The 120,123-nt window shown below is 37.4% G+C and overlaps 3 protein-coding genes across 3 annotated transcripts; 2 read left to right on the forward strand and 1 right to left on the reverse strand.

Moving 5' to 3' along the window:
* The first annotated feature begins 4,685 nt into the window (after positions 1–4,685).
* LOC140162618 (methyltransferase-like protein 27) lies at positions 4,686–13,937 on the forward strand. The gene is made up of 6 exons (XM_072185885.1): positions 4,686–4,737; positions 7,082–7,244; positions 8,201–8,329; positions 10,778–10,916; positions 11,952–12,044; positions 12,968–13,937. The coding sequence occupies exons 2-6, from the start codon at positions 7,089–7,091 to the stop codon at positions 13,159–13,161; spliced, it is 711 nt and encodes a 236-aa protein (XP_072041986.1). The 5' UTR covers positions 4,686–4,737; positions 7,082–7,088; the 3' UTR covers positions 13,162–13,937.
* A 2,404-nt stretch (positions 13,938–16,341) lies between these two features.
* On the reverse strand, positions 16,342–30,696 carry LOC140162617 (ATP synthase subunit beta, mitochondrial-like). Its single transcript, XM_072185884.1, is given in 11 exon segments — positions 16,342–18,272; positions 19,113–19,314; positions 20,004–20,216; positions 21,416–21,538; positions 22,570–22,728; positions 23,136–23,320; positions 24,707–24,828; positions 25,537–25,613; positions 25,615–25,712; positions 26,035–26,214; positions 30,544–30,696. Coding segments are annotated over 11 exon segments (1,593 nt in total). The 5' UTR covers positions 30,671–30,696; the 3' UTR covers positions 16,342–18,165.
* Positions 30,697–32,167: 1,471 nt separating this feature from the next.
* Positions 32,168–94,363, forward strand: LOC140161717 (rac GTPase-activating protein 1-like). Its single transcript, XM_072185017.1, has 19 exons — positions 32,168–32,265; positions 37,712–37,856; positions 38,361–38,502; positions 39,982–40,042; positions 41,876–42,148; positions 46,414–46,470; positions 48,246–48,393; positions 48,806–48,916; positions 49,148–49,317; positions 51,916–51,961; positions 69,572–69,840; positions 70,956–71,067; positions 71,582–71,687; positions 72,552–72,684; positions 73,384–73,501; positions 75,312–75,383; positions 84,592–84,693; positions 86,325–86,460; positions 91,977–94,363. Exons 2-19 carry the CDS (start codon positions 37,769–37,771, stop codon positions 92,044–92,046), a joined length of 2,214 nt encoding a protein of 737 aa, XP_072041118.1. The 5' UTR covers positions 32,168–32,265; positions 37,712–37,768; the 3' UTR covers positions 92,047–94,363.
* The last annotated feature ends 25,760 nt before the right edge of the window (positions 94,364–120,123 follow it).

Consider the following 120,123-nt stretch of genomic DNA (forward strand, 5'->3'; position numbering starts at 1 on the left):
GTCCCGGGAAACAGTCTCCAACATTGGCTATTTTCAAACATAGACTTAAAGATTATTTAATCGATTCTTATACCACAACTGATTAAACTTCCGTTTTAGGGTATTTTCAAACTGCCTGTCTTACTTGGGTCTGTCCTGTCCTGTCCTGTCTTGTCTTGTACTGTTCAGCCTGTCCATACCCCATTAATTTATTTGGCACAATATGTTTGATTCCGATCTTGTCCTAATTATCTTTTAAGTGAGGGAATCATACGCTTCTCCTTTCATTCAGCCTTGTGTCAAAATATGTTATTTATTGTATATTTTTTTATTGTTGTACTTTCAACACTGCAAAAAGCATGTTTAGGAATTAAACACTTTCTTGCACCACATTTCTAAACATGCTTGATTCCTAAACCCTATAAGCTCCTATAGTGGCAGCCAGCCCTGATATATAGCTACTAAACCGCTCCATCTCAGGGGCACTTGACGTGATGGGGTGTGTAGCACTGCAAAAAGTGTGTTTAGGAATTAAACACTTTTCTAAACACTATCTTGCACCATGTTTTTAAACATGTTTAAATGCTACACATGTTTAGGAATTTGATGGGTAAGAATTTAACACATGATGTTTTGGAATTTGACATTGGTTTTTATAGGAATAAAACACTTTTCTTGCACCACGTTTCTAAACATGTTTGATTCCTAAACACCAATGTCAAATTTCCTAAACACAGCCCATCAAATTCCTAAACATGTGTAGCATTTGAACATGGTGCAAGATAGTGTTTAGAAACGTGTTTAATTCCTAAACACACTTTTTGCAGTGAAGTATTATCTGATTTATTGATTCCGTTCAATTAATTTTCATTTATTCTTATTTCGGCCACATGATACATTCGTGATACATATTAATAGGGATGACCATCATAATTTCATGTTGCCCCTTTTGCTACAAAAGATTGTTTTCTGGAAAGAACTCATCAACAGAAGTATTTTGGTGGTTAAATGGTCAAAATCGGTCAAAAACTTTTCGAATTATGAATTTTCAAAGTTTCCCATTCTGACCGGTCATTGGAACGAAATAAATTGACAAAGTCTAAATATAGCAATGTGAGCAAAATTGGTATAAGCATATATTTACCTTTTATATTTCTTTATTTTAATATATATGCAAACATGAAACAAGCATATTGTGAAAGTATCAAAGGGTTTCTTATGAAATGGCACCTTACTAGTCAATAGCATTAAGTATTTCTTCAAACCGAGGCACTGAAATCATGCTTTTAGAAAACATTTGCCAAAAGTCATCCATAATGGCCAAAGTGGCACAAAATCAAAAATCCAGGTGAACTTTTTTTCCACAACAATATACACTACACATAAGAAAAATACTAATGTAGGCCTACTACAAGGGATTTTCAACATAGGAATCCAAACAATCAAGTACCAACATGCACAGCTTTGTCCTGATATCACTTCTGGGGTTTTAACAAAATGTTTAACCTCTATTGTGATTGGCAGCAGCATAAGGTATCTCTTTGATAGCTGATAATGCCCAGCCATTCAGCAAGTGGCTAATAACAGACCTTGATAGGCTTGAATGAATACTGTCATGTGCTACAAAACCATCACATCCAGGGCCTGGTCATTCCATATGCTACAGGGAGCACACTACTTTAACAATGGAGTGAAAGACTCATTATTGATTAGGCGCGTATTTTAAAAGTACAGCTCCTGTGCGTGTATAGCAGCAAGTCAGTGCAGATGGTATAAATATAAGAAAATGTTTAGGGTTGAGATCAGGTGAATAATACAACAAATGAGCATGAAACTTCACATTTATGTTCAGAAAGGTGTCTATTTAGCATGATTCGAAAGGTGTTTGGAAATTCCAAAGGGAAGCTGGTGATTTAATTTTTAACTCGAGATCTACTTGTCCGTTTTTTTTCCCTTTTTACAGAGGGTATGATAGAGGTAATAACAACAACTGTGCCAAATTACAGCTCAGTAGGTCAAGGTGTTCACCTGATCTTTTTCATCTGAATATTTTGTGCCATTCTGAGCAGTGCTGCACTGGGCCACTGGCAATTAAGCGCACTGTGGCGATGGACCAATTTTGACTCACACTTACAGAAAAACCAAATAAGTTATGATGCTGTAATTTGCAGGATAGTTACAAAACATAATTGGCATTAACATCTCCAATTTTTACAGAAAAATTATGAAATATAAAAGAATGAGCTCAATTTAGAAATGTCTGTGCAAGCAGTGCACAGTTGAGCTCCCCGCATGTCTATGGGAGTGTTCTAATCAAGTTGATGGTTCATAATTGGTCATCCCTAATATAGGTTTTCCCGTCCAATTTCAAACTTTGGTCGTTCAGTTTAATAAAAGTGTCATTCGTTTTCGCGCAAGATTGAATGATCGCAACGAATCCCGATTTCTTTTTCGCATTGTGAGCAATCGATTTCATTTTAGTTCAATCAAATTAATGTATGATCAGAACAATTCATTATTGTGAGTTCAATTTCGTTCTCGAATGTTTCAATTTCACCATTAGACGTCTAATTTAAAGAAATAGGCAATCAATTTCGCCAAAGATGCACGGGGGATTGCGAAACATTGCTAATCCTATTTTCAATTTCATGCATTGACAATCTAATTAGCGAAAAGGAATTCAATTTGAAATTATGTGCATTTTCAAGTATACTGACATAGGCCTATGTCTACGTTGCAGCAGAAAAAAAGTGAGTAGCCCTATGTAACACAGAATAAACACACAAATGTTTTAATGGGTAATGCTTGTAATGAGAAGTTCACTTTAGGTACAGTGTTCATTTATAAACACATTAATGCTTGCAAATATACGAATACGAATGTAACATGTTAATATTGTTTAAAACACACGAACGCATTAAAATATATTTAAAACGTCATTTAACACGTTCGGGTGTTAGCAATATTAACACTTTAACATGTCAGTTAATCCAGTGGCGTAGCGTCATAGGGGCACGGGGGCACGTTCCCCCAATCGATCTGAAAATCGAAAATCCCACAGAAAAATGGCCGAAAAACGGCTTGTGCCCCCAATCAGACCCGGTGCCCCCAATCATGGTCGGTTCCCCACCCCCGAATAAAAATTTATAAAATGTTATACTATAGGCCTATATATAGTTCAGATTTTCACACAATGAAATGGACACGAAATAGGTCTAATTAAACAGGTTGTGATGTAAAGGATATGTTTATAAGTCGACTGCAAAATATGCTAAGCTATTTAATTTCTGGATGTTGTTTTGACTGTGTTCATTCAGTTTTTATTCTTATACTATACAATTAAAACTACGAAGATTTAAAAAAGACCTATCATAAGAAGAAGTAGCATTAACTTAAAGGAAGAGTTTCATTATATTTTTATAATTTATATGATTAACCAGACTGAGCTTGATTGAACTATGGGACATATACATCACTTTATGGTTTCTGAACTAAACCGGGAAAAATATTATAATTAGTTATAATTTATTTTCTTTTTTACTATAGGCCTATGCATACGGCAATTTTAAACATGACTTAAAATGTTTTCCCTTCACATTTAATATAGCAACGTGCCTGTTTGAACAATGTTGACGATACATGTATCTAATGTGTAATATAAATAGCATTTTTATATTTGAACCATTGTAAAAAATTTAAGAACTTCTGGATTTGATTCTGCACTTTGCGAATTCGATTGAACATTTTTCCATTTTGTTTCCGCATATATGAATTTGTATTTCCAAATAGGCTCTGAATTCAAGGCCACGTGAATTTGGCTGCACAATTTGCGAAATTTGCTGCACAATGTGCGAAATTGGGTGCACTATTTAGAATTTTGAATGCGTATTAAACGAAATAGATTGCACATTTGCTAAATTGAAATCGAGAATGTAAGCGTTCATTCAATTTCGCGCGAAAAGGAATGACACTTATACTAAACTGAACGACCAAAGTTTGAAATTGGACGGGAAAACCTATATTAATATTGTAGCGCTAGCGGAAGTTAAATTTCCATCTTGTTCAGATTGGGTGCCACAAGTTTCACGCTCTGCGTCTTTGCGGCATCCACATCTCTTCACTTTTCATGTTCTTATTGTGTTTCTATAAGTTATCTCATTATGTTTTCCTTATCTTTAATTTCCATTTGTATAATTTTATTGTGAATTGAGATGAAAACAAATAAACTTGAACTTGAACTTGAACTTGAACTTTAATAATCAATATAAGAAATTCAGCGAGTGTACCCGTGAGCCGTGAGCCATTATTTCAAGTTCAAAGCTGAATAAGCTACGCATGACCGATGACCGATGGCTTTATTGTCGTTACAAATAAGGGAACAAACCAAAAGATCGATGACGTCCTATAAACGTAACTAGTTTCGTTTCTCAACCGACCCCCTCCCTCCCTGCCAGAAACGTAATAATGAAATGTTGAAAATTTTGACAGAATTATAATAATGACACATTCTCAGTCAGACCGATGTTTTTGTACAAACGTAATCGAGTCTTTTTACCCCCTCCCCCCTAAACGAAAATAGCTTCGTTTATAGGACGTCATCGATCTTTTGGTTTGTTCCCTAAATTATACACGTACAGTACTGGTATGTGGGCTGGTATGAGGTCATTTGGTCATTTTCATCATTTGAGATTTTACATTGAGATCTATTGAGCTTCTCTGAAACATCGATTTTTTTGGCCTTGCTCGTTATTTAAAAAGGTAGGTATTTTTCCTTTATATTGTTATACATAGGCCTATAGTTGATCTTGAACTAAAAGTTTAGGGAATAGCAATGGGTAATGAGAATACATGTATTATACTAGTATTTATAGCAGTATATCATATATAGGAAATAGAAAGTGGTTGTTGTTGACGACCAGGTGACCGCGGCCCGGCCGGTGGCTCCTGACGTGGCAAGTGGGTATAAAATTAGCTAAAATTGACCAACACAGTAATATCAGTTTTAGTTTGATGTTGATGTTGAAGATATCAAAATCTATCAAAATAGGCCTTATAGCTATTATTGAAACAGCTAGCCATAACACACGTCATATTATGGGCTGTGCAATTTAATGTGTCCCGGGGTGGTGAATTCTCAAAGTGGTCTGCCAAACAATCTTTGCCCCCCCCCCCTTTAGGCCTACACACTAAAGATTTTGGGGAACCCAAATTTAAAACCTTAAATCATGAAATTGTCTTATCTGAATGCGAGCGCAGCGAGCAGGAAATTTTGCATAATTTTTAACGTGTTCCTAATGTTCTACACCTTTAGGGGTGGTGCAATAATTATGTGTACCCCCGGGTAGTGAATTATAGGGGGGGCAAAGATTTTTTGGCAGGCCAAAAGGGGGGGGGGGGGGCATTTTTTGGGGTCGAAAGGGGGGGTCAAGCGATTTTTGGCAGGTGGAAAGGGGGTGCAAGCAATTTTTGGCACAGATATTTTGGGCACCGTTTCTATATTACGCCCTAAAAGGCGTAGGAAAACGTTACGAACACGTTCAAATATGCAAAATTTCCTGCTCGCTGCGCTCGCATTATATGTTAAGACAATTTAAGGTTTTAAATTCGGGTTCCCCAAAATCTTGCATGTGTAAGGGGGGGGCAAAGATTTTTTGGCACGTCAAAAGGGGGGGCAAAGGTTTTTTGGCACGTCGAAAGGGGGGGGGCAAAGGTTTTTTGGCACGGCCAAAGGGGGGGGCAAGCGATTTTGGCAGACCATTTTGAGAATTCACCCCCCTGGGGGTACACATAATTATTGCACCACCCCTTAGTAGGCCTATAGCTCTATTTTGTCAAATATCGCTCCCCCCTTTTGGTCTGCCAAAAAATCTTTGCCCTCCGGGTACACATAATTATTGCACCATTACATCAATGATATAGGCCTACTGATTCATCCATGGAGGCCCGGGTGCGATTATTTTTTCGTACATCATAATTTGTAAATTTTGATTTTTTTTTCCGTTTTTCATAATCAAACACTCAAATAAAGCAAAATTCACCGCGAAAATAATATTTTCTGAAAAATCAACTGATTTTACACGTATGCATTACAAATTAATATGATGTACGAAAAAAATAATGGAGGTCAGCAATATCCTGCTCGTAGAGCAGCATATATAATTTAATATGTAAATTTGCGGGTCACGTACACGATTAATAAGCGTCATCGTTGCTGGTAATGTTAGGTCAAATATTGAGTAGGCCTGTCTTTGGTTAGGTTTATCATAATTATGATCAGCAGGTTATGGACAGTGGCCGGAGATACACATGAGTATGGAGAGCAACACAAGATAAAAATCCCTTTAAAGGGGGAGTTTGGCCCTGAACCCTTAATGAAATATATCAAAGTAGAATTACGCGGTTCGTAATTAAGGTGGCCCCAACACATAGGCCTAGGTTTGTAAACAAGGTTTATAATTACAAATAAAATATGCAATATGCAAATCAGCTCATTAATATTCATAAATATGCAAATATCATGAAACAAAACTATACAGCACATCCATATCCAATCCCCATACCAAGTTTGATATAACTTAGTATTGGATGGCTGAGCATGATACCATACATAACATATCGGAAGAGTCATAAAAATATCGGACGAGTCAACGGCGAGTTCGATATTTGTATGACGAATCCGATATGTTATGGTATCATGCGACATAAGCCATCCAATAGTATCATTATTAGTTTTTTTAACTCCTAATAACCCTGAAAACATAATAATGAAGTTGATTGGTTAATCTGTAGAGTGGATTAATGAAAATGTATGCAAAATGTGCAAATTATATAGATCATTAATTGTCAGAATATATGGAAATGACACAAAACTATACAGCACATCAGGCTACCATATCCAATCACCAAACCAAGTTTGATATAAAATTGAACAATTTGAGACCACTTTGATTTTCTTACCCCTGTGCCCCTAGTGATGGAGACCAAAAATTGACATTTGACCTTTATGCCTATAACTCAAGAACTATACATCGGAGATAGGTCAAACTATACTTTTTCTGAATCCTAAGGAATACAATTAGATGATTTTTTTTTATATCTTCAGATATACCATGGCAGCTGATGGTGCAACCAGTGATGTTGATATCGATGACCGTCGCACCGAATTAGACAACAGAGTGAGAGCTGGATTAGCCAAGGTTGGCTTCCATGGTACATCAGAACAGCTGGTTCAGTTTTATAATGAAAATGTTGAGGACTACAACGAGGTAAGTCACTTCCCAATTTATTTATTCCCTGATAGAAGTCACAGCATTTGTATATCGGGACATGGAATAAGAATGTCCAATTTCTCGACTCAAGGGCAAAATTCCACGATTGATTTGTTGGGAGTGGCTATTGTCCTTGCTCTTTTTCTTCATTTTTGTTTCTTTCTTTTCTTTTCATACACTGTTAGAACACATGTGTAACTCCAACACGGATTACCAGGTGACATTATTGTGGGTTAAAATTTTGAACACTTCTGTAAACATTTGTTAAAAAGTTTAAACTTGACTCCAAAAACTGTGTTCAGGCATTGAACACATTCTTGCCTTCACTTTGTCATTGTAGGGCTATAATTGTCGAATTGCAACTCTGCTAGTCTAATCAGGGCCTGATTTACCTTTTTGGGGGCCCTGGGCCACAGTGGGCAGGCCAGAATTCGGAGGCCCCCAAACTCACCATCAATGCATCAGAAAGGCGTGTGCGGCACTCGAGACTCGAGTGGCCAAGTTTTGGTTTTAAAATAGGGTGTCTACTATAAGATCGATTTTACTAATTTTATTTGCGCGCGAAAAAATTCCATTTCAGACAATTTGAGCCCAAAATGAAGGTGAATTTTGCTATATAAAGGGCAGTGCGCACGAAGCATGCAAAATTGTGTGATTTTAAGCATATTTTGGTCCAAAACATGGCCGTTTTAGGGCTAAAAAGAAACATGCACATGGCTACATTGAGGGCCCCAAACTTTGGGGGCCCTGGGCCCGGGCCCATCTGGCCCAATGGTAAATCCAGCCCTGCTATAGTCTTATTACAAGACCGCCCTACCCCAACCATTGTCAACCCTAAACTCCGTAAACGAGGACTGGACTCAAGTCTAGCAATTTTGCACCCTTCAGTAATTATACCTTTGCTATCCGATCCCTTACGATTTAGGTCTGTATTCATTTTCATTCTTCTCTAGATGGGCGCTCTAGTAAACTACCAAAAGCTGGGATGCCATGCCTTGATTGCGGCATTATCTGAACTTGTACCCAATAAAGAGGCGAGGATTCTTGATGTTGCGGCTGGCACAGGATTTGCTGGTAAAGAGGTGAGCAGTGGCGCGGGCACCAAAATCGACAAATTTTGCGCAAATTGCCGCAAAAAGTGGAAATTTACATAATTTTGGGTGATTTGCCTCAAAAGTGGGGGGTGTGTCGGGGTGTGTGTGTGTGTGGGGGGGGGGGATTCAAGAAAAATATCCCCCTCCCCGTAGCGCCGCCACTGGAGGCGAGATGGATGAGGACCCGGGGCACTCAACATAAATGACCATCATTTATGGGTACATGCTCCCCTGTTTTTGGACCGCGCGCAGCACCCAAAGACCAGCTGATGTTTGACCTAACCAGGGCATTGAAAGACCCTTGATTTTTAATAATTTCGGCTCTAAAAGACACCTAAATTGCTTATTCCTCACATTTCTGTTTTTTTTACGCGATAGTCAACCAGGAAGCCAAAAAAGACTCTTGAATTTTGTATTGACTGTTCGTAGACCCCATTTTACATGTGAACTCGCAGCTCCAACAGACCCCCCGCCGGTCCGGCCGTCCGCCATCACCATCAAAATTCCGGGCAATATCTACAATACCCACCAAAAAATGAATGATGTGCCATGCCCCCCTCCCCCGGATGAGGACAACGATGAGTTGTGGTGGTGGCTGTGGTCAATTAGTGGCGGATGGTCTAGGGGCTCAGCCCCCTCCCCAATAATCCCAGATGAAGTAAAGAAATGTGCCCAGATATATACCGGGAAAATGGGTGTTTTTGACATTATTCGTACGGTGTCTGATCTTCGCCACACACCGACATCGCCCGGTTAATAGTACATTAATTTATACAACCAGAGACACTGAAATGAATACACGGGATCGATACACGTAAATGTGCTACCTATGCACGGTTAATATTCAGACGAAAATGATGAATATCTCCCGTAAATGATTTCGTATAAAGAAACCAGATCTGGTTCCTTGCACTTGAACATAGCGTCTTGAGAAACTAGCGTGCGTCTTGAGCTGAAAAAGTGACCAAAATTCAGATTTTAACTTGAATAGCGCAGCGTAGACCCTCGTGGAGGTAGTCTCGAGCCAGACTGTATGTGGCTATCACGAACATACAGGATCGACGAGTGTCAGACCGACTGACACAAACTGGCTGTGTAGGAGACTATCGTAGAGGCAGTCTAAAAGCAGATGACCATGGCGTATGTATGCTCGCCGACCGTACAGAGGTCAGTCACAGGCTAATGTCATTAGCCTTAGTCGGATGTCCTTCAGCCCATTATGCGTTTAAAAACTATTAAACACGTCGGAACACAATGGCCATGCGTGGCTGTGGCATTTTCTGCCATGAAGATATCGGGGCGATGACACTGTGCGCCATATATTCCTCCTTTTATTATTCATTCCCGGTCCCCCAATTTGTAATTCCCCACCCTTTTTGCGAAATACTCCCCCCCCCCCTCAATTCATGACACCAAGGGGGGAACCGGGAACCCCCCCCTCGGTCAACACCAGGATGGGTAACCTAATTTTTTGTTTGGACAACCACCCCCCCCCCCCCCACCCCGTTGAAAAGCTTCCAAAGCCAATGAGTACCGGTATTACTCACCATGGGTTATCTACTTAAAGGGGCATTTCGTGATCCACAGCCTCATCCCCCCACTTTTCCCAAAAAAAGTTGAGATTTTTACACCACTGCATACCTCTGGCTACATAATGTTTATGTACCAAATATTTCTTGCAGATTAATTCGTTTAGCAAAGATATCGCGAAATTTGAATTTCGTTCTGGTGCAACATATTGTCTATGGAGCAGTGTCATACACATAATCATGCATAACTCGCAAACGCAAAATCGGAATCAACTGAAATTTTGAGAATAAGCTTTTTTTGTGGATATCTGCTGGAAAATGTCATAAAAAGAGGATGCTAGGATCACGAAATCCTCCTTTAAAGGTAGACGAGGTATTGTTGGTCGAAGCAACCAAAATATCGATTTTCATTATCTAGATTAATATTATTGAAAAATAATACCTTAATGTTTTGCAAAAGTCCATTCTACAAATCATATACTTTGCAAACTTGCTTAATTTATTGTTGTTAATGAGTTATGTACGTTTTACAAAAGTGTTGTTGTTTCAATCCTCTTTACAACATAACTCAAGAACCACAGGCCCTACAAAAGTATATCTGTGATATTTGAATTCTTCTACACGCTCGCTATGAAATGAGCAATGCAGTTTTTGCCAAAGCTCACTACCATTCGCAAGATGCTGTGAACTACCAAATCGCAACAGTTTAAAATAATTAATAACCTTAATACTATAATTGAAGACCGAATTAATAGGACTAATTTGTGTCTGACATCAGGGCAAAGGCGCGACGTGATTAGTTGCTGACCTGCGGTACAGCATTTTTGGTTTGGTTGATTGACAGGACGTCATATGCAAACTATAGTCTTTTATTTCGGCCTTCTTCTAATTCCAAGCATTCTTGCAGCTTCGCAGGTTTGGTTATTCCAACGTTGATGCCTTGGAACCAGCGGAGAAGATGGTAGATCAGGCAAAGTCTGAGAACATATACAACAACTATATTATTGATACCGTCACACCGGATGAAAGAACCGATGTTGAAGATGGTGGGTGCACTTAAATCAAACTAGCAGTATTGTAGAATTCATTTTATGTTTTCAAGAAATTAACCCTAGATTTAGCAAAATGCTACACGTAGGCCTATACTTCTATTTTACTTCTACATAATGACGAAGTCTCAGCTAGATAGTCCTTATAGTTACTTAGCAAATTAACTTTGCATACTTGGGAGTATGTAATTAAATCTTTGGCCTCGCTTTCAGTTTTCTGCTCCGCTAAATTGGACTTAGCAGAACCAAATGCCGCCAACGGCGACGACGTGGTCAATTACGAAATAGGGCCTAGTAAATTATTTTGTTTGTTTGTTTTAAATGATCTTCCCGTAACTCGACAACGACCCATAATAGGAGAGGGTTAATGGCTTGCACTACCCCCATCCCCGGTCTACACCAAGCTGGCCCAAGTAGGCCAATTTCGACAAACTTTTACGTCTTTCAGGAAATGCCATTTCGTAAAACTTGCATCTTGACAATCCTTTTTGGACGGTACAATATTTGCTCCAGTAGCCTTTTGGGTAACGAGAAAGGTTAACTGATTCCAGTCTCTAACACCACTAAGGCAGTTTTCCGTAGACTCAGGAAATAAGGGGCTGTGCAATGATTATGAGCCCTGGAGGAGGGTAAAGTTGGGGTGGGGGGATGGGGCAAGAAATTTCTGGCGAGCCGAACGGGGGGAGGGGTAAGCAATTTTTGGCCAGCTGAGAGGGGGCGGGGCAAACGATGTTTGGCACACAATCATGGGGCGGCTTTTATATAAAAACTCTAAACGGCTTAGTAAAACAGTACAGAAACGCTTGCGAATTGAGATCCCAAAAATTTGGCATGTGCAAAGAGGATGGGGCAAAGATTTTTGGGCGGGCAAGCGTTTTTCCCGGGGCGTTTTTTGTCAAGCCGAGAGGGTGGGGACGATTTTTGGCGGGACGTTCGCCAATTTTAGTGGCTTATTGCACAGCCCCAACTTTCATTATGCGAACTTGAGTTGTTACGTACGCGTAACCAATATTTATTTATTAATCATTACAGAGACTTACGATGCGATTTGCATTATGGGATCCGTGTTGAAGGGGCACGTTACACTAGAATGTTTACCCGAGTTGATGAGGATTATTAAGAAGGGTAAGAACTATTATCGATTTCCTCTGTTTATTCGACATACCACGACCCGGGACCCCAACACGGCCTAACTGTAACATTAACCATGCTATAACCTTGTGCCTTTAAAACTACGTTGACCCCCCTTCCCCCCAATAGTGAATCAGGCAAGTTCCTCGTCACACCAATTATAGGCCTATGACACCCACACCCCTTATATGTTAGCTTATGTTTTCCCTTTAGAGAAGGGTGTTCGTCAAGGTTGTCCCCTTTCTGCACTGTAGTGTTTATAATGTAAGGCTTATAAAATAAAACTTCCCCTTCAGAATCATCGTAAAAGTGAAGTGACTAGACGATATACTCGATATAGACGAACCCAATTTCTACACCTCAATGACAGCCATAGCTGGGTCCCCCTTAGGTCTATCCCACCTAAAATGTGAACTGATGTGGCCTTGGATATTAAACGGCATTTCAGTATCACCCGTGTTACATGTAGACAAAAGAATGATGAAAGTTCACAACACAATGCAATTCAACATCGAATTGTAAGCGGATTTAATCCACCCAATTGGGCAGTAACAACACCAATTTGGTGCAGACGGGACCCAGTAATGGCCGACTGAATTCTGACCATGATTTGGCTCGTTGGATTCGTCTATTCAGTAGGCCTAACAGTCTGCAACACTAGTTTTGGAGTGTATTTCAGCAACTAGGTACCTTAAGCTCCTATAGGCCTAGCTCAGGGCCGTCGCTAGGGCATTTTCTCAGGGGGTTAGCGGAGATTTTTTTTGCTGGTATCAAAGCCGGATTAGCCTTTTGCTGAACACTGGGCTGCTCCTGAGGCTGGGCACGGATATGATGATTGCCACCCCTGGCTCTTCGAATCGAAGTGTTACACCCCTGCCCCACAAAAACTGTAACCGAATTTCAATTCTTGCTTTCAGGTGGTGTAATTGTTTTCAACGTTGCTAAAAAATACTTGGAAGGTGAGCACGCTGACCCTCAATTTCAAAACGGAAATCACGTGACCGTCTTTCAGAAGTACGTGGAGAATGGTGATTGGCTGAAATGGGACGAGTTAGAGGCGCCTTATCGCTATAGTGAAAACTGTACTATATTTAGAATTGTTTTAGCTTAGGGAAGGCGATCTTTTTGTTGGAGATATTTGGCAAGAAATAATCCCGCCGAAATTCACCGTTTTAAAAGTCACGTTTCATAGTTTGGACCGTGCCACAAAAGTACAGTATTGCTCATGACAGTGAACTTGGGAAGTTTTTGAACATTAGAAATATATGCATTACGATAATTTAAATTATTAACTAAGGTTTAGTCTAAAAAAAAGTGCTAAACGTTTCGAAAACAAATAGGAACATTTTTGGCTCACCCGCTTTTATTTGTATTTTTAAGTTTATTTTTGTATACATTTTGTGTTTGATGTGCTATGGTACAATGTACACACAAAGTATATATATTTCTGCTGTTTTAAGGTATTTGGCATCATAAAAATGGATACCATGTGTTTTATGTTTATTGTATTTGCCATGGATGTGGTAGAAAACAGGCATCCTGGTATTTGTATAGGCCTAGATGTATGGCATTGATATCGTAGGAAAACGGATATCATGCTCTTTTTGTATGTTTCAGCATCAGAGTAACTAAGGCTGTGTTATAGAGATGGATCTGGTAGAAAAACGCAGACCGTGGTCGCGAAACATTTGTTTTTGGGTGAGACTTTTGTTATTGTTGAATAGTATCTAGACAAATTGAATTCTCAAAACATTCCTGAGCGTGATTGATATTGTTTACCATTCAATCTCATTTTATGTCATTGTTGCTTTGTTGTTGAACTGTATTTGAAAGGATTTCTTCCACCAAGATTTTCATATAGCTTTGATGAATGCTTGCAATTTATGTTTTGTTCATCATGTTAATTTAAGTTACATTTCATGTTTTTGTCTTGTGTTGCCTTCCATATCCCATGTGTCTTTGTTTCCCATTTTGACCCTGACTGCTTCCCATACCTAAAACTACATCACAAACCTTGACCACCACCCTTGACCATTTCCTGTCCACCCCAAATTATGCTACCCTTGCAAATAAAAGAATAACGGGCTCTTGGTCAGAACCTGAATCCAGTCCAAAATCAAAACCACAAAGGGATATAAATATGAAAGAAAATATCCGAAATATATCTCACCTTGTGAAACTTATAAAATGAAATACACATATTATACATATCAAAACACTACTTTCTTCAACGTGTCTAAGGAAACTATACGTGTTTCCCAAAATATACTACTTTTATCTTCTGAATTAGAATAGTAGTATAGCTTTATATGGTCATGTTGAAGAGATCTAATACTACTCATATCTCTCGAAACTTAGTAGTATTACTTCAGACATGCATATAAAATTGTCTTTATTTAAATAAACCATCTAAATATTTCAGGCTTTAAAGCCTATTTTGTTTCGAAATCTTTCAAAACATTCAAATTCTTTCCAAATTTCCAAATCAACCAATTGAACACTTCACTGTCTTTTAGTAAAAATGTCTGCGTCAGCAGACTAAATATTAAAACACTCCCAGCACCTCCATCTCTGTTTTGTATGTCTACATATTGTTATAAATTTGATATTAAAGGGGGACTCCGGCAATCATAACATTATGCCGTATATGTTAGAAAAATAATTATCAAGCACGAATCACATTGTTTTATTTAAAACAAACTCATATTGACCATAAAAACGAATAAAAACAGTCGGCTCTCAGCACGCGATATTCAAAATTCCCGCGCCGAAATTGTCTAAGTGCAATGACGTAATGGTTATTTGTGTTCAATTGTCGTCAGCCTTCATTGTATTACTGGGACGTCATTGCACTCGGCGCCCGGGAATTTTGAATATCGCGTGTTGAGAAACGGGTGTTTTATTCGTTTTTATGGTCACTATGAGTTTGTTTTAAATAAAACCATGTGATTCGTGCTTGATAATTATTTTTCTAACATATAAGGAATAATGTTGTGATTGCCGGAGACTTCCTTTAAAAGTAACATAATTTTATCACCTGCTCTTTGTGCTGATTATTCTGCAAGTTTTGCCAAGTTCATATAGACCATGAGCCCCCACAGCCAGATGGTCTTAAAGCCCTTCCCCTCTCAACGATTGGATTTTTCATCTCTATCACATATACTTGCCCAATCTGAGTCATTTCCCGAACTTTTTTTTAATACAAAATCATGAATATGAATGACCCCAAGGTGACCTTTCCCTTCACACCCAACTTCACCCTTATCATGACCAACCTTGGTAATGTAATAAATCTATTACTTCCAGTGGAAAATAAGACTTTCAATACTTTCAGAATATTTCAGTATTTTCTGGCAGTTTACGACTGCTACATTTTGATGCAATCCCCATCAATATCAGACATCTGGTTACCGAGTTATGAGCAATTTATCAATGGCTGAATATAAAATAAAAGAATTTTAACACTTTCCTTGCCAATATCTCAAATTCAATATTAGCGACATCCGACTCATTTCCATTGATCATGTCACATATACACAAGCCTCTGTTATGAAACAACAGATGCACAACAGCGGCTAAAACAATACCTTTATTCTCAATTCATAAACACCTTCAAATAAAAATATTACTCTTAAGTAGGCCTATACCAAATTTTAATCAAATTAAATCCTACATTTTATAAGGAATTACCTAGGGCTTAAGTCAGTCCCGTTGTTGCTATGCACCCGATTGATTAAAATAGCGCATACGAGTATCGCGTTGACTCGCACACGCTGAACCGTGTTATATCGTGTCATATCACACGGCTAAGAACAAGTAAGCGTGTAAGAATTGTGTATATTCAACCCAAGATGACCCTGGACATCAACATCTTTTACCCTACCCAATGATCATTGCTATACAGCTCTGCAAAAATCTTGTGACTTGTTTTAAATCAACTACTGTACTATAAGTTTGAGTTCACTATACATTTTTCACCCTGATGTGGCAGTGATGTCAGTGTGCATTTCATTGGGTGCAGCCTCAAATCGCTAGCGTTCGCTCCAAGCGCTGGTGTACACACAACAAACGCACACTTAAAATGCTGCATAGATGCGCGAGCGAAACGGCTGCTTCATCACGTTGACGTCACTGCCACATCGGGGTGAAAAATGGTTTAGTAGCCGAGACTAGTCTTGGAATGGCAAATTTGCACATTTATATAGACCGAAATAGTGACTGCATCGTTTCTTTCTATCTAAGTAATCCAGGTGAGACAAAAACAGCAATAACTAATTCAATAACACTGAACACTTTTTAATACACACCATTCTGGCATTGTTTTATTACACTGGCAACAACCGTGTTAAACCAAAAACGTTTTGATTGGAATTCATGGGAGGGAAAATACAGCATCTGAGGTATACTACAATCGCACATCACTGCTTTATAGATGAGGAATTCAGTTGGTCACATACCTTTATAGGTACTATGTATTATCGAGGGTTCAGGGCAAAAAGGTCTCATTTGCAAAAGCTGCCGTTTGCTGCTTGGATAACCCGGAGATTCCCCCGGGGTCCCTGAACTTTCTTTTCTTTGATCTGGCTGGTTTGTTTCCAGGTGCCCATTCTTCATCTCTGTTTGAATTCTCATCATTTGAGGCCTCTTCATCATACCCATATTTTTTTTCCAATCTCACGAATCGTTTCATTGTCGGTCTTCCATTTGTGGAACGTGATCATGTGGTTCTTGTATGACGTAAAACTTCTGAAACTTACAGTGCAGGTTTTGCTACACCTAGCCTGGATCACCATGTTCTGGCCTTCTTCCAGGTGATCTGTCATATGCTTAGACAAATCCATGTGAGATTTGAACGTTAAATTACACAGTGCGCACTCAAATGGGTCTTCTATATGTTCTTCTTCACATGCAATGCACTAAACACTGACACATGCCCAAGAATGCAGTGCTGGTTGGTTTTTTGCTTGCGTTTCTTGAAGTGCAGCTGTTCTTATCAAGTGCTAAATATACCACGTTTGCACCTGGCAGCTATTGCGAAAACGATCTTCTTGCTCTGAACCCTTGTTATGTATTATCCATGAAATAAATTTGGATTGTGTAAAAATTCCAAATTTGATTTCATGTTATAAACAATATATTTTTTCCAAGTGAAGCAATATATTTTGGTCTACAAAACAAAACAAATTCCTTGTCTGAAATTTAATGTCCGAGTTATTTTTATGGTAATGGTCCAAATTACAAGCTTTGTCACATTCAGGAAACAAGGCAAAATCGCTCTGGCTCGATTTCTCTTCATTAGGCGGAATTCCTTCATGAGCCCGAAACATATTTACAGAAATTTGCAAGAAATGTTTCATACTGAAATTCAAATCCTGCAAAGTGTGTTAGGAGATAGCAACAAACCCTAACTGCCAGCACCCTGGCTTGAACCGCCACAACCAGTATTGTTAGGTCCAATCAACGTCTGCCAGGGCGACGGCAGTCAGCCTTTGAAGCCATCCTTTGACTGGTCTTGGGCTCAATCAGATTGGAATTCTGGCTCTGTGAGGACTTCGAAAGTTGCTTTCTTTATTATCACTCACTTATGTTAGATTTGAACCAGTACTTTTCTGAAATGTACATAGAGAACATCTGTAATATGGCTCATGACCAGGTTAGAGATCATAGAGACTGCAAAACGTGAGTTTTACAGGCAAATTCCCATTTATGCGGACCAAGGATTTTTTGAACCAAACAATTTTCATTTCTGCCGTTAACAAGACGCAGCTATGGTATGGAGTTTTCTCACAATATACATTCACTGGTGGAAGGCATACCCATGCAGGTTTTTGAAACTAATTAAATATTCTTTCCATCCAGATTTTTTCATGGCCAGATAATGCACATTCCTTTTATATTTTTTAACACATCCAATCCAATCGGCAATACACACACAAAACATATTACTTCAATTTTTCTGATTTCATCATGGGAGCGTAAAACGGTGAAAATTGTCATAAATCATTCTTGTTTGTAATAATATAATTTATCTTTCTTTGTAGTCCCGAGACTAAACTCTTATTCTTACAGGACTATAAGACTTCTATTTATGTTACTATTTCTATGGACGCGAGGGTTATGATTGTGCAGCCTGCTCCTCAGCCAGTTTGTCTGCCTTGGCAACCACCTCGTTGATGTCGCCGACCATGTAGAAAGCGATCTCGGGCAAGTGATCCATCTCACCTGTAACAGGAAAAAGAAAGAAAGAAAACAATCCACATAAATATATCATTTGATTGACACCTCCAAGTACTAAATGGACTCAGTCACCAGTATACATGACAGACTTGACTTTGTACATGAGGTGACCAGACCACATCTTGGCTCAGTAACCACCCTGTTCAGGTCACAGTCTGAACCTAATGTAATTGAGGTATGGGACATTTATTTTTTGAGGAAAGGTTATCTTATTACTGAACTACTGTATGACATATTATGCTTAAAAGCAAATATTTTATGAAAAAAACAACGCCTGTTTTCCCCCCTACAAGCCTAAAACTGTGGTGATAGCACATGACCACTCTCTCCATACACTTGCATGTAAACCCCGATGTAAACACTACTTTTACAAAAAAATCCCAGAAATCAAAAACAAGCATTTTGCTCGTTGTAAAAACTCACATAATTTTTGAACAAATGCAACTTTATCTTTTTTTTAAATTTATGCTTTGAATTACAATGTTCGCTTGAAACAAAGGTGTTGATCTTTTGAGTCCTCCCCAAGGCAGCTTGTAAAGGGATTACCAGAGCTCTTCTGTACAAAATATTTTGTCTAACTGCACCACCAGCCAATCAACAATATGCAGTCTGTCCAGTCCATAGATAATTGCCACTTATGGTCAGATTCATCGCTTGAGTAAACTCTGGCACATTCATGTGATGAATTGATGTGTCAAAGAGGAACTGCTGTTAATTGGTCAATGCCGCCCTCTATGTCGCTTTGTGGTTTAGCATTAAACAACAGGATTCTCACCTCTAAGCCCATCCAGACTATACAAGCCATTTTGATCATGCAACACTTACCGTCCAAGATCTTCTTGAAGCCAGAGATAGTGTCTGCTAGAGGTACAAGTTTTCCTGGTGAGCCTGTGAATACCTCGGCGACCTGGAAGGGCTGTGAGAGGAAGCGCTGGATCTTACGTCCTCTTGCTACGGTGAGCTTATCATCCTCAGACAATTCATCCATACCAAGGATAGCAATGATATCTTGGAGTGAACGCCAATCCTGTTGATGGCAAGAGTGAAACATAAATAAGTTAGTGAAAGAGTGAACATTTTATATTTATAGTGTATCATAGGTTCACCTTACAAACACTGTGAGAAGAGCAAAGCCTTGCTATGTTGTATTTTACCTTATGCAGGATTGTCTGTATGGGTATGTTTCCCCTTCCTGAGAAAAGTCATGACATTTTAATATTAATTGTGTGGATCTTTTCAAATCTTGGGATGCTAGTTCAGAAAGATCATGCACAGTAAGCAAAACACCACAACCAATCATACACTGTGACTGAGCATTTGATGAACACATATCAAGGTATGAATGCTCACACCTATCATAAACAGTGTTATTACAGCATATTGAACACAGTCTCTATCAGTCGAATACTGTTACATACCTGCCAACCCTTAAACCTCACAAATAGGGACAAACGGGAGAAAAAATCTGAAAATAGGGACATTCCTGAATTTCCTATACATTACTATAGTCATATTTTTGCAAAAATAGGGACACATGGTAGAATCGCTCTCTTTTATGCTTTTTGTTTCAGTGAAAATAGGGACAGTTGGCAGGTATGCTGTTATGGTGCACACACAATTTGCCATGCACATTTTAAAATCTTACCATGTTCCTGATTGGCTCAAGCCTTCTTGTAGCCAATCAGAAGGTAGCATTCATTTGGCTCATTCACTCACCTGCAATACTTTCTGTACACCTCTGGCAATGCCGTAATGTTCCTTGCCTACGATGTTGGGGTCCATGATACGGGAGTTGGAATCCAGTGGATCCACGGCTGGGTAGATACCCAATTCGGAGATGCCACGGGATAACACAGTGACAGCGTCCAAATGGGCGAATGTGGTAGCTGGGGCAGGATCAGTCAAATCGTCAGCTGGCACGTAGATGGCCTGTGGGGGAAAGTGGGCAACAAAATACATGGTAATGACAGTTTCAGATAATGATACAGTCCAACTCCTTTTACCTCAGCCATGATGGGACCAAACATTTGTCCAGACAATCTTTTGAGGGGAGCAATGTGATTGCCTTCTACAGCTCCTCTAAGTTGCATATGTGCAAGATTTTTGATGACTCTTCACACTTAATGGTCATTGGTGCAAACACTAACAGCTCTTCTATTCTGATGCTCTTGAGAAGACCAGAAGGGATTTCATTTCAAAAGACAAGTGTCTGTTGGCTGGTGAAGTGAAATATCCGGACAAGTGAATAATATGTGACCATCCACCACGAAACGCTCATAAAGTCGGCCTCCGGTCACTTTTGTTTTATTCCTGTTTAGAATTATATATTATAAGCTTTAAAATAATATATCATTTGACTTAAAGGGGCATTTCGTGATTCACAGCCTCATCCCCCCACTTTTCCCAAAAAAAGTTAAGATTTTTACACCACTGGATACCTCTGGCTACATAATGTTTATGTACCAAATATTTCTTGCAGATTAATTCGTTTAGCAAAAATATCGCCAAATTTGAATTTCGTTCTGGTGCACCAGAACGAAATTACACTTCCCATTGTCTATGGAGCAGTGTAATACACATAATCATGCATAACTTCATAAACACAAAATCGGAATCAACTGAAATTTTGGAAATAAGCTTTTTTCGTGGATATCTACTGAAAAATGTCATAAAAAGAGGATGCTAGGATCACGAAATCCTCCTTTAACTAGAGCTATAAGAATTCTATACATTATAGGTAGAAGCTTATTAACCTCTTCAACAATAGGATTAATGATCAGGTGTTTGACTGGCACTAACAAAATGAGAAACGTGTCGCACCAACTTGCGGTACATGTGAATACAACCTTTATGCACAATTTGGGCTGTAGCTCAGAATACAATTTGCCGACTTTACGAGCGGTTTGTGGTGGATGGTCATGCAATTCTGCATTGAATGTCTCAAGTGCCAAATTTGGGAGAACAGAAGATGACTCAATATGGGGTAATAGCACTGGAAGATGGTATTTGAGTGCGTTCTGTATTAGAAAACGTTTGTCAATATGAAAATTACATGCTGCAACAATAAATTTGATGTCACATTGTGAAAATTCTATGCCGCGAAAAATGTTACGCTTTGCATTACTCACCTGTACTGAGGTAATTGATCCCTTCTTTGTGGTGGTAATTCTTTCCTGCATGGTACCCATGTCAGTGGCCAGGGTTGGTTGGTAACCTACAGCAGATGGGATACGGCCCAACAAAGCTGATACCTGTTTAAGCAAAAACAAAGACATTGAAAAGATATTCCGACATTTTTGGCAATACCATTACATCGCACAAAATATGCTCTAGTTTTCGGCAAGGCTCTTCAGTGGTCTGCCGATTTGGCGGGGTTTACAGCATAAACACAGAATTGGGGCTCTGATTGACTAATTGAATCACGTCATCAACACATCGGCACCTCATTCGCTGAGCAATCCGCGTAACATCACAAGACTCAGACGTGACCTAGTTTTTTACGCGATAATCAGGACGAGCAGTCGGGCACTGTGAAAGGACCTTGCTGAATAGTATAGGCATTATAAAGCCCATACTACTAAGATACTACATTGTGAATGATCTTTTTTTTCAATATCATTTTTTGTTATTCACACTATTGACTATAAATAGTAGCAGCACTCTATCATTCACTTTGACTTACTCATTGCACACAAAGAGCTTACATGCGCATCCATGGACTCACAAAAAGCACCCTAAACAAGTATTGCTGAGACTGAAATTTCAGCAATGTTCATTTGCATAATTTGATTTCCAATTTGGTATGGAAAATGAGTGCCTAGCTCCAAAAACACATACCCTTTTACACCAATTTTTACATGAATTTGATACCCTATTCACGTTACGCATGTAACGTGCCCTAGTCTGTAAAAATACCCCTTTTACGTGAATTTACTGATGTGCCTAATACCCCTTCACCATTAGAGTGCCCCCCACGGGACATTGGTGTGTGTGCAACTGCCTAACAGGTGCATTCACCATTATACTTTAAAAGAAGGCGTTTTCCCATGGCAATTCTCACATTACTTGGATATTCAATTGAATCATGATAAACATCAGTGTTACCGTACTTAACTCAACAATGACAACATACCCATGAGGGCAAGGCAATATGGGGATGCAGCCTCATGTATATGCACACATCTAAAATGGCACAAAGCGTCCATTCCATTGTATTTTTGAGAATAATTACTTCCGATCAAGCTCTCGGATTCCAATTTCTTTGCAAATACCACCAACTTACCTCTGATCCAGCCTGTGTAAACCTGAAAATGTTGTCAATAAACAGCAACACATCCTGTCCCTCGGCGTCACGGAAATACTCGGCTACAGTCAGACCAGTCAAGCACACACGAGCCCTGGCACCTGGTGGTTCGTTCATCTGTCCGTATACTAGCGACACCTACAGAGACACGTAAATCATGAATAAAATGATGAATATCCGGCCACCAATAGGAGCAAACTAAACAAGATGCCAGAGGTTGTCGATCATGGTTATGTACGTAAAATTTCAGAAACCTTTATACAAGCATCAGGGTTCAGTTTTTGCCGGCAAACTGCTAAAAACTAAATACGTATTTTCAGGAAAAGCAGTTTCAGAAAATTATGTCAGTGCTTTATTTTCATACCTGCTAAAAATTCAGAACCTTCATTAGAGCATAAAATGGTAAACAATTGTAATTTTAAGTTATCTGCTGATGACCATCACTGATTGTAAGTTTTGATACAATTTGACTTTCAACAACCTTTGATGTATCACCTTTAAAAAGGCTTTCAAAATTTTTCGATAAAATCCGACTTTTAACTTACCTTTGATGTATCATCTGTAAGACTGATGACACCGCCCTCAATCATTTCATGGTACAGATCGTTTCCTTCACGCGTCCTCTCGCCGACGCCGGCAAACACAGAGTAACCACCGTGAGCTTTGGCAACGTTGTTAATCAGTTCCATAATCAATACAGTTTTGCCTACACCAGCACCACCGAATAGACCTGTAAAATGAAGTGAGAAAATAGTGTGAGTAAAGGATTAACATTTCAAAGGGATTCATAACCTCTGACACAATATAATTACCCCCGAAGCCAGATGGTTTCTGCACATTTGGCACCACAGTAAAGGCCATTTCAGAGGGTAAAAAGAACAGTTCAAAGCTCCTGGCTTGTTCTACACTTTTAATAAAAAGTGTTTCCTTCTTCCAGAAAACATGCTTTTCAGTTTCCTATACTTTTATGTACAAGAGACACTCTTAAAAAAAGTTTTTTGGCTTTATTACATGGACAATATGGCTGATGTTGATATATATGTGAAGCAGAAAGATAAGAAAATAGGGCCACTCCAAAAGCGAAAAAAAAAAAATTAAAAAAAAAAAAAAATTAAAATTTTTTTTTTTTTTTTTTTTTTGTTGAAAATCCGGATTGTTTTTTTAATCCCCAAAATCCGGAAATCCGGAGAATCCGGAAATGTGACATCTCTGATTATGAATGGAGCCATCCACTTCTCGCTCAAAAACTTGTTTGCGCTGTTTTTTTTCCTCTGCATTTGGCACCTTTTTGTAGTCTAGTTGAGTGCATTTGGATGGTGGTGGCTATTTGTGTGTGTTTGTGTTTCTTTTTCACCTGTGGTGGTGGCTTCTGTCTTGTGGAATCTGCATATTTATTTTCGTTTCATCTTTATGAAGCTTGCTTGGAGGAATTTACGTTCTACTACTACTACTACTATTGGTTTACAACACTTGACCAGGAATGGAGAGTATGACAGTGATATATTTATATATTTAAGCCCCAAAATGCTTGATCGATTCGACTGCCGCCTTCACTTTTTACTTTCAAAACAATATTCTTTCTAAACATACCATTTCAAAGGAGTATTTTGTGATCCTATCATCCTCTTTTTATATTTTTTGGTAGATATCCACGAAAAAAGCTTCTTCCTAAAATTTAAATTGATCTGATTTTGTGTTTGCCAGTTATATTTTATGCATAATTATGTCACTATGTATATTACATTGCTCTATTGGCCACTGTGTTGTAATTTTGTTCTGTTAACCAGAACAGAAATACAAATTTGAAGATATTTTTGCTGAACGAATAAATCTGCAAGAATTTCATTGTAGTTTTTGTACAAACATTATGTAACCAGGTTTCCAGAGACTGTGGATCACAAAATGCCCCTTTATAAGTTCAGAGATGCCAGTCAGTGTTGTCAAAAAATCCTGAAATGTCAAAACATTTCATTCCTGAAAAATGTTCTTTGCAGATACATTTGTGCAGGATCGTCCAAGTAAAATTTCCTGAAATCAGGAAATTCCCTGACAACTGGTAACACTGTAAAATGCCCTTATTACAAGAACTTTAGATCCTGGTGAATAGTACACTTACCAATCTTTCCACCTTTTACATAAGGAGCCAATAAGTCTACAACTTTAATACCAGTGACTAGAATTTCCTGTTCTGTGCTCATCTCTACGAATTCAGGTGCTTCTGCGTGAATTGCTGCCCGTCTGAAAGTAAATGCAAAATGAAGCATGTCAATGAGGTACCATTGGATGTTTTTGCTCACTTTTACTGTAACTTAAGGAAACTTGCAAAGAGTTTGTGTTGATTAGACAGAATAGCACCCATTTACCTAGATTTATAAGCCCCATTAGCTCAATTTAAGACAAAAATGTTACTTACGCACCATAGCCACAAACTCAGTCAATTGATTTCATAAATAACGACTGACCATGCATCGATGGCAACTAATTTGGTTCTATTGCTACAATATCATAATTATTATTATACTGACACAACAAGTTCAAATTGACCCAGATGACCCTTTCCCTATAATATTGAGTAAAGTTCTCACCCTCACCCCATCAAGTAGTAACATCAAAATATGTAGTGGATTGTGGACAAAGGAGCATTTTTGATAAGTGATCTCAGATAACCTTTGACCTCAAACACAGCTTACCTAATAACTCTGTACCATAGTCTTTACTCATGGACACTTATGTTTAAGTTGCATGGGAGTATAATGGACACGTGTGCCCGAGTTGCTCTGACAGGGTCTTGTTCGTTGAAAGAGGGAGTTGGTTAAAAACCTTCAAAACTTTAACATAATAACATGATATAGACCACACAAATATACAGACAGAATTTGAACTGGTTTAATAGCTAGTATCTCCATGAACAGGCAACACACAAAACCAATCCAGATGCTAACTTACCTATCTGTTGGGACTGGACCTCTTTCATCAATTGGTTCACCGATGACGTTGATAATACGTCCCAGTGTTTCTGGACCTCACGGGAATTCTGATTGGGGAGCCTACATCTACACACACTTGGCCTCGTACCAGACCTTCTGTACCATCCATAGCAATTGTACGTACTGTGTTCTCTCCTGCAATAACACAAAAAGATGCAATTTTATGTCATAAAGCTATAAGTGTGTGAAGTTCTTGAGCACTGTACAAAAACAAACTTGTCAAAGTTGTTGGCCAAGTCCATGCCAACTATTTCAACAATGTGCCTGCTTAGGTGAATAGAGAATAGCCAATGAAAGTTAACTATTTTGAGGCTTGCAAGTTGTAGCTCAAAGTAAATGGGCATTACGGACATTTAGCCCTTGAAATCCTATAGGTAAATTACGGGGCAATTATTTTAAAAAGTAGCCTGCAAAATTAAAAAATTATTTTGAAGCCTTATCCAAGGTGTTTTCTTACCTAAATGTTGTGCTACTTCAAGGATTAGTCTTGTCTTGCGACCCTGTACTTCCAGGGCATTCAAAATTGGAGGAAGCTCCTCATCGAATTGCACGTCTACGACGGCACCAATGACGGCCATCACCTGCCCGGTTGCTGGCTTGGCGGCGGCCTTGGCTGGCTCAGCTGCATAGTGTCTCCCTGTAGAAAAAAAAGGGAAATTGGAAAAGCTAACTATATTATTCCCATCACAAAATACTAAGAGGATAATTGATGTTTAGTTGTATTCCAAATTTGTTTGTGATTTTTTACTAGTGCTGTCGTCGGCACCGTTTTTTAATGTCGACATAATTATTTTTGGCCAGAAAAGCAAGTTATAGGCTCAAAATGACTTGTTATTCAAGGTTGGAAACCAGAGAAATACTGTTACTCAAAAAAAACTTTTACAAAGTTGGATAAAGTTGTAGTACATTTTAATTACTTTTGTTTCTATTGAACAGCTAGCAATGCATACTAATTCAATACATGTGTCCCTGACTGTTCAATAGAAGCAAAGGTAATCAAAATGTACAAATTTATCCAACTTTGTACAAAAAATATTTCTCTGGTTTCCAACCTTGAATAAGAAGTCATTTTTTTTTAAAAGAATTTTTTATGTCGACATGTCGGGATACGTGCCGATGTCAACATATAAGTAGGGGGGTCACATCATTCTTTTATCTACAATATAAATGTTTGGCATTAAGTTTTTCAGAAGCATCTTGCAAAAAGATGAAGATAGCAATTTAAATGGTTCAAATTGGATATAGCGTTTTCGCGTTACGCCAATTTAAAAGTTACAAAAAATGGCTGTTTTTCAGCATGATTTTGATAAAAACGCATGTTTTCGACAATATGGCATGTTTGAAGACTAAAAAATCAAAATTATATGCTTCCTATGTCCGATTTTCACTTAAAGTTGCTGTATAACTGAGTCTTTCAACATAGATATGTCAAGAGGTACATCATTTGCTTCAGTTTTTGAAAAAGATTACTCCAAATATGGACTAAAACACCAAAATCAAGGATCGTCGCACTCTCATTTTAACCCCTTGCAGAATAAAATTGCAGATTTACGACAATCTCAGATTAAAAATATGAATTGTGAATGGCTGCATTTACACTAAGCCAACTCTAACCCTTGGGTTGAAACACAAAAACAACAACAAAAGCTTCATGTGCATCAAAATATTGTGAGAAATTGCCTCCAAAGTGGGAAAAATCTAGAAAATCAAGGAAATTGCCGCTCAATGTAAAAAAGTGCTACAGAATGAAACAGCAAATTACGGACACCCTCGGAATAAAAATATCAACTTTGTACATCCATATTCAAGGTAAAACAACTCTAGGACTTCAAGTTGGACCACTGCAGTAGATAAAAACAACAAGTTGGTCATAATATGTTGATAACTACACTCCAGAAATGGAAAAATATGAAAACTTCACAAGTAAGGTCAACATTTTCTATGGGAAAATACACAGGAAAATGGCCAAAAAACAAATGTTTCAATATATTGCCATTTTTTAACCCAACATCCTAGAAATTTCTTGTTTACGTCAAAAGAAAGATATTTTTGTGGAGATTCAGGAAAAAGGAGTCTCAATTTGATTGCACATGTGGCACACAGTAGGGTAACTCATCATCTACAGTCATCATATCAAAATTTCACCCTTGGACAGCGTTTCCTATGGGAAAATACACACGTTTAGGGCAAAAAAACGTCAAATTTTTGAATTTATAATAAAAAAAAAAACAAGTTGTGCCAAAATAAAGATACATTTCTCATGGTTCAGAAAAAGTAACTTTAAAATTCACTACATCGTTGGCACCGGTTGAAAAACTCACTTTCTAAAGGCAATTTCTTAATTTCTTCTGCGGATCCAGACACTGGTCTTTGCTGATAAATAATCTGGTGCTTTCACAGAGCCGCCGTGTAAAATTCAAAAGGTCAATAGACCTAAAAATATTTTTTTTGTAACTACACATATACTAAATAAATATTTGAAAATGTTTAGGTCTCTATGAAGAAAACAATTTGATATTTTTTTATGCTCAAAACATGCCATTGTTCATTTATGGGTCGTATGCAGACACCTAATTAGCTAATGTGTGACCCCCCTAATATAAGGCATGTTTCGACGACGGCACTATTTTTTACCATTTGTTTAAATCAACCACAAATGATCCTAGCAATTGGCTTTACATGTACATCCAGGGACTCAACAATTTTTTCCCCAAAAACACGAATTTTTTTTTTTTTTAAATTGATTCTATTAATCTGAATTGTTGTTTATACTGGAGGAGAGAACTTCTCAGAACAATTTGACACCAAAACCAATCTTTTAACTGTATAATCTGTATTGCAAAGTGATTTGAGCAGTGAAGTTACAATGAAATTACTGTCGGAACATTTAGGCCAAGTAAAATAAATAACATGCATATCGTCCCAGCCCTCACCGATTTTGGGAGATTTTAAAATATTTTTGTTATTTTTTTCTTCTGTGCTCCAATACTTGCATGGGGGGACTTGATAATTTTTGACCCCCTGATAATTTTTTGTCTTTATTAATATTATAATTTTTAAATCTAATTTGTTGAATATTATGTACCGGTACCCCGGTATATTAGGCCAAATAAAAAAATAAACATGTTTCACGTCCCCTCCCACTTCCTTTTTTGAGGTTTCCTCAAATATATTTATATTTTTTGAAATTCAGTTATAACTTTTCAAAAAATATGTCTAGGAAGTTGGGATGCATTCTAATTTCTATAGCCTTGTTAAGATACAAGAAACACTTTAGGAAGGTTTTGTGATCATTAGAGGGGGTGTAACTATCAGAACAACAAATAAAAAAGGGCCTCCTCCTTTTTCCAGGTATTATTGTGTACGCTATAGTCGCTAAAACAGCTCTAAGTATGGGTATTTACACCAATTTTGCGATAAAAAAATAGAAAATAAAAAGCCCCTCTTCCTCCTTTTTTTTCGAAAACCCGACGTAAAACATGTTTTATTTTTTACTTGGCCTTATCATTTTCAAAACATCTGCAACATTTAATTTTGTATGAAAATTCAAATTTTTAGGTGTGCAAATGCGATTTTTGTGCCAATTTTGGTCAAATTTTGCCATTCTTTGGCCATTTTAGGTAAAAACAGATTAAACCCAAAAGCGATAGCAAAAAAGTGCATTCTCCCAACAAATAAGTGAACTTGTCAACAAAGTCAAACCATGTCTCCCTTTTGACAGAAGATGAATTTAGGGTCAAAATCAGGGTTGTCACCAGGACCAAAAAAGTACTGGTTAAAATATTGAAGGCGAAGCGTAGCGAGCGAAGCTCTCGCGCCTCGCACTATCATTTTAGTGAACACTAGGGATCGGGGAATAGGCTTTGAGGTACCACCTCCAAAAAAATATGTTGGCTCATTTTATGATGAAATATCATCATCCACTTTCCGGAAATGTAAAATGTAAATTAATTTTTAATTTTTTTTTGTGAGTGCCGGTCCTGCCGGCTGCCGGACAGCCCCGTCCAGCGTAGTGACAATCCTGGTCAAAATAGTATTTTTTTTAAATGCCCTTTTATTGACCAAAATGACGATGAGGTCGTATCTCAAAGAAAAAGATATTCAAAAATGAAGCCAATGTTGCATTCTGTGATTTCTGGTTCCTAAAGTTCAAGGTAGGCAAGCTCACATCTTGTCTCGGTACCAGCCGGTTTGTGTTCCTCCCCTTCACTAAACAAACTCTGAACAGTACCGTCACTGACTGTAATTTGATTCTCTTTCATATGAAAGAACTTTCAGCTAACAATAATATTGAACTCCCAGAATTTTATGATCATCGCTACTGAATTTGTTTTGTTGCCAATGCAAGTACTGAAGTAGAGCATTGTTTTATTCATCATTTTCTCCAAAAACGACCATTTTGTTTTCCACTTCACTTGTTTTGAAGATCGATCGAAGTAATAAATGGCTGGGCAGAGGCCAGAGCTAGCTGCAGTCAGTGCAGAGCCAGAGATGTCGCCCTGGAAATTCTGAATTGCACAGTAAACATTGTTATTAAAAACAATTGGGATTTAAACTTAAAGGACAGATTGTTGCCCTTTTAGTTGATAATGAAAGTATGCCAAAATTTGCTTGCCCCCCCCTCTTGGCTCGCCAAAAATTGCTTGCCCCCCCCCCTTTTCGGCTCGCCAAAAATTTGCCCCCCCTCCCCCCAATTGCACAGTCCCTTACATGCTTAAACGGCAATCCTCGTTAACAGAACAGCTTAAACATACAGAAAATGCATAGCATGGTGCTTGAACAGTCAGAGATTTATTACAAAATGCCGGTATTTGCATGTTTGACTACGTGAACATGGTCATGGTGAACGAAGCCGGTTATGAAACATGCACATCATTCATTCGAGATTTACATGCAGCCTACGCTCAAATTTAACGGCAAATATTTCACAAACTAAAATATTCTGTTACATCAAAGTGATACCTACTTGAGCACGAAACTGTCAGGGCACATAATTTTGCTGTTTGTCTACCAAATGCCGCAGAAAAATGCGGCAAAGGCGACTTTACAGATGTGAAACACGTTCTTGCTACACCCGACAGCATGGCGGCCATTAACAGCGTGAGAAGGATTTCGGTAATTACCCAGGGTTGCCAAAACTTTTCAGCCCAAGTCGCGGGTATTAGCCGTGAAATGTCGCCCAAATAGCCAAAAAATCGCCCAAAATTCTAAAGTCGATTTAGGGGGGGTTCTACTCCCCGTTTTATTTTGAAATTTTGGAAAATGTTGAAATAAATTCTAAAAAAAACAACAAAAAATGAAAAAATAGCTGAAGATAAATTTAAAGTCGATTTGAGGGGGTTCTACACCCCCTTTATTTTGGAAGTTTTGGGAAAAGCTGAAATAAATTATAAAAAAACTAACAAAAAATGACAAAAGTTTAAAAAAAAAGAAAAAATTAAAAAGACGGCTGGGGGGTTCTACACCCTGTCTTTCTATTTTTTTTTTAATGCTGAAATAAATTATAAAAACTAACAAAAACTGATTTTTTTTGTTATAGGCTTAGAAGCCTACTGTAAGGAAAATTTATTTGTGAATTTTTGTGGAAATAATTATTGAAATAAATTAAAGTAAAAAAAATAAAATTGAAGAAAAAAAAATGTTTAAACTTCAAATTGAAATAATGAAAAATTAACAAACATTTTCAAAAATTTAAGAAAAAAATAAACTGCAAGGAAAATAAAATGTTGACTTTTGACGGGGTTCTGCACTATCTTTTTAATTTGGGGAAATGCTGAAACAAATTATAAACAAACGAACAAAAATTATTTTAAAAAAATACCAGGAAAACGAACACATTTATTAATACTGACATGCCATTCATTGCACTATAGGGGGGGGGTAGGCCTACAAAAATTTCCCTTCAGCTGAGTGATAACAACGTGTGCATGTACTATTTTTAATCAAATTCAAAACGGCTGGTACTTTTGATCATGCCGTTTCAAAAGAAAATGTGCGGTATCGGTACTAGGTTTTTATTTTATTTCAAAAGAACCGCCAACGGGAAAAAAACCTAAATGTTGAAGTAGAAACTTCAAACTTGGCACCCCGCTGCCACTAAGAAGCAACTTAAGTCGTCTTAAACCACTTGTGAGTATTTAGATGGGAATATTCTAAGGATAATCCTCCAGCTCAAGTGGTCTTTAGCAACAACATGCAACATGTGATGCGATTAGCCAGCCCCCTCCCTGTGCGTGCCATTGTTATGGGAAGCACACAGAGTGTTTTGTAACTAGTTGCTTATTGAATTACTTGTTTGGAGCTTTTGTTGAATGACCATTGAAAGAATTGGCAATCATGATCAAAAAAATAAGTTTTGAAGTCGGCTTTGTCACAAATCGCCCAACATTTAATACATTTCGCGGGTGAGATTTTCAAAGTAGCCCAAATGTCGCGAAATCGCGGGAGCACTTTCTTTGTCGCGGGACGGAAGTTGAAAATCGCCCAATTGGGCGCCCAAATCGCGGGTTTGGCAACCCTGTAATTACCGCTAGTCTTCGGATAGCTCCGGAATCGATAGGTCATGTGCGCATATGAATATTCATAAATTTTTCAATGATTTGATTGGTTGATATTGCAAATGACCCGGATGCAGCGCGAGGAACAAAAAAGCTGAACGGTTTGTGAAAGACCTGTTTACGTCTGAAAGGTGAGAATTAAAATCCAATTTCTTAAAAATCCTACTTGTTCTCTTATTCAGATAAGCAGTAGGAACTGCGGACATTCATGCTATATTAATTAATCATGTAATGTTTCATTTAGCTAATGTTATTTACTCAAATTTGCAAAAGATAGACTTTATGTGGGTTACAAGTCTGCCGAATTTGGCACCCTTTCCCCTTGTTTGTAAACAGTCAATGTTTTTCACTACAGCTCGTGATCCGTGATACAGGTTTAAATTTACCTTCTTCTTACATTGATCTTGCTGTATTTCATCTAGAACTAGTACAAGGAACTTATACGTTGTCTCTGGACAATGAATGTTTGATTTGTACAGCAGATTGGAAACACAACAGACGAACAGTTTAACCCGGACAGGGTCTAGTCTAAAATACTATACAGCTCAACTTACCGTACTTTTCCTAACCAGACAGTCCATACCAAAATTGTTACTACACCTTTACATTTCATCGAATCTCTTTTTGATGTCTGTCATTTTGAACATCACACTTGAAAGATGTATGCTATGTTAGGTATGATCATCAAATTTTCAAGTATGATATTTCACATTGAAATTGATTTATTTAGAAAGGTGATTATTTAACTTAAAAAATGAGGGGTCAACCATATCTGTAGGACAAAAATTAGCAAAGTTATGGGCAAATGTAATTTTCCAAGTTCTGTGACCATCATTGACGGTACCTTACAATGAATTACTGTACAAACAAGCAAGTACATGCAACATTTTTCAGTATGGCGATCCATTTTACAGAAAAGCGATTTCATTTGAAAAAAAATTACTATCACTGTATGATAACTTCAGTCTCAAAGTATACCAGTTGACACTTTATCTTTCTATGTAAGGTTCCTGGCGTCTAAATTTCACATTTTTGTATTTTCCTATGGGGATTACACAGTTAAGCCATTTCTGTGGTCACAAGTAGGAGTTGAATGAGGTCCTCTGTAATAAGCAATGTGGGCATACCTAGCTATGTAGAAACTTTATTTTGCAATTTCATAATTTGCATATTATTAGCATATTTGCAAGAAAAAACATGAAAATCAATAAATACCTATATTTTTCACAATTTCAATATTTTATCAGAAATTAAGCATGTAGGCCGTTTGTTATGACTTGATGAATGAAGCTGTTAAAACAGATTTTGATATTTTTGCTTATTTTTCCTTTTTTGCCCCAAAATGTGTAAAAATCAAAATTTTTGGATGACCTATATTTTCTTTGAATATTTATCAAATTTCTTAATTTAGGTATAATACAGTGCAGAAAAAGATGTCAAAAAATCTGTTAAACAGATTTCCAATAAATTTTCCATTTTGGGGTTAAATACTCAATTTTCATGCACGGGATATTTGAAACATAAAATGAAAACATGTCCATTGCACTTTTTCCTCGAGATGTACTATAATATCAAGGTTACGGATATATTATAATCCTTCTTATCTTCACTGATCCATCAGATACCTATTGTTATGAATGATCAATGAAAAGGTTCAGAACTGGGCTACTAATGGTCTGTCAAGTATCTATAGTTATTTTCATGACTGTCAACTCAAAAATCATGCAAGGACCAAGGTCGAATGTAGGAAAAGTATGATCAGTTGAGCTGTAGCCAAAATAACAATTTCTCGATCATGAGAGGATGTAGTTTGGATATTTTGGTGCGTACCAACGCGCTGGTATACACGCGCGATCTGATGCCAGATAAGCGTTCGTTTACGCAAATGGCCACAAAAAAGGAATTGTCTGTTTATGCAGGAAAGTTTTCACTGTAAAAAAAGTTACCTATAAGAAGTTACCATAATACATGTAGGAACAATTATTTTTAACTAGGCGGTTACCCGTATTTCGCGGTTCTCGGCTGTCATGGTTATTGGCTTTTGCAGATGGATGACTTAACGAACGCAAACCTGAGCTTCCTTGGCCTAAGTTACACCCACCCACCCACCAAGTTTGAGCTCCATGAGCAATTTGAAATCTTTGTTTTTTGACCTATGACCTCTAAAACAGTAGGTCTGACAAAAAGGTCACAGTGGAAACTTTTGTTTGTTAGTCCAAGGTCCACCCACCCACCAAGTTTGAGTTCCATAGGGGCAATTTGAAATTTTCACCTTTCTGACCTATGACCTCTTAACCGTAGGTCTAAAGAAAAGGTCACCGTGGAAACTTTTATTTGTTAGTCCAAGGTCCACCCACTTACCAAGAGTGAGCTCCATAGGAGCAATTTGAAATTTTTACCTTTCTTGACCTCTTAACCGTAGGTCCGACGAAAAGGTCACCGTGGAAACTTTTATTTGTTAGTCCAAGGTCCACTAACCCACCAAGTTTGAGTTCCATAGGAGCAATTTGAAATTTTTACCTTTCTTGACCTATGACCTCGTAACCGTAGGTCCGACGAAAAAGGTCACCGTGGAAACTTTTGTTTGATAGTGCAAGGTCAACACAATGATATGGCTAGATTTGCCATTTAAAGTGTTTGAAATTAGACTTTAATTGAACTTGACCCCGTCCTTGACCTTTGACCTTAAAAAATATAAACTCGTTCTTCCTCATACCAAGCTCCACCCACCCACCAAGTTTGAGGAACATGCGACCCCCAGTCTCCGAGAAAATAGGCGGACAGACACACACGCACCCCCCACACCCCCCCCTCCCAGATGGACAGACGATGCGTATATTATTATATAGATAGATGATGTCGATTATATTCATGCCTTAATATTCTTACTAATTTGGTGTATTTTGGTCATAAACGGGTGTAAGAAAGACTCCCATTCTGCAATCTGCAAAGATATTGGACCAAAGAGTTATCAAGTTACACAAAGTGAGGAATTTTCAGCTTTCACCATGTTCACCTGACTCGATTGACCAAAAAGAGGATTTATTAAACATGTTAAAGCGAAGCGTTTGACACCATGGGCGGAAGTGTTTGACTATAATAGGCCTACAATTATTATAGGCATAGGCCTACTTAGCATGCTTAGTGCCGTTTACCGAGAGAAAAAATTTTGGTCACAAAAAAGAAAAACTATATAATACGGAATTATCTCGAGGTGGATTCATATCACATAGCCAGGGGTAGCGCTAGGTTTTAAAACAAGGGGTCAAAAATTTCAAATTTTGTGAAATTATGGATCCAATACAATAGAAATAAAGGGTTCAAATTACCCTTTATTGACCCTTTAGCAACCTCAACAGTATAATTTTGTGCGCCAAAAGCTAAAAGAATGCGCCCATGACCTCACCGCATAGCGCAAGTTAGCTCTACCCCTGCACATAGCAGTTCAATTAAAGCAAAGTTAAACACTGGGTTGCCTATAGCTGTAGAAAAACGTTTGGCCTATTAGGCTATGATATTATTTTTGTAAATGTATGACACATTTTTTTGAAATTGAATAGTCGGGTGTTGTCTATATCGCATGCATTATAAATTCAGTGCACGTAGTAGGCCTAGGTCTTTACCCAATAACACAAAATGTTTCAAACATTTAAATGTTGGATTATAAACTTGCCGTGTTGTGCGTTTCATTATGAAACGTTCTACAAACGTATAACCTTTAATAATAGGCCTATAATATACCGGTAGTGGTTAGGCCCTACCCAACATTTAGGCCAAAATATTATTAAAACAAATTAAACAATTTATCCAACACTTGTTTAGGCCTAATGTTGAAAAAAAACCTTGATTCTGGACTAGGCCTATAACTTCATACCATCTATTGGACCCTACTGTCGTAAGCCTACTTTGGGGGGGGGGGTCCAGGTCCGTTATCAGTGGAAGCACGCTGGCAAAATTTGGTTTTATAGGCCTACATGTTATATTTAAGCTGCCACTTTTCTTGCGCTCAGCAAACATTGTTTTCTTTATTTTGCGGCCCTGGTTATCGCCGGTGCGCAAAAATAGCATTGACACGCACAACACGCATCGTTCCTTGCGATGTCTGCAACGCAATGCCGAGCACGACACGGAGTACGCACGCGTTGAAAAGAGGCGCAGTAGTCGAGTCGAATCGGGTGACGACGGAAAACCCTTAATTTGATTATAAATCATAATTTCGTAATACACAGCATCATCCCCCACTTTTCTCAAAAAAAAGTTCAGATTTTTATATCACTGGAATTCTGGAAACCTCTGGCTACATAAAATTTACATGTACAAAAAATAAGCCCAATCGCCATTGTGACTTCCGGTTTTTGAGAGCACTTTAAGGACACTTTGACCTCTGACATATCAGGGAAATTGCTCTTAAATTATTATTTATTATAAATCTATTATTGTAAAAATGTTTAAATAATTAATTTATAATATAAGAAATATATTTTTTTTATTTGTTTTTATTCTTGTAAAACTTTTTAAAATTATTTTTGTATGAACAAACACCAATATTTCTGAATTTTCGCGATAGGTCAAAGGACAAAGTGTCCTAAAAATGCAAAAACTGTACCACAATGCATTGCAAACTTCTAATGCCGATTTGGCTTATTGCATGCAGATTAATTTGTTTAGCAAAGATATCGTGAAATTTGAATTTCGTGCTTTGGGTATTCTCTTGGTCGGGCTGATGTCACAAAGGGGAAATAGCCTTGTAAAACCAGTGTCGCATGTGCAGCTCCCTTTCTCGGCGCTTGTGCAAAGGGGCCGAAGGGACAATGTTCCCGGATGTCCGACCGAGTGAATACTAGAACAGAACGAAATTACAACACATTCTTAGTCAGTGGGAATGGTCTAGTTCGTAGACACATTTCTGATTGGACAATCGCATGATTTGGTGCCGTCTATCAGGCCGTGAAGCGACCCCACGTGAGCCACGTCATCATGCGTCTTGATAATGCGTAACATGCGTGTAGAGGTGCGCGTATGTATCGCGCTTGATGCGTAGTCTAAGTTGTAAACAAGTTCGTTCATTTTATAATGAGGGGAGTTTTTATGAAGGTAACTAGTTTTTGCTTAAAAAATTTGTTTACAGTTATTAAAATAATATTTAACTAAGAATGAGAATAAGCGATAGGAATTTTTATTTTGCCTATCCTCTACCTATGATAGAGCGACAGGCAGGTCCAATATTTTTATCGTAGTGGATACCGGCTGCGCCCGACAAAGTTTAATTTGATAAAATGAGCAATTGGGTTACTCAAGAACTCCAGCTTCGAGTTTGCACATTATGCATTCAATGCTAGAGTGCATTGCACTAGATCCTTTTTCGGTCGGACAGCGGTGCAATTTTTTGCACCCTCCATATTGGCTTGATTTCCCCGCAAACAGCTGTCGGCTGTCGATCATTACCTTACTTCGTTTTATGAATGAAATTTGACCTTTGAACAAACTATTCCGGTTAGTTAGATTGCAACAGCACCATCATAATTCTTACACTTGACTTATATTAAATTTTTTCCCCCATTTTTTTTTACTTTGCAGGAGCTACATATTGTGACGAATCATTGACCAGTTTTGTCGTGCGGATTGAAACAAAATATGGCAGGAGTGCCGAAAAAATCCACCATGGGTGAATTTGATGAGTTGGTGCATTACACATCGATACTCACCAAGGGAGATGAACAGGGTAAGATTGAATTGACTTAGTGTGGGAGTGTTCCTGCAGGTGGAAGGTGCATGCTGGAGGAGAACCTACATCATGCCTATCTTTCCGGAGAAGAAGAAAACAAAACAACTTTCAAAAATGGAATTCTAAACATCAATTACATACAAATCAATACCAACTTTAACAGAATTAGGCATAAAATAATGATTATTGATGAAAATATGGATTTTCAGACCCCCTGTCCGAATACTTGTTTTGGCCGGCACCTTCTCATTTTTTTGGCCGGCACCTTCTCATTTTTTGGCCGATTTGGATGAAAAAGGTGTCAAATTGCTCAGGAGATCAAACCGCATCAAATAATTCTGGTTCCCTAAGAAATTTGAAACATCACCCTTTTTAAAAGGCTGTTTAACCTACCCCTAATTATACTAGAACTTTTCTTAGTTGAAAAGGCTTTCTGAATTCAAATAAAAATCTATAAAAATTACCCTTACTGTAGCTAAATTGTAAATTTTCCTCACTCAGAATTTATCAAGTTTGTGAAGAGCCAAGTGGACTGCACCAAGAAGTGGTTGACAGCAGAACTCGATAAGACACAACTCCAGCAGCAGCTGACTAAGATGACGGCGGAGAGGGCGGGTCTGGAGACCAAATTAAAACATGCCAGGTAATTTTTTTAGTTTAAGGGCGTGTTCACACTATGCCTGTTTTGCCCTGGGTCCTGGGTACAACCTGGATTAGACCCGGGTTGGTTATAAGTGTGAACAGGAAAAAACCTTAAAAAATCGACCCGGTTCAATTTTTTTCAACCTATGAAAGAGTAGGTTAAAATCCGGGTCAATTGTAGTGTGAACAGAAATTCACTGTTTGACCCGCATTACTAGAAGTAAACGCAACCATTATCACTCACTTTCTATTGTTTCTGTCTGCACTGGTAAAAGAATGATTCAGTTATTTGGCAATGATAAAATCAATAAACATCTATTCCTGAGATAAGAAAACTATTTTCATGCAAACAAATTACTAGTATTATCGAATCAAGAAGTACAATTATTTTTGTGAGTTTTTAACCCAAAACAGCTACAAGTAGCAGCTAGATAAATTACATAAGGTGGAATTAGGAAATAAAAGTTTCAAAAATCAGCATAATTACTACGGTCGGGAGCCTGCATATCTATCGGTAATGACAGAATATGTATACGCCTGCATTTTTCAGTAGGCTTAGGCAAAATAATCAATCCAGGTCAATTTTCTTCATGAGAGTGGCTATAGTGTGAACAGAATTTTTTTCAACCCGGGTCCCGGGTAAATAATTCATATGTGAACATGACCTAAGGGTGAAGCCACAGAAATAGGTCAGGGAGAATCTGGACTCCGTATTACCACCCTGTATTGTGACGCCATCGGCCGGGCATGGAGAAAATTTGTTGGGTTCTTTGAAGTTCCGGCAGGCACATAATAAAAAATGTCATAATGAAAACACTAGATGCATTTTGTGTTTGTGTTGCTCAGGCACTGCACTGCAAGGTCTTAGCCAGTGGCATGTATTTTCAGGGTCAAAAATTTGCGACCAAGTGCGAGAATCCGTTTGGATTAATAGAATGTTGTTGTTGGAAGGGGGGTGTCACAAGTACTTCCACACATTTGTCTGGGCCAGTGACCACTAGTGCACTATGCACTAACACAACAAGGGTGGCATAGTGGCGCAGTGGTCCAAGATTTAGACTCGTAATCACGAGGTAGCTCAAGGTCGTGGGTTCGAATCCTCGTGTTGCAATGTTACGCACAATGTAGGCAAGGCTCTTCACCCCTATTGCCTCTCCCCACCCAGGTGTACAAATGGGTCCCGGCTTTATTCATAGCGAACCCCACAGCAACATTATACATGTATGCAGGGTCGCAAGTTTAGTCAAAATTCCTGCACTTTTCTTTATTTTCAGTCCGTTTCGGAGGCTTTTGGCCCAAATTCATGTATACTTTTCAGGCTTTTTCCTTCAGGTCAGCTTGCATCCCTGTATATGTAGGAGTCTGGCCTGAGTCACTTAGAAAGTGAGATGCACACTCTCTGCCCTGTAAACACAGGTTTATCCCCTTTACAATGACGACTGTCAAGGTACTAACGATATATTGTTTTATGCGATTGCAGGAGTCAGGTTGACATAGAGATGAAGAGGAGAATGAAGGCTGAACAGAAACAAGAACAGCTGGTAAGAAAAGTTGGAAAAGAACTTTTGTTTTGTTTCTTTGCAGAGATGTAAATCTTGGACATAAAAAAAAAATCCAGAAATGTAAAAAAAAAAATATTTATTTTTCTTTTTTTTTTGCATTTCCGGAATTGGATGATGATAATTTGTCATAAAAAGAGCCAAAAAAACTTTTTTAGGAGGGGGTGATACCCTGCAGCGTATTTCCCGGACAAACCCCGCTAAATGTTCCATACTGCGCTCGAGCCCGCAGCCACCTGTCCAAGGACCAGATGGATTATCAAGAAATGGATATGTTGCCCATTTACATCCCTGTCTTTGAATATGTCAAAATCAATGATTGCAATCATGCCTCATTTAAAGCTTCAGAAGCCAAAGCTCTACATTCTCAGGGCAAGTAAGTTGATGGTAAATGTGTCACATATTTGGACAGCCAGTCCAGTTTTTTATATCATGAAGTTTATATCTTATCTTGTAACCAAAACAGTCTTGATTCCAAGATTTGGGTTAAATTACTGCAGCAGTTTGGGATAAGAAACAAAACCATACATACATGTATCACAATGGCACCAAGAACAGCATGGGTGGAATGCGTTATTCCTGTTGAAATCCATATAAACCCCATATGGAAGACATCACATGACCTTAATCTCCCTCACAGGGGGTGTAGATTTTGAATGGACCCATTATTCAGGTAACCCACTCCCTGTGTGGGAGATTAAGGTCATGTTTTCCATAGGGGATGTGTGGATTTCAACTGGAATAACCCAATACTGCCATGGGTGATGAGGCTACCATGTTTTTGTTCGTACCACAATAGATACATCTCAGGCCTACAAATTTACTCAGTCTGACAAATTATGTATTATAATGTTAGGTCTTTCTTCAGATATCAAAATTTCAATTTTGATGGTGGAAAGTGGGGGGATGAGGCTGTCAATCTGTCAGGCCTTCATTTTTGAAAATTGCTGGTGCAAATCACTCTCCTGAGTTTACTAAGGTGCTCAACAAGGCGCTCAATCTTTTAATATCTGTATTAAAACATCTAGGGATTCAAGTAGTGAGGAGCTCAGTCAATCACCTGGAATGTTGTTCAGGAGAGCTGTAGGAGCTCTGGTGCAGTCGAGCTCCTCAAAAATAAAGGTCTGATCTGTTCACCCACCTTTAACATGTGCACACCAATGTTGATAATGGACAGTTGATATTATTATTATCTTTGTTACATCTGCAATTTTGGGACAAAAATGTCATACCGTAACCACTCAGGTATAAGCCCCCCCCCCCCCAGATGGCAGATTTCACTTCAAAAATGGGGGTGGGCTTATAACCGGGGAGGGGCTAGTACTTGAATTTAGAAATAAAAAAATCATCCCCATTTGTACATGTATATGCCCAATGTACCAGTAATTTCTATCATCTATGTCAATTTCATAAAATTCTAAGTGTGGAATGTTAATTATCAACTGATATTTTTTAATATTTGTTCTGAGAGAAAAGCATTTAACAACTTGGCCAAACTTTAGTACTGGGCTTATAGCCGAGTGCACCCTTGTTCCCAGAATGTTTTGAAAAATAAGGAGTGGGCTTATACCTGAAGGTGGGTTTATACCCGGGTGGTTACGGTAATTATTAGATAACATAATGACTTGGAATGTAAATATGACTTTCGTAGACCTGATATTGAACATGTTGGTTTTTTTTATCACCAAGTCATAATTTTTTTCAAAAAATAAACTCCTGTCATATTTTTATGTGCAAATTGTTGAACATAAATGACCCCTGGTTCATCCAAAGTGGCCCCCTGGTTCACTCCAAATTTTTGCCCTTGTTGAACAGGAGAGCCAAGTCAACCTGATCCGTGAGCTCCTTAACGACAAAGAAAAAGGCACTCTCTCTGAAAAAGAACGCGAGAGCCTAGCCTTCCTCGACAGGACCACACCTGTAAATGCAGATGGTACACCTACCAGGCGGTTGTCTGCAATCCATGAATCCTCAGGAAATCTTCTTGACCCGTCGGATCTGAGCTACGACTACACGGAAGAGGATCTTGATGTGTCGTACTTGAGGGACGGCAAGAAATGGAAAGGTACTGGCTCAACTGTAAAGAGGGTAAGTTATATTTGGTTTATTGTTTGTGTTTTTAGACATTTATCTTGAGATTTTGGCAGTAAATTTAAGTAGTATAGACATTGTGTTGCCATATCATGTATGGACTACAGTAGGAATTCCAATTAAGGTTTTACCGTCGTTACTAAACCTATCGACGAAATTTTTTTAAATTGACATATTTTGTACATTAATATGTGTAGATAATAAATCAGGAAAAAAAACAGGGGGTTGCCGAGACATCACTTTTGAGCTACAGCCGTTTTAAAAGAGGTGTACATTTCCAAAAATCTCTGTACACTTCAATGGCAAAATCAGCAATTTGCCCAAAATATATCACCTTTTAGTTGTATAAAAAATTGTCGAAAAATTTTTTTTAAAATTTTATATATGTTATGAAAAAGAAAAAGCTCTGTAAAATCGCATAAAAAAAATTGGGGTACGGACCTAGTTTTTAGCGTAAATTGACCAAAATAGGTCAAAAATACATTTTTCTGCGACACCATGCGTAGTTTATTGCGTGCGTGGATATTTTTGGTGCGTGCCAGCAGCGCTGGTATGAAGCGATCTGATGCGGATCAGCGTTTATTTACGCATATAGCCACAAAAAAGGAATTGTCTGTTTACGCGGAAATTTTCACTGTAAAAAAAGTTACCTAAGATACTTAGGCTAAAAAGTGTCCATAATTAGGAACAATTATAATGATGTCGACTATTAAGGCTAAGAATATCAAAAATTCTTAGCCTAATTCTAATTTGGTGTATTTTGGTCACAAGCGGATGTAAGAAAGATTCCCATTCTGCAAAGATATTGGGCCAAAGAGTTATCAAGTTACACAAAGTGAGTTATTTTCAGCTTTATGTTCACCTGACTCGAATGACCAAAAAGAGGATTTATTAAACATGTTAAAGCGAAGCGTTTGACACCATGGGGGGAAGTGTTTGACTATAAGAGGCCTACAATTATTATAGGCATAGGCCTGCTTAGCATGCTTAGTGCCTTTACCGAGAGGAAAACTTTTGGTCACAAAACTATGAGCCCTCTGGAATTATCTCGAGGTGGATTCATATCATCAATTGTTGCAGTTCAATTTAAAGCAAAATTAAGCGCTGGGTTGCCTATAGCTGTAGAACAGCTGGGTTGCCTATAGCTGTAGAAAAACGTTTGGCCAATTATGATATCATTTTTGTATAAAATGTAGGCCCTATGACACATTTTTTTAAACTGAATAGTTTTGATGGTGTTGTCTATATCGCATGCATTATGAAAATAACAATCAAAAACATTGAACACTTGCTGCAAAACATATTCTTAGTTGGAACAATGTTGCCAAAATAATATATGTCTACAATAACATTTTCACATGTTTTTAATTTTGTTGTAGCGTGTTTCATTATGAAACGTTCTACAAACGTATTTATAACCTTTAATACGCCAATATACCGTAGTGCTTACCCAACATTTAGGCCAAAATGTTATTAAAACGAATTAACCAATTTAACTAACACTTTCGTTTAGGCCTAATAGGCTATTAAAAAAAACTGATTCTGTGTTTGTTTGGTAGGCCTATAACTTCATACCATCTATTGGACCCTACTGTCGTGAGGCCTACTTTGGGGAGGGGGCCCAGGTCCGTTATTACTGGAAGCACGCTGGCAATATTTGGTTTGTACATGTTGTATTTAATATATGGCCATGCGTTTAAACCTCGCCGACTTTTCGTCACACACAGATTTTTGAAAATCGCGACACTCTTTCACCTTCAAATGCCCATATTTTTCAAACCATACCCCCCAGCATGATGAAAGTATACATTTTCTGAAAGGAAATTGAACAAGGAATCCAACAAGAGACTCAGAAACACTGTCAGATGTAAGGTTCTAATGCTACAGTTATGTTAATGACACAAAACATCAACTGACAGTGGTACTGGGGTATAATGTCACTAACATTTCTGTGTTACCCCTGCATCTTATTTTATGTCATTTTCTAATAGATCAGAGTAAGGGCTTTCCTGCAATATATAAATGTATGGGGGTTATCACTTTCGTAAAATGATACAACCCTTCAAAAAGTGACCGAAACAGAATTAATTTTTCTTATTGTCTTGGAGAACATTGGCCTATCATATACCCTAAAGCAGCTAACTATTATAACTTTTTACAAAATAAAAGTGTAGATAATAATGTCAGCTTTCTTTTGATACCATATTTGTTGATAAACACTAAATGTTAGGAAAATAGCAACACATTTGCACACCGACTTCGAGGCTCCCAAATGGAAACTTGGCTTACAGTTTTGTGCAGAGTGCCCTGCTACCTCCACAACCCCTGCCTTGGCCAATTGGATTGAGTCCCATTCTATAGATGTTCAAGATATCTTATTGACACCTTTCCATAATTGATAATTGGTGTTTTAGCTGTCATTTGATACCAAATTTACTATCAAATCTTTTTTATTCCAATGGTACATTAAAAAAACTAATGACCACAGTGAAAAATGTGATGCCACTCCCCCCATTTTAGATGTCGAGTTCAAAGCACATGACCCTATCATTAGCTCAAGGCAGTTTATTGTTTCAACTATTTTACAGAATAAAAGTTCAGATAACAATGTCAGCTTTCTTTTGATACCAAATTTATTGATATACACTAGTTTTTAAAGAAAATTTCAACATTTTTGTATCGCGAGACACTAAAAATGAAATTTCCAATTGAGTTTGTACATGGTGAGCCGCTGCCTCATGAGCCGCTGCCTCCACCACCCCTGACTTGGGTCATTGGATTGAATGCCATTCTGCTTCTGTTCAAGATAACTTCATGTAACTTTCCATAGTTCACCATTGATATATTAGCTTTCATTTGGTACCAAATTTATTGCCATAGCTTCTTTACTTTCAAAGATATGCTCAAAAAACAAAACGATCATGGTGAAAAGTGTGACACCACCACCCTTTTTGGGTGTTCAGTTCAAAACGCATGGCCATATTACTTATTAGAAGTGACCACTTTTTTTGCGCTCAGCAAACATTGTTTTCTTTATTTTTTGGCCCTAGTTATCGCCGGTGCGCAAAAATAGCATTGACACGCACAACACGCATCGTTCTCTGCGATGTCTGCAGCATAACGCAGAACACGACGCTGGCGTCATACGCGCTTGAAAACAGGCGCCAATAGTCAAGTCGAATCGGCTGATGGCGGTAAAACCTTAAATGAGCGCAGCTTTCAACAGCTTTACTCGATGCTAACGCTATCGTATATCGCGTATATGTCAAACTACAACACGAACGCACGACCTTGGTTACACGCTAACCAATCATGAGTGAGTTGGCATGGTTGGATTCACTTCCGTGATATTCACGCAAAATCATGCACGCTGGCGTACATCGCACAGTGTACGTAAAAAAACCACTATTGAAAGCTGTGTTCATTCAATTGGAATTCCTACTATAGTTAACCATTTCAATAACCCTAACACCCAAAAATCTTACAAAATCTTACGATGAAAAAATATGCGCATGCATGAATCCCAGGGTCTGCGATGACGCAATCAGCCTAAGTGTCATATCGCGCAGGAATTGCTGGCGGACCGTGATCGTGTGGTTGGCATGCGAGGGGTCAAAGGTTCAAATCCCGGGGGTGCCAAGTCAAAAATTCTTCTTCTCCTGGACTTTTTCGGATCTTCTTTGACTTCCGATCCCAAAAAGCAGGGTCCAGTGTTAGGGTTAATCTGGTATACCTGTATGATCTGTTGTTTCAGCCATTGGTGCACCGATAGACAACATGTTATGTGGAAATAATTGGAAAAACGTGTCAAAACCAACATGACATTCAGGGATGTAAATCTTCAGGAAATTTCTTGATTTCATGAAATTTTGCTTGGATGATCTTATAGGAAATAGAGAAATAGAGAATAGATGAGTATATATGGGAAACACATTTTCAGGAAATGTTAAAGCAGTTTCAGGAAATCTTGACATTTCCCTTTTATTGACAAAGCTCCTAAGACCCAACAACTTTTAATTGGGCTATATCCAGTTGAGATCCATTATACACCCCCTATCGAAAACATGACCTTAGTCTTCCACACAGTGGGTGTAAATTTCAAATGGAGTCACTCATTCAGGTTATTTAATTTGAAATTCACACTCCCTGTGTGATGTCATGTCTTACATAGCAATGTATGGATTTCAACTGGAATAGCCCAATTAATTTGAAAAAGACCATAGTTTTATCCATCATATTTATTTGATTTTGTTTTCATTCAGAGACCAAGTGCTCCCCCACTTGAAGATGATGATAGTCCACCAAAGAGATCAAAAATGGTATGTAACTGAAGTGATCAGATCGGTCAGCTCCGAATCGGCCCGAGTTTAGCCTTAAGTGTCTGATCGAAAGATGGAATTTGAGGTCAGCTCCGAATCGGTCCGATTTTAGCCTCAAGTGTCTGATCGAAAGATGGGATTTGAGGCATTTTCTTGAAATTAATAACTGCTCTGAGCATGTTTTATTATAGATCAATTGATGAGTAGGGGAAAGTTCACTAAACTTTACGACGCTTCGTAAGTCTCAAAATCATTAAGTAATTTCTGACCAGTCGTAAGTTCCATTCACTAAACTTACTTACTGAGCGGTACCCTTCGTAAGTAATAGGGATTTACTACAGGGACCCTTCGTAAAGTTACGTCTAGTATTTGGTATTCGTAACTTTACGAATGGTTACCTGAGTTACGAAGGGTTAAAGGTTTAGTGAAATGGACCCTGTATGCCTTTTTTGATTGAAGCAAATCGGACATTTTAGTTATTTTCGTGCAAAATCAGGATGTAGGCTTCAAAATTTGGGACAGCAATTAACAAACAGATTGTATTTTGCCAGAAAAGCTGATTACGTCCAGGTGTCTATCAGAGGTGTTATTTTTCTTGTTGTAATCGCTTATTATAGAGTGTGTCCTAATTAATTTCGGTGTAGGATGTGTTATTTTTTTAAATAGTACAGCTCAGGATCGGATCGGCTGATGTAGCAGCACAACAGACCTGCCAACAATTATTTTTCTTGTATTTCATACAGGAAGAGAGATATACAATTTCATGTAACAAAATCAAAATACTCACTAGTTTAACGGTTTCGCTTTTCATGGACAAAAGCATCATCAGAATATTGATTGATGATCACTTCTTCAGGTTGGACGAATTCCGACCACAGAGTGTGTAGAATTGACACTCAATAGAGGATCATGTGACTTAGATGGTGGGCCCTGTCGTCCCTGTTCATGACTTTGGGTCCTCATTCCTGAATCCATATGGATCAAAATGATGCACTTGTCGGCTGCTACATGTGTCTCATTTCACATAATAGTTAGGAATAAATACCAGACTCATGTCAAGTGTAGGTCACTTCAAATCTTCCCCAAGTCAACTTGTATAAGGAATGTTCTTTGTATTCCTAAACCATATGACTTGGGTTGATTTGAAGTGACCTCCATTTCAGAGATGAGTCTGGTACACAGAATTAGAGAAGGAAAACCGGGACTCCCTATACCGCTACGTACAATCGCGCCGCCAGCTATGGAGAGAAAATTGGGGGTATTCGGGTCCTTGCCGACGGTGCGCGGAGACGAAAGAAAACAATTCTGCGTCTCATCTGAAGCGTTGTCGTACTGCGCATGCTAGTCGCATCAAGTCGTCTCTCAAATCGCCCATCATCTATGTCGCTTGCATGACAACGAATGCCTCGGCGCATTCGAGGGAAGCGAATACCCCAATTTTTGCCCCATGCCTGTATCAAGATGGCGGTCGAGTCCTGGTTCTCTGGTTTAATTCTGTGGTCTGGTATTTATACCTATCTATTATGTGAAATGAGACACATGTAGCAGCCGACAAGTACATCGTTTTGATATGGATGTACGCATATTAGTGTTACACTCCTTGCCAAGGATTTTTGAATTGTTCCAGTCTATAACATGATTTTTCTGTACTACGTGATTCTGAGCATTGGGACTATTTATACAAGAATTCATAATCTTGTGTTATTTTGTTAAGACCAAATGAAAAGCTCATTACAGTATCAAGATTAAATATGACTTTATTATTGTATTATCAGGACACATCAACAGTTGTGACAACCACAGTGACTGTGCCAAATTCAGGTCACGTAATAGCGGAATCCAAAATAGAAACTACGCCAAACGTGAACATGCGATCACGCAAGAAGTCTACAAGAGGGCATCAGCACGCTGGACACTTCAATGGTGAGTTTGCTAACTTCAGTTTAGTGACATAGTAAAGAGGTTTAGCCAAGGTGCAGAGTGGATGCAAGTAGTTGTTGACAGTTGTCTTACAGGCTGAATACAACTAACAACATCAGAATTAACAACGCGTTCGAGGCATGAAGCACACATACTACGCGTTGTAGGCACCTTTGCAACATTCGGGAAGTATGCATGCTCATCAAAGGTTTACAGCAGAATACTATTCATAGGACAGCCACTCATAACCATACAACTAAAAATTGCATGTGAGAGATAATGGGAAAACCAAAGTAATAGTTGTAAATAACAAGAATCGTGGACGAAAGTGATAACAGACCAACTCCAAACAGTCAAAGTCTCAGCATCACCCGATAATGAGGGCTGATTGTTCCTTGAAATGCGACATCTCTAGGTATGGATGAAGATGATGACTCCTTCTGGGGCAACCCAGAGAACCAATCCCTCAAGGCAGCTCTCTTTACAACAGCTCCCAGTAGCCCAGTCAAGACAGCATCACAACACTTACACATTGTCTTTTGGCAGAATCTTGCTCACTAGACACTAATATCTTGTTGCTTTTCATCTCTTTGTATTGATGAAGATGATGACTCCTTTGGGGGCAACCCAGAGAACTAGTCCTTGAAAGCAGCCCTCTTCAAATGCAACAGCTCAGTCAAGACAACATCATCACAACATTTTTATTGTTTTTGGCAGCATCTTGCTCACTCGTATCTCTGCTGATTTTTATCTCTAGGTATGGATGAAGATGATGACTCCTTCTGGGGCAACCCAGAGAACCAATCCCTCAAGGCAGCTCTCTTTACTACAGCTCCCAGTAGCCCAGTCAAGACAGCATCATCACAAAATCATCGCAAGCATGAGTTTGTTACTAAGACTGTGATCAGGCCTGAATCTTGTGGACCTGTGAGTAATATATTAGGGACTGGTCAATATTATGGCATCGGGAGGGAGCAAGATATAATTTTAGGGTTGATTATTATATTTCTTTCTTAAACCATAGATTTTAAATACCGGGATAGAGTATTCGCGGCACAGCTTTGATCTAGCTTTGCAACGCTCGTAAAACTTACGTAACAAACTCAGCAGGCAGCGATCCTAGAAATCCGATATAAACGCTTGCCTCGCTGGCCTCGAATTTTCCCAGCATGCATAGCGATGTAAACAAAACACGTCGCTAGACCGCCATCTTAAACAGCTGTTAGTTCGTTCGTACCGAGAAAATTTGTAAATCTAAATCCAAATTATCATTATTTGAATTATTTTGAAATGAATGTTGAGCCTGAAGGTTATGAGAAGTTTATGGAGTTTGAAGGCGTCGATCTCAATACCCGATTTAGTAAAATGATCAGTGTGTGCGACGTGATAGTGCATGATTGATACTCGATCGAATTCGAAGCTTTTTACACACGTGGAAACTCAGTGCATGAACGATGTTGTTTTATCATATTTTTTGTTGAAGTATCGTTCCAATTTTGGATCATTGCCCGTTTTTTACGTAGACTTGTTATTTGTATACTTCACGTTTTAATTATTTCGCGTTTAGCGATGATTGAATGATAATAATTGTCATGATTGCTAAGCTTTAATTTCATGCATCATGCACTGCCAGTATCCTACCGGTATACTGTGTTTGTTGTTAGACATGCATAAAATGATAAATGCACTCAAAACAAGCTTGAATATTATGGGATCGAGGTTCTAGACATGAAAAAAAAAACAATTCACTTGAAAATCTGATGTAAAAAATGGACAAGTCGTGTCATTGAAATATCATGCTTATTTGGTCATATTTACATTGATTGATTCTTTAATTTGCTTGAAATGTGTGTGTCGGGAGGGGGGATTCGTCCTGAATTGCATAAAAGTAGCTGAAAAGAACAAAAAATGGGTCATTTTGGCCCAAAGTGGGGACCCCACCCCCCCCCCCCCCCCCCATTGACACCCAGGGTCGGTTGGTCTAGCATCTTTGTTTTTTCGTTTCTTTGCAGATATAATTAATTTGGAGACTCCGTATAAAGCGGAATATTTCTTCCAGACATATTTTCTAAATAATTTCAACCAGAATTGCATTAGTAAAATACAAACTGGCTGATGGCGTTCTTTAATTTGCTACTTCTGACTGGGCGGTTTTTATATTTCTTATCCGGTGGATCAGAAGATGCAGCATCCCTTCCTTCCGAAGAAAATTATAGCCTTCTTAAATTAGGCACAAATGTTTAAATCAACAAATAATGAAAATGTTGAATAACTTGCCTGTCCAATAACTCCCGGAATCAGTTTTGCCGTGTCTATATCTGTATATCTTTGGCAATATTTAAGCCCCCCCTCTTTGGAATCTGCCGTAAATCAGTAGTCCATGATCCAGAAAATACTGTAAAATTATCCTTGTTGGCTTTGGATGTGCCCATCTGCCTGCTAACTCATCATCTTTTTTCTGTCCATGTCCCATGATGTGCGAGTTTATACCAAACACTATGCACGACTACCAATGACATGTCAACAAACAACCGTACTGCACGAAAAGCCCCGGCGAAAAGCATATTTTGCTGGTGGTGTAAATCCATTTTCACGCCAACATATTCACAATTTCGCAGTCAACATGTATTTAGAATTGGTGTTTGTACACAAATATGAAACTAAATAAAGATATTGAGGTTAAAAACTTCAATAATAATGTATGTGACGAAGCTTTGTGAGTGTGTGAATCAAACAAAGCAAGATTGCTTGTTTGTTTACCTATTTCCACGTGTGTGAGGTTCGCAGTGTATTATACCATGTTCCGATGAACCGATTTTGATGAAATTTTGAGAAACCATCCAGAAGTATCTATGATTGAGGTCACATAATACAATTTGCGATCAACCAATCGGATAAATTCTTTTTAGCCTATTGATTTTGGGGTCAATGTACATGTTTGTCCTATGTGGCATTGCGTGTGTGACCTTTTGGAAGTACTATAGTGCGAGGCATAAATGAAACGTGGCGCTGATTGGCTTAATGTTTTTCAGAGCATGCTGACCTCGCTCGCTGTTGGGGATATGTTTGGAGGCCAATCTGTCATCGGAGTAGCATGTACCGTTGCAATGCTTGCTCCCAGATTTACTGGCGGCACGTTTGAAGTTCCGAAGAAAACTCTATCCCGGTATTTAAAATCTATGCTTAAACCAAGAGGACAATTGCAAACTTTTTAAAGAATGTTGGGGTAAATGTGCAATTTTAAATTTTCAGGATTAAAAAGTCAATGGGCTATTCCAGTTGAAATTCATACACCCCTATGAAATACATGACCATAATCTTCAATTGAAATGTAGTGTGTGGGCGATTAAGGTCATGTCTTCCATAGGGGGTGTATCATGGAATGTTCCAATCTCATATTTTGTACAAGTGTTGTTATCAATTAAATATAATTTCTTTGAAGAGCAGTTCTCATTGTTTAGTGAGCAAACTCATTTTCACTTGAACTTTATTAATGTATGTGCTTCCCTTTTTCTCATTCCACAGTGTGGCAAGAAAGTTAAATTTGGCAAATATGCTTTGAAGTGCAGAAGTAAGTATTTCTCAAGTCTTTGAAATATTTTGATTACATTTTTTTGCAAAGACATATCGCACTGGCTAATCAATCCCATATTTAAGAACTAGATCACACGATGCTATGCAAATTGATCGGCGAACGAGGTGCTGATGTTATGATGAAGTATTACAATTAAACAATTAGAACCCGACTTCATGTTTACGCCATCAACTGCCAAATCGGGCAGTGTGTAAGATCTATGCAAAAGGGTGTAGATTCATTGTTGGTTTACAGTTGTGAGATGAGCTCATGACTTGTTTTCAGTGTAAAACACCAAGACCTTTTTGAATCAAAGTTTTCAGAAGACACCCACTTTATAATTCTGGGTCATCACCCAGCTGCTGGGCGCAGCACTTCTTGTCATGGTTGTATGTTGTCAATTCAAGAGTGCTAATAATGGGAATGCATGTGGCCTGGTTTTCTGAATGATGTTGATTTGAAAAGGTCTAGTGCTGACAACCAATTTGAGCACAGATCTATCCGCCATTGAGACGACATGTGATCGGTTGATAGATTGAGTCCTACATCTAGTGGAAAGATTACAAGTTACTGTTATTATAAAAATTGGAAATTTTGATGTTATTGAATCTTGAAACTTTCAAAACTTACATTCTTATATACACAAATAATGAAATATTTACACTAATTTAAAGTGAAATCACATAGTTCTTCCAACATTGCTTTTAAAATTCAGTATTTCTGCTTTTAAAGCATTTTGCAAGCTCATTATAACACCTCATTTGCTAAAATTGATCAAGGGATACATAGTGAAAAAAGCATTACAAATTCAATTATTTTCCTTATTTTTTCTGTCTATTTTAATATCTTAAAAAAGCACTTTGCAGCAATAGCCCTTTTGATGTACTGCATCACAAATGAATTGGTCAATTTCTCCAAATCAAAGCAAAATATTGTTTTTTTGCCTTCGCTGTAGCCCAGAACGGCGGAGCCAGGCTTTTGAGCTTGCCCAAATCGTTCATTCTGGGCGAGCCCAAGCGGAGTACCCCACTCTCAGAAATTAGCGATTTATAAAAATCTGATATAAATTTGTCACAGTATTTGTCACCGTTGCTTTAACCTGATAAGGCATAAACAAAATATTTCTTGTTTGCTGTAATAAATGAATAATATATCAGGGTTGTAGTCGGTTAGCCTTTTTTAATTTAACTTTAAATTTTTTTTTTACTGAAATTAGAAACAGTGCTGTTGGGATATTCTATTTTAGGTAATTACACAAAATATGACTGTTTGGTATTTAAATTACAAACTTGTTTTCTGCATTTGAAAAATCTTTTCTTTTTTGGTGTGAAAGTTGGAAAAAATTAGAGAATTGGCAGATGTTTTTAATGGTTGGGCATTTTATTATGGCAAACAGAAATTTTGTTGTATGGCCACGTGTTTTGAACTCGCCACCCTTAGCGTTACATCACAAATATTATGAATTTTTACACCAATCAAGTTTCAAATTAGAATATCTCCACAACTATCAACCCTAAACTAGCAAAAGTATACATTTTTGGAAAGCTGAAGGCATAAGCAATTTAAATATACACATTTCAACTCATTGTACAGGGTGACCTTGAAGTTATACAGGGTGGAATAAAAAAAATCCAAATAAAAAATGGGTCACTTAATGCATTGCTTATTACTAACTTGCAGTTATAAACTGAAAGTAAACAACATTGATTTGGTTAGAGGTTAGGGGGAGCCCACTGATTTTGGAAGAAAAAAAATCACAGCTGTTTGGTAATATCGGAATACAGGGTGTCCCAAAATATGTTCAAATTTTTTTACAATTCAACATATTTTGAACTGAAACATTTTACCCCTAGCCCATACAAAAAAAGTAAGTCCATATTTAGATTCCTCATCAAATTTCCTCTCAGAAAATGTAAACTTTGACTATGATAGGATAAGTAATTAAAATTTAGGGCAACTTTTAGATTGTGAAGACATCCGCATTGCTTACTACAGTGTTTAATATGAAAACAGGTAGTTTTGCACATAAAAGTTTGCATTTCATAGACTAAACCAATCATAAAGAGTTCAAAATGATTCAAAACAATTAGCAGAATAAATAATCTTTCAAAAGAGCTCTTAACCATGTCTGTAGCCCATATGGATGCAAAGATATGATCAGTTGATTCAACAGCACACAAAAATCTTTATTTCCCATAGACTTTGCACATACCGCCACCGCCTCATCCGCCACCGCCTCATCCCCCACCTCGGTCATTCTGAACTCAAACAACTCTAACTCCACTATCTTAGCTGATAAACAATTCTCCTTTGGAGGTCTTTTAGGGCACACATTTAGCTACAACATGACACCAAACACACTTCAATACCTTTTGTTTAAGCAGAGATATAACAATTTGAACGAGTCTCGATTTGGAAAAGCGTAACAACACCACCATTTTTGGGTGGCGAGTTCAAAACGCGTGGCCGTATACATAATATGAAAGCTGTACGTGGCACATGGCTATCTGTGCTTCTTAGGATTGCAGTTTTGTACTTAGGATTGCAGTTTATACATAGCTACGGCACCAGAGATCAACCCAGTATCATATGAAACCAATAGTTGCTTGCTGTCTGCTGTGTAGGCAAGACATCTGGGATTACCTGGGATGCTGATGGAGATATCTCCTAAGTATTCACCAGATGGAGAGAAGCAATGGATGCACTTATAATGATGGTCACAAATACAGATGATGTCCTCAATGCAGGTAATTCCTACAGGATTCCAGCTTTGTACATGAATTGGATGGTTGACAGTGTGTAACAATTGTCCACCATTGTCTACAATATGCACTGAGTTGTTCCAGTTACTTACGATGATTGCATCATGTGATGTCACAGCCAGTGAGTGCGGTGCAATGCCTACCTTGATGCTTGCAATGTGAGATCCATCCTCTCTGTGTTTGCTGATATATATCTGGTTGAGTTCTCCTACCAGTAATTGACCCTTAGCATCCATGGTTAGACTTACTAGTTTAGTGTCTTCAGCATTTGAGGGTTTGTGTTGAGGTGATACTGCAGGCCACTTTTCTCTATACACTCCATCTGGACCATAGACTTTAATGAACTGTGTGTAATCAGCAATATAAAAACTACCATCTGGGCTTACTCTGACTTCTACAGGTCGTGAGTGTGTCCCTGGTTCCAGTCCTTGCTTGGTATCTATGCTGAATTTGTGCACTCCTTGTTGACTGTACACCTCAATCTTTTCTGCATCATGATCTGCTACACACACATCTCCTTGATGGTTGACTGCAATGCCAATTGACCATTTTAGCATACCAGGTTCACCCTCACCAATCTTCCTCTCCAGCTTCCAGGGACCACCAATCAGTTGTCTTTGTCTGGCTGCCTTGGCTGCTGCTTCCTTGGCTTCTGCCGCTTTGGCTGCTGCTGCTCCTGCCCTGGCTGTATCAGCAATCTGTAGTGTTAAGAAAATGTTTAGGTGATACATAGGTGACCTGTTTACTTTGTAGTCATCATTTGTTTGCATTACTGAAATGTAATACTTTGATGAAAGTTATCATTATCCAAAATATTAAATTTATAAAATATTTTTCTTGTTCGTCAACAGGGTTATCGGAGACCCACTTTAAAGTGATTTAGTTCGCTATTAGTAGGCATGTCCACTAAAAATTGAAGTACTTTTAAATTGATTCGGACCTAACTTATTGGCTGGGAATTGATGAAAGAAACATTTTGGCGTTTGAATAATGTAATCGGACGTTTCATTCCAGCGATATGGCCTGTCGAGTGTCACAGTTTTATATACGGCTGCTAGAACATGTTAAAAAGTTTAAGTCCAAAAAGGAATACAAACAGAAAGTGCAATTTTATGGTGCTTTTTCTTAATTGATTTATAAACTACAACAAAAAATATAAGACCTCAAAACCCATGTGGTTTGTTTGGTGGAACCTCAAGTATGATCATAGATGGCTGCCATGGAAAAAATTTCCATAGAGGAGCTGAACAATAAGTCCATTATTTCAAATGAATAGCGGAAGTCTTAACCATTGTTCAATCTTTTAAGGGGGTACTACACCCATTGCATTTTTTTTTTTATTTTTTTTTTTTTTTTGAAGAAATGAGAAAAAGAAATTGGACAAAGTGGTATGCAAAATGAAGGGCAAATCTTCTCGTTCAATTGGTGGCATCAGTATCAATGACGCGCGTACATACTTCTAATGGTATAAGCCAAAAAGTGGTACATCACTGATGTTTTAAATTCACTTCATTTTGGAAAGCTTACTATCAACGGATTTCGTTAAAATTTTGGATATGTGTTGCTAACACATTAGGGAAATAATGTTGATATGTAAAATGGGAATAAGTGGTCCCTGATTTCTTTTATGACTTCATGAACTTGGTGCTCCACAACTATCAAAAAACGAACCTGTTAAAATGCTTCTATTTTCAATGTTGAGCTATTTTTTGTATTTTGAACTTGCGACACTATTTCACTGAAACAGGTTACCACAACCACACTACAGCAATGTTGAAAAAGATTGTATTTTTTGTCACCTATACCACCATATTAGGTAGTTTTCCGTAAGCTTCATTTTTGTGATTTTGGTAACTATTTTATATTTATTTGCCCAATCCATCTCAACTAGGCAATCTAAATTGTACTCACCATTTACATCCCAAGGTATTTTAGTATATCCACCTCACACATTTCCATTATATATCCAGTAACAGACAAAATATCAAAATTGATGCCTCATTATGACATGTATGATATCACAGACTATCACATGTATTCAAAATTGATGCCTGAATTTGACCTGAACCAATTGACCTATAACCTGACCTTTGATGACCTTATAGCCTTTTTTAATCTCTTTTCCTAACAACACATTATAGAAGATACATACATGGTGTAGTATTAAATTGTCTATGTGGAAGAGATTAGGCCTCTTTAATTTATTCAGTGTTATAATCAGTGAGTACATTTCTATAGATAGTATAACAAAGGATTTAATGTATTCTATTCATGTATTCTACTTGGACATGTTCAATAGAATAAATTATGGTTTGTTATGAAACACACATCTCAGTTACTAGGATACAGTAAACACTAAACAAAAAATAAATAGGGCTAAAATGACTTACTAAAATGGTTTAAAAACACTTTGTATGTAGATTGAGGCATGGAAATCATGCATTTAGAGAACATTTGCCAAAAATCATCCAAGATGGCCGATATGGCACAAAATCAAAATTGCACTAAGTCCAGGTGAACTTTTTTTTCACAACCAAAAATGTTATTGGGTTTAATATGACCAATTAGTAGGTGTATGCAAACAAAATCTTAAGTTTCATTGAAGCTCATCGACTCATTCTCAACAATAGTAGGTTATCCACTTCACTCATGTGTGACTTCTAACAAAAGGCGCTGGCCAATTCAATGCATGACCTCGGAGTTACATGCATGACTTTCGCGGGCTATTTTGAAACAGTTATGGTTGCAAATTCAGGTACTTCTTTTGAAAGTTCTAAACAAGGTAATAGCCAGCAGCAAGTTGTAGATGGTATAGGCCTAAATATAAGAAAACGTTTAGGGTTGGAATCAGGTGAAAAATACATCGAATGAGCACGAAACTTCACATTTATGTTCAGAAAGGTGTCTTCTTAACATGATTCGAAAGGAGTATGGAAATTCCAAAGGGAAGCTGGTAATTTAATTTGTAACTCGAGATCTACTTGTTCAATTTGTTAACCTTTTTACAGAGGGTATGATAGAGGTATTACTGGCAACTCTGCCAAATTACAGCTCAGTAGGCCAAGGTTTTCACCTGATCTTATTGATCTGAATATTGTGTGCCATTCTTGAGCAGTGCTGAACTCAGCCACTGGCAATTAAGCGCACAGTGGCGATGGACCAATTTTGACTCGCACTTACAGGAAAACAAAATAAGTTATGTTGCTGCAATTTGCAGGATAGTTACAAAATATAATTGGCATTAACTTCCCCATTTTTGGCTCCAAGCTTGCTTGACGAGCCATCGTGATCGCGCTAAGTGGGCGTGTATTTTGCTTCATTTTTCGCCACTTCCGATGGTGCTTTTTTATGCTAAGGTTATTTCTGTGTGCGATATGTGCTTTTAAAATTGAGTTCTAACTTTCTAAAAGTTATTTTTCAATCGATTGCACTCCATATTGGGTTGAAATGAGGTGGGGAAAGTAGTTATTTTATGAAAGAAAAGTTCGAAATCGTCATGAGAAACGAGCAATTTCAATCGCTTTGCTTGGTTCCCTGTGTGTGCTAGAGATTATTTTGGTCTGTATAATTTAAGTTGTGAGAAGATGACGGAAATAGACGGATTGCACTATTTTTCTTTGGCAAGTCAAGTGCACCTGTTATCTGAACACGGACCAAAAAAGTCATGCAAGCTGTTCGTATTTCATCACGCTCTTTGTAGATTTAATTGTTAGAATATAGTTAAAAACAGTAAATTAAACCATATTGTGGACATGATTCTGAGGAAAAATTATATTTTCAATGGGATTTACCCCTCTTCGCAAAATTGAAAAATTTTCGTATTTTCTATAGCAAAAACAGTCTAAATAAATGATGTTCCACTTTGCCCAACAATTTTATACTTCAGAATATCAAAGATTAATATGTTTTCTCCTGAAAAACAACATAGTTTTTAGGCCAGGACTTCTTAAGAAATTCAAGACCACGGTTTATTTGGTCGATGTTACATCGACTGTGCCGACTAATCTCGCCATTTTCGACTGTTTATTTTGGTTTCACCACACAAGGGTCATGACCTTACGGCGCATTGATTGATCATGTTGATTCTAATTGGACGGTCCCAAGGTCATCACAGTTATGAATGAATAATTCATAAGGGGGGTGGCAGAAATAGAAAAGTTGAAATAAAATGTACATTTTTATTGAATTAAAATGTGACTGAAATTAGTGGTTTCAGAAATCATTGATCATGTTGATTGAAAGTTGCCAAGTTTAATGTTTTACTCTAGCTGTACAATATTAATCATGAACTAAGTTTTTGAGAGAAATCAAAAGGAATGTCAAGCAATCAATGACAGCCCGGGGGGGGAATCACTTTAAAAAAAATATTCCCCAATCAGAAAAAAGTTACAAAAAAAAATTATTTGACCCGATTGCTTCCGGAAATTAGTAACAACTGTCGTATGGGCATGAAACTGGGGTGGGTACAGTCAACATTTGGAGTAAAATTTTGGAAGGTCAATTCGGGGTCACCAGGGGTCATCTGAGGTCAAATTAGTAAAACTACTATGGGTATGAAACTTGGTGGGTACCGTCAACATTTATAGCCAAATTTTTGAAGGTCATTTCGGGGTCACCAGGGGTCATCTGAGGTCAAATTAGTAAAAACTGTCGGATGGGCATGAAACTTGGTAGCTACAGTCAACATTTGGAGTCAAATTTTTGAAAGGTCATTTTGGGGTCATCTGAGGTCAAATTAGTAAAAACTGTCGTATGGGCATGAAACTTGGTGGGTACCGTCAACATTTATAGCCAAATTTTGTGAAGGTCATTTCAGGGTCACCAGGGGTCATCTGAGGTCAAATTAGTAAAAACTGTCGGATGGGCATGAAACTTGGTAGCTACAGTCAACATTTGGAGTCAAATTTTTGAAAGGTCATTTTGGGGTCACCAGGGGTCATCTGAGGTCAAATTAGTAAAAACTGTCGTATGGGCATGAAACTTGCCCGTACAGTTAGAGCCAAATTTTGGGAAGGTCATTTCGGGGTCACCAGGGGTCATTTGAGGTCAAATTAGTAAAAACTGTCGTATGGGCATGAAACTTGGTGGGTACAGTCAACATTTAGAGCCAAATTTGGGGAAGGTCATTTCAGGGTCACCAGGGGTCATCTGAGGTCAAATTAGTAGAAACTGTCAAAAGGGCATGAAACTTGGTGGATACAGTCAACATTTGGAGTCAAAATTTTTGAAAGCCATTTCAGGGTCACCAGGGGTCATCTGAGGTCAAATTAGTAAAACTGTTGGATGGGCATGACATTTGGTGGGTACAGTCACCATTTAGAGCCCAATTTTTGGGAGGTCATTTCAGGGTCACCTGAGGTCATCCAGGGGTCATTTGAGGTCAAATTAGTAAAAACTGTTATATGTGCTTGAAACTTGTTAAGTACAGTCAACATTTAGAGTCAAATTTTTGGAAGGTCATTTCAGGGTCACCATGGGCCATCTGAGGTCAAATTAGTAACAATTGTCGTATGGGCATGAAACTTGGTGGGTACCAGAATGGTCGTCTGCAGATCCGTCGGATAACGCCTTTTCAATGGGAAATGAACTTTGCTGCTTGGATGATGTCACAATGAGGTTAGCATTTATTCCGTATTGAAAAGCGTGTTCGACGGATCTGCACTCGACAGCCCTCGTACAGTCAACATTTGGAGTAAAATTTGTGGAAGGTCATTTCGGGTCACCAGGGGTCATCTAAGGTCAAATTAGTAAAAGATACAGTCAACATTTATAGCCAAATTTTGGGAAGGTCATTTTGGGGTCACCAGGGGTCATCTGAGGTCAAATTAGTAAAAACTGTTGTATGGGCATGAAACATGGTGATACCGTCAACATTTGGATTCAAATTTTGGAAGGTCATTTTGGGGTCACCAGGGTCATTTGAGGTCAAATTTATAACAACTGTCGGATGGGCATGAAACTTGGTGGGTACAGTCAACATTTGGAGTCAAATTTTTGGAAGGTCATTTTGGGGTCACTAGGGGTCATTTGAGGTCAAATTAGTAAAAACTGTCGGATGCGCATTAAACTTGGTGGGTACAGTCAACATTTGGAGTTAAATTTTGGGAAGGTCATTTCAGGGTCACCTGAGGTTATGCAGGGATCATTTAAAGTCAAATTAGTAAAAACTGTTATATGGGCATGAAACATGGTAGGTACAGTCAACATTTAGAGCCAAATGTTTGAAAGGTCATTCCAGGGTCACCATGGGTCATCTGAGGTCAATTTAGTAACAGTTGTCATATGGGTGTGAAACTGTGTGAGTACAGTCAACATTTGGAGTCAAATTTGTGGAAGGTCATTTTGGGTCACCAGGGGTCATCTGAGGTCAAATTAGTAAAAAAATTTGGACGGGCATGAAACTTGGTGGATGCAGTCAACATTTGCAGTCACATTTTTGGAAGGTCATTTTGGGGTCACCAGGGGTTATCTGAGGTCAAATGAGTAAAAACTGTTGGATAGGCATGAAACCTGGTGGGTACAGTCACTATTTAGAGCCAAAGTTTTGGAAGGCCATTTCAGGGTCACCTTGGGTCAACTGAGATCAAATTAGTATAAACTGTCGTATAGGTATTAAACTTGGTGGGTATAGTCACTAATTAATTATAGCCAAAACCTTATTCAGACAACACTATTCTTGACATTGGCTTATGTATTTTGATACATTTTGATCAGTTTCGGTCCATTTGGACCCATTTCTATCCAATTCCACCAGATTCGATCCATGTCGCTAAATAGTAATTCCCTAAATTGATTGATGTATTCTTGTATGCTCTGCAAATGAGATAGCTACCAACCAACCAGATGTACCCATTGAATGTGATCTGTGAAATCCCGACCGATCGACCCAATTGTTAAAATTCAATTGAGGGCAAGCAAACAATTTTTTTTTCTTGGCCTAATTTTAGGTTTGGAAATAGGAGGGTGGTCAAGGATGGTAACATTACATGTATACAGTATACCTGTGCCTCCTCCGGGGTGTATTTATTTTCAAGATGTAAATACTTACTACAAAAAGTACATGGTCAATGCTAGGCCTCTTTCCCCAGTCACTGTCCCAACATTTCCTCATCAGATCAGCTATTGCTTTGGGACAGTCATCTGGAATTGGTAGTCGCTGATTCTCATGGCATACTCTCCATGCTATGACCTGAGGCTCTAACCCTTTATGAGGGAAGTCTGTTGTCCACAATTCCCACCCCACTACACCAAAAGAGAAGATATCATAATTGGGAGAAAGTTTCTGATCTTTATAGAGCTCTGGAGCCATCCATGGATATGATGCTGTTACTGTTGCATTACTCATTGTAATGTCAATTTCCTTAGCTATACCAAAGTCACTCAATTTAAGGATATTTCCATCACTTATCAGGTAGTTGGGCGACTTAATGTCTTTATGGACCACACCCTTCTCTCGCAAATACTGAATAGGAAGAACAGCTTGCTTCATCCAATCCAGGAACTGAGTAAAAGGTAATCGCTTCATCGTAAATGTATCTAGATATTGTCTTAAAGTGCCTCCTGAGCAGAGTTCCAAAATCAGGTAAAAATCAGGTGCTTCATCAACTACTCCAAAGAGCTTTATGATGTGGGAATGGTCAAGTTTAGACATGATATCTAGTTCTCCAGTCTCTATGTTATTGAGTTTCTTCACAGCAACTTCTTGAGTTCTTCTTGGTGTAAAGAGCTGCATCCATATACCTGTTCTTGCGGTTGCTAGCGTCCATATTGCATGGTATACGGTACTGAAGCCTCCTCTACCAAGCACACGTCCAAACTGGAGTTCAGTTCTTTTCACGTTAGCATATGGCATGGTGGATCAAGTTGAGCAAGATCTGTCAACATAATAAAGATTGATTCTACTTAGAGGATCATTCTTTGGTACTCATGTTTGTGACAAAATGGTGGAAATTGAACTTATTTTTGCTCTGTTCTAATAAAGACTGCACAAAAAGTAACGCAGCTGTTATAAAGAGTGAACAAATTAAATGGTCATCCGGTCATCCTGAAGCCCAGATTTGCTGGCGGATGACCAGAAATTCACTGCAGGTTATCCGTCGGATGCCCATACTTTATAAAAAATACTTTTTTAATATTTTCCCTTTAGGAGTATTACTTGACCTAGCAGGCATTGAGTTTTATGGCGTGCGAGTGCGATTCGCACGCGCCGCACGCCTGAAAATGCGCCGAGGGGTGCGATTTTTCGCACGCCTAAAAAAATTGATTGGATTTAGAATGTCCCTGGAACTTAAGAATGTCCCTGAAAAATGTTTAGAAAAAAAAATTACAAAAGATTTAAAAATTATTAATTCATGTTCAAAATAGGCAAATTTATAATTGATGTTCACATTGCAACCTATTTATGATGTAAAGAAGCATACAAAACAAATGCATTTGAAAATCATTCATAGATTATTATGTGAACATAAGTTACTTAATTTGCCTATTTTAAACAAGAATTTATAATTTTTTTAAATCTTTTGTAATTTTTTTGTATTTTTTATTAAATTAATTACAAATGACACTAGCAATTAGTCCAAGGTCCAGGGACATTCTAAATCCAGGGGGAATATAAAAATGTAAAATAACAAAATTAAAAAATTACGGTAGAGTGTGATATGAACACAATATACAACTTTGCCCTTTGTGCATACCAACTTGTAAAATAATTTTTTTGTTGTTATTGTATTTTTCAATTAACCACGAATGATACAAGCAAAGTTATCACCAAAGCAAATTTACAGCTAAAAGACATCTTTGCAGAATGCACCGTTCATTACCCCAGAGCTTAACCGTGGCCAATTAAAAAAAGTACATGTAGTCACAATATTGCTAAGTTTTAACTGAAAATGAAATCATAGTCATACACCAGTTTTGAAAAAAGCACACCTTGATTTATTTAGGTGTGCGATTTGCAGCACACCTAAGAGCACACCTCGGGTTATCCAGGCGTGCGATTTACAGCACACCTGTCACTTCGCAAAACTCAATGCCTGACCTAGTGCTAATTGCTAGCATCATTCATGGTTGATTTTTAACAAAATGTGTTTTTATATGCAAAGTTCTAATTTAAGTTAACTTTTAAAAAATAAAAATTTCAAATAATATATGGATGACCAAATATTTTGGCGGATGACCAGATTTCATGACCTGGTCATCCGCTGGATGACCTGATTTTTTTTCTTAATTTGCACACTGGTTATAAATACTTCTACAGCTTCAGAACTAATAATATTTACGCACGCATTTGTCCAATTTCGTTTAATATTAATTGTTATTTGTGAAGAAAAATTTTAATACCGGAATTTAAAAGTTGCAGCTATTTGTATTGATTTGAAGTCAGCGTGAAGATAATGGTGGGTTTTACGTGCTACAATGCTTGTATAATAATCATTGATCGCTCTAAACTGCAACTTTTAAATTCTGGTGTTTTTTTAAAGCACTACTGTGTTGTTGATATTTGATAATGATATTAAGGGGGTACTACACCCCTGCCCAATTTTTTGCCTATTTTTGCATTTTTCTCCAAAATTATAGCGCATTGGGGACAAGTAAGATATACATATTATAGGGGCAAGGACTACAACAACTGCACTGAAAATTTTATTTCAGCACAGACAACAGTTGTGGAGTTACAGTCAAAAATGAGGGAAAACCAATATTTGATCAATAAATCAATAACTACTTGCCTTGAGTTGCTGAATTTTCAGTGCAGTAGTTGTAGTCCTTGCCCTATAATATACATATCTTACTTGTCACCAATGTGCGATAATTTTTGAGAAAAGTGCAAAAACAGGCACAAAATTTGCCATTGTAGTACCCCCTTAAAAAACCCATTTTAATACCAGGTATATCTCGAACTAAGAGCTGGTGAAGATTTTAAAATTATTGTCACTAATTTAAAAGTGTATTCACACAATTCTAAATAATGCAATCATTAAACCAGAAAATGGCCCCCTAAATGTCAATTGTTGAGGTTCGAAAAGAGATCCTAAGTGTCGATACAGCCAAAAATGGCTCCCTACATATTCATAGCCAAAATGGACCGCTATACGGCATCAACAAAGTCGACTCTTCTCTATTCTTAATGGGGATGTATAGCACTTTTATATTCGAGTGATCCCCCGGGGGTAAATATGGTGATTTTCTTAATTTATTGATCTTAGTTTTATATGCGAATAAAGTATACAACAATATCCCAAGGGTATTTCCATAATTTGACCTGTTTTTCCAATGGGTAAGAGACCATTTTCTTCCATAACTTCCAAAAGTTCTTTTTTTTTTATTACCAAAAAATAGATAATTACACAGCGAATTTGCAAATTCGCTGTGTTCTGTCTTTTGCCAATTCTTTCTTTCTTCTTCTTCTTCTTTCTGGCAACCAGCTCTAGCTCCGCAAGGCATTGACAGATTTCAACCATACTTGACCCAAATGACCACTGGGCTAGTCCAAAACTTCCATTTGACTTTGACCTGGCTGTGACCTTTGACCTAGCTACAATGGTCAAAAACATGATTTTTCGTCTTCTTTCTGGCAAAATGTGACATTTTGTGTGACTTGCCACGTTTCGCCCTAGCTCTGTTATGCTTTGACCGATTTTGACCATTATTATGTTTTGATGGATCCAAGTTGTGATAATATTGGATCCAAAACATAATGATGATAAAATTGGATGCTTTACGCCCAATATTTAGTGGTCTCGCTATGAGTTTTAAAATATTGGACTCGACTACGTCTCGTCCAATATTTTAAAAATCATAGCTCGACCAATAAATATGGGCTCAACCGATCCAATTTTATATCATACTTGGTCACAAACACCGCTGACCATGTCCCCACATCACATGTGACATGACATTGAACTCCATTTGACCGTTGACCTGCTCACAATGGCAAAAATGCGATTTTTACTCTAAAAATGTGTCTTCCACAAATAACATGTGATGGTGACATGCTTAGGTCATGTGACTTGACTTTGGTCGGTGTCTATAGGGTGTTCACAGATAAGGGGTCAAAGGTCATTAAGGGGGTCATTTCCGGTCTGAAAGCTAAAAATATTCAAAAAATCACTGTTTTTACTAATTACATAGCAGAGTGTTGTCATCAGCATACATGCATTGCTACCAACTAGGGTCTTTGGGTGTCTACAGTTTCGGGGTCGTCGCTTCTGGTCAAAAACCAAAAATCATCAAATATGTTCCATTTTTTTTATCTCAAAACGTAACCAGACCAGAGTGACATAAACTTCATATATGCATTAGTGTTACCCGATGTATGCACGGTATTTTTTTTTTTGGTCAAAGGTCATTTAGACGTCATTTCGGTTTTAAGCTAAATAACTTCAAGAATTTTTATCTCCATAACTAAGCATAGTAGATTTTTTAAATTTAAACTGTAACAATGCATTTTCTCTTCAGTATATGAGGTTTTTTTTTATATTGGGGTCAAAGGTCATTAAGGAGGTCAAAATGTCTAATTGACCTTTTCGGTAAATCCCATAACCCTTTGCGAGTACACCTGAGAAACTCGTCATTTGACGTCACGCCGACTTGCAATGCGCAGTAATGATGTTCGATAAACGATGTGCGCATCGGCGCGGAGCGGCGTGGCGCAGAATGACGAGTTCTTAGGTGTACTCGCAAAGGCTTATGGGATTTACCGAAAAGGTGAATTTGCACAAAAAAATTATAAAGTTAGGAGCCATTGGCTCCTCAATCAGGTTTTGCACCGTACAGCACTGGCTGTGTACCCAGATTCTATTGACTCTAGTTTTCAGTATATCCAAAATGTGCCCCCATGTAAAAAACAAACAAAGAAATACAATCATTTTAAAAATGTAGGCACTATATAGCAATGGTCCAAATCTTTCTACGAGGCACCTCCCTAGCCAAATGAATACTGCCCTCTCCCACCCCAAGTAGAAGGGTGACCTGATTGACAACCTCATTCTCCCATACATGTATGACCCCATCAAAATTTAGATGTTGGCATCTGTGAAGCCGTTTGGGAGTGGGGCTGTTATTGATGCAAAAATGTAATGAATATTACAGCCACACATTTTAAATGTATTGTTATGAAAGAAAATAGATTTTATAGAAAGCTACTAGGGAACCGTTCACAAACACTTGTAAGGGGGGGCCTGATGCAAAAAATTTTTATCGCAAACATTTTTCGGCCCCCCCCCCCTTACAGACCTCGAAAATTTCAGGGCCCCCCTTTTTCCAGAAAAATTTGTGGTCATTTTTTTCAGGGCCCCCCCTTAGGAGGGTCAAAATTTTCAGGGCCCCCTTTTTGCATCAGGCCCCCCTTACAAGTGTTTGTGAACGGTCCCTAGTGCAGTTTTACAAATATTCACCTGTTATTCAAAATTCTGAAGTCTTCTGATCACCCTTGTTTGTACATGTAGAGGTTGTGTTTTCCAATATCTGTGGTTTCGCAAATATATTAAATGCGTCATCAAAATGGTGCCTGCCGTAGTCTGATTCTGGGTTTTTCCCTTGACACATACACATATAACCATTATGATAGGTGATTATTATATTAATACAGCCGGTTTTATTTACTCATATTTCTTATCTTTATTGTGATATGTGTTGCGATTTGATCCAACAAGGACAAAGGTGGCAATTGTGAAATAAAGGTATAGGCAAAAATAGGGAGAAACAAACAATGAAATATTTTACAAAATTGGTATTGTCATTTGTAAAAGGTTATAATTTTAACCAGTTGTGCCAGAGATATTATATATAGATTTCAGTAAATGCATGTGCTTGTTACATTTGATAATGACTTTTTTTCCTTTCAAAATTATATCTTTTGACCCGATTGAATTAGATTTGTCACATTTTGACATACATGTAAATTATAATAAATTAATTGTGCGAGTGAAATTTTTGCTGAATCAATTCAGACCTGTAAATACTAGTAACTGCATAATGTTGTGTTTTATGGCAGTGTATTACCCAGGCTTTTATGATATGTTTTCAAATTGCTGTATTATTTGTATAAAACTATAATCATATTTTACCAAAAATTTTGGAAAAGTGAACATTTTTATATGTATGACGGTGCTAGCATACTTTTATAGGCAACACTAATCTGTCATCTGTAGAAGTATATACTGCTCTCAAAGTTCATTACCGGTTTTAAATTTATTATTTGCTAACAATAATTATGTACCCTCAAATTTTCATATGTCCCTTAAATCCTCATAATGTTGTTTTTTTCTGGTATGTCAATGTAGTGCTCACCAATCTGTAAATAGTGAAAGTGGCTGTATTGCAATGACTATGTGTCAAAATAATTTTAATTTAAAAGGGAAAAAGAGCAAGAACCATTTTTCAATTAATGTGTTCATTAAATTTATAGAGGCTTATACAATTACACAATTGAAACAATGTTGAGGGCCTAGTTCACAATTTCAGATACAGTAAAGTTTACGGCCATAATGCGCAAATATTAAGATTACGGAGGGTCAATATGAGGATGGGGATTCTAATTAATTGTATTACAAGTTGATGAAAAATGTCTTGGGAACAAATTAACCCCAATATTTGACCTAATATTGCCCTGTGTGCTTGCTTATTTTTAAGGGAACGCTTGTAGTATACTTTGTTATGTCCCCTTGAATTTACTCAAAAGAAGGGCAAGTAATTAGCAAGAGTGTGGGTGTGCCACTCCCAGAACAATCTTAAAACCTGAGGAAAATAAATCTGGAGCAGTGAAAGTTTCTTTTGCAGATCCAATAAGCTGATACTCATTCATATTTCAATTCCTGTCACCTGGGAATCTTGTTCCCTCTAGTCTGGTGTTTCTAGATGTTTTTAGAACCAGCAACATTTTTGTCTGGTGGTTTTTAAATCATCTAGAAACACCAGACTAGAGGGAACAAGATTCCTGACAGGTATTGAAATATTTCTGAGTGAGTATTGGATCAGAAAAAGGACCTTTCACAATAAATGAACTAAACTGGCCTCAAAAAGAAACTTATAATTGTTCGCAAGGTCATATCTTAAAATCCTCTCCATAAAAATGAACAAATTTTGCTCACAGGACGGCGACCACCCACATCTCCACTCACACGTCAGTAACCAAGCAGTTGTCCAACTGACACAACAGCAAAATGCACTGACATGGAACACCTTCCTGGACAAAACTTCACAGCCAAACAGATTTCTTTTGTTGGGTTCCAATTATTCGCCTGTGAATGTGGTCCCGGAAGCTGTTCTTTTTTGTTTAGAGTAGAGTATTGAAGTTATCCTGTGTGTAATTTTTGTTCATGTACAGGCGAATAATTTGAACCCAGCCAAAGAAATCTGTTGGGTTGTGAATTTTGGTCGAGGAAGGTGTTCCATGTCAGTGCATTTTGCTGTTGTGTCAGTTGGACAACTGCTTGGTTACTGACATGTGTTTAGAGTAGAGTATTGAAGTAATCCTGTGTGCAATTTTTGTTCATTTTTATGGAGAGGATTTTTAGATATGACCTTGTGAAAAATTATAAGTTTCTTTTTGAGGCCAGTTTATGAACGATCCTGATGAATATTGTCAAGAGTTAAATCTAGAGCAGTTTAAAAAATGCAAATCATAGACATCTATTGATTACAGAAATCAATGCTCAAAAAGATATGCATGTGCCTGGGAAAATAATGGTGGCAGAGAAGGGTGACTGTTGCAATTTTGTATTGTGCACTTTTCCTGGAACAATTAGCCCTACTTATTAATGGTAAGGCAAACGTACTTTTTATCTGTTTTTAAATTCATCTATTATTAAATCCCAATATCACATTGTTGCTTTTTTCTGACCAGATTGCCGGGCAGTGTGCCATCCAGACTGCAAGGAGACTGTGCCGCTTCCCTGCATCCCTGTAGCGGGAACACCCAACAGGAGGCCACCGAACCAACTAGAGGATTTTGTTCCCTCCACGGCACCACAGATCCCTTCCCTTGTCATCCAGTGTGTGGAGGAGATTGAAGCTAGAGGCATGAGAGAAGAGGGACTGTACAGGTTGTCTGGATCTGACAAACAAGTGAGGGAGTTGAAGGAGAAGATGGTGATGGGCAAAGATGTGAAACTGGTAAGTCCTCTCAATATAGTGGAGTAGGAGAAAATGTTGTTTAACCCTGGTGGTAAACAGTACTACAGAATGCTACTCTACAAGTGCCTACAACACAAAGCATCTCGTGTGATGTGATTGCGTAATCATCTGAAATCACATAGGCAGAAAACTGTTGGCTGGCCAATGGTCACACATGTGGTTTGCTATCGCCGGTCGAATACTCCGCACCCGAGGCAGAGCTGCCAACTCTCCCTCTTTTCGTAGGAGACTCCCTACTTTTAACCCTTCAGAACCCTTAATTTTTGGTCATCTCCCTGAAAAGGAAATGGTTTTGCCCATTAAGTTGTACACATTTTGACAAATCTCCCTGATTGCAACAGGAAATCTCCCTTTTTTCAAGATTCAAATATTGGCAGCTCTGCCGAGGGGTCGATTGTTCAAAACCGCAAAGGAGAAGAAAACTTTTCTCATTTTTTTTCTTCTGTGCTTCTTTCCTTTCCCTGCTCTAAAAAGCTGTTAGGCTTTCAGGGTTGATTAAGCATAACTTTCCTTTCATCGGGGGCCTTAATGAACCCTAACAGTACACTATAAAATACTACTCTAAAAAGCGCCTGCAACACCAAGCATCCCACATGATTCGTGATGCGAATGCGTAATCATTGGAAATCGGTAATAAACGAAACTGTTGGCTGGGCAATATTAATGGTCACACCTGTGGCTTCAGGCTTTCTATCGCCAGTCTAAAGGTCGGTGGTTCAAAACCAGGTAGAAAAGTCTTTCTTCATCCTTCTTTCCTTCCCATTCAGCAAAAAGCAGTTAGCCTGTTAGGGTTAAGGAAAGAAATGGTACCAAAAGTTCTTTATTTTTTACCAGGAACTCAACATCTGATTGTCTAAGTATGAATTTCAAATGTGAAGTTACCAGAATGGTAGACTCCATTTTAAATTCACACTCCCTGTGTGTAAGATTAAGGTCATGTCTTCCACAGGGGGTGTATGGATTTCAACTGGAATAGCCCATTGTTCTTTGAGAGTAAACAAGAACCAATTATTAATTTCTTCCCTTCATTGATCTTGACACTGGTTCTTTGCTTTTGATATAACCACCAAATTCTTTCTGGCTTTTTTTTTCAGGAAAAAATCACAGACATCCATGTGATCTGTGGCGTGTTGAAGGATTTCCTACGCAAGATTGAGGAACCAATCATCACCTTCCATTTACATGAACAGTTTATGAATGCAGCTGGTAGGTATTCTTTCATACTTTGACTTTATATATGGGGACATTCCAGTCCGTTTACAAATGTCAACTTATACAATATCGCCAGACTGGGTATTGCGGTGATTGGAGATTCTTAGATCGATATATAGGGCCTATGTGGGTGAAATGATAGTTTATTAATTTAATTTCACTTTATTTTGTTGAATTTTGAAGAAAATTTTATTACTTTAGTATTTAGTTCTATGTAAAAAATTCTTTTCATTAATTTCACTTTTTAAAGCTTTTTCAGTTCATTTTTTTCTTTTTTTAGCAAAACTGCTTTTTCTGCGTTTCTTCCTGAATTCCGCGATTTTCTCGCGGCTTTAGTCTATACTCCAGAGGTGCATGTGTGATCTGTTTCTCCATCTTAAGAATGTGAAAGTTTTACTTTGTAGATCTAGTTTTGGTTGAAATCTGATCTTGGCATCAGCTAGTGCGAAATGTCTGTAACAGATTTGAGTGCTAACCAATGGTTTGATACTCTCTTTCTATGTTGTAGGTGTATCTGATGTAAGTGACAGTATAACAGCCATGTACCAAGCCGTCAGTGAGTTGCCATATCCCAACAGGGACACCTTAGCCTATGTAATACTTCATTTACAGAGGTGAGTCATGCTTCATATTAGCCTACTTCATATAGGCCTCATGTTGTTCTTATATTCATTCCAGAAGACACTGCTATAATGACAGCTGTTAAGCACAGATGTGAAATTTCCAGCCAGCAGCATTAAAAAAAAAAAGAAGTGCATAATCATAAATATTGGAAAGCCTTAAGGGATCCAAAATGAGCGTTTATTATGCGTTTACGACAGTATTTTTTGTGGGACATGAGAGCACCTCAGACCTATCGAATTGCATTCTGAATCTGAAGCATGTCTTTCTGATATCAAATAATTTTCATTTTTAAAAAATCACAATATAATACAAATTTCATGACAAATTATAAAAATTTGATATTTTTCAAATTTTTGATATATAACAGTCCTCGAAGTAAATTATATAAATCTAATGATATATTCTTAAAGTGTATGTAGCAGGGAGGAAAAGCCGACAGTCAATTGAAAATTTTGACCTTTCATATTGAAGATATGGATTTTTTCCCAAAAAGACCAATTTTTTTTTTGTGTTTTGGGGGAAAAAATCCATATCTCCAATACAAAAGGTCAAAATTTTCAATTGATCGTCTGCTTTTCATCCCACCTACATACACTTTAAGTATAAATCATCAGATTTATAAAGTTTACTTTAGTACTGTTAAATATCAAAAATATCAATTTTAATGATTTGCCATAAAATGTGTATTAAATTGCAATTTCAAAAACTCAAAATTATTTGATATCAGAAGGACATTCTTCAGATTCAGAATGCAATTCGATATGTCTGATGTGCTCTAATGTCCCAAAATAAATACTGTCCAAACGCTCATACCCCAGCCCTTAATGTTTTTGTTTTTCCACTTTATTGCACAGAGTTGCAGAGAACAAAGAATGCAAGATGCCCAAGACCAACCTGGCCAAAGTGTTTGGTCCCACCATTGTCAGACATAGCTGCCCTGATCCAGAACCACTACAGATGCTCAATGATACCAAATTACAACCGGCGGTAAGGAACCCGCAGGCAAACTTAGTTGTAATCTGTTTAAAAAAAATTTAAGTTAAGGGTAAAGGGTATGCAGGCATGAGAATTTTCAGGCTTTTGCCTGAATTTAGGCAGTTTTGTTGTCCAAATTTATTTATTTTATTTTTTCAGCCTGTGTTGGGCCTTTTAAGGCCAAATTCACACTCGTTTTCACAGTTTTCAAAAAACCCATTCTCATGCCTGGGTATGAACCTTTGTTCATGTCCACAGTAGGCTGTAGTGGCCATCTCTCTTTCGAAGTAATGGGTCATGTCAGACTCTCCCCCCTTGAAATGTTGCTGCAGGTGCGGGGGATTGCTGCACCTCCTCCATAGAGTCAGTTACATTCCAGACATTGATTAAAGCTGGTACCCATTTGTACACCTGGGGGAAAGGAATAGGCTTGACGAGCCATAACTAAGTGCTCAAGACAAAATGAGAATTCAAAGACAGAGATAACACACCCATGTTTTTACATCAAAGTGGGCAGCAAGGTTGCTTCGACACTTTTGATAGATACCGGATAAGTCAGTGGTATACAGTTTCGTAAGGTTAAATTACTTTTGTTTATTGATTCACTTTGTCACTCATTCTTTCACCCATGCATTCAGTCATCTATCTATCTATCCATTCATTCAATTTTTTAAAGTGATGATCACCATGTTCTTTAATAATTATTTCCAGGTCGTAGATCGCTTGCTGTCCATGCCGACCGATTTCTGGAGCGCCTTCATCAACATCAACGGAGAAAACCACGCACCAGCTGGCACAGAAACACCAGCTAGGCATGAAAAAACACCAGGTAGGTTACTAAATTATCGGTCTCAGACTCACTTTTATTTGAACCAATGTTTTATGGGAAAATTGTATGAGCCCCTGCCTATTCATATGTGGCTGCATACAGGGTGTCCCAAACTTATTAGTACCTACCCACATGACAGTTATTTTTAGTAAGTTGAAATTTACTTCAAAATATGTGACCAAAGATGTATAGTCCATTTGGCTTCCACCAAAGTCGCCTCCATGTGTCATACACACGCGATCAAAGACCATTTGTAGCGCATGATGCGACGCAAAATGACTGCGCATTACAGATTCTACACCTTTGATCGTGCGTTATCAAACACTGACGCTACTGTCTTGAGGGATCCTAATGGACTTTAGTTGAATATTTTTGTCTTATTCACACTTGCTACTAACAATTGGACATTAATATGATGTGGCATTTACAGGTACTAAACATTTTGGGACACCCTGTATGTCTGAGTATCAAGTCTTAACATTCAAAATATTCTTTCTTACGCATCTGCATTTTATGAGCTATATAGTGACATGGCTTCGTATGTTTCAACTGAATCATGCTTGCGTTCAAGTCCAGCTTTGTATCCAATATCATTAATTACACAAATGAAAAGTGAAATTGAGCATTGAAAGTTGCAACAATCATTTCATACTTTTTTTTAGGAAGTACAAGAAAGATTATCATTCACCAGTTGCATGAAGCATGTCATACCTCTCCCTCAATATTATAACTCTCACAGCTTGTATACCATAAAACAGTATGATGGGAAGATTTCTTCATGAAACCTGGCTAATGCTCAATTAACAGTGAAAAACAATAATTACCACCCTCTCCCACTTTCTTCTTAGGCCCTCTCTCAAAGTAGGGACATATTGTAACATAGTCCACAGATAGTCATAGATTTGTCAAAGGATTTCATGAATTAGTCCTTTACGAATCCTCTATTCCTAGCTTCCCCCGTTTATAGACGAATCAGACGAGCCAAGTGATGCTCAGGATTAAGTCGGCCATAGCTGCGGGCCATCCGCGCCAAACTAACTTAGTTCGTTTGGATTGTGATCCAAGACGCCCACTATCGCAAACGCAACGGAGCGCGTAGCACTTGCGGTCACGCACCACGGGAGCGGTAAACGCTGCAAGCCTTTGATACTGGTATCGCGTAAAATGGATGGATGGCCCCCAGCTATGGCCGCCAGTGAGGTGTAGGAATGAGGCTCATCGAATTCTTCTATACTTGTAGGAGGGACATTTTTACAGTTTGGCCTGTAATTGGCAAAACAAATTATAAAAATATAACATTGTGTATTGATATAGAATGGCGTGCACACAGTTGGGCGCAGCATGTACTTAGTGCACGCTAATGCAAATTTACACAAGCGTGTGTGGGGACTTTATTGACGTGTGCTGAACAAGAACCAAATAATTTTCGCCCAGAGTCAGAATTTCGTTTCACAGTGTGAGAATCAATCTTGCTTCTTGCAGAATAAATTGCAGGAATCATTTGATTCTCGCAAATCAACTTCTGTGTAAACTACAAACGTTTTGCGGGAATCAACTTTGATTCACACAAATCTGTTTACGAGAATCTGATTCACGCCGAAATTCTGACCCTGTTTGCCAATGATAAGGCGAACAAACTTATGCAAGTTGTTTGCACTCCCTCTTTCCTTATTTCGTCTTCAATTTTCCACTCCTTCCCTTCCTCCTCCCTCTTACCTTTCCCACATCCCATATTGCTTCTTCCCTTCCCTTCTCTCCCTCAACTCCATCCCTAACCATGCTAACATATAACATGTATCTCACCATACAGTTCTGTATGCCAAGATCGGTGGAGGACACACCACCCCATACACACCATCAAACAAGAGGAGTTCTAAATATGGTTGGTGTAACAGCTTACTTTGGTGTAGACTTAGCACTTATATGCATTATGTTTCATTTAGTTGTTTCTAATATGGATACTTTAAAAGTGAATGTTTTTGCACCAATGATCACACTTTGATTGTTTGCAGTGTTGCAACTTGGATCATTTCAATGAAACTACTAATATAGGTTTTCCCAGAGTATTTCGCACTTATATCGTTCATATTCATAAAAAGGACAGTTTAAATTCGTCCTAAAAAATCGAAGTCGCACAAACACAAAAGCAATTTCATTATTCGGTCATTGAATTTCATATTTGTATCAGTATATTTCACATTTGTATCATTCATATTTGTCAAATCTGTGGTCAATTTCGTCTCGCGTGGCGATGGTTTAGAAATCGTAAAGGCAATTTCGTCTTTTGTCATTCATTTTAGTACATATGTCATTTATATTCGTCAGGTGCTAAATGGATGTATAATATTCCTATTTAAAAGGACAGTGTTCGTTCGTTTTAGTTTATGTTGAAGTTCTTATTCTTAGTTGAAAAGGAAAACCTTAAATAATCATAAAATTATATAAGAAAATGAAAGAAAACACATAAAGATCATAAGAAGAATGTAAAGAATAGAGTAACGTTAAGTGCTACAAATTTGGTATCGCATAAAAGAGGTTAACATGCTCATGCTCTTTAAATGAAGTCTTACATGTTTACCATAAACATTCTTAGAAAAACCTGTTTTTTGGACAAATTTGTTACTTTTTTGAGTGAAATAAGACTACATTTTGACCTCTTTTGCACATATTCATTATTTGTTTATTACATGTTTTTGTTGTTGTTGTTTTGTTTTATTGCTTTTTATGTGTATTGTTTTAAGACACCATCAAAATAAAAATGTCCTCTGCTCGTAACACGTGCCATACGTACAAAAGTTGATATATTCTTTTGCAATACTAAGAGGATCTAGCCTTGAATGTTGGGTATTGAAATTTTAAAAAAAAGATTCCACTTAAATGAGTTTTAAAGCTGGAGCGTAAAGTATGTAAAAGGATGTCTAAAAGTGAAGCACGAGTTACAATGTAATTGCTTTAAAGGCCTTGTATGATAGGCCTATACCAAAGAAAGAAAGAATGACAGAACAGAATTACATGCAATAAAAGCAATCCAGAATAACCCCCATAAGAAAAATAAAGTTGCTAATGTTTTGTACTTATATCAATTTCAAGAATAATCTTTAACATATTTATATATTTGTAACAATTTATTGGATTAAAATGGTAAAAAAGAAATTAAAGCCTATGAGCTCATAAGCATACGTAAAAGATAAAATATATTTAAAAATATTTAAAACAAAACAGACCAAAAAGAAACTCTAAGAATGAAAGCACGATTAACATGTATAAACATTGCATATATGGTCGAATCCAACGAAAAGTGTACACGGCATGTTCAGGGTCATAACTTAAAAGTATTAACCAATTGGCATTCGTTTTTGTATTGTGTTTATTCGCCTTGATCATACGCTTCGCGCCATATATAATAAGACCCCCTTCTGTGAAAAACTTAGACACAGAGACCCCAAAACATGCTATTTTTACCCATTTTTTCAAAATATTTCTTAAAGTATTTTTAAAAACATCTAAATCAGTTATGAAAAGAAGTCATTGGATTGAATCTAGATTGATTTCCTGAAAGGTGTGTATTCAAAGATTGCCTGTTCAATTTTTCACATATTTGTACATAATTATGAATTTTTTGTGATAATTTTTTGAGTGGTATTTTTTTACATTACCTACGAATACAATTTTTCATAGCACCATCAAACAAGAGGAGTTCTAAATATGGTTGGTGTAACAGCTTACTTTGGTGTAGACTTAGCACTTATATGCATTATGTTTCATTTAGTTGTTTCTAATATGGATACTTTAAAAGTGAATGTTTTTGCACCAATGATCACACTTTGATTGTTTGCAGTGTTGCAACTTGGATCATTTCAATGAAACTACTAATATAGGTTTTCCCAGAGTATTTCGCACTTATATCGTTCATATTCATAAAAAGGACAGTTTAAATTCGTCCTAAAAAATCGAAGTCGCACAAACACAAAAGCAATTTCATCTTTAAAAATGGAAATCACTAATAAATGCGCAATTGATACAAGCTTTGATATGTCCAATACTGAAATGCATTGCATTCGACATCTTTATTATTGTGTTTAGCTGCCAGAAATTCTAAATGGCACAAAGGTAGGTTTGGTAAAAATATGCATTACCTCCGAATACATGTTAAAAGCTGTGCCATTTCCACAAAGTGAGAGAATAGTAAACAATAGTTAAGCAATAGGTGCAGGGTAATACACTCTTTATTTCTACCAAGTTTCAATAACCTGCGTTTAAATATTTCTGAGATGTCAACAATAAAAGCAAGTATTCAGAGGTAAATTTCGGTAACCGAATGTTACCTACTGAATACACTTTTTACATCATGACAGTATTGTGAAACACCGCCATTCATGCCAATGCCCATATTGGTACATAACGAAGGCCTGTATGTTTGCTATCAAATCATATGTCAATGAAAGTTGCGAATTCACATACATGCCCACCATGCAAAACTGAATACGGCTTAATTGGTGAAAAATATGTACTGAAATAGACGACGGTCTGCTCATTTGAAAGAAAAATCAGATTCAAAGAAGATTAGAAGGGATAAATACTTAGATTTGTCAACTGTCATGTGTGCTTCATTTTAAAAGTTTACCGACCTTCTGGTTTCTTAGTAATTTGTGTCCAAATTGATTTATTCGAAGGTAACTTTTGACGTTTTCGCTAAGGTTACCTACGAATACCATGGAAAAAACGTCTGTTCTCATTGTCTCATGATCTAGACAACACATTGATGGACCCTGGTATAAAGCTAATTGTAGTTGCCCTCAAACGAAAGGCCACAAGACGTAACTGACTCCAAGATGGACTTCACAAGTCTGCAATAACGGTTTTAAGCGATTTGTGTGCAATTAAGCAAATTAAAGTCACTTTAGTGCCTTTGTTTCTTACTTCAATCCTCTTTCAACCGTTGTGAACCGACATTATTAATACATGATAGGGTCTAAAGTATCAATAAGCGCACATAAAGAAAATAATACATTCAAAGTGCTTTATAAAATGAAGTTTTGATTGCGATATCCACCAAAAGTCTAATTATTACCTACAAATACTGAAATGTTACTTACGAATACAGCATAATACATGACATGTGTAATGAAGTGTCCCTACCAATGGAAATTAATTGTCAAAAACTTTAAGCGGTACCCCAGGACACTATTATTACCCATATACGGATTCATTCAACAATTATTTATTATGTAAAATTGCTGATTAACTACTTGTATATCAAAATGAAGTGGTCAAAATCTTGCTTAAAGCATCAAAAAAATTTTGATCTAAGGTAATAGCATTTATTCATTTGAACGTACCATCTGAAAGGGATCTAAAAACTACCATTTTATTAATTCATTACCATAATAGCAAAATTTAAACCTATAAACTCAATATAGATATTGTTAAATCGCTCATGTTACCTACGAATACCCGGGTTTCTTCACCTTTTCATTGTATAAAGCGTTAGGTGTATGCGTATAATTCCTAATATTCTTGAAAACATATATCATACTCGTTCTTATACAATGTGTAAATTGATTCATACTCATTTGATAAATAAAATACAGAAACTGACCTAAACTTCATTTTCAAAAATAAACTAACATAAATTGACTAAGATCATATTGATCGCGTTATAAAAATAAAAACAAATATTTTCTGGTTGAGTTATCATTTTCCTGACACCCTGTGGTCTACATTACACGAAAAAAGCGTTAATGGGAATATTCCATTTGTTTTAGGTTGATTAGTATTGCGATGCAGACATGCCAACTAGTACGGTTTCACCGTATTTTGTACGGTAAAACGTGATAAATACGGTAGTACGGTCACCCCAAAAAAAATACGGTATTCCAGAATTTTGACCAAAATAATAAAATGTTGTGTCTTAAAAAGATAAACAGCTGCAAGATTAGACTACCGACTGAATTACTGGTATCATTTGACCACTTTCTTGGTCTGTTAAAGTGGTTGCCTACATCGTTTTTCTCTCGACTTTCGGTGATGCATGCACATTAAAAAATTATTATTTAATAGGCCAACAAGATGCTTTCCGAAATAATTTTCTTCCGACTTGCAGATTTTTCATGCACATTAATGTTTTTTATTATCCACCTAATGCTAGGTCTTCTGAAGGTATTTAGTTAACTATTTAGCTCTTTTGGTGCAAAAGAATAAGCATAAAAGAAGGTTTCCGACCTCCTTTTACTTCCGACTTTCGCACCATGCATGCACATTAAAGAAATATTTAATAGGCCTACAAGATGCTTTCCGAAATAATTTTCTTCCCACTTGCAGATTTATTTCATGCACATTAATGTTTTTTATTAACCACCTAATGCTATGTCTTCTGAAGGTATTTAGTTAACTATTTAGCTCTTTTGGTGCAAAAGAATAAGCATAAAAGAAGGTTTCCGACCTCCTTTTACTTCCGACTTTCGCACCATGCATGCACATTAAAGAAATATTTAATAGGCCTACAAGATGCTTTCCGAAATAATTTTCTTCCCACTTGCAGATTTTTCATGCGCATTAATGTTTTTTATTAACCACCTAATGCTATGTCTTCTGAAGGTATTTAGTTAACTATTTAGCTCTTTTGGTGCAAAGAATAAGCATAAAAGAAGGTTTCCGACCTCCTTTTACTTCCGACTTTCGCACCATGCATGCACATTAAAGAAATATTTAATAGGCCTACAAGATGCTTTCTGAAATAATTTTCTTCCCACTTGCAGATTTTTTGAAGGTATTTAGTTAACTATTTAGCTCTATTGGTGCAAAAGAATAAACCTACAAGAAGGTTTCGGACCTCCTTTTACTTCCGACTTTCGCACCATGCATGCACATTAAAGAAATATGTACATGTATAGGCCTACAAGATGCTTTCCCACTTTGTTTATTCAGATTCAGATGATGATGATCAATGATTTTCTGAACTTGAAAGTTTTAACAAAGCATGCTTCTAACAACATTAGTAGAAGTAACAAAACCCAATTTGTTTGGTCTACATACTTTATCCAATTTTGTAAGGTCAAAGGTCACATACAAGGTCAAAGGTCGACTGAGGTCACCAAATCTTTTAAAAATTAATTTTTAACTGTGCATCATATATCCGGAATTCAGCTTGATCAGTTATGTAATTAAGGAAATATGACGACTTTAAGATGACCGCTTTCCATGTAATGTATAGCAAAGTAGCCCTTTCAATGAGTGATAACTCGTAAAGGAAGCATCTTTCTGTATTGATTTATTACTTTGATGGAATGGTTCTTTGGTATTGCCAAATTTGATTGCAAATTTGTAAAGTGGGCCCCTGGACCCGGGACGTTATGTGCTCGGTCGCACAAGTGCTCCCTCTCAATTATGTGTTCTACTTTTGGAGTTTCTGGAGTTGGCAGGTATGCAAAAGGTACATATTTAAAAAATACGGTTTTAGGGTGCAAAATACGGATTTTTGTTCTTCTGAGTAGGGAAATCTGGATTTCAAAGTTGGCATGTCTGCGATAGTGAAAGCATCCTAGTGGTATTCGTAGGTAACATTGGGTTTTGATATCACATTTACTATCACACGTCCTGGATTTATTTTTCAAGATTAGTAATGGCACTTTTGGTTCCTATAAGGCCAATATGTCATCAATCAATGGGCAAAAGGAAAAAATTGTGGAGACATTTTTATTTCGGACTTTTATTTTTGGCCCGTGGACACTTTTGGTTGGATTCGACCATATGCCTATATGAGACGAAATTAAATGAAACGATTATGAATTTCAATGACGAATTTGCTTTGGCGGTAGGGATCACTACGTATTTTCAGACGAATTTGAGCTGCAATTTGATGAAAATCAATGACACAAACACAAAATATAATGCTACAAAGTTGAAATCTAATGGCACAATAGTGAAATTGAAATGGAGTTACTGGTTCGAAGATTTTTCGAGACGAAATTGAAATGTCTTTTGTATGAAAATCAATGACACAAGTGCGAAATACTCTGGGAAAACCTATAGTTAAAACCAAGTTTTCAAGCGTTGTGAAAAAACATGGAATTTTTAAAATAGGGAAAGCCATTGAATTTTGGTTATTAGGGTCATAGCAATTCCAGAGAGGGGTCAAATGTCATGGAATTTTTATTATGGTCTTCAAGAGTCAACATGGAATTTGTGGGTACACTGAACAGTATAATTTTGTACTGAATCGGTTTTGAAGGCAAAATTAAGAACCTGGAAGTGTGTTATAACTTGAAATAAGTGCAGAAATTTTGACTTTTATAATAGGGGTGCTTAGTACTGCAGCCAACTGTACAACGTTTACAAAGTGCAAATAAACCTCTTCTTGCGGGAATCAGGATCGATGTTGCATGTCTGTTTGCGTAGACTAGATCAGGGGTGCAAATTTCATCAGAATTTGCATGAATCAAAAATGATTCTCACAAACTCGTGAATTCACCAAGCGAAAACTAAGTGAGAATCAAATAACTTGCTGCCTGTGGAATAGGCATGGTTTTAAGAGAATCAATAAATTTTGATTCTCGTAAGCTAAGGTTAGGAGAATTGTTGAGAGAATTCTCGCCAAATTTGCAGCCTGCAGATTCCACTTCAGGTGAACTTCAGTATAGAGCAACAAATTAGAGGAGGAAGTAATGTGCACTTCAGGAACTAGATGTATGTGGATTATGCTCCGTTTTGGTTTTTAAAAACTGCTCAGCTTTACAAGGCAAATGAAAAAGTAAAGGCTGTGCCACAACTGTCTTGTGGCAGCTGTAACCAGCACATCACAAATATTTACAAAAGTTTTGAATATTAATTAAGTGGTCCGTCTGTGGCTACTACCACCAGCATGAATTTGATACTTAATTCACCATTTTGGGATACAACAAATAAAATATTTGCAAATGAATCTTAAAACTATATCATGAACACCAGAGTACACATGTAGTGGCATTTGCCCGTGTTATGAGGTACAATTTTGTGAACATGCATTGGTGTTCGGGGTATAGTTACGACTTCCATTTGCAGAGAATGACCAAAATAGGCTATCGGTTTACAACTTAACTAGCACTCTTTAATGAGTTCCTCATTTCCTCATTTGACTGCTCAGACCATGGCATGGCTTGTCACACATATTCTTTCAATCACATGCTTTTGTATTACATGTATTATGAAGTATTGTCTTATTGCCAGTAGATAGAGAGAATGTTGTTATTGATTGTTTTGTTTTGCAGGTGCTAAATTCATTTCAGATGTCATGGGGGGGGGGGTGATTTGTTGTTTATTTCTGTCTCTGTTCAGTATGCTGACTATATTGCTCACTGCTGTTCCAGCACAGTTGTTTCCTTTGCCCACTGCATTTTGCATTGCTTCATTTCATCTGTCTGCCTATTTTCTTTGCCTGAAGTAGTTGGGATGTTTGTTTAGGACACTTTGTTTGTAGTGTAGTGGTTTGCTGTGTGTTGTAGATTGCTCTGCTTTGGTAGTTATTGAACTGCTAGTCACAACTTGATCACCGAATATACAAGGCTCAAAGGCTGCAGTAACTTGTACCTTTAGCAAGGGGCATAATGAAATGTAACACCAGTAAAGAGAAACTCTTGAGTAAAAGCAAGTGAAAAATACCCCAATTGCACTGCATACTTCAGCCTCAACACTCTTCAGCACACCAACATTTAAAAATGTAAATAAACGAGCAACTTAAGAATAGTAGTCGCCACCCAACCATAATTCTAACCCCTAATTCGTAAACTTAACTGTAGTGATTATGCTATATGTGGACCACATTGCCGACCTGGAAGCAACTTCAGAATAGTGGTCGCTACACAGACCCGGACACAGACATATAACCCTAATCTTTTAATCCTTGGCCTAACCTTAACCTCAACTCTAGTGATATGTCATTATATGTGGACCACTTTGCCGACCAGGAAGCAACTTCTGAATTAGTGGTCAGCCAAAATCCTTACCTTATAACCCTGATCTGATTCTCTTATCCATAACTCCAACCCAAGTGATTATATCATAATGTAGACAACATCATAACTCTAACCCTAGTGGTGTGTCATAATATGTCTGATATGTAACCAATCACATCAAAAGGAGGCTTATAAAGAAATTTTGACCTATTTTTCATTAACCCAAGTTATTATATCATAATATACTGTAGACAACATTGCCATCTAGGAAGCAACTTCAGAACCCTAATCATAACTCTAACCCTAGTGATGTGTCATTATATGTGACCAATCACATCAAAAGGGGGCTTATATAAAGAAATTTTGACCTATTTTTTCACATAAAACCTGATACAGTGACCAATTCTCACAAGAGATGTGTCATTTTAAAGCTTATAAAAAATGTACTTTCATATGAAAATGTAACCTCAATTTTTATTCTGGATGACATAAGCCACATTTTGATGAGACTGGTCACATATGTGGACCACATCACCGACCAGGAAGCAACTTCAGAATCATGATCTTCTCCCAGCCATAACCATAACCATAATTTCTTAATCATTATAATTATAACCCTAATCCTAAAATTGACTAATATCCTAATCATTAAATCTAATCCCAATTCCTTGGCAGTTATGCTTAATTCTTGCCTAAAAGAAATAAATTAATAAATAAATAAACTAAATGAATGTGGTTATCTTATACAGACACGGTACTCAGTACCCAAGACAGCAACAGATATAGGCCTAACAACTCCCGATCCCGGGCTTCTATTGGCCAACAGAGGAGGACTTCTAGATACAAATCTAAAAATGGTTGGTTGAAAGAAAATCCTATCTTACACTGACTGGTGGCAGCATACCATTAACACCAAATTTAACTTAAGTCCTAGTTTACTCTGGTGGCAGCATACCATTAACACCAGATATTTAAAAAACGGTTAATTAAAAGTGGTCACCCCCTGAAACATAACCGTAACCCTTATTCCTTAATCCTAACCTTTACCCATAACCCTGAAACCTAATCCTAATCCATCGGGTGGCGGCGTTTATTCTCAAGTCATGCTTGCGGTAGATAGATGAATAAAATGAACTAAATGACTATCGTTATCTTATACAGACTCGGTACTCAGTACACAAGACATCAACAGTTATAACCACTACAACACGCGGTCTTCTATTGGTAAACAGAAGAGGAGCTTTAGATCCAAATCTAAAAATGGTTGGTTTGGGTGCATGTAGTAGGGACCAGTACATAGTTTGATGTTTTTGTGTGTATTTTCCCACTGCGATAAATGCTGCGGTAAACCAGAAAATCGTCATGGAGAATCAACCACCTGTGTAGAGAGTGGAAGAACACAGTGTTTGTCGCTGTTGGGAAAAACCTTGCAAAAGCAAAGAACATTAATACTGGTTCTTTAGTGGTTTTGGCAAACAAGTTTGGACAGTAGGAATAATTAATGAGTTCGAATATTGGAAGGAAAAAGTGCAGACAATGATCTGAGCTGATGGATGGAGGTTGTTTCCACAATTACCTTACTAACTTGTGGATCAGCTGATGCACTGTGGGTACACTGTTCATCACAGAGCACTTTATGATGTTGTTTTTGCCAGATCAGTGCTTCCTATCCACATCAAGTTGTGTGCTTCTTGTTCCATAATATGTTATCTGACTTTGAGAGGAACATGGGTGATAGTGTCTTTGTAATTGCATGAGACACAAATTTGCCTTCCGTAACGGTTTCCTGAAGTTCAAGCCAATTTGCTAGGACCAAAGCTAGCTTGTAATGTAAGGTTGCAGGTCAAGCCCGGGAGATGGTATGGAGCAGAGGTAGCTTTCACATATTGGATGCTGAAAGGATATAGTTAGAGAGAAAAAATGGTCTAAAACAGATTTTGGGCAATACTTTAGCAAATGCTTGCGGAACTGAAGTATATAGACTGGCAGGTGGAAGATTTGCTTGCTATACCTGAGCTCAAATATTGCTGACATATGCCTGCAGGTGCAAGGTGTATTGACCATGTAGCATTACACATAGGCTTGGATGTATTTTGTGATGTTGAAGATAGCTAGAGGAGACGATCTCAGTAGTTTGTTTCCATTTGTGTATATCCATATCAAAGGATGCACTTGTCGGTTGGCTACATGTGTCTCATTTCACATAATAGCTAAGAATAAATACCAGACTCATCTCAAGTGGAGGTCACTTCAAATCATCCCCAAGTGACATGGTTAAGGAATGTTCTCTGTATTCCTAAACAATGTGACTTGGGGATGATTTGAAGTGACTTGCACTTGAAATGAGTCTGGTATTTCTTCCTAGCTATTATGTGAAATGAGACACATGTAGCCAGCCGACAAGTGCATCCTTTTGATATGGATGTACACATTTGTCTTCTAAAAATGGTCTGAAAGTGGGTAACATGTGTACATAGGATGAGCCGAGTGGTTGTAAAAAGTGCAGTCAAAGAGGACTTTGATGCATTTTTGTGGGTTATTGAACAAGTTCACGATTTGAACATTGAATGCTGCTGCATTAATGATAATAACGATAAGTTAGGAGTGTATTGAGATAACAGGAGTGTAGGAAATATTAAGGAGCTGTTATTCTCAAAGCAGAAATACTGCAAACAACCAAATGATGATTCATAGTGTAAAAATAAGAGATAATAATAATATGAAAATGAAAAATAAATTTCTCTGGAGAACAGGAAAATTCCTCTAGTAACTGAGAGGTCGAAAATATGAGAGTTGACAAAATCCTCGGAATGCAGTTCTCTGGTTCAAACATTGTTCCAAATGTGCTCCAAATTATGCCATTTCTTATTTTGTTTCTACTTTTCTTGTTGCAGTTCCCTCTAGCATGCTGGGACCAGTCCACACGCCTGGCTCAGTGAATAGTAAGATGGGCAAGAAGACGCCCTCAAGTACGTCGGTCAACAGCAACAAACATAAGTCTATCTTCTCCAAGACACCATTAACTCCAAGGTATGTAGCATGTATACCATTCTTTACCCTGATGTGGCACAGTGACGTCAATGAATATTTTATTGGGCGCAGCTTGAAATTGCTAGCGCCAATGCGTCGGGCGCCTACATTCCAATGCTATGTGCAAAAAACAGCACATAGATGCATGCGTTAAACAGCCGCCTCAATGCATTAACGTCACTGCCACATCAGGGTTCAAAGTGGATAGTGTAGTTGAATGTATGATTGAAGTCATGTCAAGAACAAGTGGATACTTTTTTGTCCAATGAACTTGTCCATTTTTACTGTCAGCGTATACCAATAAGCTGACATGTTTATCCAAGATGGCTCTTGTCTGTAATTTAAAAATCACCATCGTTTTTCACGGTTGTTTGATGGGATCATTTATTAGTTTTTTAAACAAAACATCATGTACAACCAAATTGTAGGCTAAAAACAGCTAAATGTGATATCATGCTAATGTATACTTATTTATTTATTATTCGGCAAAATTGACAACAATACAGAAAATAACAAATATGCAATCAATCATCATCACAAGAAACACACAACCAAGTCGATGAGCCAGGATAACCCATAAAGTTGGCTAAATATGCCAACTTATTTCCAATGGGGTCCAAAATGAAAAGGTGCCTGCAAATTGCAAAAGGGAGATGAAAACAGAGCCACAAAAGAGGGGACAAAAGAGAAATAAGTTAAACATATTCAGCCATTTCCTGGTTCATTGAGGTTGAAGATAAATGGGTTTTGACATAGGATTTGAAGGAATTCTTGTAGGTGATAGACCTGATGTGAATAGGTAAAGAATTCCAGTCAAGGGTACCCTGATAAAAGAAGGAGTTGGAAGCAAGGCCACTGACTCTGGGGACATTGAAATTATGTGAACTAGATCTGGTACGGTGAGTGTGAGTGACAGTGGTTTTAGTGAAAAACTGATCAAAGTAAGAGGGACCCATTGCATAGAAAATATTGAGCATGTGATTGAGTCGGAGTTGTTTGACTCTATCATGGATTTTCAAAAGCTTAATGGAATCCAAGTGTACCTGACCAATATGCTCTCTGGGAGACAAGTTGAGAATGAAACGAGCCATTTTATTTTGGATAATCTGTAATTTGCGTTGATAGTGTTTGTTACGGCCTGAATACCATGATGTGCAACAATAGTCTAAATGGCATTGTAAAAGAGCAGAGCAGAGATTTTTCCGTAAATTCTGATTGAGATATTGAACATGTCTGTAAAGAAATTTGAGTTTGCCAGTAACTTTGTTAATTATAGAGCTAACCATAATGTCTCCAGAGAGGTATTGGTCAAGTGTCACTCCCAAGTATTTGATGGACGTTTGAGCTTTGATAGTTTGAAATCTGAAAATCACCGACCTTGCCTAATTTTGATCTGGTCCCGAATAGAATACACTCAGTTTTTCCCACATGAAGAGACAACTTGTTATTAATCAACCAGTTATTGCAAGAAGATAAATCAGAACTCAGAACTCAGACTATGAAAAATGACCTCTACAGAATGCTTTTGAGTCATTCTCAACTTTGATTTCCCCTCTTTTACAAAATTATTCACTTTTATAGCATGTTTATAGCTTTTTCGGAAATAAAATGTACTAAAATGACACAATTGGTGGCGCTATTTAGTTACTGGAAATTACTCTTTCAAGCTTTTAATACAGATAATTCCTTTTATTGTTTGATGAAATATGTTTATAAAATTTCCTTGTTGCTTGTTTCATCTATTCTAGCTGTTTTAAGCTGTGTTCACACATGCACTTATTACCGGTAATATTTTATCTAGGCTTATGTCCGATCGAATTAAATATTTCCGCTAATCCTTTAGTCGTCCACATTTGTCGGCAATAGCGCTATCGCTGGCGAAGTTATGTAATAATCGGATTAACTACCATAGCAATAGGTGAATCATGCTGATTAGTTGCACCTGTAAGATTAGTATCTTTGAAAAGACCGGTATTGTATTCAATCTATGATGGCAGACATACAGGTGATGAGTGCAGCCTGCTTGTAGTACAGCGCCAGGGGTGCGGGATTGTGTGCCCCTAGTGCTGTGGTAATTAAGCCGATATTTGTCGTAACTTCGCAAGCGTATGCCCGACGTGTTATGTCCGTTAAAGCCTATTACCGGTCATAAACCCCTTCTTTCTACATGAGCATCATCAGAAAATTTAACCCGATTTTAAATGTTTTCACTGAAAATTCACTTTCAATAAACGCCCCTCTTTAGAACGAATTACAGACAATGCGGTAGGTATGTCATGTAAGAAAAATGCAAATTCAAAAGTTCCAAAATTAAGACCAATTTTGTATTTATGTAGGTTCTATTATTATTATTATTATTATTATTATTGTTATTGTTATTGTTATTATTATTATTATTATTATTATTATTATTATTGTTATTGTTATTGTTATTGTTATTGTTATTATTATTATTATTATTATTATTACAAAGTAGTCCCATTTTACAGTAGACTTAGCTCTATATCGCATTTTATACATGTAGGCCCTACTATGGTGGACATCTTTGAAAAAATGACATAAATTTAAAAAAATTACACTGACTCCCATCATCATGTTATTTTTTTCTTGGGGGGGTCCCAAATTTACAAAAAGTCGGCTTCAATAAAATTGCGACCTCCCCTATTTCGGCAGCAAATATTTTATGACCCCCCACCGTTTACACCCCCAAAAAAAAACAGGCATCAGTCTTTTGAATAAAATAAACACACTATCTGTAGTCATGCTGTGTTGTGACTCCCTACATTTTGGTCATCAAAAATATTTTATAACACCCCCTATTTTTCTTTCCGTATATATTTGGGACCCCCTAATCATCTTATAAAATGCAATTGCATGCCTTTCTGTTATCATGCTTATGGCTTAATAAATTTCATCTCCATCTACATCCAGGGCCATACTGCCCCCCCCCCACTGAACCCTCTGGGGGTTAACATTTGCTACCCCCCCCAAACTCGTGTAGGTTATCCCAATAAGGATGGTCAATTGCTCCTGCGCCTGAATTTTTCACCCGATCATGGAGGGTGCGATGGAGAGTTTTCAGTGCCTTTATCACTACAGGTATCTGCTCCCCGACCGTATCGGGACCCCCCCCCCCTTGTCATGTAATAGCGTGGCTATCTCCTCCCAAAGCTTTTTTTATCCCAGAAATACTTTCCGTGTCTCTCCAAAGTTTGAGTATAGCCAATGTTTCCTTGTCATTCCAATTGACCCCTCTATGGAAACGGGAAATCACTAGCACTACTTTCGGGCTCTGTTGCTATTGGTATACTATCCAGAGAGGTTGCGTCAGCTGGGTTTAGACCGTCGTGAGACAGGTTAGTTTTACCCTACTGATTACAGGTCGGCGTTACGGCAATTCTGCTCAGTACGAGAGGAACCGCAGATTCAGACCGTTGGTACACGTGCTTGTTCGAGAGGACAGTGGTGCGAAGCTACCATCTGTGGGATTACGGCTGAAAGCCTCTTAAGATTGCTTCTCAACCTCCAGAATCCCGGCTGGTACGCGTCGACACCACCGGCGTTCCGCTTGCGAGGTAGGCCTGAAGCGCTCGCGCACCCCCTTCGAGTAGAATGGCCCATGTTCGCGACCCTGGGGCGCGGCGGCGGTAGCCCCGAACTGTCCGCCGTTCCCACGCGGCAAAAGTCCGCCTTGAATGGAACGCCGCGCTGGCGCTTCGATTGAACGTCTCGCTCTGGCGCTCGATTCCCTCATGCGCGACGCTTCGCTAAGTCCGTGAGGGCCACAGACTGCGGCTAGAAATCACAAGCAGCAAATAAAAAAAGAAGCTAAAGTTAATTTTCAATGATTCTACCTGTTCAGTAATTCTTCCTGTTATAGTGAACGCTCCCATTTACTCATCTAACGGTGATGTCCGAAAAAATAATCGTATCCCCAGGCCTTGCCGTTTGAGGCGAAACAATCGCTCTCGCTTCGCGCCGCCGCCGCCTTAAACTCGATTTTTAGTGAGCGATTTTCCACTCGCCATAGACACTAAATATCACTTGCTGCGAATCTCCCAAAATCAGCCACTGAATCAGCCATTTCAGTATTTAATCGATGCTGTACTCCCTCCAAGCGTAGAAAGTGAAAAATGTTAAAAGGCGCTCAGCCGCATTTCAACATAAATGTACATAAATACCGTGTCAAGACAGAAACTCTACTTGATTATTTCCTAAATAAGTGATATTTGTGAAAATTCGACCACTCGCCTACAATCATGCTAGCGGTGATTAACCACTCGCCTTTAAAATCTAAACGGCAAGGCCTGCATCCCGCTAGTTTATATTAATATTTGCAGCTGCAGCCATAAATTACTCTGCTTAAAATTTTCCGCGAGTGATATAGGCCTACTCACAATTATATCCGACAGCCCAATAGTGCTGCGTGTCCACACGTAATTACTATTACCGGACGTAACGTTTCGATCGGTCTTAACAGCTCTTAACTCTGGTCATCTTCAGCCTTAAATTGTCGGATTTAAAGCACATTACGTCGGATATAGTAATTTTGTTTATATCCGGCGCTCATTCACACTGCCACTTATATCCGATACTATTACCGACGTAATTTAAGTCCGGTAATAGTCCGACTGTGTGAACACGACGAGTCGGCAATAGCTCTATGTCCGGCGTGTTTATATCCGAGCTATTACGGTCATAACTAACCGGAAATGGTCAGCAGAGCTAATGTCTCCTTCTCTTGCCAGTTCATTCCTCTATTGCGTTTGATATTCGCACCTGCATCCATGATGATTTTGTTTTATCTCTCACTGGTCACACTATTTATACTCTGCTTCAAATCAGTTGCGCGAGTGATTTAATTTAACCGGAAGTGTTCTTCACGCTGAATCACGCAGAAAGGTGAAAGGTCACAGTTATATCCGACAGCCCAAAAGCGCTGTTCAGTGTTCACACGTAATTACTATTACCGATCGTAACGCTTCGATCGGTCTTAACAGCTCTTAACCCTGGTCATCTTCGGATTTAAATTGTCGGATTTAAACCACATTACGTCGGATATAGTTATATCTGACGCTCATTCACACTGCCACTTATACCCGATACTATTACCGACGTAATTTAAGTCCGGTATTAAGTGGTTTAAGTCCGACTGTGTGAACAAGGCTTTAATGGCAGTATTAATCACCTACCCCTTGCAAATAAACAAATATGATTTAGGATAAATAGCGCCATCTATAGTTTGCATTTAGTTAATAATGAAGCAAATTCTATACATTCAAAAAACTGTGTTTTAGTTACAATTGTTCATAACGAACAAAATTCACAGTTTAAATCAACAGTTTAAAGGAACTTGTTCAAAGATATGTTTTTTATTGTTTTTTGCTCCTTTCCATATATCTCAATTTTCCTATCGCCAACCTTGGTGTTACTGTATCAGATCGTGTGACTGTGTTTTTATCCACTAATATAATCAGTTGGTACCAAAGTTCTAATTTCTAATGCTTACTTTTCAGATTTGGCAGTCGGAGCGAGAATCGAACCAAGAAAACAACTAATTTCTTCTCTTCACCAACGCTGAGATAGAACTTGGACCTTCTTTCTGCTTAGGAATATTTTTATTACTATTATTTTTACACACATTTTCCAAACATGAAATACATCGTGAGTCATGATTCTTTTAGATTTGCAAATACAACCCAGGAAACCAACCATGAACTCAGCTAGGATTTCTTGAGTTGTCCATCTGTCCAAAAAGACCAGAACTAAGGGGTAGATTTAACGAGTGCCTTTTGTGATATTATATACGCTTCTTTTTACCTGAAGTTTGGAAGTGACTGCAGTGCTTTAACAGGATTGCAACAGTGTTGACAAACCACTCATACACTCTGCAAGATGAGGTTGGCAGTGCACGCATGTTTCAATCCCGCAAGGGCAAAATACGCAATAACGTCGCTACCAACCTCAAGATATAATGAATTAGGGAACATAGTATAATGAATTGGGGAACAAACCAAAAGATCGATGAAGATATCTATAAGAAAATTAGAAGTGAGGTAAGATAACATATGTGATCTTCAAAAATATACTAGAAACATTTTCAACCACTGTCGAACTTTTGGTTTGTTGTCAACAACAAATCTAGAGGATCGTGACTTACATGTGGTGTGATCAAGCAGAATCAGTCAGGCATACTCAATTTTCAGTTCTCTACAGGATTGTATACAGCATTTGCAAAGCTACATTTTGCAGAAAACCCCATAAAAATTGAACATTTTAGTTCCAAAGATATGAACAGTTGAAGTGTTTAAAAAAAAAGGAGAGCGTAAGTAATTATTTCCTTTGTCTATATCTGAAAATCAGTATTTCCGACTTCTGACTGATTTTGCTTGATCACATCACGTATAACAATGTACAAAGGCATGCTGTTTCTTGGGGACTCCCATTTGCATGCTGATTGCTATACTATACTAGGATGGATATTTTTAGTACTCAACCATAAGTCGTAAAAGTTAGAAACCATCAGCAACCTTATACTTTGATTACTTGTATATACCTCGAATGTAAGTTCATATGTGCTTGTGATAAACAATTTCTAAAAGTTTAAACTGACTTTCAGCACCAAAATCCAACTAACCTTGAATGTTCGATGTGTGATACACATCTTCATCAGAAGAAGTCCTAGGATGGACAACAATAAGGGCAAGTCCATCACAGCATCCTAGGACTTCTTCTGATGATGAAGTTGAAACTTTTAGAAATTGTATACAGCTGTTGTCTTAATCTGATACAGGGTGTATCAACATGACTGCCATATCAACATAGGATCCACCTAATTTGTTGATTAATGTCATAAACTGTAATTTGTTGTCATTTCAAGAAGTGGGCTTTCTAATAACCATCATAATTTGTGGGTACCAATCATTTTGATACAGCCTGTATTGGTTGTACCCTAAGATACCAAGTGATAAGAATGTGAGTGCCTTGAATGTTATTGTCACTTCTTACAATCTTCCATTAATATTAAGTCCCAAGTCTTGATGAGCCTTATATAGGCAATTTTCATTGATATTTGATATTCCAGTTGAGCTTGGTGATATGGAAAACAACATCCGAATTCTCCAATCAGTCTCATGCATAACACTATGGGTAATCTACCATTATTGAATTGTCACGATAGGGATCAAAATGGAATACCCATGCGCTGGACTTATTTGGAGTCTGCATGTGTTGCCTAGCTTGAAAGTAAATGAACATAAAGCTAATACATTTAATCAAGTATATTTGTGATGCAGATGGTTTATTGTATTTTGTTTTACTCGTTGAGGTAGAACCAAAGAGTACCGACTCAGCTATGTTTGTGTGTCGCTCATGGGGGACAAGTAGTGTACCTCCAGGTAATTTAGCCATGCGCCAGGCAAACTTTGATCCAAAGTGCATTGTTGTTAGCACAATTGTGTGTGTAATATGTGCCAAAATGCGCACTGAGTGCACAAACCTTTGTAACAATGAAGCTTAAAGACCCAAATTCAATTTTGGGCGCTCGTCTGAAAACACCGGAGGTACACTATATGTCTGCCATGAGCAGGGACAGGCGATTTGCGCGGGATTTTTTTTTCGCGCAATTGGCTATTTTTTTCCTATGGGCAGGGATACATGATTTGCACTGAAAAAAAAGAGTTCCGTGCAATTTGCTATTTTTTTCCGCGCAAATCGCCTGTCCCTGGCCATGAGCGACAAACCCAAATTGTGGTTTTACCATAGTATTATGTATGGGCATTTTTGAGTTGGTACTCTTTGGTTTTGCTCTGTTTTTTATTTAATCATGGTGTATGTACATAGAAAGTTGCTATTACATGTTATAATTATGAGAATGCTATGCATTATTAGGAAGAAAAACTTGGCAAATATACAAATATATACTGCCATGAGAGGTTCTGGTTAAAACTATGGGCCGAGGTGAGATCAATAGTACTATTTTCCTGAGGCGCGAGCCCGAAGGAAAATAGTATTAATTGATCTCAACGAGGGACCATAGTTTTAACCAGAACTTCGAATAAAGGCAGTATATATTTGTTTTATATACTTCATTAATATGTTCTTTGTTCATTGATTTGTTAAAAGAAAATTATTTGACGTTTTGACTCTCCCGCTTCTATCCTAAGTGAACAGCACGGCTAATTTAAGCACAACCTACCCTTCAAAAAATCGAATAGCCTAAAATCGGGATAACCAATTACAGCAGCGAAATGACGCTATAGCAGTTTCGCGTGCGTGAATTGTTCCGTCGCATCGAATCTTGCGCGCACGCCGAAGGCGTGGTCAAAAGTACTATTTACGGCTTGGAGGTACTATTTACGGCTCATCCGGGACATTGAAAATACTATTTACGGCTTAGAGGTACTATTTACGGATAGGAGTACTGATGGTAGAACTATTTTTGGTCATGTGATCCACTTTTAACCAATCAATGAACAAGAATATATTAATGAAGTATATAAAGAACAATGTTTACTGTATAAAATCCCGGGGGGGGGGAGGGGTTATATTGGCAAAGTGCATTAAAAGGAACTGTACATTATAATACTATATTCACTTCTTGCATGGTCTTGAAAGTAAAGCCTCGATCTGGATCTGACGGCATGCATGAATGGGAATTGAATGAGCCTTATAACATTGTGTAAAGTGATGTAATTCTTTCTTTCATGTCTATTACCAGTTTGAGGCTCTACCCAATAATATGGTGGAACCATGCAAGGGGTGAATAGGGAGGAACATATAAATTGCTTTCTTTTTGAGGGTTTTTTTTTTTGCTGGGTAAGTTATACATTGAAAGTCCTTTCCAAAACAGCAATTGGGACTGGGAGTATTCTGTGGTCATGCACTCTTTTGAGTTTTTTATTTTATTTGCCATAATTGAGATGGTTGCCACACTGCTCCCTTACACGGTGGTTTTTAACAGTTAGAATTATATATTATTATGTTGTCAAAACCAACCAATGCATGAAATTTCTTCTTTTATACCGCATATATCTGCTTAATCAATACTTAGACATTACTTTTTGATTGTTTTTTGTATGTTATTTTATGTCTGTAGTGTGCAGGCCAATGGCTAAATGTAATGTTGTGTTTATTTATTATTAAACTTTTAAATATTTTGTTATTATAGTGTTACATATGAGAGGAACTAACATCATGGGGCGGGGTTTGCATCATGTACATATGAAATCACTGTTAATGGTCTCAAGACGAAATAATTATTACATTTAACATACTTTTGTAGTTTGACAATTTGGCTGAAGAACAAAATTAATTGCCTTGCACCTCCACCCCAACACCCCATATAATTATTATGTGTTCATACTCTCCTTTATCAAAGCAGCCAATCAGAATAGAAAAGTATGCGGAGTGTACTGATTGTGTATAATGTGCACTACGCGCAGTGCTTTCGCACGTGTTCGCCTTGCGTAGGATTGATTCACATTTTCTTTTCGTGTATGAAATAGGTTAAAAAAATCTGTATTACTTGTTGCTCAAGAAATTAGACAAATAAGGCACTTGCTCTGATGTTGATGCGTATAATGCACATTGCACAAGCCCCGAAAAGCATTAGACGCATCAACATCAGCGCGCTTGCATGATTTAGTCCAATTTCTCTCCCAACAAGTAATACGCATTCATTAATCTATAAATAAATGTATTCATACACCCATTGTAGGATACTTTGTAGGAGAGACACAGCCTTGATTGCAAATAACTTTCTATATTTCTTTCTTGGGCTTGGAAGTTTTTAAATTGGCATTTGTTGTGTGCCAATCAAGACTAATTATGTGTAAATCTGTAATTTGATTTTGCACACCCATTTAGGATAAACTGTAATTTTTATATAAGACGTCAATTGGGGTTAACTTTGCTCTGATTGATACCCGGGATTGATAGCCAGAACAGATTGCATCAATATGCACTGAACTAGCTGACAAGGTTATGCCATAGACCATGGTTATGTATAGGTAACTCAAGAATTTCCCTTGTCAGTTTTGGAAGAGCACCACAGTCTTGAATCAAGTTGAGAATAACTATTGTACAAATCATTCACAGGTTTAGAGGGAAGGTTTGCCAATTTCATCATAAGAATCAGGATTTTGCTAAAACTAGGAAACTATCGAACCTGATATTGTACATGAGTATATATATATACTTGTAATCCATGATACAAAAATAAAACCGATTTATACCCTGTAAAAGATATTGTGTGTTATACATATTTGCATGTGTCCAAAGTTTGCGTAAATTAGGGGTCCAGTATTTAATCCATCGCATTGTAAGTAACCCCATCATAACCTGATTTTTCAGAGGCCACATTTTTGGGTTTTATAATTTGGGTCACCTCAAGTTCGGTAGTGACGTCGATGCAACAAACCGCCCCTGTATGTGTGTGCGTACACTCAGGACGTTTAACTTTACACACGCGATTTGATACTGTGGAGAGTGAATTACGCATGTATGTCACTACCGAACTTGAGATGAACCAAATTATAGTGCTACATGTTTGGGCAAAGCTTCAAATGGTGTAGGGTTTTCTGTAAGGATTTTGCTGAAGGGGTATATTTGATTAGTTTATTCCTTTCAATCATGAAATTTTCCTCTGAAGGGTGTAACACATAACAATGTAAGTCTCAATTTCACTGAATTGTTTTTGCCAGGGCACTCAAGAATCTGGGAGGTTGGGTAGAAATCAAATTTTTTCTTCAACAATTATACATTAGGGCAATTCCATGTTAAAATGACATTTTTTCAAAAATATGCACTTTGCAATTAACAATGATTGATGATATATTTTGAATATAAGTTAACAAAACACTAATTTTCAACTGAATATCAGCTGCAGTATTTTTTTTTCATCGATTTAAAGGATTTAATATATTTTCCTACATTTTGTTAGCAGCAGATAGTCAAAAGTAATTGATTTTTTCCTCATTAATATATGGAACAAAAACATTTCTTTTTTGTCATATGGCTGTTTGATACATATTTTATCAAAATAAAAAATTGGGAAGCTGCGTTGATACTGGCCAGGATGGCACAGCAAGTTGTATAATTTTGAAGATGTAACACGAGTCACAAAAAGAACATCTTTTTAATGCCGTAAAAAATCTAAAGGGATATAAATGTTCCCTTTCATTTTCCTCCTGGTTTGGACCATAACTCATCTTTATTTTATAAGGTTTTTGGTTTGCTGCAATTGTACCACCAGAGAGAGACTGTTCAAAATTGTAACGTGAGTCACAATGTAACGCGAGTCACAATATTGTAACGCGAGTCACACATCTGATACAACTCCCTGTACAATAGGGATGAAAAATAATGCTGCCCTTGCTTGTCTGCTACACTATGCATACAGGCATGAAATTATTCAGGTTCTATTTATTAAACCTACAATGTAAGGCTGGCTAAAGCCTATATAAATATAAATTATAAAGAAACATCCCAGATGTCTTACTCCCGGTCTAACTAAATAATGTTTTGAGTTTTGTCACTTACTTTGTTTACAACAGGAACAAAATTGACCTATTGTACAATACTTACAAAAAATAAAGTCAACAGAAATTACTGAATTTTAATGTGTTCACTTCATGTGCCCTATCAAAAGATACCTCAGTGGGGGTGGGCATTTGAGAAAATGTTCTGTGTTCTAGTTTTTGAGAAAGAAATGTGTCAGCCATACACTTTTGTGTATGTCCGGATGTCAAACAGTGTCCCTCTGACATTTACCTCTACATTATTATGTCCAAGGAAATAAAAGAGTTTTACATATCGTAATATTTATAATAATGTAACTGTTTTAAACACAAATTTTGGCTTCAGATATCAGCAACTTTAATATAAAAAGGTCAAAAAACTACCCTATACCTCAAACTATTTCAAGTTTGGGTATAGGTACTGCATACCCAAACTTGAAATATAGTACATTGTGTGGATATAGAGTTGTTTACTGGCAAACAACTTAGAATACAATTTACATTAAATCTATCTTGAAATAACTATTTTGCTAAGGGACTGTGCAATAATAACTATGAGCCCCCAATTTCCAAATTGCTGCTAAAAATTGTTTTCCTCCCTCAGCCTACCAAAAATTGCTTGCTCCCCCCTCCCTCTTGGCCTGCTAAAGAAATCTTTATGAACCAAATTTGTCAACCTTAAAATAGTCTAGATATATTATATTTGAACATTTTGTAAATTGTTTTCTTATTTCCTAAGAGCATTTTATTTCAAATGTGTTCCATAAATAAATGTGTACCACAATAGCTTGCCTCCCTCCTTGGACCTGCCAAAATTGCTTTCCCTTCCTTGTGGCTTGCCAAAACATCCCCTTCACAATTTTACCCTACCCAGGGCTCATAATTATAGCACATCTTTTAACAAGTTGCAGGATTTAAAACTATTTTTGTCCCCATCTACTGGACTACTGGATAAGGAGTGGAAGATCCAAATTGCCTGAACATTTAACTCATATCCCTGATTTAACTGTTACGGATGCATTCAGAAAATCTGATTGTTGATGTATTGTAGACTATATCATATAAATGGGCTGATTAGTGATGAACAATATAGTGATGAACAATATTCATTTAAAAATTATCTTCATGAAAATGATTGATAGACCTGTTAAATGTGTTATGAAGTGTCAAGCTTTATAAGACACTTTATTCAAGATAAATTTTATGTAAATTGTATTCTTAATTCAAATTTCAAATTCAAAATTTGAATTTCCATAATTAAATTAACATCCACCACCAGCCCACCCCAGTTTCCCCACCCCTGAACAGAAGGCCCTGTTTAGAAATCACATTTTTGCTAATAAATGTTTCATCAAGTTATTCATAAATTTAAAGTGCATGTGATTTGATACATTGGGTCTGTATGTACATGTGAAAAGACGATGAATAAATCAACTCCTTGTTCAATTGTATTTATATGACATTGAATGTGCTGATTTTATCAAAAATTTAACGCGAGTAACATCCCAGCAAACACAAAAACGTTTTAAATAAGTTATATTTTGGCTTTTGGTTTAGGTAAAACGTTTTAATAACATTAAAATGTCGGGTTATATAAAGGTCATGATAACGTTTTAAAACGTTTTGTATGAAAACACACTACAACAATATTTTTAATGTTTTCAAAAATGTTATTGTAAACTATTTTTAAAAAACCGTTAGAAATTGTTTTGTTATTTAAATTATTTTTCTCCCGGTGGAATTTTTTTTCGCCCGGTGAAAAATTGTCAACTTACATGTATCTCATGTGTGTCAACGGAAAATTTCCACCGATCTTTTATAAAATCACCATGAACAATTTAGTCCTTAGTCTGTCGAATTCGGAAGGGTTACCAAAGCCTGTGTTGCCTAACTCGGCAACATGCTGCCTGATTCGGCAGTACTTCTAGACTACCCCGTAGTCCACTTGCCCATTGTGCATAGGCCTACTCTGGATATTGTATTTAAGCTTAAAACTCTGATTTAATTAATGTGCACAATTGATAGATTTTCACATCTGATCTTTTCAGTCACCTTACTCCCTCTCTTTGTTAGCTTCCCAAGTAGACTACTGACTTTGCCTTGCGGTTAAGATTTTTAACACGGGACTCTATGGAGAGTTAGGTCAATTTCTGGCCTAACTAAACTTGGCCATGATGTAATGCATCTTTAAGTGGATCTGCCTTGTGATTGGTCGCCCATATCTCGCTATGGTTTAAATCTTCTGGGCCCGCGCCATTACCATTAACTACACCGTACACAACTGTCTGTGGTATTTACGGCGCTTTTGTGTTGACGCGAAAGTTAATCTCTCATCAAACATCTAGCGCGTACTTGTGGTTAATGGACTGATAAACAAGTATGCTTGACAGTGTGTTTTAGAGAGCAAAGTCCAGGGGTAAAGTTCTGCTTACAATTCAAAGTCCATAGTCGAATTTTCGGGGTTCGCTATCAATAAACTGGTAGATTCCAAAATCAGAATTGTTCAGTATTAAAGTGAGCCATTATAATTATGCAAGATAATGTTGCATTCAATTACTTTTATTGTCACTAATCATCTGATATTTTTAACTCTTTATGACCATTTTACTATTGAATACTTTAATTTTAATAAACATCAGTATAATTTTGAGTTCAACGAAATGGGTTCATCATGACTAATAATAACATATTTTTTAATAAAATTCGACTATGGCATAGTCTACAGTACTTCCTGATCAGGCAGTCGGACCGGACTGGTAAGCAAACAAACAAACAACATTACTGGGGCTAAACCAGCAGAATTGCAATGAAACATTAATTTTTTAAACAAATAAAGTGACAAAATTTGCATACAACATTTTACAGACTCAGATACAGTAGCGTAGCCAGCGGGGGGGGGGGGGGGGCAGAGTGCCACCATGAAAAAAAAATGAAAGAGAAAATCAGGAGGGCAAAGGAAAAGAAAAGGGCAAGGAGCCCTTTTCTAGCAAAATTCAGGGGCAAAATAGTGTCAAATACAAATTTTTTCGGCGCTACGCGCGCACATTGTAACAATAAAGCCCTTTTTTAGCCGGATAGTGTAAAATACCATTTTTTCGCGCTACGCGCGCACATCATCCCAATAAGGCCCTTTTCGGGAAGCTTGAAGACATACAGTCTCTATGTATTGTATGATGCAACTGCAATTTTTTTCGTCTGTGCCCCCAAAATTTTATTTTGCCCCCCCCTGACCAAGAAAGCTGGCTACGCCCTGCTCAGATAGACCAGAAAATACAGAGGTTTGTTGGATTAACACTTTGGGAGTTGAAGAGGAAATTGACTGGACCTCCATTCATGAAAATAATTTTAAATGTACCATCGAAACGGGGTCATGTCGTTATTCCGAAGGACCGTTATTCCGAAGGGTCATTACTCCGAATTTACAACAAGGCTCATTATTCCGAAGGGTCATTACTCCGAAGGTTCACTATTCCGAAGGGTCATTACTCCGAAGGGTCATTATTCCGAAGGGTCGTTATTCCGAAGGGTCGTTATTCCGAAGGGTCATTACTCCGAATTTAAAACAGGGCTCGTTATTCCGAATTTACAACTAGGCTCGTTATTCCGAATTTAAAACAAGGCTCGTTATTCCGAATTTAAAACAAGGCTCGTTATTCCGAAGGGTCATTACTCGAATTTAAAACAGGGCTCGTTATTCCGAATTTACAAGTAGGCTCATTATTCCGAATTTAAAATAAGGCTCGTTATTCCGAATTTAAAACTAGGCTCGTTATTCCGAAGGGTCATTACTCCGAATTTAAAACCACGCTCGTTATTCCGAATTTAAAACAAGGGTCGTTATTCCGAATTTAAAATAAGGCTCGTTATTCCGAATTTAAAACTAGGCTCGTTATTCCGAAGGGTCATTACTCCGAATTTAAAACCACGCTCGTTATTCCGAATTTAAAACAAGGGTCGTTATTCCGAAGGGTCATTACTCCGAATTTAAAGCAAGGTTCGATAATCCGAATTTAAAATAAGGCTCGTTATTCCGAATTTAAAACAAGGGTCGTTATTCCGAAGGGTCATTACTCCGAATTTAAAGCAAGGTTCGATATTCCGAATTTAAAATAAGTCTCGTTATTCCGAATTTAAAACAAGGGTCGTTATTCCGAAGGGTCATTACTCGAATTTAAAGCAAGGTTCGATATTCCGAATTTAAAATAAGGCTCGTTATTCCGAATTTAAAACAAGGGTCGTTATTCCGAAGGGTCATTACTCCGAATTTAAAGCAAGGTTCGATATTCCGAATTTAAAATAAGTCTCGTTATTCCGAATTTAAAACAAGGGTCGTTATTCCGAAGGGTCATTACTCCGAATTTAAAGCAAGGTTCGATATTCCGAATTTAAAATAAGGCTCGTTATTCCGAATTTAAAAGGTTCGTTACAAGGGTCGTTATTCCGAAGGGTCATTACTCCGAATTTTGGAGTAATGACCCTTCGAGATTGATCCTTCGGAATAACGAACCTGGTTAAAATTCGATTCAATAGGGTTCGTTATTCCGAAGGGTCATTACTCCGAAATGACAATAATGGGCCTTATAGGTAAAAAAACCAATACAAAAGAAAGAAAGAAAGAAAGAAAGAAAGAAAGAAAGAAAGAAAGAAAGAAAGAAAGAAAGAAAGAAAGAAAGAAAGAAAGAAAGAAAGAACTAAAGAAACTAATTAATCAATTAACTAATTAATTAATACTTTGGTTAAATAAAAGCGAAAAATACAAAATAACCTAATTTGCATATTTAATTGGCGACCATCTTGGGTTTTTAGATGTCGGGATTTCAACAGAGTAAAGGTACAAAACGAAACATGCTAGAAACCTAACTTTTTTAATGAACGATAAAAAAGTATGGAGTTAGATTTTTGTTAAACATGAATTGGTATAATAATAGCGTTCCCTATTAATGCACCGAAAATTAAAATGTTTGGGTTTTAAATACTTGTTTAAACACTTCAATACGTTTACTTTGTAATACCTTTAAAGGTTACCATGATTACAGTTAAGGTACATGAGGTAAAGACTAAATTAACCAAATTAAACAGTAAATTAAACAGTCACGTAAATACTCAAAAACACTAAGGGCTAACTATAGCCCCTAGGTCTATGGCCTAACGATAAACACATTTAAAGCAATAATGTGTGATTTGCATAAAGAATAGATTCCTATTTAAATGTTTGTTTTCGCTTTTAATTCCCCTATAACACATTTAAGATGTTCACCAAAAATATGTCCCGGCACTCCGGCCATATTCAAGGTTAAAGGTCAACACAGTGGTCAAATTTCAAAGTTGCTCAAATCTGGTTAACAAATTATTCCTCTCATTGCAAGGATTCAGAAAAAGTATAGTTTGACCTACCTGCGACTTACCGTTCTTGAGTTATAAGCAAAAAGGTCAAATTTTGGGCGGTGGTCAGTTTTTTGGCCACACAGGGGCCAAAAATTAAAAATGCTCCGATTTCAACGCAAATGGTCTCAAATTGCTCGTCATGCAAAAGCAAGTCAAAGAAGGATTTGTTTGCACTGTCTAAAATGCTTCGTTATTGACAAAATTGGCCATAAAGTAATTTTTGGCCCCTATGTGGCCAAAAAAACTGGAAAAGCGTTCATTTTCTAAACATGTATGCCCTACTGAACTCGGGGGGGGGGGGGGATGGTTGGGGTATAGTGCCGACAGGCGTTGGGTAGTAGGGGCCTGTCGGTAATAAATGGTGATTAAAAGGGTTTATTGGGTATTATAAAAATGAAAACAGGGTAATTGTGTGTAAATTTTTGACAAAATGGGTTTATTGGGTATAAGGGCATGTTCACATATGAATTATTTACCCGGGACCCGAGTTAATCCGGGTTGTACCCGGGTCCCGGGTTCAAAAAATCTCTGTTCACACTATAGCCACTCTCATAAAGAAAATTGACCCGGGTTGATTATTTTACCTAAGCCTACTGATGATGCAGGCGTATAGTATAGGCCTACATATTCTGTCATTGACTATTACCGGTATATATAACAGGCTCCCGGCCTAACTATGCTAATTTTTTGAATTTTATTTTCTAATTCCACCTTATGTAATTTATGCTTCTGTTTTGGGTTAAAACTCACAAAATAATTGTTACTTCTTGATTCGATAATGCTAGTAATTTGTTTGCATGAAAATAACTTTCTTATCTCAGGAATAGATGTTTATTGATTTTATTGCCAAAGAACGGAATCATTCTTTTCCCAGTGCAGACAGACACAATAGAAATGGGGTGATAATGGTTGTGTTTACTTCTAGTATGCGGGTCAAACAGTGAATTTCTGTTCACACTACAATTGACCCGGGTTTTAACCTACTCTTTCCTAGGTTGAAAAAAATTGACCCGGGTCGATTTTTTTGAGGTTTTTTCCTGTTCACACTTATAACCAATCCGGGTCTAACCCGGGCTGTACCCGGACCCAGGGCAAAACAGGCATAGTGTGAACACGACCTAAGACTTGAAAAAGGGAGTTATCGGGTAGAGAAATTTCAATAAATATGGAACAAATTTCAAAAGTTTTAATTTTTTGCAAATTTGCAATAGAAATATAGATGCCAATAGTTTGATTTTAAGTTTCTTCATTAATTACTTCATGGCATTTTTATGATAAAATTGGGTAGAATGTAAAAAAGAAGGAGGGTCTCATCTAGCATATTGACTTTAAAAAGGGTCTTTTCTTATTATTCGGCTAATTCCAATCAGCCGGAATTAGCGGACCGGAAAACTGGATGGCGCCTCTGCCGAACTAAATTTCCCTTTTTTTTCATTTCATATTATGTTAGGGAAATGTGGCTGGGAGAATGTATGTATGGCGCAGAGTGGTGTGAGATCTAGCTATCACGCTGGCAGTTTTCCGGTCCGCTAAGTCCAGCTGATTGGAGTTAGTCGAGCCAAATACGCCCAAAACGCCATCAACGTCAGGATGGGTGCCAGTTATAAGATAACTCTTGACAGGCACATTATACCCGTCTATTCAAAAGTTGAGTGCTCTCACTGAACTTTTAGGGTTGAAATCCATGAACACGAAGACAGAGTAGGCCTATTAATCAACTGATGACACAATCTTAGAAACAAGCAGGTTGTAGGGGTTCTACATACAGGACAACTAGGGGTTCTAGGAAATTGCAAGAACTCAAAATGGTTCCTTCTGGCTTTAACAGAACCTGGCTTCTCATGCCTAAAATGGTTCTTTCTGGCCCTTGCATAACCCTTTTTATTATAGTTCTACGTACATGACATTCTAAGTATAGGTTATCTCGAAAGTCTCTTTACCATTTCGAACCTTTATATCTCTCACATGTATTATCGTAAGGGAAATCCAAATACATATTTGAAAAGAGCACACTTGTACAATTATTCTCAAACTCAGGTGCCCTTTTTAAACCATGGATATCAACTTTTAGATATTCAAGTCAGGAATGTTTGCTAATGATGTTTACCAACTGTAGATATTTGATTTTGGACTTCAGAAGTTTAAATTCTGTCACTAGAAGCTACTGCACCTTTCAAAACAAGAAAATACCTGGTTAAGTTTCAGCTAGATTACCATTATGTCATCAAAAGCTGCTTGAAATGGCAAAGCCGATGTAAGCTTTCATGTTGGATCCCTCGTATAGGCCCCGGGTATAGGCCTACACTTTAAAGGCTACGTTCTACATTCAGTTTGGATATGTTAAGAAAGTTCATGTGAGACCAAGGAAAAGTCAGTAATAATATATCTTAGTAAATGATTTCATTTTACTCAGTATATATACTTGATATGTTTTTCCCGGGGTTTTTTCTTTTTTTTTCTCTTTTTTGATGCAATGAAAGTTGCCCTGAATTTTCCGGTCCACTGATTCCGGCTGATTAGAGTTAGCCGAGCCAAAGCGCCCAAAACGTCATCAACGTCAGGAAGGGTGTCAATTATAAGAAAACTGTATCAAAATATGTCAATCGCTCCCTCAAAACCAGGAACATGGTATTGGCAAACTATGATCTTTGAGAATGTGATATAGGCCTATTTAAAAATGAGAAAATATGTTTGAAAATGTTATCAAAAGTTTGATAATACGGTGAGATTTTCAATGTTTTTAGATAAAAGGATTTGGTATTGTTAGTGTCACTTTTTGGTCCACGTCGAATATTCGATGCAACAAATTTTTGCTATTCAATATTAATATGTCTATTATATTTCCATAATGAATTACAATTCACCAAACGCATTGTATTTTCATGTACTATATTGTGGAAGAAAAGATGATGCAGCTCTGGCTAGCTTGCTAATCAAATTTTGTTTTCAAATTTTATAATCGCAACATCATAATAACCTTAAGGCGTGTCGGAATAGTCATGCAGAAACTCAATTTTCATTGTATAGATTAGGAGATTAATGAAAAGTTACACCTCGAAGATTTGAATGGGTACGGAATGCAAAGAAACAAAAAAAAACCCCAAAAAACAAAGGGGGGCACTGAAGTGGGCAAAAGGCGAAATGATGATATTGTATACACTCCTAGATAGTGAGAACCAATCAAAGCCTCCGTAATGCTGGTTTCATACTTTCCTGCCGCTTGCCGCTTTGCCGCTCTGAAGATGATTTTACTTCACTGCGCAATCTCACTAAAAACGCTAGCGGTGACCAGCGGCAAGCCGATATATCGATTACTCCACCGCTTTGCCGCGGCGGCAGCACCGCTGGGAGTTGAATTCAAGTCAACTCGGAGCGGTGCCGCTCTGACGTATGAGAACAAAATACGATTTTGGAGCGGTGCTGAGCGGCAAGAGTAGCTTTCAGAGTCATGCCGCTGCCGCTTAGCGGTGTGCCGCTCCGCTTGCAGAAAAGTACAAGCGGCATGATGAAGCGTCATGCCGCTCAGCGGCAAGCGGCAGAAAGTATGAAACCAGCTTTAGTAAATTACTAGCCGTGTATAAATGTTGTATAATTGCACGGGCGCGCACTCCGCGTAGTACTCGCAGTGCTTTCGGACGCGTTCATTTTACTTGCGAGTTGGTGCATTTGTATTTGCCTGCATTTCCCAAATTTTTAGTAACAATTTTGTTACAAAAATGAAAAAGTAACAGGATTTTTTTTCTCGTGTATGAAATAGGTTAATAAATGCGTATCACTTGTAGACCCTCCCTCGGGTCCGTGGAGAACGACTGGTAATGTAGATTACATAGCATTAAAAATCAACCCAATACACGGACCCTCCCAGTCTGTAGGCAATTTGACTTCCAGCTCCCACAAACTGCTGGAAGTTCACTTTTACGGATTTGGAGTCACGCAATCTTTCTATATACCACGTCCATGTTTTCACTACATTAACGTTTGTGTAAGCGACTAAACAACGATATTGTATCCGACCAATCAACGCAGCTTGGCAGCGCGGGGATATTTGAAAAGGCTTCCTAGCTAAATAATGTGCAAACATTTGCAAACCGCACGCGATAATGTACGCAATATGGACAATAGGCCTAAGTCCGAGTCGAGTGGTTGCCTTTTATTATTGCGCGTACCATGGGTCTATCAGACGCGTGCCACTTGAGCTCAATACCTCTCAGTTGTTGACAAGTATCCCATCCGATCTTGCGTCACATCCCGCGGCATAGCTTTGTGCTACCATATTTGAATTGAAACTGGGGCGGGGCTTTCGTAATTGACATCGGAATCACCGTGCTTCGTTGAACGAATATTTGGAAGTGAGATCTCTAACAGATTGGACCAGTCTCGGAATCAGCGCTCAATGGACTTTCGCGTTCACTTATAATACGAGTATATCCCCGGAGTATATTTCTATATTGCTGCATGGTTGACTGTGGTGGGTGTAATTAGTGGCGTCGATTTGTGGATGAAGAGGAATGGGTTTTTGGCATTGAAGAAAATAAGGGGGGGGGGGAGGGGGCTTTTTTTTTTTTTTTCATAGGGCATTACGTAATTATTTATTGTTACATTATCCAGAGATGGAACCGAACCGAGACTGGGGGCCAGTCTAATCACTTGTTGCTCGAGAAATTGTACAAAATAATGCACTTGTACTGAGATGTTGATGCGTCTAAGCACTTCCCCCTTCGAGGCTCGTGCATTAGACGCATCAACATCTCAGTACGCGTGCATTATTTTGTATAATTTCACTCCCAACAAGTGATACGCATGTATTAACCTATAATTAAGTCATATTCGGGTTTTCTCATATTTAATTTCTTTGAAATTGCAGCTTCAATTGGCTTTTTTATTTGAAAGATATCGGATATTCGGTTCTCATTATGGTCATAGACGTGGACAAGATAACGCAAAATTGAAACCACTTATCATTCCTTTGTCTCGCTCCCAGCCGGTTTGTGCTCCTCCGTCACTAAACAAAGTGACGGAGGAGCACAAATCGGCTGGGACCGAGACTAATCATTCCTTTACTAATGCACGTATGCAATTTCTTTTGTATTTTATTGTTTTTATGAGGCAATTTTGACAAACTTGTAGTTAAACTGGTTATTAAACCTATTTTATTACAGAAAATTTTGTTTTTGTATCTTTTTTATTATTGCAAATAGCCAAGCCATGTTTTGTGATTCAATTTGCATTTGTAAATAAGTGATAAATGTTTAATTTTTTTCATCTCAAAACTAATTATTATGTAACAAAAAATATTTCTGACTGTAGGCCTAATAAGGCCAGATTTTGCAATTATAAGTATAAGAAATTAAAGGCATTGGGTGTCATTGCTCACAAGTGCACTTCACTGAAATGTGTCATCATATCAAATGAGACAAAAATGTGTTGAATGATTCATTATAACTTAAGTTGTGTGGTACTGTTTATGAGCTTTCTGTGTTACTTTTTAATATTTGACTGACTATATTTTTTGCAAGTTTTGGCCATTTTTTTTTCTTTCTTATTTACTTGCTTAGGCCTACTTATTTTCTTTCTTCTCATTCTTTCTTTTTTTCTTTCTTTCGTTCTTTCTTTCTTTCTGTGTCTGTATGTCTTTCTTTCTTTTTATATTTCTGTCTGTCTTCCTCTCTCTCTCTCTCTCTATCCGTCATTTTTTTTAATTTTGTATTTCTTTATGTTTTGTCTGTCTGCCTGCCTTTCTGACTTTCGTCATTTTTTTTTCTTTAATTCTTTTTTCTGTCTGTCTCTTTCTTTCTTTCTTTCCTTCTTTCTTTTAATACTTTCTTTTATTACTTTCTTTTATTACTTTCTTTATTTTTTGTCTGCTTTTTGTCTTTTTTTCTATTTGTCTTTCTTTGTCTCTCTTCTCTCTCTCGCCCTCCCCTTTCTTCGTTCTTTCTTTTATTCCTCTCTTTATATCCTTTCATTTTGTCTATATTTTTATCTCTCTCTCTCTCTCCATTCCTCTTCTTTCTTTGTTTCTTTCTTTCTTTGTTTCTTTCTTTCTTTCTTTCTTTCTTTCTTTTTTTTCCTATAAGGCCCATTATTGTCATTTCGGAGTAATGACCCTTCGGAATAACGAACCCTATTGAATCGAATTTACAACCAGGTTCGTTATTCCGAAGGAATCAACTCTCGAAGGGTCATTACTCGAAATTCGGAGTAATGACCCTTCGAATAACGACCCTTGTTTAAAATTCGGAATAACGAGCCTAATTTTAAATTCGGAATAATGACCCTTCGGAATAACGACCCTTGTTTTAAATTCGGAATAACGAGCCTTCTTTTAAATTCGGAATAATGACCCTTCGGAATAACGACCCTTGTTTTAAATTCGGAATAACGAACCTAGTTTTAAATTCGGAATAACGAGCCTTATTTTAAATTCGGAATATCGAACCTTGCTTTAAATTCGGAGTAATGACCCTTCGGAATAACGACCCTTGTTTTAAATTCGGAATAACGAGCGTGGTTTTAAATTCGGAGTAATGACCCTTCGGAATAACGACCCTTGTTCTAAATTCGGAATAACGAGCATGGTTTTAAATTCGGAATAACGAGCCTGGTTTTAAATTCGGAGTAATGACCCTTCGGAATAACGACCCTTGTTTTAAATTCGGAATAACGAGCTTTATTTTAAATTCGGAATATCGAACCTTGCTTTAAATTCGAGTAATGACCCTTCGGAATAACGACCCTTGTTTTAAATTCGGAATAACGAGCATGGTTTTAAATTCGGAATAACGAGCCTGGTTTTAAATTCGAGTAATGACCCTTCGGAATAACGACCCTTGTTTTAAATTCGAATAACGAGCCTTATTTTAAATTCGGAATATCGAACCTTGCTTTAAATTCGGAGTAATGACCCTTCGGAATAACGACCCTTGTTTTAAATTCGGAATAACGAGCGTGGTTTTAAATTCGAGTAATGACCCTTCGGAATAACGAGCCTAGTTTTAAATTCGGAATAACGAGCCTTATTTTAAATTCGGAATAACGAGCCTAGTTGTAAATTCGGAATAACGAGCCCTGTTTTTAAATTCGGAGTAATGACCCTTCGGAATAACGACCCTTGTTTTAAATTCGGAATAACGAGCGTGGTTTTAAATTCGGAGTAATGACCCTTCGGAATAACGAGCCTAGTTTTAAATTCGGAATAACGAGCCTTATTTTAAATTCGGAATAACGAGCCTAGTTGTAAATTCGGAATAACGAGCCCTGTTTTAAATTCGAGTAATGACCCTTCGGAATAACGAGCCTTGTTTTAAATTCGGAATAACGAGCCTGGTTTTAAATTCGGAATAACGAGCCTAGTTGTAAATTCGGAATAACGAGCCTGGTTTTAAATTCGGAGTAATGGCCCTTCGGAATAACGACCCTTCGAATAACGACCCTTCGGAATACCGAACCTTGTTGTAAATTCGGAGTAATGACCCGTCGGAATAACGGTCCTTCGGAATAACGAACCTTATCGTTAATTCGGAGTAATGAACCTTCGGAATAACGACCCTTCGGAATAACGAAGCGAAACCATCGAAACACACCTCAGGGCTTTTTATATACTTTAAACAGTCTAAACGCAGGACTACCGATTCTTTAGAAATGCATAGTCGCGCTAAAAGTCGATCGATACATGTTAAAATCAGCACAATTCAAGATATACACCTTTTTGCTACGAAATTAATTTTCTCGGTCAAATATAAAGCAATTTTTTTTTTTCTTCAGTAATGTCAGTTAAAAACATTGTGCTTGGATATACTTTTTTTTATAAAAATCCTGGTGTTAAAATTAGGTATGAAATTGTGTCGTTTAGTGTAAGATTTATGAATTTTATAGGCCTTACATCCGTCCACGAGCTTTTTTCGGAATTCATTTTTTAGCGTTTCAAACTAATATAATTCGCTTAGGAAAGATATTTCCCACCTCATCTGTAAAGCACATCGTGTGGGTCTATCTATTATTGTTTTGTCAGAATTCCGTTTTAATTTCACCTTTTTTCACGTCATGCTCCTAAAATCTCAAACTCAGTACTTTATTTCGAAAGCAAGCAGCATAAATAGTCGATAATTCCATTGATCTAATCCAGGTCTCTTCTGCATTGAAAGCAGGATTTACTCGACGGGCGACTTTGTAGCCCAAGTCTCCCATTTGGGTGCTTTGGTAAATTAAAGATCACCATGATCACGGAAGCAAATATCCAAAATTCACTTTAATTAGTCCAAACCTAAAAAAATGAGTGTGTTATTATAGGGGATTTTATTTTCTGTCCCTCCTATCTCCAGGTGAATTTTGTATACCCCCCCATCGCGGGTTGGCATTTTCATTACACCTTCAGGCTTGTGTTCGGGTTTGTTATAGGAAACTTTGGGGTGGTACTCAACTTTTTAAATATGACTTTCAATGCAAGGCTCATTGTTGCCACAAATGTGTTTTTGTTTTCCTTTAGGTTATTTAATAGGGTTTTTTTTATAAACTTCCATGTTTACCTTGTATTGTTATTCCAAAAGCAGTTTCAAACAAACACAAACAAAAGGCACCATACCCAGTCACCTTCATGACAATTGAAACACTAGGTCAAGTATTAACATCCAAGTTATTCTGTTTTTAGGCAAGCACTTTTAATTAATTGCTTGAACAGGTTTAAGTTAACAATGATAATGAATGGTTCTTATAAGGCACAATATCTTCCGATGAGGAACTCAAAGCGCGAAATTGACAAACAAACATAAAAACCATCAATTTACAAAAATTGGTTTTGAGCTGGCGTTTAAATACGGTTAACGAAAGTCTGGGGATGTTACGAAGGTTATTTGGACCCGGGTATTTGGTAGTGTGTTCCAAACAGTTTATAAAATATAAATATAAAAGTAGGGCCTATTTATGTTTTGTAAATGAAAGTTTTGTTTAAAATATTGCCCAATTGCATGTAAGATTGTTGATTTTTTACCAAATGCTGGGCAAAGTTGTTTTGAGGAGAAGCAAATTTCAACACATTGGTCCGATGATCACGGTGACTCACAGTGTCATAGGAGCACTAGGCCTGGGAATTTCTTTGCTGTATTGAAGTTCTGGCAACACTATAGCCAGGCCGGTCTTCATATCACTGCATATCGATTTACAATGCCTTGGATTTCACGCGTTGATTTCGAAAAATTTTCAGCCGGCAGTGAACAAAGGTGGAATCAAAACGGAAATTCTGACAAAACTATGATATATCGCTCACGGTGATGTGCGTTAGAAAGTTGGGAAAAATCCTTCGTTAGCCAACTATATTACTTTGAAAAGCTAAAAGGTTGATCCAAAAAAGGCTCGCGGGCAGAGTTGAAGCCTATCAAAATCGAAAATCTCACACTAAATGACTGAATTTCACGCCTAAGTTTAACACTAAGATTTGAAAAAATATACAGTATCAAGCATTACAGTTTTTCCTGACATTTACTGAAAAAATGAAAATTATTGCTTATCATTTGGCCGAGAAAAAAATTTTACACTGAAAAGGTGTAACTCAAAAGTGTGTTCATTTGAATACCAAATTCGATCGTTTGTATTGCCTCATTAAATGACTGAGTGAGCCTTGCAGAACAATAAGAATCGGTAGTCTTGCGTTGAGACTGTAAAGTTTTTCATAGAACTATCTGCACAAATAATTTCCTTTATAAAATTGGTAGAACTGATTCGCCTTTGTGTTTCTTTTGTAAAAATCAAATGAATCTGTAGCTCACATATTCTGTGAGTGCGATTGTGTGTCTCCTTTGTGGAACAAACTTACAACTCTTTTTTACAATAAAATTGTATTTTTTCTAATTTTGAAAAAATGTTTGGGACCGATACCACTAGTACAAAGCATTACACATGCTTGAACTTTTGTATTCTCTGTCTTAAGTTTTATGTTTACAGGTGTAAGTTTCAACAAATGATTCCAAATTTTCAAGCCTTTTTAAATTTGGTCAAAACTAAGTTTAAAATTGAAAATATTTAAAAAAATTTTCATTTGATATCTCAGGAGAGTGAATATCAATTTATTATTATTCATTCTGCTTTTTTATTTGTCCTGAATTTACTACTCACATTTATATTTCATGCTACACATATTCATGTAATCAGCCTGCATAATGTTGACTGTATTATTATTCACCATGTTCCATGTTTATGTACAGATAGTAGTACAAGTATACATATGATTTAAAGGAGTATTTCGTGATCCTAGCATCCTCTATTTATGTCATTTTTCATTAGATATCCACGAAAAAAAACCTATCCAGAAAAATTCAGTTGATTCCGATTTTGCGTTCGCGAGTTAATTATGCATGATTATGTGTACAAGGTGTCCCATAAAAAGGTTACATGTAGAAAATGAACCGCATTTTGTGATGGTACAACAAAACAATGTCATTTTTTCAGATATTATTTAATGATCCTTCTTGTAACTGATAGCTAAGTTTCAATTCCGTATCTTAAAAGCAACTTCACTTATGAGCGCAAGATGACAGGGGTGTCAAGAGTGGCTAGCCATCAAAATATCGCACAACGAAAGTTGAACATACGCACACCTTTATTTTCAGATTGATTTTTTTCTTTATCACCTTTTATGTTTCTCTTATTTTTCATTGTTGAACTTATTGAACAAAAGAAATATATTGAAAAATAAAATATTGTATACACTGAAAATAAAGCAGTTTTAGAACTTCTTGACTCTTGGTGGTTACAAATAAAGGAAGGTGGTCTTTAGAGAAGAACACGTTTTTGGTGAAAGCAGTTCTGCACGCTGTATCTCATGTCATCAACATAGTGAAATGAATAACAATATTTTGCATTCAGGCCTTGTTTGGATTTTGTTGACTTGAAATCGCTGCTGTTTGTTTTTACATTTCTGACTGAACTCTTGAAACAAAACTGAACAAGTTCTATTCTTTATTTATCAGAATAAAATACTGCATCTGCCATGCTATGGCTGGGCCTACTCATGTGCCCCGCCAATTACACGGTGGCTGTGAAGGTGGTATAATGAACCTCGTGTTCCATTATGTCGCGTAAAGGGCTTGCTCAGGAATGCGTGGAATGCAGATTAAGCACGTAGGTTGTGAACTTAACATTCACAGGGCTACTAGTAGAGGGTACATAGATTATGTCATGAAAAGGATATTTATGTTTGTCAACTTTAACTTAGATTATTTTCAAAAATCTACATGTAACCTTTTTTTGGGACACCCGGTATTACCAGGAAAGTTGAAAATGCGTTGTAATTTCGTTCTGGTGCACCAGAACGAAATTCAAATTTCACGATATCTTTGCTAAACGAATTAATCTGCAAGATATTTTTTGTACATAAACATTATGTAGCCAGAGGTTTCCAGTGATATAAAAATCTGAACTTTTTTTGAGAAAAGTGGGGGGATGAGGCTGTGGATCACGAAATGCCCCTTTAAGAATACCATCATGAATGTTGTCTTTGTCCACTGTCTTTGTCTTTTTTTTTTTTTCCTTCTCTGTACCTGTTACTTTAAAAAGTATTTTTTATAATACACTACGCAAAAAAAGTTTCTTTATGGTTAGGAAATTTACTCACTATTAAAATCTAGCAACTAATTTTGTACGTTTGCTAAATAATCGCATGTGGGTGATTGTCCTGAGCATTTTGACACCTCAATCACTACTCAACGACACTCCTGAGAAAAGATGTGAATGTTTAAGTAACACGAGGTCGAAAAATGAAAATTGCAAAAAGACCTATTCAAGTTTTCAGCATAAAAGAACACAAAAAACAAGAAACATGCAGATAACATTTTTTGCTAAGCACATTTCAGGCATCATACTGCCGCTTCAAACTTCACTTGAGATTAATTCTTTCTTTACCAGTCTTTCAATACTTTGTGTGTCCACCGTTGGCTTCCCTTACAGCAGCCACGCTGCGTCTCATGCTCCTAATGAGGCGTCGAATGTTACCTTGCCCAACCCCATTCCACTCGTTGATAACGATGCGACGCAATCCCACCAGAGTTGTATCTGCCTTTATATTCTTGTTGACTAGTCTCTTGTGCTGATCCCAAAGGTCCTCCAAGGGGTTAAGATCAGGGCTTCTGGAGGGCAACTCAAGTGTCTCAATTCCTTCTGCTTCCAGGAAAGCAGCTGTAATCATGACCTGTTTTGAATCCCTTGTCCAAATCCATCTCTCAAAACATAAATGTCTTAGTACCCACTCACCTTTGTCTTTAATCATTCATCTGCACAATAAGCAAAGGATTATCCAACATGCATCAAGTAAAATGTTTTAAATTAACATTCAAAAGGGTGGGAATAATGAAACCGTCTTGGATCAGTGAATCAGCTCTAAAACCATTGAATAGGCTTCTTTGCAATTTTCATTTTTCGACCTTGTGTTACTAAAACATGCATATCTTTTCTTAGGAGTGTCTTAGGGTAGTGATTGAGGTGTCAAAATGCGCAGGACGATACCCCGCACGCGATTATTTAGAAAACGTACAAAATTGGTCGCTAAATTTTAATAGTGGGTAAATTTCCTAACCATAAAGAAACTTTTTTTGCGTAGTTTTATTAGAAATATAAAAATTAATGTGATTATAAATATAATTGTAATTGTTCATTCATGATCGTTGGGAACTGGTGCTTCTTTGTGTATGTTTTTTCTCCCTCCACCAGTTCCAAGCACAGGGAATAATAATAGAAAATAAAAAAAACCCAAACAAGAAGAGTCTTTTAAAAAGACACAGTTCACGGATCAGGTGTATAGTAGGCCTAATTTGTTCTATAACTTTCCATTTTCATATAACCTACTCTGCACTGATCTTACAATAAATTAGTGATTTGAGGCATAATGACTACTACATCCTGACTCTGGCTATATAACACTCCATCCAGCAAGAAACTACACTATCAGTATCAAAGGCTTGTTGAAATTCAATTAATATACCATGCAGATAACCTTGGCCCAATAATCATTTGGGATCCAATTATGATAAGCAAACATTACTGGGTAGATAACAGGAATTAAGTTTTGTCAGTTGGAAGGAATTGAGTAAATCGCCTGTATCAAAATAGCAGTGTATTTTTCATATATGCAGTAATATGCTCAGCCTTATCACAGAATAAACAATAGCATTGACCTTACCCACCAATCAGTAAAGCCTATTATAATCATGTGATGGCTCAATCCAATAGTAAACATGCTTAGAAAAAAGGCAAAAAAATAGTCCTGGCTGCCATTGTCTCAATACAAGATAAGATGTGCTAAAAAGTCCTTGTCATGTGGGGCCGGATTAGATAAAGGGATACAAACCTGGGTATGAGGCATTAGGAATTATTTCCTAGCCTCACAACCACAGTGTTGATGGCTACAATAGTTATTCAAGACACAGTGTATGGATAAACTGTGCATATGAGATATGGGTTAAAGTGGGAGAAATGTTCACTGCCGTGAACAAAAACAATGAATTCTATCTTTAGAAAGTTTGAATAGAAACAGTCTGAGTGAAAATTATACGATATCGCGTCGTCTGCTCAATCATGCGCGGACTTTAACCTTCAGACATATTAAGTGATTGGTAATACAGTATTGCCTAACCTTCCTGCTTCAGGGACGGACCATTTAATATCAGGGGGGGCTGGGTAGTTTGGGCCGTGACAATTTCTTTTTTAGCACCTCGGTGAATCAAAAACATTTTTAGCACCTTGGTGAAGCAAATCTTGTTTTCAATACCTCGGTGAGACTATTTTTTTTACTCCTCGGTGAGACAATTTTTTAATCGTAAAAGTTCTATTTTCAGCAATTCGTTTTTGAGTCCGTAGGCCTATTTTTGTTCACGGAGTGAACATTTCCCTAACTTGAACCCATATCTCATATGCACAGTTTATCCCTTACATACTCTGTGTGTTAAATATCTATTGTAGCCCATCAACCCTGTGGTTAAGAGGCTAGGAAATAATTCCTAATGTCTCATAGTACCCAGGTTTGTATCCCTTTATCTAAGCCTGCCCCACATGACAAGGACTTTTTAGCACAGTCATCTTCTTTTGTATTGAGATAATGGCAGCCAGGACTATTTTTTTGCCTTTTTGGGGCGCCCGCCTTAAGCGGGCGCACCTATTATTGGGGCGCCCGCCTTAAGCGGGCGCACCTATTATAGGCATGACTTTGTGAAAAGCTTCTAATTTCACTCTTGCTAGATTTACTTCGCAATTGTTTTGCTAAAATTATGCCCATATGCCTAACTCAGAAATAAAACCACAATTTGTTTGGATGTTATTTTATTATTGTTTTCTGATATGCACGGGATAAAATGTTGAGCGTATATTCTTTGTTTAAAATACAAAATTAATGGACTTATAAAAACACCTAATAAATCCAGACCTTTGACCTTTGTATGCCTTCAACCAGTTTACCGTGTGTCTTAGAACCCGATAGACGGTGACATTTGACCATACACTAGGATCCACAACATGCTCATCTATCATGGGAACAGTTCTTAAACCCTAATACATTTGTACATTCATCCTTGGAAGATTTGGGTACACAAACTCTACTCTGCAACTTGAGGTCAAATTTTGCACTATGATTATGTAATTGAGGTTATTGGACTATGCCATTGGGATGAGACTCTTGTGGTCCATAGTACCCAGTAATGTTTGCTTAATTAGATGTTATCTTAATTAGAGCTCTAGTAGGCCAAAAAACGGTTATTATTTGCATGGTATAATTGACTTGGAACGTTTGTTTGCTGGGGAGATGTCAGAGTCAGGATGTAGGTATCATTATGCCTCAAATCACGAATTATTGTAAGATTAGTGCAGAGTAGGTTAGATATGAAAATGGAAAGTTACAACAAATGACTATACACCTGATTCGTGAACTGTGTCTTTTTGAAAGACTCTTCCTGTTTATCCTTCATCTCTATTTGATTTTCAGTGTATTAGCAAGTAGATGATGTATATGTATCACAGACGTTATACATTTATAAAAACTTAACGTTTTCTATTGGTCAACATAGGCGTAGATCCCGGTGGGGATAACCCCCCCATAATTTGCCAGGGAGCTTACTTATTTGTGTCTTCTATACTATTCATCATATACCCCTGCATAACGAAATTCAACAATATTCAATATCCAAAGCAATATCCTCACTATAATAGGTCCGAAAAACAGAATTTTTCCCCACCCCACATAATCGCAAATTGACACGAAAGCTTCATTCCCATTTATTTCATCCAAAACGGTCGTGTCATACATCTTCCCCAATCAAACACATTTCTCTTGCATTTGATCATTTCCTACTCTTCCCTAGAAAAATCATTATAATACCAAATCTACACACCATGGAATTCACCATATCACGTCCAAGCACTATTCATCATATACCCCTGCATAACGAAATTCAACAATATTCAATATCCAAAGCAATATCCTCACTACAATAGGTCCCAAAACAGAAATCCCCCACCCCACATAATCGCAAATTGACACGAAAGCTTCATTCCCATTTATTTCATCCAAAACGGTCCTGTCATACACCTTCCCCAATCAAACACATTTCTCTTGCATTTGATCATCTTCTACTCTTCCCTAGAAAAATCATTATAATACCAAATCTACACACCATGGAATTCACCATCACGTCCAAGCTCACATTGGGCGCCCCATTCCTTTTTAAAGGGATTTTTTATTTCTAAGTATGTTTACTATTGGATTGAGCTATCACATGATTACAATAGGCTTTATTGATTGGTGGGTAAGGTCAATGCTTTTGTTTATTTTGTGATAAGGCTGAACATTTTACTGCATATATGAAAAATACACTGCTATTTTGATACGGGCGATTTACTCAATTCCTTCCAACTGACAAAATTTAATTCCTGTTATCTACCCAGTAATGTCTGTTTATCTTAATTGGATCCCTAATAATTATTGGCCAAGGTTATTATCTGCATGGTATGATAGTGTTATTGATTTGAAAGTTTGTATTTCAATGAGTTTCTCGCTGGATGGAGAGTTATATAAGCCAGAGTCAGGATGTAGGTATCATTATGCCTCAAATCACTAATTTATTGTAAGATCAGTGCAGAGTAGGTTAGATATGAAAATGGAAAGTTAGAACAATTACTATACACCTGATCCGTGAACTGTGTACTTTTGAACGACTCTTCTTGTTACCTTTTATAGCACCTTTTTTTTTTTTTTTTTTTTGGTCTGAGGTGGAGCAATTTTTTTGGGTCAGAAAACTACCAAGCTCCCCTTGACAATGGTGTGTCCCTTATATTGGAGGGAAAACGCCCATTTGCTACCAACTATGACCATCTTTCACAGGGCTCCAAATGGTGGATGTGGCAACACTGATCTGGGCTATTCCAGACTCAATCCACACGCCTCTGTTCAATATATGTGAAGACTTTTAATTGACTAAACGTCGTCATGGCTACCAGTTTTGATAAACTGAAACGATGTATATTGTACGGCTGAATTGATTAGTTCACCACTAGGTTTTATTGACATTCTATGATTAAATCTATATTTGCTATAATTATGATTATCTGTAGTGCAAACAGTGTTTCAAAATATGCCCGGGATAATATGATACAATTATTATCCCCACCCTGAAAACTTAAAAAACCCTAAATAATGATTTAACCCTTGGCTAAAACGATACTCTAAACAGGTAACACAAGCCTGCTTGCACACTCTAAACATAGATTTTATTCCTTGCATCAAAGT

This window comes from Amphiura filiformis, chromosome 10, assembly GCF_039555335.1.
Source record: "Amphiura filiformis chromosome 10, Afil_fr2py, whole genome shotgun sequence".
NCBI lineage: Eukaryota > Metazoa > Echinodermata > Ophiuroidea > Amphilepidida > Amphiuridae > Amphiura > Amphiura filiformis.

Excerpts from the sequence above, each read along its gene's own strand:
- LOC140161717 (XM_072185017.1), top strand. The coding sequence starts at position 37,769 with ATGGCAGGAGTGCCGAAAAAATCCACCATGGGTGAATTTGATGAGTTG. Across the intron at positions 37,857-38,360 it reads CACCAAGGGAGATGAACAGG|AATTTATCAAGTTTGTGAAG; the intron begins GTAAGATTGAAT and ends TTCCTCACTCAG. Across the intron at positions 71,688-72,551 it reads GTAATACTTCATTTACAGAG|AGTTGCAGAGAACAAAGAAT; the intron begins GTGAGTCATGCT and ends TTTATTGCACAG.
- LOC140162618 (XM_072185885.1), top strand. The coding sequence starts at position 7,089 with ATGGCAGCTGATGGTGCAACCAGTGATGTTGATATCGATGACCGTCGC. Across the intron at positions 7,245-8,200 it reads ATGTTGAGGACTACAACGAG|ATGGGCGCTCTAGTAAACTA; the intron begins GTAAGTCACTTC and ends ATTCTTCTCTAG. Across the intron at positions 12,045-12,967 it reads GATGAGGATTATTAAGAAGG|GTGGTGTAATTGTTTTCAAC; the intron begins GTAAGAACTATT and ends TCTTGCTTTCAG.